The 127182-nt window shown below is 44.9% G+C and overlaps 3 protein-coding genes across 3 annotated transcripts in view; 2 read left to right on the top strand and 1 right to left on the bottom strand.

Annotated features, from left to right (window-relative positions):
* The first annotated feature begins 13448 nt into the window (after positions 1-13448).
* irak3 (interleukin-1 receptor-associated kinase 3) lies at positions 13449-62873 on the top strand. Its single transcript, XM_064939209.1, has 14 exons — positions 13449-13608; positions 21490-21672; positions 22261-22295; positions 22965-23012; positions 26579-26642; positions 28420-28571; positions 28772-28836; positions 29217-29331; positions 34137-34255; positions 45914-46109; positions 47929-47991; positions 48108-48275; positions 53935-54406; positions 61834-62873. Exons 1-14 carry the CDS (start codon positions 13506-13508, stop codon positions 61968-61970), a joined length of 1920 nt encoding a protein of 639 aa, XP_064795281.1. The 5' UTR covers positions 13449-13505; the 3' UTR covers positions 61971-62873.
* Positions 62874-66211: 3338 nt separating this feature from the next.
* Positions 66212-104047, top strand: LOC135515586 (DNA helicase B-like). The gene is given in 16 exon segments (XM_064939208.1): positions 66212-66484; positions 67264-67623; positions 68384-68601; positions 69324-69542; positions 69666-70194; positions 70197-70519; positions 72997-73174; positions 76452-76593; positions 76874-77019; positions 77098-77182; positions 89757-89816; positions 90796-90918; positions 90920-91079; positions 91180-91338; positions 91516-92280; positions 103262-104047. Coding segments are annotated over 16 exon segments (3798 nt in total). The 5' UTR covers positions 66212-66267; the 3' UTR covers positions 103376-104047.
* Positions 104048-111075: 7028 nt separating this feature from the next.
* Positions 111076-127182, bottom strand: part of LOC135516574 (glutamate receptor-interacting protein 1-like) — a 92221-nt gene continuing 76114 nt past the window's right edge. The window contains exons 10-15 of the mRNA XM_064940924.1: positions 123193-123231; positions 120050-120161; positions 119599-119634; positions 113990-114223; positions 112551-112697; positions 111076-111409 (exon numbers count right to left, since the gene is read on the bottom strand). Coding sequence (XP_064796996.1) covers positions 111092-111409; positions 112551-112697; positions 113990-114223; positions 119599-119634; positions 120050-120161; positions 123193-123231 — 886 coding nt within the window. The 3' untranslated portion in view covers positions 111076-111091. The remainder of the gene's footprint in view (positions 111410-112550; positions 112698-113989; positions 114224-119598; positions 119635-120049; positions 120162-123192; positions 123232-127182) is intronic.

Genomic DNA, 127182 nt, shown 5'->3' with positions numbered 1-127182 from the left:
CTGCAGCATTTTCTTTCAGCTCAATGGCAGGAATTGCAGGAGATTCGCTTTAAAACTAAACATTTTTCTCTCTCCGCTGCAAAGATAATGTTTTACTCTTTGGTCTGCGTCTTTCAACACTCAACCCTTATGGTGGGTCACAAAGCAAATACATTTGGGAACCCCTGACCTAGGGACCCCCTGACCTAGGGAACCCCTGACCTAGGGACCCCCTGACCTAGGGAGCCCCTGACCTAGGGACCCCCTGACCTAGGGACCCCCTGACCTAGGGAACCCCTGACCTAGGGACCCTGACCTAGGGAGCCCCTGACCTAGGGACCCCCTGACCTAGGGACCCCCTGACCTAGGGACCCCCTGACCTGGGGAACCCCTGACCTGGGGAACCCCTGACCTAGGGAACCCCTGACCTGGGGAACCCCTGACCTAGGGAACCCCTGACCTAGGGAACCCCTGACCTAGGGAACCCCTGACCTGGGGAACCTCTGACCTAGGGAACCTCTGACCTGGGAAACCCCTGACCTGGGGAACCTCTGACCTAGGGAACCTCTGACCTAGGGAACCCCTGACCTGGGGAACCCCTGACCTAGGGAACCTCTGACCTGGGAAACCCCTGACCTGGGGAACCTCTGACCTAGGGAAACTCTGACCTGGGGAACCCTGACCTGGGGAAGCCTGACCTAGGGACCTGACCTAGGGAACCCCTGACCTAGGGAACCTCTGACCTGGGGAACCCTGACCTAGGGAACCTCTGACCTGGGGAACCCCTGACCTAGGGAACCTCTGACCTGGGGAACCCCTTACCTGGGGAACCTCTCACCTGGGGAACCTCTGACCTGGGGAACCTCTGACCTGGGGAACCTCTGACCTGGGGAACCTCTGACCTAGGGAACCCTGACCTGGGGAACCTCTGACCTAGGGAACCCCTGACCTAGGGAACCCCTGACCTGGGGACCCACTGACCTGGGGAACCTCTGACCTGGGGAACCCCTGACCTAGGGAACCTCTGACCTGGGGAACCCCTGACCTGGGGAACCTCTGACCTGGGGAACCCCTGACCTGGGGAACCCCTGACCTGGGAAACCTCTGACCTGGGGAACCCTGACCTGGGGAACCTCTGACCTGGGGAACCCCTGACCTAGGGACCTGACCTAGGGAACCCTGACCTAGGGGAACCTCTGACCTGGGAAACCTCTGACCTGGGGAACCTCTGACCTGGGGAACCTCTGACCTGGGGAACCTCTGACCTAGGGAACCCCTGACCTAGGGAACCCCTGACCTGGGGAACCCCTGACCTGGGGAACCTCTGACCTGGGGAACCCCTGACCTGGGGAACCTCTGACCTGGGGAACCCCTGACCTGGGGAACCTCTGACCTGGGGAACCTCTGACCTGGGGAACCCCTGACCTGGGGAACCTCTGACCTAGGGAACCTCTGACCTAGGGAACCTCTGACTGACCTGGGGAACCCCTGACCTAGGGAACCTCTGACCTGGGAAACCCCTGACCTGGGGAACCCCTGACCTGGGGAACCTCTGACCTAGGGAACCTCTGACCTGGGGAACCTCTGACCTGGGGAACCTCTGACCAGGGAACCTCTGACCTGGGGAACCTCTGACCTGGGGAACCTCTGACCTGGGGAACCCCTGACCTAGGGAACCTCTGACCTGGGGAACCCCTGACCTAGGGAGCCCCTGACCTAGGGAACCTCTGACCTAGGGAACCTCTGACCTGGGGAACCCCTGACCTGGGGAACCCCTGACCTAGGGAACCTCTGACCTGGGGAACCTCTGACCTAGGGAACCTCTGACCTGGGGAACCCCTGACCTGGGGAACCTCTGACCTGGGGAACCTCTGACCTGGGGAACCCCTGACCTGGGGAACCCCTGACCTAGGGAACCTCTGACCTAGGGAACCTCTGACCTAGGGAACCTCTGACCTAGGGAACCTCTGACCTGGGGAACCCCTGACCTAGGGAACCTCTGACCTGGGAAACCCCTGACCTGGGGAACCTCTGACCTAGGGAACCTCTGACCTGGGGAACCTCTGACCTAGGGAACCTCTGACCTAGGGAACCTCTGACCTAGGGAAACTCTGACGTGGGGAACCCCTGACCTAGGGAACCTCTGACCTGGGAAACCCCTGACCTGGGGAACCCCTGACCTGGGGAACCTCTGACGTGGGGAACCTCTGACGTGGGGAACCTCTGACCTGGGGAACCTCTGACCTGGGGAACCTCTGACCTGGGGAACCTCTGACCAGATGGGGGACTCTATTTATTATTTTACCTTTATTTAATTAGGCAAGTCATTGAAGAACAAATTCTTATTTACAATGAGGGAACCTCTCCCCCAAACCTCTGACCTAACCCGGATGACGACCTGGGCCATGGGACTCCTGATCACGGACCGGGTATGATACAGCCCGGGATCGAACCAGGGTCTTAAGTGACAACTCTGAGCACTGAGATGTAGTGCCTTAGACTGACCTGCGCCACTCCCTGACCTAGGGAAGATATAGTACACTACTGTTGACCAGAACCACCTTATTCCCTACGTAGTACACTACTGTTGACCAGAACCACCTTATTCCCTACGTAGTACACTACTGTTGACCAGAACCACCTTATTCCCTATGTAGTGCACTACTGTTGACCAGAACCACCTTATTCCCTACGTAGTACACTACTGTTGACCAGAACCACCTTATTCCCTACGTAGTACACTACTGTTGACCAGAACCACCTTATTCCCTACATAGTACACTACTGTTGAAGAGAACCACCTTATTCCCTACATAGTACACTACTGTTGACCAGAACCACCTTATTCCCTACGTAGTACACTACTGTTGACCAGAACCACCTTATTCCCTACGTAGTACACTACTGTTGACCAGAACCACCTTATTCCCTATGTAGTGCACTACTGTTGAAGAGAACCACCTTATTCCCTACATAGTACACTACTGTTGAAGAGAACCACCTTATTCCCTACATAGTACACTACTGTTGAAGAGAACCACCTTATTCCCTACATAGTACACTACTGTTGAAGAGAACCACCTTATTCCCTACGTAGTACACTACTGTTGAAGAGAACCACCTTATTCCCTACGTAGTACACTACTGTTGACCAGAACCACCTTATTCCCTATGTAGTGCACTACTGTTGACCAGAACCACCTTATTCCCTACGTAGTACACTACTGTTGACCAGAACCACCTTATTCCCTATGTAGTGCACTACTGTTGACCAGAACCACCTTATTCCATACGTAGTACACTACTGTTGAAGAGAACCACCTTATTCCCTACGTAGTGCACTACTGTTGAAGAGAACCACCTTATTCCCTACGTAGTGCACTACTGTTGACCAGAACCACCTTATTCCCCACGTAGAACACTATTGTTGACCAGAACCACCTTATTCCCTATGTAGTGCACTACTGTTGACCAGAACCACCTTATTCCCTACGTAGTACACTACTGTTGACCAGAACCACCTTATTCCCTATGTAGTGCACTACTGTTGACCAGAACCACCTTATTCCCTACGTAGTACACTACTGTTGACCAGAACCACCTTATTCCCTACGTAGTACACTACTGTTGACCAGAACCACCTTATTCCCTACGTAGTACACTACTGTTGAAGAGAACCACCTTATTCCCTACGTAGTACACTACTGTTGACCAGAACCACCTTATTCCCTATGTAGTGCACTACTGTTGACCAGAACCACCTTATTCCCTATGTAGTGCACTACTGTTGAAGAGAACCACCTTATTCCCTACGTAGTACACTACTGTTGAAGAGAACCACCTTATTCCCTACGTAGTACACTACTGTTGACCAGAACCACCTTATTCCCTATGTAGTACACTACTGTTGACCAGAACCACCTTATTCCCTACGTAGTACACTACTGTTGACCAGAACCACCTTATTCCCTACGTAGTACACTACTGTTGACCAGAACCACCTTATTCCCTATGTAGTGCACTACTGTTGACCAGAACCACCTTATTCCCTACGTAGTACACTACTGTTGACCAGAACCACCTTATTCCCTACGTAGTGCACTATTGTTGACCAGAACCACCTTATTCCCTATGTAGTGCACTACTGTTGACCAGAACCACCTTATTCCCTATGTAGTGCACTACTGTTGAAGAGAACCACCTTATTCCCTACGTAGTACACTACTGTTGAAGAGAACCACCTTATTCCCTACGTAGTGCACTACTGTTGAAGAAAACCACCTTATTCCCTACGTAGTGCACTACTGTTGACCAGAACCACCTTATTCCCTACGTAGTGCACTACTGTTGACCAGAACCACCTTATTCCCTACGTAGTGCACTACTGTTGACCAGAACCACCTTATTCCCTACGTAGTACACTACTGTTGACCAGAACCACCTTATTCCCTACGTAGTACACTACTGTTGAAGAGAACCACCTTATTCCCTACGTAGTACACTACTGTTGAAGAGAACCACCTTATTCCCTACGTAGTGCACTACTGTTGACCAGAACCACCTTATTCCCTACGTAGTGCACTACTGTTGACCAGAACCACCTTATTCCATACGTAGTACACTACTGTTGACCAGAACCACCTTATTCCCTACGTAGTGCACTACTGTTGACCAGAACCACCTTATTCCATACAGAACCACCTTAATCCCTAGTACACTACTGTTGACCAGAACGACCTTATTCCCTATGTAGTGCACTACTGTTGACCAGAACCACCTTATTCCCTACGTAGTGCACTACTGTTGACCAGAACCACCTTATTCCCTACGTAGTACACTACTGTTGACCAGAACCACCTTATTCCCTACGTAGTACACTACTGTTGACCAGAACCACCTTATTCCCTACGTAGTACACTACTGTTGAAGAGAACCACCTTATTCCCTACGTAGTACACTACTGTTGACCAGAGGCTCATCCATCAACACGGCTGTAACGATAGCCAGATGTGTTGGGGATTGCAAGGTTCTGTAGTTGTGAAGCTCAGCAAAACCTGACATGATAAAATACCTTAGAACATGTGAGGCTGTCCTGCACAGGCCTGCATGGATTTACATGTGAGATGAAATGAGTTCAGTTAAGGTCTATCTATGCAGGTGATAAACCCTCTCAACAGTCAACTTCACGCTGCAATAATAGCCTATACTTTTTTATCCAATGCCCCAGTGTGAACTACACTATATTAACAAAAGTATGTGAACGCCCCTTCAAATTAGAGGATTTGTCTAATTCAGCCACACCTGCTGCTGACAGGTGTATAAAATCAAGCACACAGCCATGCAATCTCCCGTAGACAAACATTGGCAGTAGAATGGCCTCACTGAAGAGCTCATTTGACTTTCAACGTGGCACCGTCATAGCATGCCACCTTTCCAACAAGTCAGTTTGTCAAATTTCTGCCCTGCTAGAGCTGCCCACGGGACAACTGTAAGTGCTGTTATTGTGAAGTGGAAACGTCTAGGAGCAACAACGGCTCAGCCGTGAAGTGGTAGGCCACACAAGCTCACAGAACGGGAATCGCAGAGGGCTGAAGCACGTAGCGTGTAAAAATCATCTGCCAACTGTTTGGTGTTCGAGGAGTTTGGTGGAGGAATAATGATCTGGGGCTGTTTTTCATGGTTTCGGACCCTTAGTTCCGGTGTAGGGAAATCTTAACGCTACAGCATGCAATGGCATTCTAATCTAGATGATTCTGTGCTTCCAACTTTGTGGCAACAGTTTGGGGGAGGCTCTTTCCTGTTTCAGCATGACAATACCCCAGTGCACAAAACAAGGTCCATACAAAAAAAAAATGTTTTTTTTGAGATCAATGTGGAAGAACTTGACTGGCATGCACAGAGCCCTGACCTCAACCCCATAGAACACCTTTGGGATGAATTAAAACACAGACTGCGCGCCAGGCCTAATCAACCCAACATCAGTGCCTGACCTCACTAATGCTCTTGTTGCCGAATGAAAGCAAGTCCCCACAGCAATGTTCCAACATCTAGTGGAAAACCTTCCCAGAAGAGGGATTCTTCATGATTTTGGAATGAGATGTTGGGCGAGCAGGTGTCCACATACTGTTGGGTCATGTAGTGTATAAACGAAAGCAACTTCCAAATGTGAATTGAACTGAGGAGAGTTGGTTTTCAACTGAAGAGTCTCTCTCTGGACCTAAATGCTGCCGTTCCATATGGTCACCGTACCATGTCGTGAGACCACTGAGACCAGAGGCCATTTCAGAAATGACGAGTCATGATTCATTTCAACTTGTGTGGGGACAGTTGGTCACCTCCCTTGAATCAGGACAGGCAGGCTGTCTGCTAGTGCCACCCGGTGGCTGGATGACAGTACTACAGCTAGGAACTGCTTGAAATGCAAAACAAACACAATCATGCTATTTATTGTTATTAAACCAAACCAACAGAAACAAACAGGTGGTCCTCTCCCTGACTGTCTTCGCCAGCAGAGTTACAGACCAGAGTTACAGACCAGAGCTACAGACCAGAGTTACATACCAGAGCTACAGACCAGAGCTGCAGACCAGAGTTACAGACCAGAGTTACAGAGCAGAGCTACAGACCAGAGATACAGACCAGAACAACAGACCAGAGCTACAGACCAGAGATACAGACCAGAGTTACAGACCAGAGTTACAGGCCAGAGCTACAGACCAGAGTTAGAGACCAGAGTTAAAGACCAGAGTTACAGACCAGAGCTACAGACCAGAGCTACAGACCAGAGTTACAGACCAGAGCTACAGACCAGAGTTACAGACCAGAGCTACAGACCAGAGTTACAGACCAGAGTTACAGACCAGAGCTACAGACCAGAGTTACAGACCAGAGTTACAGACCAGAGTTACAGACCAGAGTTACAGACCAGAGCTACAGACCAGAGCTACAGACCAGAGTTACAGACCAGAGCTACAGACCAGAGTTACATACCAGAGCTACAGAGCAGAGCTACAGACCAGAGCTACAGACCAGAGTTACAGACCAGAGCTACAGACCAGAGTTACAGACCAGAGCTACAGACCAGAGCTACAGACCAGAGTTACAGACCAGAGCTACAGACCAGAGATACAGACCAGAGTTACAGACCAGAGCTACAGACCAGAGCTACAGACCAGAGTTACAGACCAGAGCTACAGACCAGAGTTACAGACCAGAGCTACAGACCAGAGCTACAGACCAGAGTTACAGACCAGAGCTACAGACCAGAGATACAGACCAGAGTTACAGACCAGAGTTACAGACCAGAGCTACAGACCAGAGTTACAGACCAGAGCTACAGACCAGAGCTACAGACCAGAGCTACAGATCAGAGTTACAGACCAGAGCTACAGACCAGAGTTACAGACCAGAGCTACAGACCAGAGCTACAGACCAGAGCTACAGACCAGAGTTACAGAGCAGAGTTACAGACCAGAGCTACAGACCAGAGTTACAGACCAGAGCTACAGACCAGAGTTACAGACCAGTTTTCTGACTGATTTTCTGATCCACACCCCTACCCTTTATTTAAAGGTATCTGTGACCAACATTACATTTACATTTAAGTCATTTAGCAGACGCTCTTATCCAGAGCGACTTACAAATTGGTGAATTCACCTTCTGACATCCAGTGGAACAGCCACTTTACAATAGTGCATCTAAATCATTTAAGGGGGGGTGAGAAGGATTACTTTATCCTATCCTAGGTATTCCTTGAAGAGGTGGGGTTTCAGGTGTCTCCGGAAGGTGGTGATTGACTCCGCTGTCCTGGCGTCATGATGCATATCCAACAGATGCATATCTGTATTCCCAGTCGTGAAAAGATTAGAGCCTAATTTATTAACTTACATTTACAGATTTCCTTAAAAATCTTTAAAAAATGTGCATGTTGCGTTTGTATTTTTTGTTCAGTGCACATAGTTTAGTTTTGTTCGGCTGCCGTTGAGACAGATATGTGGGTTCAGATACAACTTGTATGTTCAGCCATTTCAAATAGTTATTCACAGGGGAAATGAGTCCCAGCCAGGCAGCAGCAGTGTTGGTGGATGCTGATTTAGTCATGTAAAATTCTGTCTCTATACTGACATGTCAATCAACAGATATGCTACCGAACAGCAGTTACGACTGGTAACACACACACACACACACACACACACACACACACACACACACACACACACCCTCTCTCTCTCTCTCTCTCTCTCTCTCTCTCTCTCTCTCTCTCTCACACACATAAGAGGGGGAACAGGGGAGGAGGAAAATGAGGAGGAGGATGAGGAGGATAATGAGGAAGAGGGAGGGAGGAAGAGTAGGTGTAATATTCCATATATTCAAGATGATTAACAGAGAAATGTCCAGACAGATTAAGTTGATGGCTGTTCCTCTCGAGGCTTTGCATGACGCACACACACTTTCACAGGTTGAGTAACTATCCTCCACTGCAGTACTATGGACCCACCATGTGGTGTGGTATTAGGTGAGTGATGTCGTAAACAGTCGTCAATGCTACCGCACTGTCTAAACATCCCAGGGGAGTAATCCTGTAACCCTGGTAACAGATTGAATGCCTTGGGTCTGTTGTTCAAGGCTCCGAATGAGTTTTCTCCCGGTACGACGTCGCCATCCAGTGGACATGCTTGAGTGTTACTGGTGACAGTGTTGCGAGTAGTGGCCCCGGCCCTGGTCACCGTGAGTCACTATTCATCATGCTGAAGTGAGGAGAAAAGGTCAAAGGTCAAAATGACCTTTGGGAAAAATGTGTCACTTTTTATGCCCTGGCTGAATAATGATTGGTGGTTTCTGCAGCTGATTGTCGGCCTCCTTCTCACGAGATAAACTACGAAAACCAGAATCAAGTAAATTTGGGAGAAAAAAAAAATGTTACACACCTAATAAAATAGGTATGTAACCAACTGTGTTTCAGGTTAATGTCATAACTCCACTACAGTAGACTGCAGTGGAGGCTGGTCGGATGGGCTCATTGTAATGGATGGAATGGAATTAATGAAACGTTACCAAACACATCAAACATATAGAAACCCTGTTTGACTCTGTTCCATAAACTCCATTCCAGCCATTACACAGATCACCGTCTTCCTATATAGCTCATCCCATCAGCCTCCACTGGTAGGCTGTCACCGAACCGTCACCACACCCCTTTTCAAATGCCGTTTCAAGTTCTAGTCAGAACGAGGAACTCGAAAATGTCCCGACTTGCTAACTTGTTGTAGTTATACACATGCCACATTCAACGAATTAGCAAATCGGAAATATCCGAGTTCCCTAGATCAGACAAGCATCTGAACGCGCCAGATGTCTCGGGAGTCCGGGGCAGAAGTATGGAATTTCCCGAATTCTGCAACACCCGCCTCGGTCTGGTGGTTTACACTCAGTCACCTTTGGCATTACACACGTAAAACTAGCCAAAATAAAGATTATCCACAACAGTGGAATATGCCTTCAAAATAATAGTCTATAATTGAAAGTGACGCAAACGAATACAAATAGTGGAATCATGCCATATTTATACTAGTTAATGGAAGGAAAAAAAAGTTTGGAATATTGTTATATAAATTGTAAATCTGTTTGAATCGCACTGTGGGTGTATTAGACTAGAGAGTTGTACCGGGGCATCCTTCTGTTTCACTGCGCAGGCTTACCTATGGATTGTGCATCAACGAAACGGGATATCAATCTACTCAGTGACACCCACAGAACTGGGAGTTTAAACAAATATTAGCATTTTTAGCTCTTATTGCGGGACTTCCCTAGTCAGCTCATTGTACGTATTGATAGTTGGTGTTTTTACAAACATTTTACAATCCTCCCTCGAACAGCAACACTTGGCAGTGTTGTGGAAAAACTCAACAATTCTACCCAATTCCTAAAGCCTCTATGTAACGGCTTTCTTCTCCCTCCTTCTCTGACGAAGAGGTGGAATAAGGATCGGACCAAAATGCAACGTGGTTCGTTCGATACATCTTTAATGATGACGAACAATACAAAACAACAAACGTCGAAAACCGAAACAGCCCTGACTGGTGCAACAAACACAGAGACAGGAACAATCACCCACAAACACACAGTGAAACCTAGGCTACCTAAATACGGTTCCCAATCAGAGACAACGAGAATCACCTGACTCTGATTGAGAACCGCCTCAGGCAGCCACAGACCAATCTATACACCCCACACAATCCCAAGAACAAACACACTACAAATAAACCCATGTCACACCCTGGCCTGACCCAATAAATGAAGATAACATAATAAATACAGACCAGGGCGTGACACTCTAATCCCTCTGTGCTGAATGAACTATCGCCCTGTCGCCTTGACATCCTCAGTAATGAAACGCCTTGAGAAACTTGTGAAAAGTCAAATCCTCAGCGTCACCCAGCAGTTCCTCGACCCATTAACATTTTGCCTATCAGGCCAGCAGAGGAGTTGATGATGCCATTCTTACTCTCCTCAACATGGTCTATAGACATCTAGAGGGTGTAGTCTCCTCAACATGGTCTATAGACATCTAGAGGGTGTAGTCTCCTCAACATGGTCTATAGACATCTAGAGGGGTATTAACATGGTCTATAGACATCTAGAGGGTGTAGTCTCCTCAACATGGTCTATAGACATCTAGAGGGTGTAGTCTCCTCAACATGGTCTATAGACATCTAGAGGGTGTACTCTCCTCAACATGGTCTATAGACATCTAGAGGGTGTAGTCTCCTCAACATGGTCTATAGACATCTAGAGGGGGTATTAACATGGTCTATAGACATCTAGAGGGTGTAGTCTCCTCAACATGGTCTATAGACATCTAGAGGGGGTATTAACATGGTCTATAGACATCTAGAGGGGGTATTAACATGGTCTATAGACATCTAGAGGGGGTATTAACATGGTCTATAGACATCTAGAGGGTGTAGTCTCCTCAACATGGTCTATAGACATCTAGAGGGTGTAGTCTCCTCAACATGGTCTATAGACATCTAGAGGGGGTATTAACATGGTCTATAGACATCTAGAGGGTGTAGTCTTAACATGGTCTATAGACATCTAGAGGGGGTATTAACATGGTCTATAGACATCTAGAGGGTGTAGTCTCCTCAACATGGTCTATAGACATCTAGAGGGGGTATTAACATGGTCTATAGACATCTAGAGGGTGTAGTCTCCTCAACATGGTCTATAGACATCTAGAGGGGGTATTAACATGGTCTATAGACATCTAGAGGGTGTAGTCTCCTTAACATGGTCTATAGACATCTAGAGGGTGTAGTCTCGTCAACATGGTCTATAGACATCTAGAGGAAGTATTAACATGGTCTATAGACATCTAGACGGTGTAGTCTCCTCAACATGGTCTATAGACATCTAGAGGGGGTGTTAACATGGTCTATAGACATCTAGAGGGGGTATTAACATGGTCTATAGACATCTAGAGCCAAATCCCATGGCAGGGTTCTGTTTGTGGACTGTTCTTCTGCCTTCAACACAATCCAGCCCTACATTCTGGCACAGAGACTCATAAGGGACACCTCCTTAGACGGGGGGCTCGTTTTGTGGCTGTTGGATTTCCTGAGTTGGAGGTCACAGTGTGTCAAGGTGGGTCCCCACGTTGTCAGACAAACACACCACCAACACAGGCTCTCCTCAGGGATGTGTTTAGTCCCCACTCCACCGCCAACACAGGGATGTGTTTAGTCCTCCTCCACCACCAACACAGGGATGTGTTTAGTCCTCCTCCACCACCAACACAGTCTCTCCTCAGGGATGTGTTTAGTCCCCACTCCACCACCAACACAGGGATGTGTTTAGTCTCCACTCCACCACCAACACAGGGATGTGTTTAGTCCTCCTCCACCACCAACACAGGGATGTGTTTAGTCCTCCTCCACCACCAACACAGTCTCTCCTCAGGGATGTGTTTAGTCCCCACTCCACCACCAACACAGGGATGTGTTTAGTCCCCACTCCACCACCAACACAGGGATGTGTTTAGTCCTCCTCCACCACCAACACAGGGATGTGTTTAGTCCCCACTCCACCGCCAACACAGGGATGTGTTTAGTCCTCCTCCACCACCAACACAGGGATGTGTTTAGTCCTCCTCCACCACCAACACAGGCTCTCCTCAGGGATGTGTTTAGTCCTCCTCCACCACCAACACAGGGATGTGTTTAGTCCTCCTCCACCACCAACACACAGGGATGTGTTTAGTCCTCCTCCACCACCAACACAGGGATGTGTTTAGTCCTCCTCCACCACCAACACAGGCTCTCCTCAGGGATGTGTTTAGTCCTCCTCCACCACCAACACAGGGATGTGTTTAGTCCCCACTCCACCACCAACACAGGGATGTGTTTAGTCCTCCTCCACCACCAACACAGGCTCTCCTCAGGGATGTGTTTTGTCACTACTCCACCACCAACACAGGGATGTGTTTAGTCCTCCTCCACCACCAACACAGGGATGTGTTTAGTCCTCCTCCACCACCAACACAGTCTCTCCTCAGGGATGTGTTTAGTCCCCACTCCACCACCAACACAGGGATGTGTTTAGTCCTCCTCCACCACCAACACAGTCTCTCCACAGGGATGTGTTTAGTCCCCACTCCACCACCAACACAGGGATGTGTTTAGTCCCCACTCCACCACCAACACAGGGATGTGTTTAGTCCTCCTCCACCACCAACACAGGGATGTGTTTAGTCCCCCTCCACCACCAACACAGGGATGTGTTTAGTCTCCACTCCACCAACAACACAGGCTCTCCTCAGGGATGTGTTTTTGGTCCAAGTTCAATGTGTCAGTCGTCGGCTCAATGTGGCTCATTTCACGGTGGTTTCAGAGTCCCGCAATCTTCGAGAGCTATGACGCTACTCCTTATGGAAACTCTTCACAGTTGTGTTCTCTGAGTGTCACTGAGTAGACAACACTGGTTGTTGGTCGAAGGAGGATTGGAAAATGTCTGTGAAAAATACCAGCATTCAATACGTACAATAGGCTGACTGGGGAGGTGATTTCCCCACAGTCAAAGTCCCGCAATAAGAGCTACAACACTGATATTGGTGTAAACTCTTCCTAGTTGTGTTCTGTGGGTGTCCCGGAGTAGACTAATACCTCATTTAATTTATTCACAATACATAGCTAAGGCTGTACAGTGAAAAATATGAGTATGACCCCAATGCAATTCTGAGGTCTAATGCATCTAACAGTGCTATTTCAACTGATTTTCTAATTAATTCATTATTTATTATTTTTATTTATTTTTATATAACTACATTCCAACCTTGTTTTGCATTATCTAGTCAAAATATGCCATGATTCAACTATTTGTAACCATTTGAATCGCGTTCAATAAGGAACTTTTATTTTGAAAGTGAAACCGCAAATTCAACTGTCGTGGCTGATCTTTAATTGTGGCTCGCTTCACATAGGTTAGATTCTTGACGATAGTAAGGTTCCAGCTCAGACGCAGTTGAGATGGACTCGTCTATGTACCTGTATGATGTCCCCCCAGTTTTGATGGAGAAGTTTTGTAAGATAATCGACAGCGGTGATGACAGCCTCGGATGGCGCGGGCTCGGTGAGTAATGTGAACAAAGTGTTACTTTCTGTGCGCGGTTTAAACGGAATGATTACGGGTTTACCTAAACGGAAGTGTTGTGTACACTGTGGTACAAGTTGTGTAGATTACATGTTAACGATCTCTTCTGTGATAAATAAACATTTCAGTTCCCCCCCCCCCCACCGCACTACGTAACGCTGTTAGTGTATATAGCACGTAGTATAATGTCACTATAACATCGGCAGACTGGGTCAGAAATGTACAGTAGCGCTGGTATTTTAGCAACTCACATCACATCACTGCTCCATAACCCCTTTTCGAGGGCATGATACTACTATGATACTACTATGATACTACTATGATACTACTATGCTAATTTCATTAATACCATGATACTACAATGCTAATTTCATTAATACCATAGTACTACTGTGGTACTTTCACTTATACTATGCTACTTTCATTAATACTATGGTACTACTGTGGTACTTTCACTTATACCATGGTACTACTGTGGTACTTTCATTAATACTATGGTACTACTGTGGTACTTTCATTAATACCATGGTCATTAATACCATGGTACTACTGTGGTACTTTCATTAATACCATGGTACTACTGTGGTACTTTACTTATACCATGGTACTACTGTGGTACTTTCATTAATAACATGATATAGTCTGTATCATGTAAAAGTACTGTGGTTTTAGCCCCTAAGTATGATGGTACTACCATTGTACTGCCATTGTCCTTAACTATTACCATGGCACTGCATCATTAATACCATGGTATAGATGTGGATCATGTTTTTAACCTGCATTTAACCTCACTCTACATTGGCTTCCGCCAGCCTGCACAGTCATTGAGTCAGTGGTCAGGTTTGTAGTTTTCCTGCCAAACTGGGCTACTTTGAAAACAATGTCACGGGTAAAAAATGAGTGAGTGAGTGAGTGAGTGAGGGGGTGAGTGAGTGAGTGAGTGAGTGAGGGTGAGTGAGGGGGTGAGTGAGTGAGTGAGTGAGTGAGGGGGTGAGTGAGGGGGTGAGTGAGTGAGTGAGTGAGTGAGTGAGGGGGTGAGTGAGGGGGTGAGTGAGGGGGTGAGTGAGTGAGGGGGTGAGTGAGGGGGGTGAGTGAGTGAGTGAGGGGGTGAGTGAGGGGGTGGTGGTGTGGTGGTGGTGAGGAGTGAGAGGAGTGAGTGAGGGGGTGAGTGAGTGAGTGAGTGAGGGGGTGAGTGAATGAGTGAGTGAGTGAGGGGTGAGTGAGTGAGTGAGTGAGGGGGTGAGTGAGGGGGTGAGTGAGTGAGTGAGTGAGTGGGGGTGAGTGAGTGAGTGAGTGAGTGAGGGAGTGAGGGGGTGAGTGAGTGAGTGAGTGAGGGGGTGAGTGAGTGAGTGAGTGAGTGAGTGAGGGGGTGAGTGAGTGAGTGAGTGAGGGGGTGAGTGAGTGAGTGAGTGGTGAGTGAGTGAGTGAGTGAGTGAGGGTGAGTGAGTGAGTGAGTGAGTGAGGTGAGTGAGTGAGTGAGTGAGTGAGTGAGAAAACAAATCATGAGAAAACAAATAATTACTGTTTTTTTTTAATTCTATTTAATTCAATATAAAACCATCTGTGTCTGTCACAGAAAGATGGGACTAGTTTCTGTGGAGGCGGACAGATTTCCAACGGTGTGCTTCATTTGAGACAAGCAGTGACGGGCCCTCCCGGTGAGGCAAATTACATTACAGTGCGGGACTTTCCAGCCTCCGATGACGGTGGATGTGCAATGGAATCCGACACCGGACTCCCTCGTCACGACAGTTAAATGTGATCTATTATATTGACGAGTCGAGCCGTCATCTTTAACAATGGAAATACACGTCATCAAAGATGGAAGGCAGGCGTGTAACATGAGATAAGGTCGGACCCTTCTAGCCAATGAGGGGCCAGATACACGGCTCTTCCTCTCTGCTACTGATCAGAAACCCTCGTTGCCTTGCCGGGCTGAAGAGACTATTTTATACAATATACAGCCAACCTATGAGGCCTAACTGTCAACCGTAGGACACAGGATCTGTGTCAGTGTGCGTGAGTCTTCCTCTGTATTATGCCTGTCTCAACTGCACCACTGTGGTCTGCTGCTCTCGGACCAGCACAACCAGAACTCTTAACAAACACCTGGGTTCATTTCAGACATTTAGAGACGTCAGCACCACGATGCCTTCTTTTGGTCTCTTAACTGTTTCAGCGCCACCTTTCTGTTTTCATGATACATGATCTCCTGTTCTGAGAGAGAGCTGGTCTCACTCTGATATGTGATCTGTTCTGACAGAGAGCTGGTCTCACTCTGATATGTGATCTGTTCTGACAGAGAGCTGGTCTCACTCTGATATGTGATCTGTTCTGAGAGAGAGCTGGTCTCACTCTGATATGTGATCTGTTCTGAGAGACAGCTGGTCTCACTCTGATATGTGATCTGTTCTGACAGAGAGCTGGTCTCACTCTGATATGTGATCTGTTCTGACAGAGAGCTGGTCTCACTCTGATATGTGATCTGTTCTGACAGAGAGCTGGTCTCACTCTGATATGTGATCTGTTCTGACAGAGAGCTGGTCTCACTCTGATATGTGATCTGTTCTGACAGAGAGCTGGTCTCACTCTGATATGTGATCTGTTCTGACAGAGAGCTGGTCTCACTCTGATATGTGATCTGTTCTGACAGAGAGCTGGTCTCACTCTGATATGTGATCTGTTCTGACAGAGAGCTGGTCTCACTCTGATATGTGATCTGTTCTGACAGAGAGCTGGTCTCACTCTGATATGTGATCTGTTCTGACAGAGAGCTGGTCTCACTCTGATATGTGATCTGTTCTGACAGAGAGCTGGTCTCACTCTGATATGTGATCTGTTCTGACAGAGAGCTGGTCTCACTCTGATATGTGATCTGTTCTGACAGAGAGCTGGTCTCACTCTGATATGTGATCTGTTCTGACAGAGAGCTGGTCTCACTCTGATATGTGATCTGTTCTGACAGAGAGCTGGTCTCACTCTGATATGTGATCTGTTCTGACAGAGAGCTGGTCTCACTCTCTGATATGTGATCTGTTCTGACAGAGAGCTGGTCTCACTCTGATATGTGATCTGTTCTGACAGAGAGCTGGTCTCACTCTTTGATATGTGATCTGTTCTGACAGAGAGCTGGTCTCACTCTTTGATATGTGATCTGTTCTGACAGAGAGCTGGTCTCACTCTGATATGTGATCTGTTCTGACAGAGAGCTGGTCTCACTCTCTGATATGTGATCTGTTCTGACAGAGAGCTGGTCTCACTCTTTGATATGTGATCTGTTCTGACAGAGAGCTGGTCTCACTCTGATATGTGATCTGTTCTGACAGAGAGCTGGTCTCACTCTGATATGTGATCTGTTCTGACAGAGAGCTGGTCTCACTCTGATATGTGATCTGTTCTGACAGAGAGCTGGTCTCACTCTGATATGTGATCTGTTCTGACAGAGAGTTGGTCTCACTCTGATATGTGATCTGTTCTGACAGAGAGCTGGTCTCACTCTGATATGTGATCTGTTCTGACAGAGAGCTGGTCTCACTCTTTGATATGTGATCTGTTCTGACAGAGAGCTGGTCTCACTCTTTGATATGTGATCTGTTCTGACAGAGAGCTGGTCTCACTCTGATATGTGATCTGTTCTGACAGAGAGCTGGTCTCACTCTGATATGTGATCTGTTCTGACAGAGAGCTGGTCTCACTCTGATATGTGATCTGTTCTGACAGAGAGCTGGTCTCACTCTCTGATATGTGATCTGTTCTGACAGAGAGCTGGTCTCACTCTCTGATATGTGATCTGTTCTGACAGAGAGCTGGTCTCACTCTGATATGTGATCTGTTCTGACAGAGAGCTGGTCTCACTCTGATATGTGATCTGTTCTGACAGAGAGCTGGTCTCACTCTGATATGTGATCTGTTCTGACAGAGAGTTGGTCTCACTCTGATATGTGATCTGTTCTGACAGAGAGCTGGTCTCACTCTGATATGTGATCTGTTCTGACAGAGAGCTGGTCTCACTCTCTGATATGTGATCTGTTCTGACAGAGAGCTGGTCTCACTCTCTGATATGTGATCTGTTCTGACAGAGAGCTGGTCTCACTCTGATATGTGATCTGTTCTGACAGAGAGCTGGTCTCACTCTTTGATATGTGATCTGTTCTGACAGAGAGCTGGTCTCACTCTGATATGTGATCTGTTCTGACAGAGAGCTGGTCTCACTCTGATATGTGATCTGTTCTGACAGAGAGCTGGTCTCACTCTCTGATATGTGATCTGTTCTGACAGAGAGCTGGTCTCACTCTGATATGTGATCTGTTCTGACAGAGAGCTGGTCTCACTCTGATATGTGATCTGTTCTGACAGAGAGCTGGTCTCACTCTGATATGTGATCTGTTCTGACAGAGAGCTGGTCTCACTCTTTGATATGTGATCTGTTCTGACAGAGAGCTGGTCTCACTCTGATATGTGATCTGTTCTGACAGAGAGCTGGTCTCACTCTGATATGTGATCTGTTCTGACAGAGAGCTGGTCTCACTCTGATATGTGATCTGTTCTGACAGAGAGCTGGTCTCACTCTGATATGTGATCTGTTCTGACAGAGAGCTGGTCTCACTCTGATATGTGATCTGTTCTGACAGAGAGCTGGTCTCACTCTTTGATATGTGATCTGTTCTGACAGAGAGCTGGTCTCACTCTGATATGTGATCTGTTCTGACAGAGAGCTGGTCTCACTCTGATATGTGATCTGTTCTGACAGAGAGCTGGTCTCACTCTGATATGTGATCTGTTCTGACAGAGAGCTGGTCTCACTCTGATATGTGATCTGTTCTGACAGAGAGCTGGTCTCACTCTCTGATATGTGATCTGTTCTGACAGAGAGCTGGTCTCACTCTCTGATATGTGATCTGTTCTGACAGAGAGCTGGTCTCACTCTGATATGTGATCTGTTCTGACAGAGAGCTGGTCTCACTCTTTGATATGTGATCTGTTCTGACAGAGAGCTGGTCTCACTCTGATATGTGATCTGTTCTGACAGAGAGCTGGTCTCACTCTGATATGTGATCTGTTCTGACAGAGAGCTGGTCTCACTCTGATATGTGATCTGTTCTGACAGAGAGCTGGTCTCACTCTCTGATATGTGATCTGTTCTGACAGAGAGCTGGTCTCACTCTGATATGTGATCTGTTCTGACAGAGAGCTGGTCTCACTCTGATATGTGATCTGTTCTGACAGAGAGCTGGTCTCACTCTTTGATATGTGATTTCCTGTTCTGACAGAGAGCTGGTCTCACTCTTTGATATGTGATCTGTTCTGACAGAGTTCTGGTCTCACTCTGATATGTGATCTGTTCTGACAGAGAGCTGGTCTCACTCTTGATATGTGATCTGTTCTGACAGAGAGCTGGTCTCACTCTGATATGTGATCTGTTCTGACAGAGAGCTGGTCTCACTGATATGTGATCTGTTCTGACAGAGAGCTGGTCTCACTCTGATATGTGATCTGTTCTGACAGAGAGCTGGTCTCACTCTGATATGTGATCTGTTCTGACAGAGAGCTGGTCTCACTCTGATATGTGATCTGTTCTGACAGAGAGCTGGTCTCACTGATATGTGATCTGTTCTGACAGAGAGCTGGTCTCACTGATAAGTGATCTGTTCTGACAGAGAGCTGGTCTCACTGATATGTGATCTGTGACTGACAGAGAGCTGGTCTCACTGATATGTGACTGACAGAGAGCTGGTCTCACTCTGATATGTGATCTGTTCTGACAGAGAGCTGGTCTCACTCTGATAAGTGATCTGTTCTGACAGAGAGCTGGTCTCACTCTGATATGTGACTGACAGAGAGCTGGTCTCACTGATATGTGACTGACTGGTCTCACTGATTCTGACAGAGAGCTGGTCTCACTGATATGTGACTGACAGAGAGCTGGTCTCACTGATATGTGACTGTTCTGACAGAGAGCTGGTCTCACACTGATAGTGACTGACAGAGAGCTGGTCTCACTCTTTGATATGTGATCTGACGGAGAGCTGGTCTCACTGATATGTGATCTGTTCTGACAGAGAGTCTCACTGGTCTCACTGATAAGTGACTGACAGAGAGCTGGTCTCACTCTTTGATAAGTGATCTCTTCTGACAGAGTGACTGATATGTGATGTGTTGACAGAGAGCAGGTCTCACTCTGATATGTGATCTGTTCTGACAGAGAGCTGGTCTCACTCTTTGATATGTGATTTCCTGTTCTGACAGAGAGCTGGTCTCACTCTTTGATATGTGATCTTCTGTTCTGGTCTCACTGATAAGTGACTGACAGAGAGCAGGTCTCACTGATAAGTGACTGACAGAGTGACTGACAGATAGTGGGTCTCACTGATAAGTGACTGACAAAGTGACTGACAGAGAGCAGGTCTCACTGATAAGTGACTGACAGAGAGTGGGTCTCACTGATAAGTGACTGACAGAGAGCGGGTCTCACTGATAAGTGACTGACAGAATAACTGACAGAGAGCGGGTCTCACTCATAAGTGATTGACAGAGAGCGGGTCTCACTGATAAGTGACTGACAGAGAGTGGGTCTCACTGATAAGTGACTGACAGAGAGTGGGTCTCACTGATAAGTGACTGACAGAGAGCAGGTCTCACTGATAAGTGACTGACAGAGAGTGGGTCACTGATAAGTGACTGACAGAGAGTGGGTCTCACTGATAAGTGACTGACAGAGAGTGGGTCTCACTGATAAGTGACTGACAGAGTGACTGACAGAGAGCAGGTCTCACTCATAAGTGATTGACAGAGAGCGGGTCTCACTGATAAGTGACTGACAGAGAGCGGGTCTCACTGATAAGTGACTGACAGAGAGTGGGTCTCACTGATAAGTGACTGACAGAGAGTGGGTCTCACTGATAAGTGACTGACAGAGAGTGGGTCTCACTGATAAGTGACTGACAGAGAGTGGGTCTCACTGATAAGTGACTGACAGAGAGTGGGTCTCACTGATAAGTGATTGACAGAGAGTGGGTCTCACTGATAAGTGACTGACAGAGAGTGGGTCTCACTGATAAGTGATTGACAGAGAGTGGGTCTCACTGATAAGTGATTGACAGAGAGCGGGTCTCACTCATAAGTGATTGACAGAGAGCGGGTCTCACTGATAAGTGACTGACAGAGAGAAGGTCTCACTGATAAGTGACTGACAGAGTGACTGACAGAGAGCAGGTCTCACTCATAAGTGATTGACAGAGAGCGGGTCTCACTGATAAGTGACTGACAGAGTGACTGACAGAGAGCAGGTCTCACTCATAAGTGATTGACAGAGAGCGGGTCTCACTGATAAGTGACTGAGTGGGTCTCACTGATAAGTGACTGACAGAGAGTGGTCTCACTGATAAGTGATAAGTGACTGACAGAGAGTGTCTCACTCATAAGGATCTCACTGATAAGTGACTGACAGAGTGACTGACAGAGAGCGGGTCTCACTCTCTTTGATAATCTGCGTTTGACTTTGAATGTGAATTTGCTCCACCTCAGCTCAGCCAATCAGAAAACTGTCCTGACCCATCTTGTTAGGCAAGCCGACCATTGCTCACTGGTCAGCCAAATGCTCAGTATAGATTATTATAACAACAGAGAAATTGAGCAAAAGTCATATAAAATCACCAGCTGTGTCATTTTTTTATAAATATATATTTTGGTTAAAAGTTAAACATTTTTGGATCAATTTCGACCAGCCCACCCTGTTAAAAGATGGTCCGGCCCTTCTGGCATTTGCCAGAATTGCCAGACGGCCGATACGCCCACGCACTATAAGAACGTGTTCCCTGTTGTTAACACGCTTATTTCTCTCCTTTATCTATCCCCCTTCAGCTGCTCGTATCGTGCCAAGTTGGACGGAGGTGCGACGCACCGAGAGGCTGGAGGCAATAGGCAAGAGCCCCACGCGAGAACTCATCTGGTCGTGGGCGCAACAGAACAAAACGGTCGGGGACCTTGTGAAGGTGTTGGAGGATATGGGTCACTACAGAGCTCTACAGCTCTTTATTCCTCAAGGTAAGGGGACTATTACTAGAGCTATACAACGCCTGCAGTTTGTGTCAGTTTCCTATTGTATTCCACACGTTACCACTTCCAGAACTGTAGCTTGTTTATTTCACTGAAGGTTTCACTTCTGTAATGCCATTGTTGCGTAAACTTCCTCTATTCGTGTGCAAAGCGCTCAACACTGTCAACACAACATTTAGCAATCTGCCAGACTGAGCATTTTCAGTGTCCTGCTACACTAATGGTTGATAATGTAGGTCGATGTCGTTCGTGGTCAATAAAAGGGTAGCCTAGTGGTTAGAGCGTTGGACTAGTAACCGGAAGGTTGTGAGTTCAAACGACAAGTACAAATCCGTTCTCCCCTGAACAGTGGACCAGTTAAGCAGCAGGGACTGTTCCCCTCAGTTACCCACGGTAGGCAGGGATAATGCCTCCCCTCCTCAGTTACGAAAATAAGAATGTGTTCTGTCTTGCCTAGTTAAATAAATCTATTAATCAAAAATAATAATAATTAACTAAGTCGCTCAGATACCCACGGTCTAGGCTAAAGTCATAAATGTAAATGTAAATGTATTAACAAATATGTTGTCCTTTCAGTTACACCATTCCTTCCCAACAGTGGTCCATCAAATGTATCTATTAATGCCCCTCCTCAGTTACCCACGGTAGGCTACGAGTCATGTCCTGATCTATCTATTAATCAAACCCACTCCCCCTCAGTTACCCACGGTAGGCTACTAGTCATGTCCTGATGTATCTATTAATCAAACCCCTCCCCTCCTCATTTACCCACGGTAGGCTACTAGTCATGTCCTGATGTATCTATTAATCAAACCCCTCCTCAGTTACCCACGGTAGGCTACTAGTCATGTCCTGATCTATCTATTAATCAAACCCCTCCTCATTTACCCACGGTAGGCTACTAGTCATGTCCTGATCTATCTATTAATCAAACCCCTCCTCAGTTACCCACGGTAGGCTACTAGTCATGTCCTGATGTATCTATTAATCAAACCCCTCCCCTCCTCAGTTACCCACGGTAGGCTACTAGTCATGTCCTGATGTATCTATTAATCAAACCCCTCCTCAGTTACCCACGGTAGGCTACTAGTCATGTCCTGATCTATCTATTAATCAAACCCCTCCTCAGTTACCCACGGTAGGCTACTAGTCATGTCCTGATGTATCTATTAATCAAACCCCTCCCCTCCTCAGTTACCCACGGTAGGCTACTAGTCATGTCCTGATGTATCTATTAATCAAACCCCTCCCCTCCTCAGTTACCCACGGTAGGCTACTAGTCATGTCCTGATGTATCTATTAATCAAACCCCTCCTCAGTCACCCACGGTAGGCTACTAGTCATGTCCTGATGTATCTATTAATCAAACCCCTCCTCAGTTACCCACGGTAGGCTACTAGTCATGTCCTGATGTATCTATTAATCAAACCCCTCCCTCCTCAGTTACCCACGGTAGGCTACTAGTCATGTCCTGATCTATCTATTAATCAAACCCCTCCCCTCCTCAGTTACCCACGGTAGGCTACTAGTCATGTCCTGATGTATCTATTAATCAAACCCCTCCTCAGTTACCCACGGTAGGCTACTAGTCATGTCCTGATGTATCTATTAATCAAACCCCTCCTCAGTTACCCACGGTAGGCTACTAGTCATGTCCTGATGTATCTATTAATCAAACCCCTCCTCAGTTACCCACGGTAGGCTACTAGTCATGTCCTGATGTATCTATTAATCAAACCCCTCCTCAGTTACCCACGGTAGGCTACTAGTCATGTCCTGATGTATCTATTAATCAAACCCCTCCTCAGTTACCCACGGTAGGCTACTAGTCATGTCCTGATGTATCTATTAATCAAACCCCTCCTCAGTTACCCACGGTAGGCTACTAGTCATGTCCTGATGTATCTATTAATCAAACCCCTCCTCAGTTACCCACGGTAGGCTACGAGTCATGTCCTGATGTATCTATTAATCAAACCCCTCCTCAGTTACCCACGGTAGGCTACTAGTCATGTCCTGATGTATCTATTAATCAAACCCCTCCTCAGTTACCCGCGGTAGGCTACGAGTCATGTCCTGATGTATCTATTAATCAAACCCCTCCTCAGTTACCCGCGGTAGGCTACGAGTCATGTCCTGATGTATCTATTAATCAAACCCCTCCCCCCCTCAGTTACCCACGGTAGGCTACTAGTTATGTCCTGATGTATCTATTAATCAAACCCTCCCCCTCAGTTACCCACGGTAGGCTACTAGTCATGTCCTGATGTATCTATTAATCAAACCCCTCCTCAGTTACCCACGGTAGGCTACTAGTCATGTCCTGATGTATCTATTAATCAAACCCCTCCTCAGTTACCCACGGTAGGCTACTAGTCATGTCCTGATGTATCTATTAATCAAACCCCTCCCCTCCTCAGTTACCCACGGTAGGCTACGAGTCATGTCCTGATGTATCTATTAATCAAACCCCTCCTCATTTACCCACGGTAGGCTATGAGTCATGTCCTGATGTATCTATTAATCAAACCCCTCCTCATTTACCCACGGTAGGCTACTAGTCATGTCCTGATGTATCTATTAATCAAACCCCTCCCCTCCTCAGTTACCCACGGTAGGCTACGAGTCATGTCCTGATGTATCTATTAATCAAACCCCTCCCCTCCTCAGTTACCCACGGTAGGCTACTAGTTATGTCCTGATGTATCTATTAATCAAACCCCTCCCCTCCTCACCCGTGATAGGCTACTAGTCATGTCATGATATATCTATTAATCAAACCCTTCCCCTCCTCACCCATGGTAGGTTACAAGTTATGTCCTGATGTATCTATTAATCAAACCCCTCCCCTCCTCACCTGTGATAGGCTACTAGTCGTGTCATGATATATAAATGAATCAAACCCCTCCCCTCCTCACCTGTGATAGGCTACTAGTCATGTCATGATATATCTATTAATCAAACCCCTCCCCTCCTCACCCATGATAGGCTACTAGTCATGTCATGATATATAAATTAATCAAACCCCTCCCCTCCTCACCTGTGATAGGCTACTAGTCATGTCATGATATATCTATTAATCAAACCCCTCCCCTCCTCACCTGTGATAGGCTACTAGTCATGTCATGATATATCTATTAATCAAACCCCTCCCCTCCTCACCTGTGATAGGCTACTAGTCGTGTCATGATATATAAATTAATCAAACCCCTCCCCTCCTCACCTGTGATAGGCTACTAGTCATGTCATGATATATCTATTAATCAAACCCCTCCCCTCCTCACCTGTGATAGGCTACTAGTTATGATCAACTTATAATGTTATGATCCATAACAGTTATCACCCTGTAATAACTGTTGTCTATGTAGCCTAGTCCATGTGTCACCCTGTAATAACTGTTGTCTATGTAGACTAGTCCATGTGTCACCCTGTAATAACTGTTGTCTATGTAGGCTAGTCCATGTGTCGCCCTGTAATAACTGTTGTCTATGTAGACTAGTCCATGTGTCACCCTGTAATAACTGTTGTCTATGTAGACTAGTCCATGTGTCACCCTGTAATAACTGTTGTCTATGTAGGCTAGTCCATGTGTCACCCTGTAATAACTGTTGTCTATGTAGAGTAGTCCATGTGTCACCCTGTAATAACTGTTGTCTACGTAGGCTAGTCCATGTGTCACCCTGTAATAACTGTTGTCTATGTAGGCTAGTCCATGTGTCACCCTGTAATAACTGTTGTCTATGTAGACTAGTCCATGTGTCACCCTGTAATAACTGTTGTCTATGTAGGCTAGTCCATGTGTCACCCTGTAATAACTGTTGTCTATGTAGACTAGTCCATGTGTCACCCTGTAATAACTGTTGTCTATGTAGACTAGTCCATGTGTCACCCTGTAATTCATGTAGTTACACTGGTGTCTATGTAGACTAGTCCATGTGTCACCCTGTAATAACTGTTGTCTATGTAGACTAGTCCATGTGTCACCCTGTAATAACTGTTGTCTATGTAGGCTAGTCCATGTGTCACCCTGTAATAACTGTTGTCTATGTAGACTAGTCCATGTGTCACCCTGTAATAACTGTTGTCTATGTAGCCTAGTCCATGTGTCACCCTGTAATAACTGTTGTCTATGTAGACTAGTCCATGTGTCACCCTGTAATAACTGTTGTCTATGTAGACTAGTCCATGTGTCACCCTGTAATAACTGTTGTCTATGTAGACTAGTCCATGTGTCACCCTGTAATAACTGTTGTCTATGTAGACTAGTCCATGTGTCACCCTGTAATAACTGTTGTCTATGTAGGCTAGTCCATGTGTCACCCTGTAATAACTGTTGTCTATGTAGACTAGTCCATGTGTCACCCTGTAATAACTGTTGTCTAGGCTAGTCCATGTGTCACCCTGTAATAACTGTTGTCTACGTAGCCTAGTCCATGTGTCGCCCTGTAATAACTGTTGTCTATGTAGACTAGTCCATGTGTCACCCTGTAATAAGTCCATGTGTCACCCTGTAATAACTGTTGTCTATGTAGGCTAGTCCATGTGTCACCCTGTAATAACTGTTGTCTATGTAGACTAGTCCATGTGTCGCCCTGTAGTAACTGTTGTCTATGTAGACTAGTCCATGTGTCACCCTGTAGTAACTGTTGTCTACTTAGGCTAGTCCATGTGTCGCCCTGTAATAACTGTTGTCTATGTAGACTAGTCCATGTGTCACCCTGTAATAACTGTTGTCTATGTAGACTAGTCCATGTGTCACCCTGTAGTAACTGTTGTCTACTTAGGCTAGTCCATGTGTCACCCTGTAATTCATCCTTAGTTACACTGTACTAACAGTTGTCTGTTGTATGTTCCGTGTTGTGTGTGTTTTCGTCGCCACGTCCTGTTTTCTCAGCCACCCCCACCTGCCAATACCCGACCTGGTTGGAACCAGTCTAATGATCATGTGTCAAGTGAAGGTACATAACTGAAAGGCTGCTGAGCCAAACAATGTGAAAAAACTGCCCGTGTGCCCTTGAGCAAGGCACTTAAGCCTAGTCCGTTCCTGTAATAACAGTGTCTACTGCCTTGTAAAACAATACATTAACACTGCACCTATCCGATGTATGGGACCATGTTAATATTCTTTAATTCAACATTTTTTGTCTGTCTTGTGATTTTTCTGTCCACATTTGAATATTCCTAATGAGATGAATATATTAGATTGCTGAGTCATTTCATTGTTTCAGTAGGAATTGTATTAATGGTGCTATGTTGGTACTCTCACAGTTCTTATGTTGGGTCATCAAAACAGCACACCTCTGGTCCCTAGTTACAGCAGACTGATGTGGTGAGATGGTCCCTAGTTACAACAGACTGATGTGTTGAGATGGTCCCTAGTTACAACAGACTGATGTGTTGAGATGGTCCCTAGTTACAACAGACTGATGTGTTGAGATGGTCCCTAGATACAACAGACTGATGTGTTGAGATGGTCCCTAGTTACAACAGACTGATGTGTTGAGATGGTCCCTAGTTACAGCAGACTGATGTGTTGAGATGGTCCCTAGATACAACAGACTGATGTGTTGAGATGGTCCCTAGTTACAACAGACTGATGTGTTGAGATGGTCCCTAGTTACAACAGACGGATGTGTTGAGATGGTCCCTAGATACAACAGACTGATGTGTTGAGATGGTCCCTAGTTACAGCAGACTGATGTGTTGAGATGGTCCCTAGTTACAACAGACTGATGTGGTGAGATGGTCCCTAGTTACAACAGACTGATGTGTTGAGATGGTCCCTAGTTACAACAGACTGATGTGTTGAGATGGTCCCTAGTTACAACAGACTGATGTGTTGAGATGGTCCCTAGTTACAACAGACTGATGTGTTAAGATGGTCCCTAGTTACAACAGACTGATGTGTTGAGATGGTCCCTAGTTACAACAGACTGATGTGTTGAGATGGTCCCTAGTTACAACAGACTGATGTGTTGAGATGGTCCCTAGTTACAACAGACTGATGTGTTGAGATGGTCCCTAGTTACAACAGACTGATGTGTTGAGATGGTCCCTAGTTACAACAGACTGATGTGTTGAGATGGTCCCTAGTTACAACAGACTGATGTGTTGAGATGGTCCCTAGTTACAACAGACTGATGTGTTAAGATGGTCCCTAGATACAACAGACTGATGTGTTGAGATGGTCCCTAGTTACAACAGACTGATGTGTTGAGATGGTCCCTAGTTACAACAGACTGATGTGTTGAGATGGTCCCTAGTCACAACAGACCCATAACTAATATTGAGGGCATTATGTGGAACATCCTATGAGAGTAAAGCTTCTGAGAGGTATTCAATTCCCTATTTCACTTCCCTTTTTATTTTGTGGTTCCATTGACGACCGGTTTCATAGTGTGCAACCCAAATGGGCACCCTATTCCCTAACTAGTGGCCATGGGTCAAAAGTAGTCCACTACGTAGGGAATAGGGTGCTGTTTGGGACGTAGCCATACGACTCATTGTGTGTAAAAGTACTATTGAGAATGCTGAGGTTTTTCCTTGTTACTCTGCGTATCTTCTAAGTATTCTCACCTTGTAGAAACCACAGGTTTAGTGTTTTCACTCTGTTGCTCAGTAGAAACCACAGGCTTAGTGTTTTCACTTTGTTGCTCAGTAGAAACCACAGGCTTAGTGTTTTGAACGTGTTGCTAGGTAGAAACCACAGGCTTAGTGTTTTCACTCTGTTGCTAGGTAGAAACCACAGGCTTGTGATCACCTACTCAGACGTCATAGAGGGAACTAGACATTTTCACCAGGACATGAAGATCTCTGAGGGCAGCTTCTCTGCTGTTTACAGAGCGGTAAAGGGAAATGAAACCTTCGCTGTCAAGCTCTTCAAGCAGGTACTGACACTCCTACTCCATACAGTGCTCCATTTATAAAAGTCATCTTTTCAAAATGACCCTGGCTTGATGGAGATGAAATATAATAGAGGTCATTATTCAACGAGAGAGACATTTATTTGGTCATGTGCTTCAAAAGGACTGGGGACATACGCAACACAGTTCAAGTGTTTGTTGGTCTTCTTCGTTGGTCTGTACAGGTGCAGAAAGCCTCATGGAGGAAGTTGTGGGATCTATTCAGGAGAGAGATGGAAGTTCATCATCTGTATGTCTACCTACTCCATTAATCCTTCATTTTAGATGGTTTCTGTATGTCTAACTACTCCATTAATCCTCCATTTTAGATGGTTTCTGTATGTCTACCTACTCCATTAATCCTCCATTTTCGATGGTTTCTGTATGTCTAACTACTCCATTAATCCTCCATTTTAGATGGTTTCTGTATGTCTACCTACTCCATTGATCCTCCATTCTGCGTAAATATTTACCTCTGAAATCTATTAGGGCATCAATAGTCTTCCATGCACACATCTTCTGCTAATTGTAAAAAAAATAAAAATAATCTGTTGTCAATGACTTACCTGGTTAAATAAAGGTATATAACTGCCTGTTACTAATCATCAAATCTGCCTGTTTATCTTTCAGCTACCAGCATCCTAACATCTTAGAGCTGTTGGGTTGTTACTCTGATGGGGATCGTTACTGGCTGGTATACCCTTACCTTCCCAATGGATCACTGTTCCACAGACTGCATGACCAGGTGAGATATTCTATTCTATACCCCTTACCTTCCCAACGGATCACTGTTCCACAGACTGCATGACCAGGTGAGATATTCTATTCTATACCCCTTACCTTCCCAATGGATCACTGTTCCACAGACTGCATGACCAGGTGAGATATTCTATTCTATACCCCTTACCTTCCCAACGGATCACTGTTCCACAGACTGCATGACCAGGTGAGATATTCTATTCTATACCCCTTACCTTCCCAATGGATCACTGTTCCACAGACTGCATGACCAGGTGAGATATTCTATTCTATACCCCTTACCTTCCCAATGGATCACTGTTCCACAGACTGCATGACCAGGTGAGATATTCTATTCTATACCCCTTACCTTCCCAAAGGATCACTGTTCCACAGACTGCATGACCAGGTGAGATATTCTATTCTATACCCCTTACCTTCCCAACGGATCACTGTTCCACAGACTGCATGACCAGGTGAGATATTCTATTCTATACCCCTTACCTTCCCAATGGATCACTGTTCCACAGACTGCATGACCAGGTGAGATATTCTATTCTATACCCCTTACCTTCCCAACGGATCACTGTTCCACAGACTGCATGACCAGGTGAGATATTCTATTCTATACCCCTTACCTTCCCAAAGGATCACTGTTCCACAGACTGCATGACCAGGTGAGATATTCTATTCTATACCCCTTACCTTCCCAAAGGATCACTGTTCCACAGACTGCATGACCAGGTGAGATATTCTATTCTATACCCCTTACCTTCCCAACGGATCACTGTTCCACAGACTGCATGACCAGGTGAGATATTCTATTCTATACCCCTTACCTTCCCAATGGATCACTGTTCCACAGACTGCATGACCAGGTGAGATATTCTATTCTATACCCCTTACCTTCCCAATGGATCACTGTTCCACAGACTGCATGACCAGGTGAGATATTCTATTCTATACCCCTTACCTTCCCAATGGATCACTGTTCCACAGACTGCATGACCAGGTGAGATATTCTATTCTATACCCCTTACCTTCCCAATGGATCACTGTTCCACAGACTGCATGACCAGGTGAGATATTCTATTCTATACCCCTTACCTTCCCAATGGATCACTGTTCCACAGACTGCATGACCAGGTGAGATATTCTATTCTATACCCCTTACCTTCCCAATGGATCACTGTTCCACAGACTGCATGACCAGGTGAGATATTCTATTCTATACCCCTTACCTTCCCAATGGATCACTGTTCCACAGACTGCATGACCAGGTGAGATATTCTATTCTATACCCCTTACCTTCCCAATGGATCACTGTTCCACAGACTGCATGACCAGGTGAGATATTCTATTCTATACCCCTTACCTTCCCAATGGATCACTGTTCCACAGACTGCATGACCAGGTGAGATATTCTATTCTATACCCCTTACCTTCCCAAAGGATCACTGTTCCACAGACTGCATGACCAGGTGAGATATTCTATTCTATACCCCTTACCTTCCCAATGGATCACTGTTCCACAGACTGCATGACCAGGTGAGATATTCTATTCTATACCCCTTACCTTCCCAATGGATCACTGTTCCACAGACTGCATGACCAGGTGAGATATTCTATTCTATACCCCTTACCTTCCCAAAGGATCACTGTTACACAGACTGCATGACCAGGTGAGATATTCTATTCTATACCCCTTACCTTCCCAATGGATCACTGTTCCACAGACTGCATGACCAGGTGAGATATTATATTCTATACCCCTTACCTTCCCAATGGATCACTGTTCCACAGACTGCATGACCAGGTGAGATATTCTATTCTATACCCCTTACCTTCCCAATGGATCACTGTTCCACAGACTGCATGACCAGGTGAGATATTCTATTCTATACCCCTTACCTTCCCAATGGATCACTGTTCCACAGACTGCATGACCAGGTGAGATATTCTATTCTATACCCCTTACCTTCCCAACGGATCACTGTTCCACAGACTGCATGACCAGGTGAGATATTCTATTCTATACCCCTTACCTTCCCAATGGATCACTGTTCCACAGACTGCATGACCAGGTGAGATATTCTATTCTATACCCCTTACCTTCCCAACGGATCACTGTTCCACAGACTGCATGACCAGGTGAGATATTCTATTCTATACCCCTTACCTTCCCAACGGATCACTGTTCCACAGACTGCATGACCAGGTGAGATATTCTATTCTATACCCCTTACCTTCCCAATGGATCACTGTTCCACAGACTGCATGACCAGGTGAGATATTCTATTCTATACCCCTTACCTTCCCAATGGATCACTGTTCCACAGACTGCATGACCAGGTGAGATATTCTATTCTATACCCCTTACCTTCCCAAAGGATCACTGTTCCACAGACTGCATGACCAGGTGAGATATTCTATTCTATACCCCTTACCTTCCCAATGGATCACTGTTCCACAGACTGCATGACCAGGTATGATCTACCAGGTATGATCTACCTCTTACCTGTTGTAGGTTGTATTACTTATTCTAGTTGTAGGTTGTGTTACCTATTCTAGTTGTAGGTTGTGTTACCTATTGTAGTTGTAGGTTGTATTACCTGTTGTAGGTTGTGTTACCTATTGTAGTTGTAGGTTGCATAACCTATTGTAGATGTAGGTTGCATTACCTATTGTAGTTGTAGGTTGTGTTACCTATTCTAGTTGTAGGTTGTGTTACCTATTGTAGTTGTAGGTTGTATTACCTGTTGTAGGTTGTGTTACCTATTGTAGTTGTAGGTTGCATAACCTATTGTAGATGTAGGTTGCATTACCTATTGTAGTTGTAGGTTGTGTTACCTATTCTAGTTGTAGGTTGTGTTACCTATTGTAGTTGTAGGTTGTGTTACCTATTCTAGTTGTAGGTTGTGTTACCTATTCTAGTTGTAGGTTGTATTACCTATTCTAGTTGTAGGTTGCATTACCTGTTGTAGGTTGTGTTACCTATTCTAGTTGTAGGTTGTGTTACCTATTCTAGTTGTAGGTTGTGTTACCTATTGTAGTTGTAGGTTGTATTACCTGTTGTAGGTTGTGTTACCTATTGTAGTTGTAGGTTGCATAACCTATTGTAGTTGTAGGTTGCATTACCTATTGTAGTTGTAGGTTGTATTACCTATTCTAGTTGTAGGTTGTGTTACCTATTCTAGTTGTAGGTTGTGTTACCTATTCTAGTTGTAGGTTGTATTACCTATTCTAGTTGTAGGTTGCATTACCTGTTGTAGGTTGTGTTACCTATTCTAGTTGTAGGTTGTGTTACCTATTGTAGTTGTAGGTTGTGTTACCTATTGTAGTTGTAGGTTGTATTACCTGTTGTAGGTTGTGTTACCTATTGTAGTTGTAGGTTGCATAACCTATTGTAGTTGTAGGTTGCATTACCTATTGTAGTTGTAGGTTGTATTACCTATTCTAGTTGTAGGTTGTGTTACCTATTGTAGTTGTAGGTTGTATTACCTATTCTAGTTGTAGGTTGTGTTACCTATTCTAGTTGTAGGTTGCATTACCTGTTGTAGGTTGTGTTACCTATTCTAGTTGTAGGTTGTGTTACCTATTGTAGTTGTAGGTTGTGTTACCTATTGTAGTTGTAGGTTGTATTACCTGTTGTAGGTTGTGTTACCTATTGTAGTTGTAGGTTGCATAACCTATTGTAGTTGTAGGTTGCATTACCTATTGTAGTTGTAGGTTGTATTACCTATTCTAGTTGTAGGTTGTGTTACCTATTCTAGTTGTAGGTTGTGTTACCTATTCTAGTTGTAGGTTGTATTACCTATTCTAGTTGTAGGTTGCATTACCTGTTGTAGGTTGTGTTACCTATTCTAGTTGTAGGTTGTGTTACCTATTGTAGTTGTAGGTTGTGTTACCTATTGTAGTTGTAGGTTGTATTACCTGTTGTAGGTTGTGTTACCTATTGTAGTTGTAGGTTGCATAACCTATTGTAGTTGTAGGTTGCATTACCTATTGTAGTTGTAGGTTGTATTACCTATTCTAGTTGTAGGTTGTGTTACCTATTGTAGTTGTAGGTTGTATTACCTATTCTAGTTGTAGGTTGTGTTACCTATTCTAGTTGTAGGTTGCATTACCTGTTGTAGGTTGTGTTACCTATTCTAGTTGTAGGTTGTGTTACCTATTGTAGTTGTAGGTTGTGTTACCTATTGTAGTTGTAGGTTGTATTACCTGTTGTAGGTTGTGTTACCTATTGTAGTTGTAGGTTGCATAACCTATTGTAGTTGTAGGTTGCATTACCTATTGTAGTTGTAGGTTGTATTACCTATTCTAGTTGTAGGTTGTGTTACCTATTCTAGTTGTAGGTTGCATAACCTATTGTAGTTGTAGGTTGCATTACCTATTGTAGTTGTAGGTTGTATTACCTATTCTAGTTGTAGGTTGTGTTACCTATTCTAGTTGTAGGTTGTGTTACCTATTCTAGTTGTAGGTTGTGTTACCTATTCTAGTTGTAGGTTGTATTACCTGTTGTAGGTTGTGTTACCTATTCTAGTTGTAGGTTGTGTTACCTATTGTAGTTGTAGGTTGTATTACCTGTTGTAGGTTGTGTTACCTATTCTAGTTGTAGGTTGTGTTACTGCAAATTTCCGTCCTCTGATGGACAATACGCTTCCATTTAATTCTATTAAACTACTTCTATTTATATTCTATTTCAATGCCGGACATATCAGCGTATCTGTCTCTGCGCTGGACAGACTGTATGGTAGTAGGTGTATTGGTGTTTACATGCTAACATGTTTCCCTTCCTGCATCTCTCTGTAGACCGTAGTGCCTCCTCTCTCATGGCAGGAGCGTCTGGACATCATCAAGGGGACGGCGAAGGCTGTACATCACCTACACAGGGCCCAGCCCTGCACTGTGGTCTGTGGTAACATCACAAGGTACCGGCTCACACCCCTAGTCTATAACATCACAAGGTACCGTCTCACACCTCTAGTCTATAACATCACAAGGTACCGTCTCACACCCCTAGTCTATAACATCACGAGGTACCGGCTCACACCCCTAGTCTATAACATCACAAGGTACCGTCTCTAACCCCTAGTCTATAAAGGTACCGGCACACACCCCTACTCTATAACATCACAAGGTACCGTCTCACGCCGCTAGTCTATAACATCACAAGGTACCGGCTTAAAGCTCTAGTCTATAACATCACAAGGTACCGGCTCACACCTCTAGTCTATAACATCACAAGGTACCGGCTCACACCCCTAGTCTATAACATCACAAGGTACTGTCTCACACCTCTAGTCTATAACATCACAAGGTACTGGCTCACACCTCTAGTCTATAACATCACGAGGTACCGTCTCACACCCCTAGTCTATAACATCACGAGGTACCGTCTCACACCCCTAGTCTATAACATCACAAGGTACCGGCTCACACCCCTAGTCTATAACATCACGAGGTACCGTCTCACACCCCTAGTCTATAACATCACGAGGTACCGTCTCACACCCCTAGTCTATAACATCACAAGGTACCGGCTCACACCCCTAGTCTATAACATCACAAGGTACCGTCTCACACCTCTCATCTATAACATCACAAGGTACCGGCTTAAAGCTCTAGTCTATAACATCACAAGGTACCGGCTCACACCCCTAGTCTATAACATCACAAGGTACCGGCTCACACCCCTAGTCTATAACATCACGAGGTACCGTCTCACACCCCTAGTCTATAACATCACAAGGTACCGTCTCACGCCGCTAGTCTATAACTTCACAAGGTACTGGCTCACACCCCTAGTCTATAACATCACAAGGTACCGTCTCACACCTCTCGTCTATAACATCACAAGGTACCGTCTCACACCCCTAGTCTATAACATCACAAGGTACCGTCTCACACCCCTAGTCTATAACATCACAAGGTACCGTCTCACACCCCTAGTCTATAACATCACAAGGTACCGTCTCACACCCCTACTCTATAACATCACAAGGTACCGGCTCACACCTCTAGTCTATAACATCACAAGGTACCGGCTCACACCCCTAGTCTATAACATCACAAGGTACCGTCTCACACCCCTAGTCTATAACATCACAAGGTACCGGCTCACACCTCTAGTCTATAACATCACAAGGTCCCGGCTCACACCTCTAGTCTATAACATCACAAGGTACAGTCTCACACCCCTAGTCTATAACATCACAAGGTACCTGCTCAAACCCCTAGTCTATAACATCACAATGTACCGGCTCACACCTCTAGTCTATAACATCACAAGGTACCGGCTCACACCTCTAGTCTATAACATCACAAGGTACCGGCTCACACCCCTAGTCTATAACATCACAAGGTCCCGTCTCACACCACTAGTCTATAACATCACAAGGTACCGTCTCAAACCCCTAGTCTATAACATCACAAGGTACCGTCTCACACCCCTAGTCTATAACATCACAAGGTACCATCTCACACCCCTAGTCTATAACATCACAAGGTACCGTCTCTAACCTCTAGTCTATAACATCACAAGGTACCGTCTCACACCTCTAGTCTATAACATCACAAGGTACCGTCTCTAACCCCTAGTTTATAACATCACAAGGTACCGTCTCACACCCCTAGTCTATAACATCACAAGGTACCGGCTCACACCCCTAGTCTATAACATCACAAGGTACCGGCTCACACCCCTAGTCTATAACATCACAAGGTACCTGCTCAAACCCCTAGTCTATAACATCACAAGGTACTGTCTCACACCCCTAGTCTATAACATCACAAGGTACCGGCTCACACCCCTAGTCTATAACATCACAAGGTACCGTCTCTAACCCCTAGTCTATAACATCACAAGGTACCTGCTCAAACCCCTAGTCTATAACATCACAAGGTACTGTCTCACACCCCTAGTCTATAACATCACGAGGTACCGGCTCACACCCCTAGTCTATAACATCACAAGGTACCGTCTCTAACCCCTAGTCTATAACATCACAAGGTACCGTCTCACACCCCTAGTCTATAACATCACAAGGTACCGTCTCACACCCCTAGTCTATAACATCACGAGGTACCGTCTCACACCCCTAGTCTATAACATCACAAGGTACCGTCTCACACCCCTAGTCTATAACATCACAAGGTACCGGCTCACACCCCTAGTCTATAACATCACAAGGTACCGTCTCACACCCCTAGTCTATAACATCACAAGGTACCGTCTCAAACCCCTAGTCTATAACATCACGAGGTACCGTCTCACACCCCTAGTCTATAACATCACAATGTACCGGCTCACACCCCTAGTCTATAACATCACAAGGTACCGTCTCACACCCCTAGTCTATAACATCACAAGGTACCGTCTCACACCCCTAGTCTATAACATCACAAGGTACCGTCTCACACCCCTAGTCTATAACATCACAAGGTACCGGCTCACACCCCTAGTCTATAACATCACAATGTACCGGCTCACACCCCTAGTCTATAACATCACAAGGTACCGTCTCACACCCCTAGTCTATAACATCACAAGGTACCGTCTCACACCCCTAGTCTATAACATCACAAGGTACCGTCTCACACCCCTAGTCTATAACATCACAAGGTACCGGCTCACACCCCTAGTCTATAACATCACAAGGTACCGTCTCAAACCCCTAGTCTATAACATCACAATGTACCGGCTCACACCCCTAGTCTATAACATCACAAGGTACCGTCTCACACCCCTAGTCTATAACATCACAAGGTACCGTCTCACACCCCTAGTCTATAACATCACAAGGTACCGTCTCACACCCCTAGTCTATAACATCACTAGTTGTACCGGCTCAAACCCCTAGTCTATAACATCACAAGGTACCGTCTCACACCCTTAGTCTATAACATCACAAGGTACTGTCTCAAACCCCTAGTCTATAACATCACAAGGTACTGTCTCACACCCCTAGTCTATAACATCACAAGGTACCGTCTCACACCCTTAGTCTATAACATCACAAGGTACCGTCTCACACCCCTAGTCTATAACATCACTATGTACCGGCTCAAACCCCTAGTCTATAACATCACAAGGTACCGTCTCACACCCTTAGTCTATAACATCACAAGGTACCGTCTCACACCCCTAGTCTATAACATCACTATGTACCGTCTCACACCCCTAGTCTATAACATCACGAGGTACCGGCTCACACCCCTAGTCTATAACATCACAAGGTACCGTCTCTAACCCCTAGTCTATAAAGGTACCGGCTCACACCCCTACTCTATAACATCACAAGGTACCGTCTCACGCCGCTAGTCTATAACATCACAAGGTACCGGCTTAAAGCTCTAGTCTATAACATCACAAGGTTGCTCACACCTCTAGTCTATAACATCACAAGGTACCGGCTCACACCCCTAGTCTATAACATCACAAGGTACTGTCTCACACCTCTAGTCTATAACATCACAAGGTACTGGCTCACACCTCTAGTCTATAACATTGAGGTACCGTCTCACACCCCTAGTCTATAACATCAGGTTGTCTCACACCCCTAGTCTATAACATCACAAGGTACCGGCTCACACCCCTAGTCTATAACATCACGAGGTACCGTCTCACACCCCTAGTCTATAACATCACGAGGTACCGTCTCACACCCCTAGTCTATAACATCACAAGGTACCGGCTCACACCCCTAGTCTATAACATCACAAGGTACCGTCTCACACCTCTCATCTATAACATCACAAGGTACCGGCTTAAAGCTCTAGTCTATAACATCACAAGTATTACGGCTCACACCCCTAGTCTATAACATCACAAGGTACCGGCTCACACCCCTAGTCTATAACATCACGAGGTACCGTCTCACACCCCTAGTCTATAACATCACAAGGTACCGTCTCACGCTATTCGCTAGTCTATAACTTCACAAGGTACTGGCTCACACCCCTAGTCTATAACATCACAAGGTACCGTCTCACACCTCTCGTCTATAACATGTACCGTCTCACACCCCTAGTCTATAACATCACAAGGTACCGTCTCACACCCCTAGTCTATAACATCACAAGGTACCGTCTCACACCCCTAGTCTATAACATCACAAGGTACCGTCTCACACCCCTACTCTATAACATCACAAGGTACCGGCTCACACCTCTAGTCTATAACATCACAAGGTACCGGCTCACACCCCTAGTCTATAACATCACAAGGTACCGTCTCACACCCCTAGTCTATAACATCACAAGGTACCGGCTCACACCTCTAGTCTATAACATCACAAGGTCCCGGCTCACACCTCTAGTCTATAACATCACAAGGTACAGTCTCACACCCCTAGTCTATAACATCACAAGGTACCTGCTCAAACCCCTAGTCTATAACATCACAATGTACCGGCTCACACCTCTAGTCTATAACATCACAAGGTACCGGCTCACACCTCTAGTCTATAACATCACAAGGTACCGGCTCACACCCCTAGTCTATAACATCACAAGGTCCCGTCTCACACCACTAGTCTATAACATCACAAGGTACCGTCTCAAACCCCTAGTCTATAACATCACAAGGTACCGTCTCACACCCCTAGTCTATAACATCACAAGGTACCATCTCACACCCCTAGTCTATAACATCACAAGGTACCGTCTCTAACCTCTAGTCTATAACATCACAAGGTACCGTCTCACACCTCTAGTCTATAACATCACAAGGTACCGTCTCTAACCCCTAGTTTATAACATCACAAGGTACCGTCTCACACCCCTAGTCTATAACATCACAAGGTACCGGCTCACACCCCTAGTCTATAACATCACAAGGTACCGTCTCTAACCCCTAGTCTATAACATCACAAGGTACCTGCTCAAACCCCTAGTCTATAACATCACAAGGTACCGTCTCACGCCGCTAGTCTATAACATCACAAGGTACCGGCTTAAAGCTCTAGTCTATAACATCACAAGGTACCGGCTCACACCTCTAGTCTATAACATCACAAGGTACCGGCTCACACCCCTAGTCTATAACATCACAAGGTACTGTCTCACACCTCTAGTCTATAACATCACAAGGTACTGGCTCACACCTCTAGTCTATAACATCACGAGGTACCGTCTCACACCCCTAGTCTATAACATCACGAGGTACCGTCTCACACCCCTAGTCTATAACATCACAAGGTACCGGCTCACACCCCTAGTCTATAACATCACGAGGTACCGTCTCACACCCCTAGTCTATAACATCACGAGGTACCGTCTCACACCCCTAGTCTATAACATCACAAGGTACCGGCTCACACCCCTAGTCTATAACATCACAAGGTACCGTCTCACACCTCTCATCTATAACATCACAAGGTACCGGCTTAAAGCTCTAGTCTATAACATCACAAGGTACCGGCTCACACCCCTAGTCTATAACATCACAAGGTACCGGCTCACACCCCTAGTCTATAACATCACGAGGTACCGTCTCACACCCCTAGTCTATAACATCACAAGGTACCGTCTCACGCCGCTAGTCTATAACTTCACAAGGTACTGGCTCACACCCCTAGTCTATAACATCACAAGGTACCGTCTCACACCTCTAGTCTATAACATCACAAGGTACCGTCTCACACCCCTAGTCTATAACATCACAAGGTACCGTCTCACACCCCTAGTCTATAACATCACAAGGTACCGTCTCACACCCCTAGTCTATAACATCACAAGGTACCGTCTCACACCCCTACTCTATAACATCACAAGGTACCGGCTCACACCTCTAGTCTATAACATCACAAGGTACCGGCTCACACCCCTAGTCTATAACATCACAAGGTACCGTCTCACACCCCTAGTCTATAACATCACAAGGTACCGGCTCACACCTCTAGTCTATAACATCACAAGGTCCCGGCTCACACCTCTAGTCTATAACATCACAAGGTACAGTCTCACACCCCTAGTCTATAACATCACAAGGTACCTGCTCAAACCCCTAGTCTATAACATCACAATGTACCGGCTCACACCTCTAGTCTATAACATCACAAGGTACCGGCTCACACCTCTAGTCTATAACATCACAAGGTACCGGCTCACACCCCTAGTCTATAACATCACAAGGTCCCGTCTCACACCACTAGTCTATAACATCACAAGGTACCGTCTCAAACCCCTAGTCTATAACATCACAAGGTACCGTCTCACACCCCTAGTCTATAACATCACAAGGTACCATCTCACACCCCTAGTCTATAACATCACAAGGTACCGTCTCTAACCTCTAGTCTATAACATCACAAGGTACCGTCTCACACCTCTAGTCTATAACATCACAAGGTACAGTCTCACACCCCTAGTCTATAACATCACAAGGTACCTGCTCAAACCCCTAGTCTATAACATCACAATGTACCGGCTCACACCTCTAGTCTATAACATCACAAGGTACCGGCTCACACCTCTAGTCTATAACATCACAAGGTACCGGCTCACACCCCTAGTCTATAACATCACAAGGTCCCGTCTCACACCACTAGTCTATAACATCACAAGGTACCGTCTCAAACCCCTAGTCTATAACATCACAAGGTACCGTCTCACACCCCTAGTCTATAACATCACAAGGTACCATCTCACACCCCTAGTCTATAACATCACAAGGTACCGTCTCTAACCTCTAGTCTATAACATCACAAGGTACCGTCTCACACCACTAGTCTATAACATCACAAGGTACCGTCTCTAACCCCTAGTTTATAACATCACAAGGTACCGTCTCACACCCCTAGTCTATAACATCACAAGGTACCGGCTCACACCCCTAGTCTATAACATCACAAGGTACCGTCTCTAACCCCTAGTCTATAACATCACAAGGTACCTGCTCAAACCCCTAGTCTATAACATCACAAGGTACTGTCTCACACCCCTAGTCTATAACATCACAAGGTGCTCACACCCCTAGTCTATAACATCACAAGGTACCGTCTCTAACCCCTAGTCTATAACATCACAAGGTACCTGCTCAAACCCCTAGTCTATAACATCACAAGGTACTGTCTCACACCCCTAGTCTATAACATCACAAGGTACCGGCTCACACCCCTAGTCTATAACATCACAAGGTACCGTCTCTAACCCCTAGTCTATAACATCACAAGGTACCGGCTCACACCCCTAGTCTATAACATCACGAGGTACCGTCTCACACCCCTAGTCTATAACATCACGAGGTACCGTCTCACACCCCTAGTCTATAACATCACAAGGTACCGTCTCACACCCCTAGTCTATAACATCACAAGGTACCGGCTCACACCCCTAGTCTATAACATCACAAGGTACCGTCTCACACCCCTAGTCTATAACATCACAAGGTACCGTCTCAAACCCCTAGTCTATAACATCACGAGGTACCGTCTCACACCCCTAGTCTATAACATCACAATGTACCGGCTCACACCCCTAGTCTATAACATCACAAGGTACCGTCTCACACCCCTAGTCTATAACATCACAAGGTACCGTCTCACACCCCTAGTCTATAACATCACAAGGTACCGTCTCACACCCCTAGTCTATAACATCACAAGGTACCGGCTCACACCCCTAGTCTATAACATCACAATGTACCGGCTCACACCCCTAGTCTATAACATCACAAGGTACCGTCTCACACCCCTAGTCTATAACATCACAAGGTACCGTCTCACACCCCTAGTCTATAACATCACAAGGTACCGTCTCACACCCCTAGTCTATAACATCACAAGGTACCGGCTCACACCCCTAGTCTATAACATCACAAGGTACCGTCTCAAACCCCTAGTCTATAACATCACAATGTACCGGCTCACACCCCTAGTCTATAACATCACAAGGTACCGTCTCACACCCCTAGTCTATAACATCACAAGGTACCGTCTCACACCCCTAGTCTATAACATCACAAGGTACCGTCTCACACCCCTAGTCTATAACATCACTATGTACCGGCTCAAACCCCTAGTCTATAACATCACAAGGTACCGTCTCACACCCTTAGTCTATAACATCACAAGGTACTGTCTCACACCCCTAGTCTATAACATCACAAGGTACTGTCTCACACCCCTAGTCTATAACATCACAAGGTACCGTCTCACACCCTTAGTCTATAACATCACAAGGTACCGTCTCACACCCCTAGTCTATAACATCACTATGTACCGGCTCAAACCCCTAGTCTATAACATCACAAGGTACCGTCTCACACCCTTAGTCTATAACATCACAAGGTACTGTCTCACACCCCTAGTCTATAACATCACAAGGTACTGTCTCACACCCCTAGTCTATAACATCACAAGGTACCGTCTCACACCCTTAGTCTATAACATCACAAGGTACCGTCTCACACCCCTAGTCTAGTCACTCACCTCACCCCGAGCCTAGTGGTTAGTGGCAGGAGAGCCTTGTGGTTAGTGCATTGGACTAGTAACCGGAAGGTTGCAAGATCAAATCCCTGAGCTAACAAGGTAAAGAAATCTGTCGTTCTGCCCCTGAACAAGGCAGTTAACCCACTGTTCCTAGTCCTTCATTGAAAATAAGAATTTGTTCTTAACTGACTCCCTGTCACACCTTAGTTCCAAAGCGTATTCTCTCTGTGTAGTTCTAAAGATCCCTGTCACACCTGAGTTCTAAAGATCCCTGTCACACATGAGTTCTAAAGATCCCTGTCACACCTGAGTTCTAAAGATCCCTGTCACATCTGAGTTCTAAAGAACCCTGTCACACCTGAGTTCTAAAGATCCCTGTCACACCTGAGTTCTAAAGAACCCTGTCACACCTGAGTTCTAAAGATCCCTGTCACACCTGAGTTCTAAAGATCCCTGTCACACCTGAGTTCTAAAGATCCCTGTCACACCTGAGTTCTAAAGATCCCTGTCACACCTGAGTTCTAAAGATCCCTGTCACACCTGAGTTCTAAAGAACCCTGTCACACCTGAGTTCTAAAGATCCCTGTCACACCTGAGTTCGTTAAGAACCCTGTCACACCTGAGTTCTAAAGAACCCTGTCACACCTGAGTTCTAAAGAACCCTGTCACACCTGAGTTCTAAAGATCCCTGTCACACCTGAGTTCTAAAGAACCCTGTCACACCTGAGTTCCAAAGCGTATTCTCTCTGTGTAGTTCTAAAAAACCCTGTCACACCTGAGTTCTAAAAATCCCTGTCACATCTGAGTTCTAAAGATCCCTGTCACACCTGAGTTCCAAAGCGTATTCTCCCTGTGTAGTTCTAAAGGACCCTGTCACACCTTAGTTCCAAAGCGTATTCTCCCTGTGTAGTTCTAAAGAACCCTGTCACACCTTAGTTCCAAAGCGTATTCTCCCTGTGTAGTTCTAAAGATCCCTGTCACACCTGAGTTCCAAAGCGTATTCTCCCTGTGTAGTTCTAAAGAACCCTGTCACACCTGAGTTCCAAAGTGTATTCTCCCTGTGTAGTTCTAAAGAACCCTGTCACACCTGAGTTCCAAAGCGTATTGTGTAGTTCTAAAGAACCCTGTCACCTGAGTTCCAAAGTGTATTCTCCCTGTGTAGTTCTAAAGAACCCTGTCACACCTGAGTTCCAAAGCGTATTGTGTAGTTCTAAAGAACCCTGTCACCTGAGTTCCAAAGCGTATTCTCCCTGTGTAGTTCTAAAGAACCCTGTCACACCTGAGTTCCAAAGTGTATTCTCTCTGTGTAGTTCTAAAGAACCCTGTCACACCTGAGTTCCAAAGTGTATTCTCTCTGTGTAGTTCTAAAGATCCCTGTCACACCTGAGTTCCAAAGCGTATTCTCCCTGTGTAGTTCTAAAGATCCCTGTCACACCTGAGTTCCAAAGCGTATTCTCTCTGTGTAGTTCTAAAGAACCCTGTCACACCTGAGTTCCAAAGTGTATTCTCCCTGTGTAGTTCTAAAGAACCCTGTCACACCTGAGTTCCAAAGCGTATTCTCCCTGTGTAGTTCTAAAGAACCCTGTCACACCTGAGTTCCAAAGTGTATTCTCCCTGTGTAGTTCTAAAGATCCCTGTCACACCTGAGTTCCAAAGTGTATTCTCCCTGTGTAGTTCTAAAGAACCCTGTCACACCTGAGTTCCAAAGCGTATTCTCCCTGTGTAGTTCTAAAGAACCCTGTCACACCTGAGTTCCAAAGCGTATTCTCCCTGTGTAGTTCTAAAGAACCCTGTCACACCTGAGTTCCAAAGTGTATTCTCCCTGTGTAGTTCTAAAGATCCCTGTCACACCTGAGTTCCAAAGTGTATTCTCCCTGTGTAGTTCTAAAGATCCCTGTCACACCTGAGTTCCAAAGTGTATTCTCCCTGTGTAGTTCTAAAGAACCCTGTCACACCTGAGTTCCAAAGCGTATTCTCCCTGTGTAGTTCTAAAGATCCCTGTCACACCTGAGTTCCAAAGCGTATTCTCCCTATGTAGTTCTAAAGAACCCTGTCACACCTGAGTTCCAAAGCGTATTCTCCCTGTGTAGTTCTAAAGATCCCTGTCACACCTGAGTTCCAAAGCGTATTCTCCCTATGTAGTTCTAAAGAACCCTGTCACACCTGAGTTCCAAAGCGTATTCTCCCTATGTAGTTCTAAAGAACCCTGTCACACCTGAGTTCCAAAGCGTATTCTCCCTATGTAGTTCTAAAGAACCCTGTCACACCTGAGTTCCAAAGCGTATTCTCCCTATGTAGTTCTAAAGATCCCTGTCACACCTGAGTTCCAAAGTGTATTCTCTCTGTGTAGTTCTAAAGATCCCTGTCACACCTGAGTTCTAAAGATCCCTGTCACACCTGAGTTCTAAAGATCCCTGTCACACCTGGGTTCCAAAGCGTATTCTCCCTATGTAGTTCTAAAGATCCCTGTCACACCTGAGTTCCAAAGCGTATTCTCCCTATGTAGTTCTAAAGAACCCTGTCACACCTGAGTTCCAAAGTGTATTCTCTCTGTGTAGTTCTAAAGATCCCTGTCACACCTGAGTTCTAAAGATCCCTGTCACACCTGAGTTCCAAAGCGTATTCTCCCTATGTAGTTCTAAAGAACCCTGTCACACCTGAGTTCCAAAGCGTATTCTCCCTATGTAGTTCTAAAGATCCCTGTCACACCTGAGTTCCAAAGTGTATTCTCCCTGTGTAGTTCTAAAGATCCCTGTCACACCTGAGTTCCAAAGTGTATTCTCCCTATGTAGTTCTAAAGATCCCTGTCACACCTGAGTTCCAAAGCGTATTCTCCCTGTGTAGTTCTAAAGATCCCTGTCACACCTGAGTTCCAAAGCGTATTCTCCCTATGTAGTTCTAAAGAACCCTGTCACACCTGATTTCCAAAGCGTATTCTCCCTATGTAGTTCTAAAGAACCCTGTCACACCTGAGTTCCAAAGCGTATTCTCTCTGTGTAGTTCTAAAGAACCCTGTCACACCTGAGTTCCAAAGCGTATTCTCTCTGTGTAGTTCTAAAGAACCCTGTCACACCTGAGTTCCAAAGTGTATTCTCTCTGTGTAGTTCTAAAGAACCCTGTCACACCTGAGTTCCAAAGCGTATTCTCCCTATGTAGTTCTAACATACTGCTGGACGAGCGGCTGCAGCCCAAGCTGTCTGATTTTGGGACGGCCCGTCTCAGACCCCACTCCGTCAGTCAGAGCTGCACCGTTACCTTGGATACGACCTTCGGAACCCTGGGCTACCTGCCGGAGGAATACATACGAGACGGAAAGCTGTCCGTCAGTCTGGACGTGTTCAGCTTGGGAGTGGTGAGTTAGGGAGCACTTGACAAAACTATCCTCTGAAACATCTTTATGACACAACAATCCTCTGAAACATCTTTATGACACAACAATCCTCTGAAACATCTTTATGACACAACAATCCTCTGAAACATCTTTATGACACAACAATCCTCTGAAACATCTTTATGACACAACAATCCTCTGAAACATCTTTATGACACAACAATCCTCTGAAACATCTTTATGACACAACCATCCTCTGAAACATCTTTATGACACAACAATCCTCTGAAACATCTTTATGACACAACAATCCTCTGAAACATCTTTATGACACAACAATCCTCTGAAACATCTTTATGACACAACCATCCTCTGAAACATCTTTATGACACAACCATCCTCTGAAACATCTTTATGACACAACCATCCTCTGAAACATCTTTATGACACAACAATCCTCTGAAACATCTTTATGACACAACAATCCTCTGAAACATCTTTTTGACACAACAATCCTCTGAAACATCTTTATGACACAACAATCCTCTGAAACATCTTTATGACACAACAATCCTCTGAAACATCTTTATGACACAACAATCCTCTGAAACATCTTTATGACACAACAATCCTCTGAAACATCTTTATGACACAACAATCCTCTGAAACATCTTTTTGACACAACAATCCTCTGAAACATCTTTATGACACAACAATCCTCTGAAACATCTTTATGACACAACAATCCTCTGAAACATCTTTATGACCAACAATCCTCTGAAACATCTTTATGACCAACAATCCTCTGAAACATCTTTATGACACAACAATCCTCTGAAACATCTTTATGACACAACAATCCTCTGAAACATCTTTATGACACAACAATCCTCTGAAACATCTTTATGACACAACAATCCTCTGAAACATCTTTATGACACAACAATCCTCTGAAACATCTTTATGACACAACAATCCTCTGAAACATCTTTATGACACAACAATCCTCTGAAACATCTTTATGACACAACAATCCTCTGAAACATCTTTATGACACAACAATCCTCTGAAACATCTTTGACACAACAATCCTCTGAAACATCTTTATGACACAACCATCCTCTGAAACATCTTTATGACACAACAATCCTCTGAAACATCTTTATGACACAACAATCCTCTGAAACATCTTTATGACACAACCATCCTCTGAAACATCTTTATGACACAACAATCCTCTGAAACATCTTTATGACACAACAATCCTCTGAAACATCTTTTTGACACAACAATCCTCTGAAACATCTTTATGACACAACAATCCTCTGAAACATCTTTATGACACAACAATCCTCTGAAACATCTTTATGACACAACAATCCTCTGAAACATCTTTATGACACAACAATCCTCTGAAACATCTTTTTGACACAACAATCCTCTGAAACATCTTTATGACACAACAATCCTCTGAAACATCTTTATGACACAACAATCCTCTGAAACATCTTTATGACACAACAATCCTCTGAAACATCTTTATGACACAACAATCCTCTGAAACATCTTTATGACACAACAATCCTCTGAAACATCTTTATGACCAACAATCCTCTGAAACATCTTTATGACACAACAATCCTCTGAAACATCTTTATGACACAACAATCCTCTGAAACATCTTTATGACACAACAATCCTCTTTCAACAGACGTGGTCTTTGTCAGCTACTTGCGACTAATACTAGATAAACTGATCTGAATGCCAGAACGTAGCTGCTTGTGAATTGCTTGGATGTCTATGACCAGAACCTGTTAATAAGAAACTATTTGTTCTTTAGGTTATAATGGAAATGTTAACGGGACGGAAAGTTAGAGAGGAGACTCCTAAACACACCCTGCTGGTAAGACTGGAATGACAATTACACATTGTATTGAAATGCTTGCAAACACATGAAATAATGCTGTATTGCTGGATACACGCGCTCTGGTTCATCCTCCCTCCCTCCCTCCCGTCCAGAGAAACGTCCTACGTGGAGAGGTGGAGGACACTGGCAGTGTGGACTCCTGTCTCCAGTATCTGGACCCGAGAGCTGGTCTTTGTCCCCACTCTATGTCCTTCACCTTGTTGCGTCTCGCCCTGGACTGCACCTCTACACGACCACGCAACAGACCCACCATGGAGAATGTGAGTCGACTCAATACAATACAATGCAATCCAGTTCAATTTACTTCATTTCAATTCAATTCTACTTTACTGAGTTGGGTAAATGTGAGAATAGGGACATGGACCTGACTTTTAGAGTCAAGGTTCAGAGTAGAACTGTTTGTTTGATTTTCCACTGAATCAGACCTGGGCCAGACCAGACCTAGTTGTATTTTGTAGTTTGTTTGAAAATACCAACTTTTGAAATACTCGAGGTAGTTGAAGATAGTTTCGGTAGAGTTTTAGCTAATTGAAGATAGTTTAGGTAGAGTTTGAGCTAGTCGAAGATAGTTTAGGTAGAGTTTGAGCTAGTCGAAGATAGTTTATGTAGAATTTGATATTTAGAATTTGAGCTAGTCGAATATAGTTTAGGTAGAGTTTGAGGTAGTTGAACATAGCAAATATTGTTTTTTGATATTCAAATATAGGTCTCAGGAAAATAATACCTCGCAAATAACCAAATTATATTTGAAGGTATTTGAATATTTGCAAGTTATTTGAAAAACTCAAAAATATTTATTTGCTGGCCGCCAAATATTCGATGAAGAACCCAAAACTATAACAGTTAGTTGAATGAGTCTAAATATATGATCATAAGCACATAGCTTGGAGGGCTCTCAGATATAAACCTGAATATAGCCTATAGCCTAGAATGAAATACACGAGGGACATAGAATTACCTCAACATTAGAGGAGATTAACAAAATGACTGACAAATATGTTCGTAATGAGTGACATTAGGTTATATGGTAATGAGTGACATTAGGTTATATGGTAATGAGTAACATTAGGTTATATGGTAATGACTGACATTAGGTTATATGGTAATGAGTGACATTAGGTTATATGGTAATGAGTGACATTAGGTTATATGGTAATGAGTGACATTAGGTTATATGGTAATGACTGACATTAGGTTATATGGTAATGAGTGACATTAGGTTATATGGTAATGAGTAATATTAGGTTATATGGTAATGAGTGACATTAGGTTATATGGTAATGACTGACATTAGGTTATATGGTAATGACTGACATTAGGTTATATGATAATGAGTAACATTAGGTTATATGGTAATGACTGACATTAGGTTATATGGTAATGACTGACATTAGGTTATATGGTAATGAGTGACATTAGGTTATACAGTAATGAGTGACATCAGGTTATACAGTAATGAGTAATATTAGGTTATACAGTAATGAGTAATATTAGGTTATACAGTAATGAGTAATATTAGGTTATACAGTAATGAGTAATATTAGGTTATACAGTAATGAGTTGACATCCAGTTCTTGTATGTAGTAACTTCGTGATTATTACAATAGCAACATTGTTGTTACATGGGAGTTTGGAAATGTCTTTATAATTACACAATAATGGAGTTATTAAATGGAATAAGGAACAATCACTATTCTTGTGTAGAGTAGTTACAAAAATTCCCAGCTTATTGCAGCATACCACCCTGCATATCACCCTGCATACCACCCTGCATACCACCCTGCATATCACCCTGCATATCACCCTGCATACCACCCTGCACACCACCCTGCATATCACCCTGCATATCACCCTGCATATCACCCTGCATACCACCCTGCACACCACCCTGCATATCACCCAGCATACCACCCTGCATACCACCCTGCATACCATCCTGCATATCACCCAGCATATCACCCAGCATACCACCCTGCATACCACCCTGCATATCACCCAACATATCACCCAACATACCACCCAGCATACCACCCAGCATACCACCCTGCATACCACCCTGCATACCACCCTGCATATCACCCAGCATATCACCCTGCATATCACCCTGCATACCACCCTGCATACCACCCTGCATACCACCCTGCATATCACCCTGCAAACCACCCTGCATACCACCCTGCAAACCACCCTGCATACCACCCTGCATATCACCCTGCATACCACCCTGCATAACACCCGGCATACCACCCTGCATATCACCCTGCATACCACCCTGCATACCACTGCTGGCTTGCTTCTGGAGCTAAGCAGGGTTGGTCCTGGTCGGTCCCTGGATGGGAGACCAGATGCTGCTGGAAGTGGTGTTGGAGGGCCAGTAGGAGGCCAAAATATCCCAATGCCCTGTGTAGGGTGCTGTCTTTCGGATGGGACGTTAAACAGGTGTCCTGATTCTCTGTGGTCACTAAAGATCCCATGGCACTTATCGTAAGAGTAGGGGTGTTAACCCCGGTGTCCTGGCTAAATTCCCAATCTGGCCTTCATACCATCGTGGTCACCTAATCATCCCCAGTTTACAATTGACTCATTCATCCCCCATCCTCTCCCCTGTAACTATTCCCCAGGTTGTTGCTGTACATGAGAATGTGTTCTCAGTCAACCTACCTGGTAAAATGAATGAATAAATATCTATGCAATTACCAAATTATTATGTAACCAAATGCTAATACAAGGTAATTACAGTTGTTTTACTCTGGCACAAGAACAGTTTAATGTTAAACGTTACTTAGAATGCTGACAGTAGCAAAATATGGCTATTAAGCGTCGAAAGCTAACGGAATATCCCAAAACTGCCTTCTCGAATCAACCACAGCCAAGGTAGGTGGAAAGTCATGTTAGTTTATATTCTGAGTAAAGTATCCCTTTAAAGATGGTGTAGTGTGTGTGTGTTTCAAACAAGAACACTTCCTGTCAGACGGACAAAGAGGTTCGACGTTGTTTGCAAATGGATTTGAATTACTCTGCAGTATTTGTCAGGTATTATAAAATGAATTGCAGCTTTCAACCTTTTCAGTGGCCTGTTGAAAGAGTCAGTACAGATGTAGGATCTTAGTTTGAGCCAGTTTGCTACAGCAGGAAAATAATCCTCAGCAACAGGAAATGTGAATTATTATGTGGATTATTGTTAATGGACATTTTTGTATTGGTTGACACATTTTTTATTAGGGCAAATCAAATCTGAAATGTTAAAGTCAATATTACAAACTTTAGAAGCCTTTTCAAATCTCAAATACACTACAAGTTTGCATTTTCTGCTGTGCAGGAAAATTCTCAGCAACAAAAGTGAGATCAAAGTAAGATCCTACATCTGTAGTTGAGCATCACAACTTATACTTATCTGTAAAAAACGATATAATTGGTTAATTGGTTTGACTTGATAATGTACACCTGGGGCAATGACATTCAGGAGAATGGACATTTACAGAATGTTCACGTAGAAATGTATTGTGTAGATCAAATATGACTGTCATATTGGAGTAGGATAGGAGATTTGGCTCTATTCATTCTATTTCTATCCTCAACATACAGTTCTAGATACAGTCCTGTCATTAGTTGAAGACAGCCAATCCAACATGCAGTTCTAGATACAGCCCTGCCATTAGTCGAAGACAGCCAATCCAACATACAGTTCTAGATACAGTCCTGTCATTAGTTGAAGACAGCCAATCCAACATACAGTTCTAGATACAGTCCTGTCATTAGTTGAAGACAGCCAATCCAACATACAGTTCTAGATACAGCCCTGTCATTAGTCGAAGACAGCCAATCCAACATACAGTTCTAGATACAGTCCTGTCATTAGTTGAAGACAGCCAATCCAACATACAGTTCTAGAAACAGTCCTGTCATTAGTCGAAGACAGCCAATCCAACATACAGTTCTAGATACAGTCCTGTCATTAGTTGAAGGCAGCCAATCCAACATACAGTTCTAGATACAGTCCTGTCATTAGTTGAAGACAGCCAATCCAACATACAGTTCTAGATACAGCCCTGTCATTAGTCGAAGACAGCCAATCCAACATACAGTTCTAGATACAGTCCTGTCATTAGTTGAAGACAGCCAATCCAACATACAGTTCTAGATACAGTCCTGTCATTAGTCGAAGACAGCCAATCCCCAACATACAGTTCTAGATACAGTCCTGTCATTAGTTGAAGGCAGCCAATCCAACATGCAGTTCTAGATACAGTCCTGTCATTAGTTGAAGACAGCCAATCCAACATACAGTTGTAGATACAGTCCTGTCATTAGTTGAAGACAGCCAATCCAACATACAGTTCTAGATACAGTCCTGTCATTAGTTGAAGACAGCCAATCCAACATACAGTTCTAGATACAGTCCTGTCATTAGTTGAAGGCAGCCAATCCAACATGCAGTTCTAGATACAGTCCTGTCATTAGTCGAAGACAGCCAATCCAACATACAGTTCTAGATACAGTCCTGTCATTAGTTGAAGACAGCCAATCCAACATACAGTTGTAGATACAGTCCTGTCATTAGTCGAAGACAGCCAATCCAACATACAGTTCTAGATACAGTCCTGTCATTAGTTGAAGACAGCCAATCCAACATACAGTTGTAGATACAGTCCTGTCATTAGTCGAAGACAGCCAATCCAACATACAGTTCTAGATACAGTCCTGTCATTAGTTGAAGACAGCCAATCCAACATACAGTTGTAGATACAGTCCTGTCATTAGTTGAAGACAGCCAATCCAACATACAGTTCTAGATACAGTCCTGTCATTAGTTGAAGACAGCCAATCCAACATACAGTTGTAGATACAGTCCTGTCATTAGTCGAAGACAGCCAATCCAACATACAGTTCTAGATACAGTCCTGTCATTAGTTGAAGACAGCCAATCCAACATACAGTTGTAGATACAGTCCTGTCATTAGTCGAAGACAGCCAATCCAACATACAGTTGTAGATACAGTCCTGTCATTAGTTGAAGACAGCCAATCCAACATACAGTTCTAGATACAGTCCTGTCATTAGTTGAAGATAGCCAATCCAATAGTTTCTGAAATGTAGTCACTTCCTGAGATCTGTATTCAAATAGTTATTTTAAAGTAGTCATTTTTTGAGGATCTGTTTTCAAGTAGTTGTAGTCACCTCCAAAGTAAGTCTTTGTTTCCCTGAAAGCATCGTTAAAACTAGAGTTCTCTTAGGTCTGGACTGAATACCGTAGCTAGGTGAATACCGTAGCTAGGTGAATACCGTAGCCAGGTGAATACCGTAGCTAGGTGAATACCGTAGCTAGGTGAATGCCGTAGCTAGGTGAATACCGTAGCCAGGTGAATACCGTAGCTAGGTGAATACTGTAGCTAGGTGAATACTGTAGCTAGGTGAATGCCGTAGCTAGGTGAATACTGTAGCTAGGTGAATACTGTAGCTAGGTGAATACTGTAGCCAGGTGAATACCGTAGCTAGGTGAATACTGTAGCTAGGTGAATACCGTAGCTAGGTGAATACCGTAGCTAGGTGAGTACCGTAGCCAGGTGAATACCGTAGCTAGGTGAATACCGTAGCTAGGTGAATACTGTAGCTAGGTGAATGCCGTAGCTAGGTGAATGCCGTAGCTAGGTGAATAACGTAGCTAGGTGAATGCCGTAGCTAGGTGAATGCCCTAGCTAGGTGAATACCGTAGCTAGGTGAATACTGTAGCTCGGTGAGGGGCTGACTAGACAAATGAGAACTGAAGTCATTTACAGCCTCTCGACATCTGCGGACTTAGTAAATATTGACTTTATGAGTCAAACTCGATTACTGCTTTTATTTACAGGTAAATCATTGATAGCACATTGTCTTTTACAGTAATGAAATGGGTGTTCTCGCCCAACCTACCTGTTCCAGGTGTTACAGGTATTGAGCCAGCTGCTTCCCCTGCCGTGCCCACCTGAAGACCAGCCCCACACGCTGACCGACGAAGCCCCAGCTCCCCCTGCCTCTCCTGCCCAGATGGGACAGGGCCCCAGCTCCAACCCCAGCCCCAGTGTGCCTGTGGAGGATGATGAGCTGCACAGTTACCCCGTTGAGAACCCACAGCCAGCTCCAGCCCAGGGAGGACCCTGTGAGTGTAGCCAGTCAGAGGTCACCTATCTGGGCAGTGGAGAGCGGAGCAGCCACCTGTCACGGGAGGGGGCAGGGGAAAGAGCAGGGCTCGGGGCTGTTGAGGCTGACCAGAGCCTACAGACCAATGGAGAGCCAGTGGATCTGTACGGTAGCTGGCCAGTCCAATGTAGCTGTTCAGCTGAGGTGAATGGACTGGGCTGTGAGGACTGTAGAGCCAATGGGTTTACTCCCTGCCCTTCAGACCTCCCTCAAGGCAAGTATTATGTTTGGGACCAGGAGTTATACCTCACCACCTTACCTAACCAGGTTTAAGCCCAAGGCCCTACCTATAGACTGTAACTACCTATAGACTGTAACTACCTATAGACTGTAACTACCTATAGACTGTAACTACCTATAGACTATAACTACCTATAGACTGTAACTACCTATAGACTATAACTACCTATAGACTAACTACCTATAGACCGTAACTACCTATAGACTGTAACTACCTATAGACTATAACTACCTATAGACTATAACTACCTATAGACTATAACTACCTATAGACTGTAACTACCTATAGATGTAACTACCTATAGACTATAACTACCTATAGACTGTAACTACCTATAGACTATAACTACCTATAGACTGTAACTACCTATAGATGTAACTACCTATAGACTATAACTACCTATAGACTAACTACCTATAGACTAACTACCTATAGACTATAACTACCTATAGACTAACTACCTATAGACTAACTACCTATAGACTGTAACTACCTATAGACTGTAACTACCTATAGACTGTAACTACCTATAGACTATAACTACCTATAGACTAACTACCTATAGACTATAACTACCTATAGACTATAACTACCTATAGACTGTAACTACCTATAGACTATAACTACCTATAGACTATAACTACCTATAGACTATAACTACCTATAGACTGTAACTACCTATAGACTAACTACCTATAGACTATAACTACCTATAGACTGTAACAACCTATAGACTATAACTACCTATAGACTGTAACTACCTATAGACTGTAACTACCTATAGACTATAACTACCTATAGACTGTAACTACCTATAGACTGTAACTACCTATAGACTATAACTACCTATAGACTATAACTACCTATAGACTATAACTACCTATAGGCTATAACTACCTATAGACTATAACTACCTATAGACTATAACTACCTATAGACTGTAATTACCTATAGGCTATAACTACCTATAGACTATAACTACCTATAGACTGTAACTACCTATAGACTATAACTACCTATAGACTATAACTACCTATAGACTGTAACTACCTATAGACTATAACTACCTATAGACTGTAACTACCTATAGACTATAACTACCTATAGACTATAACTACCTATAGACTATAACTACCTATAGACTATAACTACCTATAGACTGTAACTACCTATAGACTATAACTACCTATAGACTATAACTACCTATAGACTATAACTACCTATAGACTAACTACCTATAGACTGTAACTACCTATAGACTGTAACTACCTATAGACTATAACTACCTATAGACTATAACTACCTATAGACTATAACTACCTATAGACTGTAACTACCTATAGACTGTAACTACCTATAGATGTAACTACCTATAGACTATAACTACCTATAGACTGTAACTACCTATTGACTAACTACCTATAGACTAACTACCTATAGACTGTAACTACCTATAGATGTAACTACCTATAGACTATAACTACCTATAGACTAACTACCTATAGACTGTAACTACCTATAGACTATAACTACCTATAGACTATAACTACCTATAGACTGTAACTACCTATAGACTATAACTACCTATAGACTATAACTACCTATAGACTGTAACTTCCTATAGACTATAACTACCTATAGACTGTAACTTCCTATAGACTATAACTACCTATAGACTGTAACTACCTATAGACTAACTACCTATAGACTATAACTACCTATAGACTGTAACTACCTATAGACTATAACTACCTATAGACTGTAACTACCTATAGACTATAACTACCTATAGACTATAACTACCTATAGACTATAACTACCTATAGACTGTAACTACCTATAGACTGTAACTACCTATAGACTATAACTACCTATAGACTATAACTACCTATAGACTATAACTACCTATAGGCTATAACTACCTATAGACTATAACTACCTATAGACTGTAACTACCTATAGGCTATAACTACCTATAGACTATAACTACCTATAGACTGTAACTACCTATAGACTATAACTACCTATAGACTATAACTACCTATAGACTATAACTACCTATAGACTAACTACCTATAGACTGTAACTACCTATAGACTGTAACTACCTATAGACTATAACTACCTATAGACTATAACTACCTATAGACTATAACTACCTATAGACTGTAACTACCTATAGACTGTAACTACCTATAGATGTAACTACCTATAGACTATAACTACCTATAGACTGTAACTACCTATTGACTAACTACCTATAGACTAACTACCTATAGACTGTAACTACCTATAGATGTAACTACCTATAGACTATAACTACCTATAGACTAACTACCTATAGACTGTAACTACCTATAGACTATAACTACCTATAGACTATAACTACCTATAGACTGTAACTACCTATAGACTATAACTACCTATAGACTATAACTACCTATAGACTGTAACTTCCTATAGACTATAACTACCTATAGACTGTAACTTCCTATAGACTATAACTACCTATAGACTGTAACTACCTATAGACTAACTACCTATAGACTATAACTACCTATAGACTGTAACTTCCTATAGACTATAACTACCTATAGACTAACTACCTATAGACTATAACTACCTATAGACTGTAACTTCCTATAGACTATAACTACCTATAGACTGTAACTCCCTATAGACTGTAACTACCTATAGACTGTAACTACCTATAGACTATAACTACCTATAGACTGTAACTACCTATAGACTGTAACTACCTATAGACTGTAACTACCTATAGTCTGTAACTACCTATAGACTATAACTACCTATAGACTATAACTACCTATAGACTATAACTACCTATAGACTGTAACTTCCTATAGACTATAACTACCTATAGACTGTAACTTCCTATAGACTATAACTACCTATAGACTGTAACTACCTATAGACTAACTACCTATAGACTATAACTACCTATAGACTGTAACTTCCTATAGACTATAACTACCTATAGACTGTAACTACCTATAGACTATAACTACCTATAGACTGTAACTACCTATAGACTATAACTACCTATAGACTGTAACTTCCTATAGACTATAACTACCTATAGACTAACTACCTATAGACTATAACTACCTATAGACTGTAACTTCCTATAGACTATAACTACCTATAGACTGTAACTCCCTATAGACTGTAACTACCTATAGACTGTAACTACCTATAGACTATAACTACCTATAGACTGTAACTACCTATAGACTGTAACTACCTATAGACTGTAACTACCTATAGACTGTAACTACCTATAGACTATAACTACCTATAGACTATAACTACCTATAGACTATAACTACCTATAGACTGTAACTCCCTATAGACTATAACTACCTATAGACTGTAACTACCTATAGACTATAACTACCTATAGACTATAACTACCTATAGACTGTAACTATCTATAGACTGTAACTACCTATAGACTGTAACTACCTATAGACTATAACTACCTATAGACTGTAACTACCTATAGACTGTAACTACCTATAGACTGTAACTACCTATAGACTATAACTACCTATAGACTATAACTACCTATAGACTAACTATCTATAGACTATAACTAATAGACTGTAACTACCTATAGACTGTAACTACCTATAGACTGTAACTACCTATAGACAGTAACTACCTATAGACTGTAACTACCTATAGACTATAACTACCTATAGACTATAACTACCTATAGACTATAACTACCTATAGACTGTAACTACCTATAGACTAACTATCTATAGACTATAACTACCTATAGACTGTAACTACCTATAGACTGTAACTACCTATAGACTGTAACTACCTATAGACAGTAACTACCTATAGACTGTAACTACCTATAGACTAACTACCTATAGACTATAACTACCTATAGACTGTAACTTCCTATAGACTATAACTACCTATAGACTGTAACTACCTATAGACTAACTACCTATAGACTATAACTACCTATAGACTGTAACTACCTATAGACTGTAACTTCCTATAGACTATAACTACCTATAGACTGTATCTACCTATAGACTAACTACCTATAGACTATAACTACCTATAGACTGTAACTTCCTATAGACTATAACTACCTATAGACTAACTACCTATAGACTATAACTACCTATAGACTGTAACTTCCTATAGACTATAACTACCTATAGACTGTAACTCCCTATAGACTGTAACTACCTATAGACTGTAACTACCTATAGACTATAACTACCTATAGACTGTAACTACCTATAGACTGTAACTACCTATAGACTGTAACTACCTATAGACTGTAACTACCTATAGACTATAACTACCTATAGACTATAACTACCTATAGACTATAACTACCTATAGACTGTAACTCCCTATAGACTATAACTACCTATAGACTGTAACTACCTATAGACTATAACTACCTATAGACTATAACTACCTATAGACTGTAACTATCTATAGACTGTAACTACCTATAGACTGTAACTACCTATAGACTATAACTACCTATGGACTATAACTACCTATAGACTATAACTACCTATAGACTATAACTACCTATAGACTATAACTACCTATAGACTGTAACTACCTATAGACTGTAACTACCTATAGACTGTAACTACCTATAGACTATAACTACCTATAGACTATAACTACCTATAGACTGTAACTACCTATAGACTGTAACTACCTATAGACTATAACTACCTATAGACTATAACTACCTATAGACTATAACTACCTATAGACTGTAACTACCTATAGACTAACTATCTATAGACTATAACTACCTATAGACTGTAACTACCTATAGACTGTAACTACCTATAGACTGTAACTACCTATAGACAGTAACTACCTATAGACTGTAACTACCTATAGACTATAACTACCTATAGACTATAACTACCTATAGACTATAACTACCTATAGACTGTAACTACCTATAGACTAACTACCTATAGACTGTAACTACCTATAGACAGTAACTACCTATAGACTGTAACTACCTATAGACTATAACTACCTATAGACAGTAACTACCTATAGACAGTAACTACCTATAGACTGTAACTACCTATAGACTGTAACTACCTATAGACTGTAACTACCTATAGACTATAACTACCTATAGACTAACTACCTATAGACTATAACTACCTATAGACTGTAACTATCTATAGACTGTAACTACCTATAGACTGTAACTACCTATAGACTATAACTACCTATGGACTATAACTACCTATAGACTATAACTACCTATAGACTATAACTACCTATAGACTATAACTACCTATAGACTGTAACTACCTATAGACTGTAACTACCTATAGACTGTAACTACCTATAGACTATAACTACCTATAGACTGTAACTACCTATAGACTGTAACTACCTATAGACTGTAACTACCTATAGACTATAACTACCTATAGACTATAACTACCTATAGACTAACTATCTATAGACTATAACTACCTATAGACTGTAACTACCTATAGACTGTAACTACCTATAGACTGTAACTACCTATAGACAGTAACTACCTATAGACTGTAACTACCTATAGACTATAACTACCTATAGACTATAACTACCTATAGACTATAACTACCTATAGACTGTAACTACCTATAGACTAACTATCTATAGACTATAACTACCTATAGACTGTAACTACCTATAGACTGTAACTACCTATAGACTGTAACTACCTATAGACAGTAACTACCTATAGACTGTAACTACCTATAGACTAACTACCTATAGACTATAACTACCTATAGACTGTAACTTCCTATAGACTATAACTACCTATAGACTGTAACTACCTATAGACTAACTACCTATAGACTATAACTACCTATAGACTGTAACTACCTATAGACTGTAACTTCCTATAGACTATAACTACCTATAGACTGTATCTACCTATAGACTAACTACCTATAGACTATAACTACCTATAGACTGTAACTTCCTATAGACTATAACTACCTATAGACTAACTACCTATAGACTATAACTACCTATAGACTGTAACTTCCTATAGACTATAACTACCTATAGACTGTAACTCCCTATAGACTGTAACTACCTATAGACTGTAACTACCTATAGACTATAACTATAGACTGTAACTACCTATAGACTGTAACTACCTATAGACTGTAACTACCTATAGACTGTAACTACCTATAGACTATAACTACCTATAGACTATAACTACCTATAGACTATAACTACCTATAGACTGTAACTCCCTATAGACTATAACTACCTATAGACTGTAACTACCTATAGACTATAACTACCTATAGACTATAACTACCTATAGACTGTAACTATCTATAGACTGTAACTACCTATAGACTGTAACTACCTATAGACTATAACTACCTATGGACTATAACTACCTATAGACTATAACTACCTATAGACTATAACTACCTATAGACTATAACTACCTATAGACTGTAACTACCTATAGACTGTAACTACCTATAGACTGTAACTACCTATAGACTATAACTACCTATAGACTATAACTACCTATAGACTGTAACTACCTATAGACTGTAACTACCTATAGACTATAACTACCTATAGACTATAACTACCTATAGACTATAACTACCTATAGACTGTAACTACCTATAGACTAACTATCTATAGACTATAACTACCTATAGACTGTAACTACCTATAGACTGTAACTACCTATAGACTGTAACTACCTATAGACAGTAACTACCTATAGACTGTAACTACCTATAGACTATAACTACCTATAGACTATAACTACCTATAGACTATAACTACCTATAGACTGTAACTACCTATAGACTAACTACCTATAGACTGTAACTACCTATAGACAGTAACTACCTATAGACTGTAACTACCTATAGACTATAACTACCTATAGACAGTAACTACCTATAGACAGTAACTACCTATAGACTGTAACTACCTATAGACTATAACTACCTATAGACTGTAACTACCTTTAGACTATAACTACCTATAGACTGTAACTACCTATAGACTGTAACTCCCTATAGACTGTAACTACCTATAGACTGTAACTACCTATAGACTGTAACTCCCTATAGACTATAACTATCTATAGACTATAACTACTTATAGACTGTAACTACCTGTAGACTGGAACGAGGACCTGGAGTTTATGCAGGTCTGGTCAAAGGATCAAGGACAAACATTGTTTTACTGTTTTAGCTTTAGATCCTGGTTGTATAAAAATTAAGATTTCAGAGATAATTTCTTCTTTACACAGCAGCCAATGTTGAGTCAGAGTCACATACTGGTTTAATTCGAATTGTTCTGTCTATGTTTCAGGTGACCTCAGCTTCTCTTCCCTCAGTATAGTGGACAACCCTGCCAAGCAGAGAATGATGAATAAGATTGATCAGTACAACAGAGGCCTCCTTAGAACAGAGGAACTCCTCTCTGTCTCCATGACCACCCAGGAGTGACAAAGCTACAGAGGAACTCCTCTCTGTCTCCATGACCACCCAGGAGTGACAAAGCTACAGAGGAACTCCTCTCTGTCTCCATGACCACCCAGGAGTGACAAAGCTACAGAGGAACTCCTCTTTGTCTCCATGACCACCCAGGAGTGACAAAGCTACAGAGGAACAACTCTCTGTTTCCATGACCACCCAGGAGTGACAAAGCTACAGAGGAACAACTCTCTGTTTCCATGACCACCCAGGAGTGACAAAGCTACAGAGGAACAACTCTCTGTCTCCATGACCACCCAGGAGTGACAAAGCTACAGAGGAACAACTCTCTGTTTCCATGACCACCCAGGAGTGACAAAGCTACAGAGGAACAACTCTCTGTTTCCATGACCACCCAGGAGTGACAAAGCTACAGAGGAACTCCTCTCTGTCTCCATGACCACCCAGGAGTGACAAAGCTACAGAGGAACAACTCTCTGTTTCCATGACCACCCAGGAGTGAGAAAGCTGATCTAGGATCTGCTTGCCCTCCCCAAATCCTAATCTTAAACATTAGAGGTTAAAAACACAAAACAGACCCCAGACCAGCATCTAGGACAATTTCACTACTCTAAATGACACACGCATTACAGTACATGGCTTGCTGGGAGAGAGGGTTAACTTATCCATATATCTGACTTAGTCATTGCTGGCCCTGGTTAAATGAGCTGGCCCTGGTTAAATGACCTGGCCCTGGTTAAATGAGCTGGCTCTGGTTAAATGACCTGGTCCTGGTTAAATGACCTGGTCCTGGTTAAATGACCTGGTCCTGGTTAAATGACCTGGCCCTGGTTAAATGACCTGGCTCTGGTTAAATGACCTGGCTCTGGTTAAATGACCTGGCTCTGGTTAAATGAGCTGGCCCTGGTTAAATGACCTGGTCCTGGTTAAATGACCTGGTCCTGGTTAAATGACCTGGCCCTGGTTAAATGACCTGGCTCTGGTTAAATGACCTGGCCCTGGTTAAATGACCTGGCTCTGGTTAAATGACCTGGTCCTGGTTAAATGACCTGGTCCTGGTTAAATGACCTGGTCCTGGTTAAATGACCTGACTCTGGTTAAATGACCTGGTCCTGGTTAAATGACCTGGCTCTGGTTAAATGACCTGGCTCTGGTTAAATGACCTGGCTCTGGTTAAATGACCTGGCTCTGGTTAAATGATCTGGCCCTGGTTATATGACCTGGCCCTGGTTAAATGACCTGGCTCTGGTTAAATGATCTGGTCCTGGTTAAATGATCTGGTCCTGGTTAAATGACCTGGCTCTGGTTAAATGACCTGGCCCTGGTTAAATGATCTGGCCCTGGTTAAATGATCTGGTCCTGGTTAAATGACCTGGCTCTGGTTAAATGACCTGGCTCTGGTTAAATGACCTGGTCCTGGTTAAATGACCTGGCTCTGGTTAAATGATCTGGTCCTGGTTAAATGACCTGGTCCTGGTTAAATGACCTGGATCTGGTTAAATGACCTGGCTCTGGTTAAATGATCTGGCCCTGGTTAAATGACCTGGCTCTGGTTAAATGATCTGGCCCTGGTTAAATGACCTGGCTCTGGTTAAATGACCTGGATCTGGTTAAATGACCTGGCTCTGGTTAAATGACCTGGCTCTGGTTAAATGACCTGGCCCTGGTTAAATGACCTGGCTCTGGTTAAATGACCTGGCTCTGGTTAAATGACCTGGCTCTGGTTAAATGACCTGGCTCTGGTTAAATGACCTGGCTCTGGTTAAATGACCTGGTTAAATGACCTGGCCCTGGTTAAATGATCTGGTCCTGGTTAAATGACCTGGCTCTGGTTAAATGACCTGGCTCTGGTTAAATGATCTGGTCCTGGTTAAATGACCTGGCTCTGGTTAAATGACCTGGCCCTGGTTAAATGACCTGGCTCTGGTTAAATGACCTGGTCCTGGTTAAATGATCTGGCCCTGGTTAAATGACCTGGCTCTGGTTAAATGACCTGGTCCTGGTTAAATGACCTGGCTCTGGTTAAATGACCTGGTCCTGGTTAAATGATCTGGCCCTGGTTAAATGATCTGGCCCTGGTTAAATGACCTGGCTCTGGTTAAATGACCTGGCTCTGGTTAAATGACCTGGCTCTGGTTAAATGACCTGGCTCTGGTTAAATGACCTGGCTCTGGTTAAATGATCTGGTCCTGGTTAAATGACCTGGCTCTGGTTAAATGACCTGGCTCTGGTTAAATGACCTGGCTCTGGTTAAATGACCTGGCTCTGGTTAAATGACCTGGCTCTGGTTAAATGATCTGGTCCTGGTTAAATGACCTGGCTCTGGTTAAATGACCTGGCTCTGGTTAAATGATCTGGTCCTGGTTAAATGACCTGGCTCTGGTTAAATGACCTGGCCCTGGTTAAATGACCTGGCTCTGGTTAAATGACCTGGCTCTGGTTAAATGACCTGGCTCTGGTTAAATGACCTGGCTCTGGTTAAATGACCTGGCTCTGGTTAAATGACCTGGTCCTGGTTAAATGACCTGGCTCTGGTTAAATGATCTGGCTCTGGTTAAATGACCTGGTCCTGGTTAAATGACCTGGCCCTGGTTAAATGAGCTGGCCCTGGTTAAATGATCTGGTCCTGGTTAAATGATCTGGTCCTGGTTAAATGACCTGGCTCTGGTTAAATGATCTGGCTCTGGTTAAATGACCTGGCCCTGGTTAAATGACCTGGCCCTGGTTAAATGATCTGGTCCTGGTTAAATGACCTGGCTCTGGTTAAATGATCTGGCTCTGGTTAAATGACCTGGCTCTGGTTAAATGACCTGGTCCTAGTTAAATGACCTGGTCCTGGTTAAATGACCTGGCTCTGGTTAAATGACCTGGCTCTGGTTAAATGACCTGGCTCTGGTTAAATGATCTGGTCCTGGTTAAATGACCTGGCTCTGGTTAAATGACCTGGCTCTGGTTAAATGACCTGGCCCTGGTTAAATGACCTGGCTCTGGTTAAATGATCTGGCTCTGGTTAAATGACCTGGCTCTGGTTAAATGACCTGGCTCTGGTTAAATGACCTGGTCCTGGTTAAATGACCTGGCTCTGGTTAAATGACCTGGCTCTGGTTAAATGACCTGGTCCTGGTTAAATGACCTGGTCCTGGTTAAATGACCTGGTCCTGGTTAAATGACCTGGCTCTGGTTAAATGACCTGGCCCTGGTTAAATGACCTGGCTCTGGTTAAATGACCTGGCTCTGGTTAAATGACCTGGCTCTGGTTAAATGACCTGGTCCTGGTTAAATGACCTGGCTCTGGTTAAATGACCTGGCTCTGGTTAAATGACCTGGCTCTGGTTAAATGATCTGGTCCTGGTTAAATGACCTGGCCCTGGTTAAATGACCTGGCCCTGGTTAAATGACCTGGCCCTGACCACCACACACAGGATACTGTAGATGGTTTCAAACCCCCCTTTCTCTAAATGACTACCACGGATCTGGGCTGGTTTCCCAAAAAGCATCGTAGCACTATGATCATCTTTCATCCATTTAGTTTCAATGGAATTAAAGTTAGTGCTACGATGCTTTTAGGAAATCAGCCCTGGTATGTGACAAGACGTGATGTTCATATGGTTGAATGATAGCAATCTATGTCCTTCGTTGTCAGTAAATTATGCTAAAAAATATATTCTTGTAGAAAGGTATTTATTATCTGCTGACAGATTCCATTTTATATTTCTTATTTATAAAATTAGGATATGATTTATACAGTACTTCTATAATAAAAACATTTTATAAAGATAATTTAAAATGATAGTTCATGCTAAAACGTTAGCGTGTATAAACAGTACCAGGGAAACTAAACCAAATCATGAAGTGCTCTCATACCTTGTCCATAGGCCGCGGACAGGGTAAGGAAACCAATGTGTCATTTTGTAATTTGGGTCAACTATCCCTTTACTTATGTTTTGTAAGATGACTTTACATTTTTTCATGCCTTTTATTAATAAAATAAGATTGACAATGTGGGAGGAATTCGTTTGAATTATTTGTAGGTAAACAAACTATACTCCGCTTTCACTGTAATTTAGAACTATAATGGCGTTCATGATTTAAAATACGATGTTGTGGTATCTGGTAAGACGAATGATCACCAGATGAGACTCATCAAGCGGCACCTTACCCCCCAGGCCGGTAGGTGGCGCGCACATGATAGTTTTTTTTTAGGTTGCCTCGGAAAAAAAGCAAAAGCACTTCCGCTTTTCTACTTCCTCGTTTTTATGTCAGCCGTTAAAATTAAATTGACGCGCGAAATTGGCAAAACAAAACAGAAATGTCACATTCGGGGTGTCCTCTTGGTGACAGAATCCTAGTAGGTTACATTTTACCCGAAAAGAAGGTTAAAAACTCCGAAAATGACGACTCTGATTGGGAAGATGATGATGAGGAGGAAGACGATGCACAGCCGGAGTTTCTGGATATGAAAGAGATGGACAGCGTTAGTTTAGGAGGACATGTGTTTAATTCCTCCGTACCGGGCCGAAACGAAGGTGAGTGTTCGTTGACAGAGCATCATAGCTTTGATAAATTCACATGTATAAATTAACCTAACTAGCTAATGGGGTAGTCACTTGCAACAAAATAGGCATAATTATCTAGCAAGCAAGTTGCCAATCATTCGGTGTAAAGGGACTGCGACAGTGTCACTTGTCGGTCGAGCTTGCATTGATTGTAATTTCTCCTGTAGAGAGAGGAGCCTACTGTAATTTTATATAGTTTGTTCAATCTGGTTTATCTTTTGTTAGTGACACTAATACACCCACAGAAAGGTGGGTATAATTTGTGGGAAAGTTCCAACAGGAGGAATCTGTAACCAAAAACTTGGTAAAGTACAAGGTTGCCAACAAAACAGCGTAAACAAAGTTGTATAGCGGCAGAATAAGATACCGGGTAGAGAGGGTGGGTTATTTCATTACGTTTTTTCCACTCAGCATGTTTATTCCGTAAAACGTCTGTCCTCACTCTGGTAGCCTACGAACAAACATTAAGAATAAGCTACGTGGTGAGTTGATGCCTATTCGGCATTTAGTTAACGAGGTGAATTGATCATGCTACTTCTGTATGCGTTGTTTGTTGACAACCTTGTACTGTACCAAGTTTTTGTTACAGATTCCTGTTGGAACGTTCCCACAAATTATACTCCCCTCCCACACAACACTATCATACAATCCACCACGATGAATGCATGCTGATGATCTAGCTAGCTAACGTTAGTCAGCTCAATAACGAACTATCTTGTGTTTCATTTTCTATCCCGTGTCCGTTCTAGTTGATTTCCTGGACAGCGTGTCTGGTAAGAGATGCAGAGTACTGGGCCGGTTCAGTCTGAAGGACCCGTGGTGGGAGGCTACCTGCACGGCCCGCGCAGCCAGGGGCAAGCTGGTGCTGCGGGGCTACCCTGCCTACCGCCTTCGCTCAGACCTCCAGGGAGACCCGGACCACTCTGTCCTGTCTCTGTTCCTCACAGCCTGCGGCGTGGACGCACAGTTTGTCGTCCCCTTCTTTGCTTGGCTGCCGATGGGAAGGAAGGTGGAGTTTGCTAACTTGCAGGAAGTTCTGGCTGAGTTTGAGGAAGGAGAGCAGCACAGGGCTTTGGCACAGCAGATTAAAGCCTTGGTCTCTGTTTCAGGTAGGTGGATGTGGGGAAGAGATACATCTTGACCCTGATCTATAGGTGTTTTGGTAATATGAAGTGCTGTGAGTAAAGATCATAGCTGTGTTCGAATAGTCCTACCATACTATACCATACCATACTAACCATTCTATACCATACCATTCTATACCATACTAACCATTCTATACCATACCATACCAGTCTATACCGTACTAACCATTCTATACCATACTAACCATTCTATACCATACCATACCAGTCTATACCATACTAACCATTCTATACCATACTATACCATACCATTCTATACCATACTAACCATACTATTTGTGATGCAAATTGGGTATGTAGTATGCTTAAATTCGCTCTGGCTATCTACTCCGATTTCAGAGCACTCTCTGATGAATTTACAAACGCTCAACACCCGTTGAATGTGTCGGTCAATATTGGCAACAAAAAAAACGTATTTCAATTGTTTCCAGCAGCACAGTTCGTTACAAACGCTCAACACCCGTTGAATCTGACAACGCCCTGAATTTACAAACGCCCAGAGCGCACTCGGGCACTCACAGATCGAAGTTACGAACACACCCGAAGTCTAGCTAGTAATATGTTACGCTAACAAGCTAGCAATAGGTTGCATAGCAACAGCATCATCTTCCAGTAGACGTGTGAAGCGCTAGTGCGCTCAACTGGTTGGTTTACAGTATACTAACATACAGTGTGTTAGTATGGGTATCTGGAACACAGCTCATGTCATCGGTATGTCTGTCAGTTGCAGGGATGCGCGTGACGGCTGCCTCTCTGTACCCCCATGTGATGAGATACCTGCCTACCCTACTGCCAGGGCGCTTCACAGAGCTCCTGAGTCGGGGAAAGAAAAGCCAAAAACAGGGTGCTACACAGCTAGAGGAGGAAGGGGAGGATCTCAGCTTGCTGGCCAGAATAGAGGAGATTATCAAGACTGACGTCTGGAAGCTGGGCTTTAACTATGTAAGCGTAACCTCATGGCTGGTTGTGGACTGTGGTTGGTTAACATACTTTGTCAACAGTTTCTGTAGTCTTCGATCGGACCAATCCAGCAGTGAACTATCACATAGCATCCCTCCAATCTGCCATGAACGCTTTGTCATAAACTAAAATAAGAAAATAATTATCTTGAGTAATCGCTTCTCACTTTTCCTCTCTCCCTTTCTCTCCCCTCTCCTCCCTCTCCCCTCTCTCCCCCTCCCTTTCTCTCCCCTCTCCCCCTCCCTTCTCCCTCTCTTTCTCTCCCCTCTCCTCCCTCTCCCCTCTCTCCCCTCTCCCCCTCCCTTCTCCCTCTCTCTCTCCCCTCTCCCCCTCTCCCCCTCCCTTCTCCCTCTCCCTTTCTCTCCCCTCTCCTTCCTCTCCCCTCTCCCCCTCCCTTTCTCTCCCCTCCTCCCTCTCTTTCTCTCCCCTACTCCCTTCTCCCTCTCTTTCTCTCCCCTACTCCCCCCTCCCTCTCTCCCCTCTCTTTCCCTTTCTCTCCCCTCTCCTCCCCCCTTCTTTCTCTCCCCTCTCCCCCCCCCTCCCCTACTCCCCCCCCTCTCCCTTTCTCTCCCCCTCCCTCCCTCTCTCCCCTCTCCCCCTCCCTTCTCCCTCCCTTTCTCTCCCCTCTCCTCCCTCTCTCCTACTCCCCCTCCCTCTCTCCCCTAATCCCTCCTCCCTCTCTCCCCTACTCCCCCTCTCTCTAGGTTATGTACAAGGAGTTGAAGGTGGTCCATTGCGAGGCTCAGCTGAGATCCTTCCATGAGTGTAAACTCTTCCAAGAGATCCCTCTGAAGCAGCGTAATGCCCTGCGAGTCTACGACTCTCTGAAGAACCACTGCTACAGGACGGGCAGTACCTACATGGAGCTCCCCACCCTGTGTGACGAGGTCAGGAGAGGGTGTAGCTCCGTGGTGGAGGTGGAGGTACGAGGAACACCGAACAAATACGTCTGTCCACATTGTGTTTTATGTATTGTTTGTTGGTTCGCTTGCTGAGTATTGTTTTTGAATTTCAAATGTAGTTAATTAGTTCGTTCTTTCATTCAGGTGTGGGACGCAGTCCACTTCCTCAAAGAGCTGGGCGTAGTGGTACGGGATCGCCAGAAGGTGGCGCTGCAGAACCTGCATTCTTATGAGACTGGGATAGCGGAGTGTCTACGCTGTCTGGTGCAGGAAGAGCCCTGGGTTATACCTCTGGATGTCATAGAGGTGCTGACTGCTTCAGCTCTGCAGAGGCTGAGGAAGAAGGGAGGGGATGGAGGGAGTAGGGAGGATCAAGGTGAAGTGGACTCCGACGCAGAGCGGAAGGTTGATGAGTTGAATGGAAGGTGTGATATGGATGGCAGCGCTGCAGAGACAGACTGTACTAGTACTGCTGTTAGAACAGCAAGCGGATCCTCTGTCCAAGACTACATCACCCTTACAGACCAGGGCCCTCCAGTAGATTTAGGCCCAGACCAGGGCTCTCCCCCTCCAGTAGATTTAGACCCAGACCAGGGCCCTCCAGTAGATTTAGACCCAGACCAGGTACGTGCAGCGGAGATGATCTGCTTCAATCCGGTGACTGTGATCAGTGGTAAGGGGGCTGTGGTAAGACCACGGTGGTGAGTCTGGTGTTCAAGGCCGCCTTGCAGCAGAGCCCAGAGAAGGTCAGGAAGGCATGCTGGGACTTTGAGAATGACTCCTTGGGGTCTGAGGCGTGGGAGGAAGCCGACGCGTGGGAGGAGGAAGCCCTGTCGCAGAGTCTCCTCTCTCAGTTAGAGGACGAGGGGAAGGACGAGAAGAAGTCGTCGTCGTGGGTTTTACAGGGAGAGGACGAGGTGTTACTAACAGCACCCACAGGGAGAGCTGCGTCTCTGCTCACCAAGAGGACCTGCTTCAAGGCCTACACCCTGCACCAGGTTGGTACAGGAGACAGTTCTGCCCTTAGAATGACTTCTAGAATGGTTCTGACCCAGTTCTGACTATCTGCTATTAGCCGGGTCCAGAACAGGTTTCTGAATGGCAAACATTAGCCTGGGTAAAGCTAGAAGTCACGTTCTCTGTCCATGTAGGCTTTGTCTCTGTAATAGAAAGCTATCGGTGAGACCAAAATAATCAGCTGAAATGTTTTAGCACTTTCATGATTTACAAAGGATTATTTGTGTCATTTTGTAGGTCAAGTTTTCCACTTGTTTTCTGTAAGCGGTCACATTCACCGTCGGCGGCCATACTCACCGTCGGCGGCCATACTCACCGTCGGCGGCCATACTCACCGTCGGCGGCCATACTCACCGTCGGCGGCCATACTCACCGTCGGCGGCCATACTCACCGTCGGCGGCCATACTCACCGTCGGCGGCCATACTCACCGTCGGCGGCCATACTCACCGTCGGCGGCCACACTCACCGTCAGCGGCCACACTCACCGTCAGCAGTCACACTCACAGTCGGCGGTGAAGGGTAGCCTAGTGGTTAGAGCGTTGGACGAGTAACCGAAAGGTTGCAAGTTCAAATCCCCGAGCTGACGAGGTACAAATCTGTCGTTCTGCCCCTGAACAGGCAGTTAACCCACTGTTCCTAGGCCGTCATTGAAAATAAGAATTTGTTCTTAACTGACTTGCCTAGTTAAATAAAGATAAAATATTAAATAAAGGTAAAAAAAAAAAAAAAAACACTCACCGTCAGCGGTCACACTCACCGTCAGCGGTCACACTCACCGTCAGCGGTCACACTCACCGTCAGCGGTCACACTCACCGTCAGCGGTCACACTCACCGTCAGCGGTCACACTCACCGTCAGCGGTCACACTCACCGTCAGCGGTCACATTCACCGTCAGCGGTCACACTCACCGTCGGCAGCCATATTGTTCTAAATGAACCAGTTGAACATCAGTATTCAGGTTCCATGTGTTGTACAGTCGTGGCCAAAAGTTTTGAGAATGACACAAATTATTAATTTTCACAGTCTCCTGCCTCAGTTTGTATGATGGCAATTTGCATATACTCCAGGATGTTAAGAAGAGTGATCAGATGAATTGCAATTAATTGCAAAGTCCCTCTTTGCCATGCAAATGAACTGAAACCCCCCCCCAAAAAAACATTTCCACTGCATTTCAGCTCTGCCACAAAAGTACCAGCTGACATGCTAGTGATTCTCTCGTGCAAGGAAACAGGTGCCATCATTGCTTTGCACAAAAAGGACGACACAGGCAAGGATATTGTTGCCAGTAAGATTGCGCCTAAATCAACCATTTATCGAATCATCAAGAACTTCAAGGAGAGCGGTTCAATTGTTGTAAAGAAGGCTTCAGGGCACCCAAGAAAGTCCAGCAAGCGCCAGGACCATCTCCTAAAGTTGATTCAGCTGCGGGATCGGGGCACCACCAGTACAGAGCTTGCTCAGGAATGGCAGCAGGCAGGTGTGAGTGCATCTGCATGCACAGTGAGGCAAAGACTTTTGGAGGATGGCCTGGTGCCAAGAAGGGCAGCAAAGAAGCCACTTCTCTCCAGGAAAAACATCAGGGACAGACTGATATTCTGCAAAAGGTACAGGGATTGGACTGCTGAGGACTGGGGTGAAGTCATTTTCTCTGATGAATCTCCTTTCCAATTGTTTGGGGCATCCGAAAAAAAGCTTGTCCGGAGAAGACAAGGTGAGCGCTACCATCAGTCCTGTGTCATGCCAACAGTAAAGCATCCTGAGACCATTCATGTGTGGGGTTGCTTCTCAGCCAAGGGAGTGGGCTCACTCACAATGTTGCCTAAGATCACAGCCATGAATAAAGAATGGTATCAACACCTCCTCCAAGAGCAACTTCTCCCAACCATCCAGGAACAGTTTGGTGATGAACAATGCCTTTTCCAGCATGACGGAGCACCTTGCCATAAGACAAAAGTGGAACAAAACATTGATATTTTGGGTCCATGGCCAGGAAACTCCCCAGACCTTAATCCCATTGAGAACTTGTTGTCAATCCTCAAGAGGCGGGTGGACAAACAAAAACCCACAAATTCTGACAAACTCCAAGCATTGATTATGCAAGAATGGGCTGCCATCAGTCAGGATGTGGCCCAGAAGTTAATTGACAGCATGCCAGGGTGGATTGCAGAGGTCTTGAAAAAGAAGGGTCAACACTGCAAATATTGACTCTTTGCATCAATTTGTAATTGTCGATAAAAGCCTTTGACACTTATGAAATGCTTGTAATTATACTTCAGTATCCATAGTAACATCTGACAAAAATATCTAAAGACACTGAAGCAGGAGACTTTGTGGAAATTAATATTTGTGTCATTCTCATCTTTTGGCCACGACTGTACATGGTGCCACTTCCAGAGGTCACAGATACCTAACCCCTCCCTCCTGTTCACTCTTCCCTGTCACCCCTCCCTTTCAGGTGGTGTGGAGTTTCATGCAGGCCAAGAAAGACCCCAGCGGGGCTCCTGAGGAGTGGAAGTTTGCGTGTGTGCGTGTGTTGGTGGTGGACGAGGGCAGTCTGGTGTGTGTTCAGCTCCTCCACTCCGTCCTCACCATGCTCACCAAACACGCACAGCTCAGGAAGTTTGTCATCTTGGGTACGTTTCGTTTTTAAGTTCAGGTTTAAGGTGTGTGTGTGAAGGTGGAACAGAGTTAGGTAAGGTGAAGACTTCCTGTCCTATGCAATGGACTTCCTGTCCTACGCAATGGACTTTCTGTCCCACGCAATGGACTTCCTGTCCCACGCAATGGACTTTCTGTCCCACGCAATGGACTTCCTGTCCTACGCAATGGACTTCCTGTCCTACGCAATGGACTTCCTGTCCTACGCAATGGACTTCCTGTCCTACGCAATGGACTTCCTGTCCTACACAAGGGAAACACGATGTGGTCCACTCGACTGCCCGGAATCACTGATCTACAAATCACCTTGTATCCCAATAAACTCCTCCATTCTCTGAATGACATTAGACTACACTGCTTAACAACCCTGCTAGGACTTGAGGGTTGGCTGTTTGTCTAGGGGATGCTGTCAGCTGACCACTATCCAGCTGGCCAACTCCTTGTCAAATCAAAATCAAATGTTTTTAATCACATACACGTGGTTAGCAGATGTTAATGCAAGTGTAGCGAAATGCTTGTGCTTCTAGTTCCGACAGTGCAGTAATATCTAACAAGTAATCTAACAATTCCCCAACAACTACCTTTTTATAGGGATGGAATGAGATTATGTACATATATGGAGGAGCGATGGCATGATGCAATAGATGGTATAAAATACAGTATATACAGTTGAAGTTTACATACACTTAGGTTGGAGTCATTAAAACTAGTTTTTCAACCACTCCACACATTTCTTGTTAACAAACTATAGTTTTGGCAAGTTGGTTAGGACATCTACTTTGTGCATGACACAAGTAATTTTTCCAACAATTGTTTACAGACAGATTATTTCACTTATAATTCAATGTATCCCAATTCCAGTGGGTCAGAAGTTTACATACACTAAGTTGACTGCGCCTTTTAAACAGCTTGGAAAATTCCAGAAAATTATGTCATGGCTTTAGAAGCTTCTGATAGGCTAATTGACATCATTTGAGTCAATTGGAGGAGTACCTGTGGATGTATTTCAAGGCCTACCTTTGCTTGACATCATGGGGAAATCAAAAGAAATCAGCCAACCAATCAACCTCAGAAAATAAATTGTAGACCTCCACAAGTCTGGTTCATCCCTGGGAGAAATTTCTAAATATCTGAAGGTACCACATTCATCTGTACAAACAATAGTACGCAAGTATAAACACCATGGGACCACGCAGCCGTCATACCGCTCAGGAAGGAGTCGTGTTCTGTCTCCTAGAGATGAACGTACTTTGGTCTGAAAAGTGCAAATCAATCCCAGAACAACAGCAAAGGACCCTGTGAAGATGCTGGAGGAAACGGGTATAAAAGTATCTATATCCACAGTAAAATGAGTCCTATATTGACATAACCTGAAAGGCCACTCAGCAAGGAAGAAGCCACTGCTCCAAAATCGCCATTAAAAAAAGCCAGACTACGGTTTGCACATGGGGACAAAGATTGTACTTTTTGTCCTCTGGTCTGATGAAACAAAAATAGAACTGTTTGGCCATAATGACCATTTATGTTTGGAGGAAAAAAGGGGGAGGCTTGCAAGCTGAAGAACCCCATCCCAACTGTGAAGCACGGGGGTGGCAGCATCATGTTGTGGGGGTGCTTTGCTGCAGGAGGGACTGATGCACTTCACAAAATCGATGGCATCATGAGATAGGAAAATTGTGGATTATATTGAAGCAACATCTCAAGACATCAGTCAGGAAGTTAAAGCTTGGTCTCAAAGGGGTCTTCCAAATGGAAAATGACCCCAAGCATACTTCCAAAGTTGTGGCAAAATGGCTTAAGTCAAGGCACAAAGCCCTGACCTCAATCCCATAGAACATTTGTGGGCAGAACTGAAAAAGCGTGTGTGAGCAAAGAGGTCTACAAACCTGACTCCGTTACACCAGCTCTGTCAGGAGGAATGGGCCAAAATTCACCCAATTCATTGTGGGAAGATTGTGGAAGGCTACCCCAAACATTAGACCCAAGTTAAACCATTTAAAGGCAATGCTACCAAATACTAATTGAGTGTATATAAACTTCTGACCCACTGAGAATGTAATGAAAGAAATAGAAGCTGAAATAAATAATTCTCTCTACTATTATTCTGACATTTCACGTTCTTAAGATAAAGTTTGATCCTAACTGACCTAAAACAGGGACATTTTACTGGGATTAAATGTCAGGAATTGTGAAAAACTGAGTTTAAATGTACTTGGCTAAGGTGTATGTAAACTTCCGACTTCAACTGTACATATGAGATATGAGTAATGTAAGATATGTAAACATTGTTTAAAGTGACTAGTGACTAGTCTCAATGTAGGCAGCAGCCTCCGAGTTGGTGATGGCTGTTTATCAGTCTGATGGCCTTGAGATAGAAGCTGTTTTTCAGTCTCTTGGTCCCAGCTTTGATGCACCTGTAGTGACCTCGCCTTCTGGATGATAGCGGGGTGAACAGGCAGTGGCTCGGGTGGTTGTTGTCCTTGATGATCTTTATGGCCTTCCTGTGACATCGGGTGGTGTAGGTGTCCTGGAGGGCAGGGGATGTGTTGTACCTGGCGGTTGAGGGCGGTGCAGTTACTGTACCTGCCGGTGATACAGCCCGACAGGATGCTCTCAATTGTGAATATTTTAAAGTTTTGTCAGGGTTCTAGGTGACAAGCCACATTTTTTTCAGCCTCCTGCGGTTGAAGAGGCGCTGCTGCGCCTTCTTCACCACACTGTCTCTGTGGGTGGACCAATTCAGTTTGTCTGTGATGTGTATGCCTAGGAACTTTCCACCTTCTCTACTACTGCCCCGTTGATGTGGATAGGGGGGTGCTGCCTCTGCTGTTTCCTGAAGTCCACGATCATCTGTTTTGTTGACGTTGAGCGAGAGGTTGTTTTCCTGATACCACACTCCGAGTGCCCTCACCTCCTCCCTATAGGCTGTCTCGTTGTTGGTGGTGATCAAGCCCACTACTGTTGTGTCGTCTTCAAACTTGATGATTGAGTTGGAGGCGTGCATGGCCACTCAGTCATGGGTGAACAGAGAGTACAGGAAAGGGCTGAGCACGCATCCCTGTGGGGCCCCAGTGTTGAGGGTCAGCGACGTGGAAATGTTGTTTCCTACCTTCACCACCTGGGGGCAGCCCGTCAGAGAGTATGCCCTGTTCCACAGTCTGCCTGTTTGTCTAGGTGATGTGCGTCAGCTGCCCAGTTTCCAGCCAGGAAACACCTTGTATGGCCTGTTCCACAGTCTGCCTGTTTGTCTAGGTGATGTGCGTCAGCTGCCCAGTATCCAACCAGGAAACACCTTGTATGACCTGTTCCACAGTCTGGGCCGAGCCCATTGGGCCATCGAGATGAGGACCAATCACAGAGCTGAGTCTCAACTCATCGTCAACAACGCCGGACAGTAAATATGGCATTGGTTTTTGTCTTTTAGTTTTCAAACAAACATAAAAATACCACAGTGACTATTTGATAAAATAAAATAAAAAGAACCATGAATTAATTCAGCATGTAAATACAACTTTGCAAATCAGATATATTAAACTAATTTTCTAGATTATTATTTTTTTTAAATGACTAATTTTGTAAGATTGTTTTTTGACCTGTTTTTGTCTTGTCCTGATGTCCGACCGTGAGAAAAGTAAAATCCTGCGTCTGTCCTTTAAAAAAAAATAAAAAATCAGAATCGCAGAGATGGGGATGAATCATCGTTTCAGACCGCTCCACTACGACGCCATCTTGGATCTGAATGGAAGTTACACCATGCCCTCTGAAGACAAGAGGTTCATCCTCATCCTGCTGCCCAACACCCACGAGGTCTCTGACTATAGTGAGTGCACCCTGGACTCCATCTGAAAACACGGAACACTGCCGATATAATGCAACACAATGTGATGTTGTCTTTCAGACCTGCAGGTGGCTATCGAACTATTATTGGAAGCTGCTCCGGGACTGGAGAATGACGCCACGTCACAGTTCATTGCCTTCAGAAGGCAAGACACACATTACACAGTAGAGGTTCTCTATACTATAGGGACAGTAGAGGGGTTCTCTATACTATAGGGACAGTAGAGGGGTTCTCTATACTATAGGACAGTAGAGGGGTTCTCTACACCGTTGATACTATAGGGACAGTAGAGGGGTTCTCTATACTATAGGGACAGTAGAGGGGTTCTCTATACTATAGGGACAGTAGAGGGGTTCTCTATACTATAGGGACAGTAGAGGGGTTCTCTATACTATAGGGACAGTAGAGGGGTTCTCTATACTATAGGGACAGTAGAGGGGTTCTCTATACTACAGGGACAGTAGAGGGGTTCTCTATACTATAGGGACAGTAGAGGGGTTCTCTATACTATAGGGACAGTAGAGGGGTTCTCTATACTATAGGACAGTAGAGGGTTCTCTATACTATAGGGACAGTAGAGGGGTTCTCTATACTATAGGGACAGTAGAGGGGTTCTCTATACTATAGGACAGTAGAGGGTTCTCTATACTATAGGGACAGTAGAGGGGTTCTCTATACTATAGGGACAGTAGAGGGGTTCTCTATACTATAGGGACAGTAGAGGGGTTCTCTATACTATAGGACAGTAGAGGGTTCTCTACACCGTTGATACTATAGGGACAGTAGAGGGTTCTCTACACCATTGATACTATAGGGACAGTAGAGGGGTTCTCTACACCATTGATACTATAGGGACAGTAGAGGGGTTCTCTATACCATTGATACTATAGGGACAGGTTCTCTATAGGGACAGTAGAGGGTTCTCTATACTATAGGACAGTAGAGGGGTTCTCTACACTATAGGGACAGTAGAGGGGTTCTCTATACTATAGGGACAGTAGAGGGGTTCTCTATACTATAGGGACAGTAGAGGGGTTCTCTATAGGGACAGTAGAGAGGTTCTCTATACTACAGGGACAGTAGAGGGGTTCTCTATACTATAGGACAGTAGAGGGGTTCTCTATACTATAGGGACAGTAGAGGGTTCTCTACACCGTTGATACTATAGGGACAGTAGAGGGTTCTCTATACCATTGATACTATAGGGACAGTAGAGGGGTTTCTCACCATTGATACTATAGGGACAGTAGAGGGGTTCTCTACACCATTGATACTATAGGGACAGTAGAGGGTTCTCTACACCATTGATACTATAGGGACAGTAGAGGGGTTCTCTATACCATTGATACTATAGGGACAGTAGAGGGGTTCTCTATACCATTGATACTATAGGGACAGTAGAGGGGTTCTCTACACCGTTGATACTATAGGGACAGTAGAGGGGTTCTCTATACCATTGATCCTACAGGGACAGTAGAGAGGTTCTCTATACTATAGGGACAGTAGAGGGGTTCTCTATACTATAGGACAGTAGAGGGGTTCTCTACACCGTTGATACTATAGGACAGTAGAGGGGTTCTCTATACCATTGATCCTACAGGGACAGTAGAGAGGTTCTCTATACTATAGGGACAGTAGAGGGGTTCTCTATACTACAGGGACAGTAGAGGGGTTCTCTATACCATTGATACTATAGGGACAGTAGAGAGGTTCTCTATACTATAGGGACAGTAGAGGGGTTCTCTATACTACAGGGACAGTAGAGGGGTTCTCTATACCATTGATACTATAGGGACAGTAGAGAGGATCTCTATACTATAGGGACAGTAGAGGGGTTCTCTATACTACATGGACAGTAGAGGGGTTCTCTATACTATAGGACAGTAGAGGGGTTCTCTATACCATTGATACTATAGGGACAGTAGAGGGGTTCTCTATACTACATGGACAGTAGAGGGGTTCTCTATACTATAGGGACAGTAGAGGGGTTCTCTATACTACATGGACAGTAGAGGGGTTCTCTATACTACATGGACAGTAGAGGGGTTCTCTATACTACAGGGACAGTAGAGGGGCTCTCTATACTACAGGGACAGTAGAGGGGCTCTCTATACTACAGGGACAGTAGAGGGGTTCTCTATACCATTGATACTATAGGGACAGTAGAGAGGTTCTCTATACTATAGGGACAGTAGAGGGGTTCTCTATACTACATGGACAGTAGAGGGGTTCTCTATACTATAGGGACAGTAGAGAGGTTCTCTATACTACAGGGACAGTAGAGGGGTTCTCTATACTACAGGGACAGTAGAGGTTCTCTATACTACAGGGACAGTAGAGGGGTTCTCTATACTACAGGGACAGTAGAGGGGTTCTCTATACTACAGGGACAGTAGAGGGGTTCTCTATACTATAGGGACAGTAGAGGGGATCTCTATACTACAGGGACAGTAGAGGGGTTCTCTATACCATTGATACTACAGGGACAGTAGAGGGGTTCTCTATACTACAGGGACAGTAGAGGTTCTCTATACTACAGGGACAGTAGAGGGGTTCTCTATACCATTGATACTATAGGGACAGTAGAGGGGTTCTCTATACTACAGGGACAGTAGAGGGGATCTCTATACTACAGGGACAGTAGAGGTTCTCTATACTACAGGGACAGTAGAGGGGTTCTCTATACTACAGGGACAGTAGAGGGGTTCTCTATACTACAGGGACAGTAGAGGGGTTCTCTATACTATAGGGACAGTAGAGGGGATCTCTATACTACAGGGACAGTAGAGGGGTTCTCTATACCATTGATACTACAGGGACAGTAGAGGGTTCTCTATACTACAGGGACAGGTTCTCTATACTACAGGGACAGTAGAGGGTTCTCTATACCATTGATACTATAGGGACAGTAGAGGGTTCTCTATACTACAGGGACAGTAGAGGGGTTCTCTATACCATTGATACTACAGGGACAGTAGAGGGGTTCTCTATACCATTGATACTACAGGGACAGTAGGGGATCTCTATACCATTGATCCTACAGGGACAGTAGAGGGGTTCTCTATACCATTGATACTATAGGGACAGTAGAGGGTTCTCTATACTATAGGGACAGTAGAGGGGTTCTCTATACTATAGGGACAGTAGAGGGGTTCTCTATACTATAGGGACAGTAGAGGGGTTCTCTATACTATAGGGACAGTAGAGGGGTTTCTACCATTGATACTACAGGGACAGTAGAGGGGTTCTCTATACTACAGGGACAGTAGAGGGGTTCTCTATACCATTGATACTATAGGGACAGTAGAGGGTTCTCTATACTATAGGGACAGTAGAGAGGTTCTCTATACTATAGGGACAGTAGAGGTTCTCTATACTACAGGGACAGTAGAGGGGTTCTCTATACCATTGATACTACAGGGACAGTAGAGGGGTTCTCTATACTACAGGGACAGTAGAGGGTTCTCTATACCATTGATACTATAGGGACAGTAGAGGTTCTCTATACTATAGGGACAGTAGAGAGGTTCTCTATACTATAGGGACAGTAGAGGTTCTCTATACTACAGGGACAGTAGAGGGTTCTCTATACCATTGATACTACAGGGACAGTAGAGAGGTTATCTATACTATAGGGACAGTAGAGAGGTTCTCTATACTATAGGGACAGTAGAGGTTCTCTATACTACAGGGACAGTAGAGGGGTTCTCTATACCATTGATACTACAGGGACAGTAGAGAGGTTCTCTATACTATAGGGACAGTAGAGAGGTTCTCTATACTATAGGGACAGTAGAGGTTCTCTATACTACAGGGACAGTAGAGGGGTTCTCTATACCATTGATACTACAGGGACAGTAGAGAGGTTCTCTATACTAGAGGGACAGTAGAGAGGTTCTCTATACTACAGGGACAGTAGAGGGGTTCTCTATACTACAGGGACATTAGAGGGGTTCTCTACACCATTGATACTACAGGGACAGTAGAGGGGTTCTCTATACCATTGATACTATAGGGACAGTAGAGGGGTTCTCTATACTACAGGGACAGTAGAGGGGTTCTCTATACTATAGGGACAGTAGAGGGGTTCTCTATACTATAGGGACAGTAGAGGGGTTCTCTATACTATAGGGACAGTAGAGGGGTTCTCTATACTATAGGGACAGTAGAGGGGTTCTCTATACTATAGGGACAGTAGAGGGGTTCTCTATACTATAGGGACAGTAGAGGGTTCTCTATACTATAGGGACAGTAGAGGGGTTCTCTATACTATAGGGACAGTAGAGGGGTTCTCTATACTATAGGGACAGTAGAGGGGTTCTCTATACTATAGGGACAGTAGAGGGGTTCTCTATACTATAGGGGCAGTAGAGGGGTTCTCTATACTATAGGGGCAGTAGAGGGGTTCTCTATACTATAGGGGCAGTAGAGGGGTTCTCTATACTACAGGGACAGTAGAGGGGTTCTCTATACTATAGGGACAGAGGGGTTCTCTATACTATAGGGACAGTAGAGTGGTTCTCTATACTACAGGGACAGTAGAGGGGTTCTCTATACTACAGGGACAGTAGAGGGCTTCTCTATACTACAGGGACAGTAGAGGTTCTCTATACTACAGGGACAGTAGAGGTTCTCTATACTACAGGGACAGTAGAGGGGTTCTCTATACCATTGATACTACAGGGACAGTAGAGAGGTTATCTATACTATAGGGACAGTAGAGGTTCTCTATACTACAGGGACAGTAGAGGGGTTCTCTATACCATTGATACTATAGGGACAGTAGAGGGGTTCTCTATACCATTGATACTACAGGGACAGTAGAGGGGTTCTCTATACTACAGGGACAGTAGAGGTTCTCTATACTACAGGGACAGTAGACGGGTTCTCTATACCATTGATACTATAGGGACAGTAGAGGGGTTCTCTATACTACAGGGACAGTAGAGGGGATCTCTATACTATAGGGACAGTAGAGGGGTTCTCTATACTACAGGGACAGTAGAGGGGTTCTCTATACTATAGGGACAGTAGAGGTTCTCTATACTACAGGGACAGTAGAGGGTTCTCTATACCATTGATACTACAGGGACAGTAGAGAGGTTCTCTATACTATAGGGACAGTAGAGAGGTTCTCTATACTATAGGGACAGTAGAGGGGTTCTCTATACCATTGATACTATAGGGACAGTAGAGGTTCTCTATACTATAGGGACAGTAGAGGTTCTCTATACTACAGGGACAGTAGAGGGGTTCTCTATACCATTGATACTACAGGGACAGTAGAGAGGTTCTCTATACTATAGGGACAGTAGAGAGGTTCTCTATACTATAGGGACAGTAGAGGTTCTCTATACTACAGGGACAGTAGAGGGGTTCTCTATACCATTGATACTACAGGGACAGTAGAGAGGTTCTCTATACTATAGGGACAGTAGAGAGGTTCTCTATACTACAGGGACAGTAGAGGGGTTCTCTATACTACAGGGACAGTAGAGGGGTTCTCTACACCATTGATACTACAGGGACAGTAGAGGGGTTCTCTATACCATTGATACTATAGGGACAGTAGAGGGGTTCTCTATACCATTGATACTATAGGGACAGTAGAGGGGTTCTCTATACCATTGATACTATAGGGACAGTAGAGGGGTTCTCTATACTACAGGGACAGTAGAGGGGTTCTCTATACTATAGGGACAGTAGAGTGGTTCTCTATACTATAGGGACAGTAGAGGGGTTCTCTATACTATAGGGACAGTAGAGGGGTTCTCTATACTATAGGGACAGTAGAGGGGTTCTCTATACTATAGGGACAGTAGAGGGGTTCTCTATACTATAGGGACAGTAGAGGGGTTCTCTATACCATTGGTTCTACAGGGACAGTAGAGGGGTTCTCTATACCATTGATACTACAGGGACAGTAGAGGGGTTCTCTATACCATTGATACTACAGGGACAGTAGAGGGGTTCTCTATACTACAGGGACAGTAGAGGGGTTCTCTATACCATTGATACTATAGGGACAGTAGAGGTTCTCTATACTATAGGGACAGTAGAGAGGTTCTCTATACTATAGGGACAGTAGAGGTTCTCTATACTACAGGGACAGTAGAGGGGTTCTCTATACCATTGATACTACAGGGACAGTAGAGAGGTTATCTATACTATAGGGACAGTGTTCTCTATACTACAGGGACAGTAGAGGGTTCTCTATACCATTGATACTACAGGGACAGTAGAGAGGTTCTCTATACTATAGGGACAGTAGAGAGGTTCTCTATACTATAGGGACAGTAGAGGTTCTCTATACTACAGGGACAGTAGAGGGGTTCTCTATACCATTGATACTACAGGGACAGTAGAGAGGTTCTCTATACTAGAGGGACAGTAGAGAGGTTCTCTATACTACAGGGACAGTAGAGGGTTCTCTATACTACAGGGACATTAGAGGGGTTCTCTACACCATTGATACTACAGGGACAGTAGAGATGGGTTCTCTATACCATTGATACTATAGGGACAGTAGAGGGGTTCTCTATACTACAGGGACAGTAGAGGGGTTCTCTATACTATAGGGACAGTAGAGGGTTCTCTATACTATAGGGACAGTAGAGGGGTTCTCTATACTATAGGGACAGTAGAGGGGTTCTCTATACTATAGGGACAGTAGAGGGGTTCTCTATACTATAGGGACAGTAGAGGGGTTCTCTATACTATAGGGACAGTAGAGGGGTTCTCTATACTATAGGGACAGTAGAGGGGTTCTCTATACTATAGGGACAGTAGAGGGTTCTCTATACTATAGGGACTAGAGGGGTTCTCTATACTATAGGGACAGTAGAGGGGTTCTCTATACTATAGGGACAGTAGAGGGGTTCTCTATACTATAGGGGCAGTAGGGGTTCTCTATACTATAGGGGCAGTAGAGGGGTTCTCTATACTACAGGGACAGTAGAGGGGTTCTCTATACTATAGGGACAGAGGGGTTCTCTATACTATAGGGACAGTAGAGTGGTTCTCTATACTACAGGGACAGTAGAGGGGTTCTCTATACTACAGGGACAGTAGAGGGCTTCTCTATACTACAGGGACAGTAGAGGTTCTCTATACTACAGGGACAGTAGAGGTTCTCTATACTACAGGGACAGTAGAGGGGTTCTCTATACCATTGATACTACAGGGACAGTAGAGAGGTTATCTATACTATAGGGACAGTAGAGGTTCTCTATACTACAGGGACAGTAGAGGGTTCTCTATACCATTGATACTATAGGGACAGTAGAGGGGTTCTCTATACCATTGATACTACAGGGACAGTAGAGGGGTTCTCTATACTACAGGGACAGTAGAGGTTCTCTATACTACAGGGACAGTAGACGGGTTCTCTATACCATTGATACTATAGGGACAGTAGAGGGGTTCTCTATACTACAGGGACAGTAGAGGGGATCTCTATACTATAGGGACAGTAGAGGGGTTCTCTATACTACAGGGACAGTAGAGGGGTTCTCTATACTATAGGGACAGTAGAGGTTCTCTATACTACAGGGACAGTAGAGGGGTTCTCTATACCATTGATACTACAGGGACAGTAGAGAGGTTCTCTATACTATAGGGACAGTAGAGAGGTTCTCTATACTATAGGGACAGTAGAGGGGTTCTCTATACCATTGATACTATAGGGACAGTAGAGGTTCTCTATACTATAGGGACAGTAGAGGTTCTCTATACTACAGGGACAGTAGAGGGGTTTCTATACCATTGATACTACAGGGACAGTAGAGAGGTTCTCTATACTATAGGGACAGTAGAGAGGTTCTCTATACTATAGGGACAGTAGAGGTTCTCTATACTACAGGGACAGTGAGGGGTTCTCTATACCATTGATACTACAGGGACAGTAGAGAGGTTCTCTATACTATAGGGACAGTAGAGAGGTTCTCTATACTACAGGGACAGTAGAGGGTTCTCTATACTACAGGGACAGTAGAGGGGTTCTCTACACCATTGATACTACAGGGACAGTAGAGGGGTTCTCTATACCATTGATACTATAGGGACAGTAGAGGGTTCTCTATACCATTGATACTATAGGGACAGTAGAGGGGTTCTCTATACCATTGATACTATAGGGACAGTAGAGGGGTTCTCTATACTACAGGGACAGTAGAGGGGTTCTCTATACTATAGGGACAGTAGAGTGGTTCTCTATACTATAGGGACAGTAGAGGGGTTCTCTATACTATAGGGACAGTAGAGGGGTTCTCTATACTATAGGGACAGTAGAGGGGTTCTCTATACTATAGGGACAGGAGGGGTTCTCTATACTATAGGGACAGTAGAGGGGTTCTCTATACCATTGGTTCTACAGGGACAGTAGAGGGGTTCTCTATCATTGATACTACAGGGACAGTAGAGGGGTTCTCTATACTACAGGGACAGTAGAGGGGTTCTCTATACCATTGATACTATAGGGACAGTAGAGAGGTTCTCTATACTATAGGGACAGAGAGAGGTTCTCTATACTATAGGGACAGTAGAGGTTCTCTATACTACAGGGACAGTAGAGGGGTTCTCTATACCATTGATACTACAGGGACAGTAGAGGGGTTCTCTATACTACAGGGACAGTAGAGGGGTTCTCTATACCATTGATACTATAGGGACAGTAGAGGTTCTCTATACTATAGGGACAGTAGAGAGGTTCTCTATACTATAGGGACAGTAGAGGTTCTCTATACTACAGGGACAGTAGAGGGGTTCTCTATACCATTGATACTACAGGGACAGTAGAGAGGTTATCTATACTATAGGGACAGTAGAGAGGTTCTCTATACTATAGGGACAGTAGAGGTTCTCTATACTACAGGGACAGTAGAGGGGTTCTCTATACCATTGATACTACAGGGACAGTAGAGAGGTTCTCTATACTATAGGGACAGTAGAGAGGTTCTCTATACTATAGGGACAGTAGAGAGGTTCTCTATACTATAGGGACAGTAGAGGTTCTCTATACTACAGGGACAGTAGAGGGGTTCTCTATACCATTGATACTACAGGGACAGTAGAGAGGTTCTCTATACTATAGGGGTAGGGGGTTCTCTATACTACAGGGACAGTAGAGGGGTTCTCTATACCATTGATACTACAGGGACAGTAGAGAGGTTCTCTATACTATAGGGACAGTAGAGAGGTTCTCTATACTACAGGGACAGTAGAGGGGTTCTCTATACTACAGGGACAGTAGAGGGTTCTCTATACTATAGGGACAGTAGAGGGGTTCTCTATACCATTGATACTATAGGGACAGTAGAGGGGTTCTCTATACTACAGGGACAGTAGAGGGGTTCTCTATACCATTGATACTATAGGGACAGTAGAGGGGTTCTCTATACCATTGATACTATAGGGACAGTAGAGGGGTTCTCTATACCATTGATACTACAGGGATAGTAGAGGGGTTCTCTATACCATTGATACTACAGGGACAGTAGAGGGGTTCTCTATACCATTGATACTACAGGGACAGTAGAGGGGATCTCTATACCATTGATACTACAGGGACAGTAGAGGGGTTCTCTATACCATTGATACTATAGGGACAGTAGAGAGGTTCTCTATACTATAGGGACAGTAGAGGTTCTCTATACTATAGGGACAGTAGAGAGGTTCTCTATACTATAGGGACAGTAGAGGTTCTCTATACTACAGGGACAGTAGAGGGGTTCTCTATACCATTGATACTACAGGGACAGTAGAGGGGTTCTCTATACCATTGATACTACAGGGACAGTAGAGGGGTTCTCTATACCATTGATACTATAGGGACAGTAGAGAGGTTCTCTATACTATAGGGACAGTAGAGGTTCTCTATACTACAGGGACAGTAGAGGGGTTCTCTATACCATTGATACTACAGGGACAGTAGAGGGGATCTCTATACCATTGATACTACAGGGACAGTAGAGGGGTTCTCTATACTATAGGGACAGTAGAGAGGTTCTCTATACTATAGGGACAGTAGAGGTTCTCTATACTACAGGGACAGTAGAGGGGTTCTCTATACCATTGATACTACAGGGACAGTAGAGAGGTTATCTATACTATAGGGACAGTAGAGAGGTTCTCTATACTATAGGGACAGTAGAGGTTCTCTATACTACAGGGACAGTAGAGGGGTTCTCTATACCATTGATACTATAGGGACAGTAGAGGGGTTCTCTATACCATTGATACTACAGGGACAGTAGAGGGGTTCTCTATACTACAGGGACAGTAGAGGTTCTCTATACTACAGGGACAGTAGAGGGGTTCTCTATACCATTGATACTACAGGGACAGTAGAGAGGTTATCTATACTATAGGGACAGTAGAGAGGTTCTCTATAGTATAGGGACAGTAGAGGTTCTCTATACTACAGGGACAGTAGAGGGGTTCTCTATACCATTGATACTATAGGGACAGTAGAGGGGTTCTCTATACCATTGATACTACAGGGACAGTAGAGGGGATCTCTATACCATTGATCCTACAGGGACAGTAGAGGGGTTCTCTATACCATTGATACTATAGGGACAGTGGTTCTCTATACTATAGGGACAGTAGAGGGGTTCTCTATACTATAGGGACAGTAGAGGGGTTCTCTATACTATAGGGACAGTAGAGGGGTTCTCTATACTATAGGGACAGTAGAGGGGTTCTCTATACTATAGGGACAGTAGAGGGGTTCTCTATACCATTGATACTACAGGGACAGTAGAGGGGTTCTCTATACCATTGATACTACAGGGACAGTAGAGAGGTTCTCTATACTATAGGGACAGTAGAGAGGTTCTCTATACTATAGGGACAGTAGAGGTTCTCTATACTACAGGGACAGTAGAGGGGTTCTCTATACCATTGATACTACAGGGACAGTAGAGGGGTTCTCTATACTACAGGGACAGTAGAGGGGTTCTCTATACCATTGATACTATAGGGACAGTAGAGAGGTTCTCTATACTATAGGGACAGTAGAGGTTCTCTATACTACAGGGACAGTAGAGGGGTTCTCTATACCATTGATACTACAGTGACAGTAGAGAGGTTCTCTATACTATAGGGACAGTAGAGAGGTTCTCTATACTATAGGGACAGTAGAGGTTCTCTATACTACAGGGACAGTAGAGGGGTTCTCTATACCATTGATACTACAGGGACAGTAGAGAGGTTCTCTATACTATAGGGACAGTAGAGAGGTTCTCTATACTACAGGGACAGTAGAGGGGTTCTCTATACTACAGGGACAGTAGAGGGGTTCTCTACACCATTGATACTATAGGGACAGTAGAGAGGTTCTCTATACCATTGATACTACAGGGACAGTAGAGGGGTTCTCTATACCATTGATACTATAGGGACAGTAGAGGGGTTCTCTATACCATTGATACTATAGGGACAGTAGAGGGGTTCTCTATACCATTGATACTATAGGGACAGTAGAGGGGTTCTCTATACTACAGGGACAGTAGAGGGGTTCTCTATACTATAGGGACAGTAGAGGGGTTCTCTATACTATAGGGACAGTAGAGGGGTTCTCTATACTATAGGGACAGTAGAGGGGTTCTCTATACTATAGGGACAGTAGAGGGGTTCTCTATACTATAGGGACAGTAGAGGGGTTCTCTATACTATAGGGACAGTAGAGGGGTTCTCTATACTATAGGGACAGTAGAGGGGTTCTCTATACTATAGGGACAGTAGAGGGGTTCTCTATACTATAGGGACAGTAGAGGGGTTCTCTATACTATAGGGACAGTAGAGGGGTTCTCTATACTATAGGGACAGTAGAGGGGTTCTCTATACTACAGGGACAGTAGAGGGGTTCTCTATACTACAGGGACAGTAGAGGGGTTCTCTATACTACAGGGACAGTAGAGGGGTTCTCTATACTACAGGGACAGTAGAGGGGTCCTCTATACTATAGGGACAGAGGGGTTCTCTATACTATAGGGACAGTAGAGGGGTTCTCTATACTACAGGGACAGTAGAGGGCTTCTCTATACTACAGGGACAGTAGAGGTTCTCTATACTACAGGGACAGTAGAGGGGTTCTCTATACTACAGGGACAGTAGAGGGGTTCTCTATACTACAGGGACAGTAGAGGGGTTCTCTATACTACAGGGACAGTAGAGGGGTTCTCTATACTACAGGGACAGTAGAGGGGTTCTCTATACTACAGGGACAGTAGAGGGGTTCTCTATACTACAGGGACAGTAGAGGGGTTCTCTATACTACAGGGACAGTAGAGGGGTTCTCTATACTACAGGGACAGTAGAGGGGTTCTCTATACTACAGGGACAGTAGAGGGGTTCTCTATACTACAGGGACAGTAGAGGGGTTCTCTATACTACAGGGACAGTAGAGGGGTTCTCTATACTACAGGGACAGTAGAGGGGTTCTCTATACTACAGGGACAGTAGAGGGGTTCTCTATACTACAGGGACAGTAGAGGGGTTCTCTATACTACAGGGACAGTAGAGGGGTTCTCTATACTACAGGGACAGTAGAGGGGTTCTCTATACTACAGGGACAGTAGAGGGGTTCTCTATACTATAGGGACAGTAGAGGGGTTCTCTATACTACAGGGACAGTAGAGGGGTTCTCTATACTACAGGGACAGTAGAGGGGTTCTCTATTAAGACCTGTATCTGAACTGTAGATGTTTGTTTTTCAGGAAGGAGTGTGCCTTGATCAATGAGCTTTGCTGCAAACATTACTGCAACCACCGCACCAAGTAAGTTACTGTACTGCTATAGGAAGTGATGCTGTTTCTACTGCTGTAGGAAGAGATGCTGGTTCTACTGCTATAGGAAGTGATGCCGTTACTACCGCTGTAGGAAGAGATGCCGTCTCTACTGCTATAGGAAGTGATGCTGTTTCTACTGCTGTAGGAAGTGATGCTGTTTCTACTGCTGTAGGGAGAGATGCTGTCTCTACTGCTGTAGGACGAGATGCTGTTTCTACTGCTGTAGGACGAGATGCCGTCTCTACTGCTGTAGGAAGAGATGCTGTTTCTACTGCTGTAGGAAGTGATGCTGTTTCTACTGCTGTAGGAAGTGATGCTGTTACTACTGCTGTAGGAAGAGATGCTGTTTCTATTGCTGTAGGAAGAGATGCTGTTTCTACTGCTGTAGGAAGAGATGCTGTCTCTACTGCTGTAGGAAGTGATGCTGTCTCTACTGCTATAGGAAGTGATGCTGTTACTACTGCTGTAGGAAGTGATGCTGTTTCTACTGCTGTAGGAAGAGATGCTGTTTCTACTGCTGTAGGAAGAGATGCTGTCTCTACTGCTGTAGGAAGTGATGCTGTCTCTACTGCTATAGGAAGTGATGCTGTTACTAATGCTGTAGGAAGTGATGCTGTCTCTACTGCTATAGGAAGAGATGCTGTTTCTGCTGCTATAGGAAGAGATGCTGTTTCTGCTGCTATAGGAAGAGATGCTGTTTCTGCTGCTATAGGAAGAGATGCTGTAGGGAGAGATGCCGTTTCTGCCACTGTGAAGGGGGGGGGTTAGAAGAGAAATTGGTTTTACTGCTGTGTCATGAATGGACCACCAGATAGAGCTGTTGTACCAGTTGTAAAAAGGAAGAATGTGCAATGTGAGGAGGCCTCGTCTCCTCGTCCTCGTTTGTTTCTGTTAGAAATCCCAGCTGGCCTCCTTATCTGTCGATAGATAAATAATTTGGGTTTGATGTGTCGATCTTTTACCTCAGAAACAACAAGAACCGACTAGCTTTCCAGCCGAGAGATAAAGTCTGCTGTACAAAGAACGGCTACGTCACAGACAGGAACAAGGAAGTGTCTCCTGAAGCAGAGGACCTGGAGAACAGCTGTATCTGACCGGGCCAGGACCAAGCAGAGACTTCCTGGTCTGGACGGAGGGGAGAGACGGAGAGGGAACGGGGCCACACAGAGAGACGGAAGTGGTGACAAAATGAAAAGCAAAGAGAAGAATAAAGAGCGTCTTTGTAACGGAGAGATATTCTTTATTAAACATGTAACTATTGGTCCTCTCATTTCTCACATTCTCATATTCTGTAAGCTGCTCAATTCTAATTGGCTGAGCCGTGCTCTTTGGTTGTCTCCTCCTATGACAGGACGTGACAGAGGAGGAGGCGGGCTCACAGCGGAACAGGAAGCAGAGGTACTTGACTCTGGATGATGGTGACGGACGGACGCTGTGTGTTTCCTTCAGGGAGCTGCAGAGAGAATGTAAACTGCAACACGCCTGGGCTAGGACCATACACACCTTCCAGGTGTGTGGGAGTGTGTGTGTGTGTGTGTGTGTGGGAGTGTGTGTGTTCTCTCTGTCTCCATTCATAAACCGACGAGCGAATGATTTAAACTAAGCAATTCAGTAGATTCTAACCCGTTAGACATTTTCTCTGATGGAATTCTTCAGTTGTACTGCACCTTCCTTCTCTGTGCGTCAGGGGTCGGAGACCGAGACCATTGTGTACGTGCTGGGAAACGGCAGCGTCCAGACGTGGAAGCACGTGTACACGGCTGTGACACGGGGACAGAAGCGTGTATATGTCATAGCCAAGCAGGGGGGCATGGCCTCGGCCATTAGGAGACGCATCATCCCACGTAACACCCGGCTGGGAACCCTGGTCAAAGAGCTGCTGGTCCAGCCTGGGGGGCACGACCAACCAGACCAGAACCAACCCCCTCCGGGTACACCTCGCAGGGCAGCCCCAGGCTTCGGGCCTACACAGACCACTCCTCTGGCCTCACAGACACCGAGCTGGTCTCTAAGGACCCCCTACAAAACCCCTATAGCAGCACCCAGACTCTTCTCTACGCCCAGCCGAGCAGTCCCACTTCACGCCAATCGTGTCCAGTCCCACTCTACGTCGGTCCTACCCAGGGAGCTGTGGAGAAATGAGCCTCCAACAGCTCCTCAGGCAGATGCCTCAGACACCTCTCTAATGGACGACATCACTTTCAGTCAGGCATATACCTGGTCGCCTATGAACAGCAGCTCTGAGGACCCCTCTCAGGAGCAGCCCGGGTCGTGTGAGGAGGAGGAGGAGGAAGGGATCAAGATGGAGGCTAGCAGCAGCGCTGTAGAGGATGGACACATGGGGAAGGCTTCACATTTAGCTGCTCGTTCTGGGGTTGAGAGCACCCCTCCCAAGAGGACGCTCGGTCCTGACAGTGAGAAACAGAATGGGACTCCTCATAAACAGATCAAGGTGAGAGAAAGAGGACTTGGCGTCTCGTCAGGCAGATTTTCAGTTGTTTTTTTTGTGGTGGAAGCAGTACATTTTCTCACATGACTCGGGCACATCTGAAGAACTATTTGTGGTGAGGAGGGGTTATTGTAGTAGAAGTGGTGGAGGAGGAGGAGGGGTTATTGTAGTAGAAGTGGTGGAGGAGGAGGAGGGGTTATTGTAGTAGAAGTGGTGGAGGAGGAGGAGGGGTTATTGTAGTAGAAGTGGTGGAGGAGGAGGAGGGGTTATTGTAGTAGAAGTGGTTGAGGAGGAGGAGGGGTTATTGTAGTAGAAGTGGTTGAGGAGGAGGAGGGGTTATTGTAGTAGAAGTGGTTGAGGAGGAGGAGGGGCTATTTTAGTAGAAGTGGTTGAGGAGGAGGAGGGGTTATTGTAGTAGAAGTGGTTGAGGAGGAGGAGGGGTTATTGTAGTAGAAGTGGTTGAGGAGGAGGAGGGGTTATTGTAGTAGAAGTGGTTGAGGAGGAGGAGGGTTATTGTAGTAGATGTGGTTGAGGAGGAGGAGGGGTTATTGTAGTAGAAGTGGTTGAGGAGGAGGAGGGGTTATTGTAGTAGAAGTGGTTGAGGAGGAGGAGGGGTTATTGTAGTAGAAGTGGTTGAGGAGGAGGAGGGGTTATTGTAGTAGAAGTGGTTGAGGTGAGGAGGAGGGGTTATTGTAGTAGAAGTGGTTGAGGAGGAGGAGGGGTTATTGTAGTAGAAGTGGTTGAGGAGGAGGAGGGGTTATTGTAGTAGAAGTGGTTGTGGAGGAGGAGGGGTTATTGTAGTAGAAGTGGTTGAGGAGGAGGAGGAGTTATTGTAGTAGAAGTGGTGGAGGAGGAGGAGGGGTTATTGTAGTAGAAGTGGTGGAGGAGGAGGAGGGGTTATTGTAGTAGAAGTGGTTGAGGAGGAGGAGGAGTTATTGTAGTAGTGGTTGAGGAGGAGGAGGGGTTATTGTAGTAGAAGTGGTGGAGGAGGAGGAGGGGTTATTGTAGTAGAAGTGGTGGAGGAGGAGGAGGGGTTATTGTAGTAGAAGTGGTGGAGGAGGAGGAGGGGTTATTGTAGTAGAAGTGGTTGAGGAGGAGGAGGGGTTATTGTAGTAGAAGTGGTTGAGGAGGAGGAGGGGTTATTGTAGTAGAAGTGGTTGAGGAGGAGGGGTTATTGTAGTAGAAGTGGTTGAGGAGGAGGAGGGGTTATTGTAGTAGAAGTGGTTGAGGTGAGGAGGGGTTATTGTAGTAGAAGTGGTTGAGGTGAGGAAGGGTTATTGTAGTAGAAGTGGTTGAGGTGAGGAAGGGTTATTGTAGTAGAAGTGGTTGAGGTGAGGAAGGGTTATTGTAGTAGAAGTGGTGGAGGAGGAGGAGGGGTTATTTTAGTAGAAGTGGTGGAGGAGGAGGGGTTATTGTAGTAGAAGTGGTTGAGGTGGAGGAGGGGTTATTGTAGTAGAAGTGGTTGAGGTGAGGAAGGGTTATTGTAGTAGAAGTGGTTGAGGAGGAGGAGGGGTTATTGTAGTAGAAGTGGTTGAGGAGGAGGAGGAGGGGTTATTGTAGTAGAAGTGGTTGAGGAGGAGGAGGGGTTATTTTAGTAGAAGTGGTTGAGGAGGAGGAGGGGTTATTGTAGTAGAAGTGGTTGAGGTGAGGAGGAGGGGTTATTGTAGTAGAAGTGGTTGTGGAGGAGGAGGGGTTATTGTAGTAGAAGTGGTTGAGGAGGAGGAGGGGTTATTGTAGTAGAAGTGGTTGAGGAGGAGGAGGGGTTATTGTAGTAGAAGTGGTTGAGGAGGAGGAGGGGTTATTGTAGTAGAAGTGGTTGAGGAGGAGGAGGGGTTATTGTAGTAGAAGTGGTTGAGGAGGAGGAGGGGTTATTGTAGTAGAAGTGGTTGAGGAGGAGGAGGGGTTATTGTAGTAGAAGTGGTTGAGGAGGAGGAGGGGTTATTGTAGTAGAAGTGGTTGAGGAGGAGGAGGAGGGGTTATTGTAGTAGAAGTGGTTGAGGAGGAGGAGGGGTTATTGTAGTAGAAGTGGTTGAGGAGGAGGAGGGGTTATTGTAGTAGAAGTGGTTGAGGAGGAGGAGGGGTTATTGTAGTAGAAGTGGTTGAGGAGGAGGAGGGGTTATTTTAGTAGAAGTGGTTGAGGAGGAGGAGGGGTTATTGTAGTAGAAGTGGTTGAGGAGGAGGAGGGGTTATTGTAGTAGAAGTGGTGGAGGAGGAGGAGGGGTTATTGTAGTAGAAGTGGTGGAGGAGGAGGAGGGGTTATTGTAGTAGAAGTGGTTGAGGTGAGGAGGAGGAGTTATTGTAGTAGAAGTGGTTGAGGAGGAGGAGGGGTTATTGTAGTAGAAGTGGTTGAGGAGGAGGAGGGGTTATTGTAGTAGAAGTGGTTGAGGAGGAGGAGGGGTTATTGTAGTAGAAGTGGTTGAGGTGAGGAGGAGGAGTTATTGTAGTAGAAGTGGTTGAGGTGAGGAGGAGGGGTTATTGTAGTAGAAGTGGTTGAGGAGGAGGAGGGGTTATTGTAGTAGAAGTGGTTGAGGAGGAGGAGGGGTTATTGTAGTAGAAGTGGTTGAGGAGGAGGGGTTATTGTAGTAGAAGTGGTTGAGGAGGAGGAGGGGTTATTGTAGTAGAAGTGGTTGAGGAGGAGGAGGGGTTATTGTAGTAGAAGTGGTTGAGGTGAGGAGGAGGGGTTATTGTAGTAGAAGTGGTTGAGGAGGAGGAGGGGTTATTGTAGTAGAAGTGGTTGAGGAGGAGGAGGGGTTATTGTAGTAGAAGTGGTTGAGGAGGAGGAGGGGTTATTGTAGTAGAAGTGGTTGAGGAGGAGGAGGGGTTATTGTAGTAGAAGTGGTGGAGGAGGAGGGGTTATTGTAGTAGAAGTGGTTGAGGAGGAGGAGGGGTTATTGTAGTAGAAGTGGTTGAGGAGTAGGAGGGGTTATTGGAGGAGGAGGAGGGGTTATTGTAGTAGAAATGGTTGAGGAGGAGGAGGGGTTATTGTAGTAGAAGTGGTGGAGGAGGAGGGGGTTATTGTAGTAGAAGTGGTTGAGGAGGAGGAGGGGTTATTGTAGTAGAAGTGGTTGAGGGAGGAGGGGTTATTGTAGTAGAAGTGGTTGAGGAGGAGGAGGGGTTATTGTAGTAGAAGTGGTTGAGGAGGAGGAGGGGTTATTGTAGTAGAAGTGGTTGAGGAGGAGGAGGGGTTATTGTAGTAGAAGTGGTTGAGGAGGAGGAGGGGTTATTGTAGTAGAAGTGGTTGAGGTGAGGAGGAGGGGTTATTGTAGTAGAAGTGGTTGAGGAGGAGGAGGGGTTATTGTAGTAGAAGTGGTTGAGGTGAGGAGGAGGGGTTATTGTAGTAGAAGTGGTTGAGGAGGAGGAGGGGCTATTTTAGTAGAAGTGGTTGAGGGGGTTATTGTAGTAGAAGTGGTTGAGAGGAGGGGTTATTGTAGTAGAAGTGGTTGAGGAGGAGGAGGGGTTATTGTAGTAGAAGTGGTTGAGGAGGAGGAGGGGTTATTGTAGTAGAAGTGGTTGAGGAGGAGGAGGGGTTATTGTAGTAGAAGTGGAGGAGGAGGAGGGGTTATTGTAGTAGAAGTGGTTGAGGAGCAGGAGGGGTTATTGTAGTAGAAGTGGTTGAGGAGGAGGAGGGGTTATTGTAGTAGAAGTGGTTGAGGAGGAGGAGGGGTTATTGTAGTAGAAGTGGTTGAGGAGGAGGAGGGGTTATCGTAGTAGAAGTGGTTGAGGAGGAGGAGGGGTTATTGTAGTAGAAGTGGTTGAGGAGGAGGAGGGGTTATTGTAGTAGAAGTGGGAGGAGGAGGAGGGGTTATTGTAGTAGAAGTGGAGGAGGAGGAGGAGGGGTTATTGTAGTAGAAGTGGTTGAGGTGAGGAGGAGGGGTTATTGTAGTAGAAGTGGTGGAGGAGGAGGGGTTATTGTAGTAGAAGTGGTTGAGGAGGAGGAGGGGTTATTGTAGTAGAAGTGGTTGAGGAGGAGGAGGGGTTATTGTAGTAGAAGTGGTTGAGGTGAGGAGGAGGGGTTATTGTAGTAGAAGTGGTTGAGGAGGAGGAGGGGTTATTGTAGTAGAAGTGGTTGAGGAGGAGGAGGGGTTATTGTAGTAGAAGTGGTTGAGGAGGAGGAGGGGTTATTGTAGTAGAAGTGGTTGAGGGAGGAGGAGGGGTTATTGTAGTAGAAGTGGTTGAGGAGGAGGAGGGGTTATTGTAGTAGAAGTGGTTGAGGGAGGAGGAGGGGTTATTGTAGTAGAAGTGGTTGAGGTGAGGAGGAGGGGTTATTGTAGTAGATTTAGTGGTGGAGGAGGAGGGGTTATTGTAGTAGAAGTGGTTGAGGAGGAGGAGGGGTTATTGTAGTAGAAGTGGTTGAGGTGAGGAGGGGTTATTTTAGTAGAAGTGGTTGAGGTGAGGAGGGGTTATTTTAGTAGAAGTGGTTGAGGTGAGGAGGGGTTATTTTAGTAGAAGTGGTTGAGGAGGAGGAGGGGTTATTGTAGTAGAAGTGGTTGAGGAGGAGGAGGGGTTATTGTAATAGAAGTGGTGAGGAGGAGGAGGGGTTATTGTAGTAGAAGTGGTTGAGGAGGAGGAGGGGTTATTGTAGTAGAAGTGGTTGAGGGGTTATTGTAGTAGAAGTGGTTGAGGGGTTATTGTAGTAGAAGTGGTGGAGGAGGAGGAGGGGTTATTGTAGTAGAAGTGGTTGAGGAGGAGGAGGGGTTATTGTAGTAGAAGTGGTTGAGGAGGAGGGGTTATTGTAGTAGAAGTGGTTGAGGAGGAGGAGGGGTTATTGTAGTAGAAGTGGTTGAGGAGGAGGAGGCTATTTTAGGAGGGGTTATTGTAGTAGAAGTGGTTGAGGAGGAGGAGGGGTTATTGTGGTAGAAGTGGTGGAGGAGGAGGAGGGGTTATTGTAGTAGAAGTGGAGGAGGAGGAGGGGGTTATTGTAGTAGAAGTGGTTGAGGGGTTATTGTAGTAGAAGTGGTTGAGGAGGAGGAGGGGTTATTGTAGTAGAAGTGGTTGAGGAGGAGGAGGGGTTATTGTAGTAGAAGTGGTTGAGGTGATGAGGGGTTATTTTAGTAGAAGTGGTTGAGGGAGGAGGGGTTATTTTAGTAGAAGTGGTTGAGGAGGAGGAGGGGTTATTGTAGTAGAAGTGGTTGAGGAGGAGGAGGGGTTATTGTAGTAGAAGTGGTTGAGGAGGAGGAGGGGTTATTTTAGTAGAAGTGGTTGAGGTGAGGAGGAGGGGTTATTGTAGTAGAAGTGGTTGAGGAGGAGGAGGGGTTATTGTAGTAGAAGTGGTTGAGGAGGAGGAGGGGTTATTGTAGTAGAAGCGGTTGAGGAGGAGGAGGGGCTATTTTAGTAGAAGTGGTTGAGGAGGAGGAGGGGTTATTGTAGTAGAAGTGGTGGAGGAGGAGGAGGGGTTATTGTAGTAGAAGTGGTTGAGGAGGAGGAGGGGTTATTGTAGTAGAAGTGGTTGAGGAGGAGGAGGGGTTATTGTAGTAGAAGTGGTTGAGGAGGAGGAGGGGTTATTGTAGTAGAAGTGGTGGAGGAGGAGGAGGGGTTATTGTAGTAGAAGTGGTTGAGGAGGAGGAGGGGTTATTGTAGTAGAAGTGGTTGAGGAGGAGGAGGGGTTATTGTAGTAGAAGTGGTTGAGGAGGAGGAGGGGTTATTGTAGTAGAAGTGGTTGAGGTGAGGAGGAGGGGTTATTGTAGTAGAAGTGGTTGAGGAGGAGGAGGGGTTATTGTAGTAGAAGTGGTTGAGGAGGAGGAGGGGTTATTGTAGTAGAAGTGGTTGAGGAGGAGGAGGGGTTATTTTAGTAGAAGTGGTTGAGGGGTTATTGTAGTAGAAGTGGTTGAGGAGGAGGGGTTATTGTAGTAGAAGTGGTTGAGGAGGAGGAGGGGTTATTGTAGTAGAAGTGGTTGAGGAGGAGGAGGGGTTATTGTAGTAGAAGTGGTTGAGGAGGAGGAGGGGTTATTGTAGTAGAAGTGGAGGAGGAGGAGGGGTTATTGTAGTAGAAGTGGTTGAGGAGGAGGAGGGGTTATTGTAGTAGAAGTGGTTGAGGAGGAGGAGGGGTTATTGTAGTAGAAGTGGTTGAGGAGGAGGAGGGGTTATCGTAGTAGAAGTGGTTGAGGAGGAGGAGGGGTTATTGTAGTAGAAGTGGTTGAGGAGGAGGAGGGGTTATTGTAGTAGAAGTGGAGGAGGAGGAGGGGTTATTGTAGTAGAAGTGGAGGAGGAGGAGGAGGGGTTATTGTAGTAGAAGTGGTTGAGGTGAGGAGGAGGGGTTATTGTAGTAGAAGTGGTGGAGGAGGAGGGGTTATTGTAGTAGAAGTGGTTGAGGAGGAGGAGGGGTTATTGTAGTAGAAGTGGTTGAGGAGGAGGAGGGGTTATTGTAGTAGAAGTGGTTGAGGGAGGAGGAGGGGTTATTGTAGTAGAAGTGGTTGAGGAGGAGGAGGGGTTATTGTAGTAGAAGTGGTTGAGGAGGAGGAGGGGTTATTGTAGTAGAAGTGGTTGAGGAGGAGGAGGGGTTATTGTAGTAGAAGTGGTTGAGGAGGAGGAGGGGTTATTGTAGTAGAAGTGGTTGAGGTGAGGAGGAGGGGTTATTGTAGTAGAAGTGGTTGAGGAGGAGGAGGGGTTATTGTAGTAGAAGTGGTTGAGGTGAGGAGGAGGGGTTATTGTAGTAGAAGTGGTTGAGGTGAGGAGGAGGGGTTATTGTAGTAGAAGTGGTTGAGGGAGGAGGAGGGGTTATTGTAGTAGAAGTGGTTGAGGAGGAGGAGGGGTTATTGTAGTAGAAGTGGTTGAGGTGAGGAGGGGTTATTTTAGTAGAAGTGGTTGAGGTGAGGAGGGGTTATTTTAGTAGAAGTGGTTGAGGTGAGGAGGGGTTATTTTAGTAGAAGTGGTTGAGGAGGAGGAGGGGTTATTGTAGTAGAAGTGGTTGAGGAGGAGGAGGGGTTATTGTAATAGAAGTGGTGGAGGAGGAGGAGGGGTTATTGTAGTAGAAGTGGTTGAGGAGGAGGAGGGGTTATTGTAGTAGAAGTGGTTGAGGGGTTATTGTAGTAGAAGTGGTTGAGGGGTTATTGTAGTAGAAGTGGTGGAGGAGGAGGAGGGGTTATTGTAGTAGAAGTGGTTGAGGAGGAGGAGGGGTTATTGTAGTAGAAGTGGTTGAGGAGGAGGAGGGGTTATTGTAGTAGAAGTGGTTGAGGAGGAGGAGGGGTTATTGTAGTAGAAGTGGTTGAGGAGGAGGAGGGGCTATTTTAGTAGAAGTGGTTGAGGGGTTATTGTAGTAGAAGTGGTTGAGGAGGAGGAGGGGTTATTGTGGTAGAAGTGGTGGAGGAGGAGGAGGGGTTATTGTAGTAGAAGTGGAGGAGGAGGAGGGGTTATTGTAGTAGAAGTGGTTGAGGGGTTATTGTAGTAGAAGTGGTGGAGGAGGAGGAGGGGTTATTGTAGTAGAAGTGGTTGAGGAGGAGGAGGGGTTATTGTAGTAGAAGTGGTTGAGGAGGAGGAGGGGTTATTGTAGTAGAAGTGGTTGAGGAGGAGGAGGGGCTATTTTAGTAGAAGTGGTTGAGGGGTTATTGTAGTAGAAGTGGTTGAGGAGGAGGAGGGGTTATTGTGGTAGAAGTGGTGGAGGAGGAGGAGGGGTTATTGTAGTAGAAGTGGTTGAGGAGGAGGAGGGGTTATTGTAGTAGAAGTGGTTGAGGGAGGAGGAGGGGTTATTGTAGTAGAAGTGGTTGAGGAGGAGGAGGGGTTATTGTAGTAGAAGTGGTGGAGGAGGAGGAGGGGTTATTGTAGTAGAAGTGGTTGAGGTGATGAGGGGTTATTTTAGTAGAAGTGGTTGAGGTGAGGAGGGGTTATTTTAGTAGAAGTGGTTGAGGAGGGGTTATTGTAGTAGAAGTGGTTGAGGTGAGGAGGGGTTATTGTAGTAGAAGTGGTTGAGGAGGAGGAGGGGTTATTTTAGTAGAAGTGGTTGAGGAGGAGGAGGGGTTATTGTAGTAGAAGTGGTTGAGGAGGAGGAGGGGTTATTGTAGTAGAAGTGGTTGAGGAGGAGGAGGGGTTATTGTAGTAGAAGTGGTTGAGGAGGAGGAGGGGCTATTTTAGTAGAAGTGGTTGAGGAGGAGGAGGGGCTATTTTAGTAGAAGTGGTTGAGGAGGAGGAGGGGTTATTGTAGTAGAAGTGGTTGAGGTGAGGAGGGGCTATTTTAGTAGAAGTGGTTGAGGAGGAGGAGGGGTTATTGTAGTAGAAGTGGTTGAGGAGGAGGAGGGGTTATTGTAGTACAAGTGGTTGAGGAGGAGGAGGGGTTATTGTAGTAGAAGTGGTTGAGGAGGAGGAGGGGTTATTGTAGTAGAAGTGGTTGAGGAGGAGGAGGGGTTATTGTAGTAGAAGTGGTTGAGGAGGAGGAGGGGTTATTGTAGTAGAAGTGGTTGAGGAGGAGGAGGGGTTATTGTAGTAGAAGTGGTTGAGGAGGAGGAGGGGTTATTGTAGTAGAAGTGGTTGAGGAGGAGGAGGGGGTTATTGTAGTAGAAGTGGTTGAGGAGGAGGAGGGGTTATTGTAGTAGAAGTGGTTGAGGAGGAGGAGGGGTTATTGTAGTAGAAGTGGTTGAGGAGGAGGAGGGGTTATTGTAGTAGAAGTGGTTGAGGAGGAGGAGGGGTTATTGTAGTAGAAGTGGTTGAGGAGGAGGAGGGGTTATTGTAGTAGAAGTGGTTGAGGAGGAGGAGGGGTTATTGTAGTAGAAGTGGTTGAGGAGGAGGAGGGGTTATTGTAGTAGAAGTGGTAGTAGAAGGAGGAGGAGGAGGGGTTATTGTAGTAGAAGTGGTGGAGGAGGAGGAGGGGGTTATTGTAGTAGAAGTGGTTGAGGAGGAGGAGGGGTTATTGTAGTAGAAGTGGTGGAGGAGGAGGAGGAGGAGGTAGTTATTGTAGTAGAAGTGGTTGAGGAGGAGGAGGGGTTATTGTAGTAGAAGTGGTTGAGGAGGAGGAGGAGGGGTTATTGTAGTAGAAGTGGTGGAGGAGGAGGAGGGGTTATTGTAGTAGAAGTGGTTGAGGAGGAGGAGGGGTTATTGTAGTAGAAGTGGTGGAGGAGGAGGAGGGGTTATTGTAGTAGAAGTGGTTGAGGAGGAGGAGGGGTTATTGTAGTAGAAGTGGTTGAGGAGGAGGAGGGGTTATTGTAGTAGAAGTGGTTGAGGAGGAGGAGGGGTTATTGTAGTAGAAGTGGTGGAGGAGGAGGAGGAGGAGGTAGTTATTGTAGTAGAAGTGGTTGAGGAGGAGGAGGGGTTATTGTAGTAGAAGTGGTTGAGGAGGAGGAGGAGGAGGGGTTATTGTAGTAGAAGTGGTTGAGGAGGAGGAGTGGTGGAGGAGGAGGAGGGGTTATTAGAAGTAGTTGAGGAGGAGGAGGGGTTATTGTAGTAGAAGTGGTTGAGGAGGAGGAGGGGTTATTGTAGTAGAAGTGGTGAGGAGGAGGGGGGGTTATTGTAGTAGAAGTGGTTGAGGAGGAGGAGGGGTTATTGTAGTAGAAGTGGTGGAGGAGGAGGAGGGGTTATTGTAGTAGAAGTGGTTGAGGAGGAGGGGTTATTGTAGTAGAAGTGGTTGTGGAGGAGGAGGGGTTATTGTAGTAGAAGTGGTTGAGGAGGAGGAGGGGTTATTGTAGTAGAAGTGGTTGAGGAGGAGGAGGGGTTATTGTAGTAGAAGTGGTTGAGGAGGAGGAGGGGTTATTGTAGTAGAAGTGGTGGAGGAGGAGGAGGGGTTATTGTAGTAGAAGTGGTTGAGGAGGAGGAGGGGTTATTGTAGTAGAAGTGGTTGAGGAGGAGGAGGGGTTATTGTAGTAGAAGTGGTTGAGGAGGAGGAGGGGTTATTGTAGTAGAAGTGGTTGAGGAGGAGGAGGGGTTATTGTAGTAGAAGTGGTTGAGGAGGAGGAGGAGGAGGGTTATTGTAGTAGAAGTGGTTGAGGAGGAGGGAGGAGGGTTATTGTAGTAGAAGTGGTTGAGGAGGAGGAGGTAGGGGTTATTGTAGTAGAAGTGGTTGAGGAGGAGGAGGGGTTATTGTAGTAGAAGTGGTAGTGAGGAGGAGGAGGGGTTATTGTAGTAGAAGTGGTGGAGGAGGAGGAGGGGTTATTGTAGTAGAAGTGGTTGAGGAGGAGGAGGAGGGGTTATTGTAGTAGAAGTGGTTGAGGAGGAGGAGGGGTTATTGTAGTAGAAGTGGTGGAGGAGGAGGAGGAGGAGTTATTGTAGTAGAAGTGGTTGAGGAGGAGGAGGGGTTATTGTAGTAGAAGTGGTTGAGGAGGAGGAGGAGGAGGGGTTATTGTAGTAGAAGTGGTGAGGAGGAGGAGGGGTTATTGTAGTAGAAGTGGTTGAGGAGGAGGAGGGGTTATTGTAGTAGAAGTGGTTGAGGGGTTATTGGAGTGGGAGGAGGAGGGGTTATTGTAGTAGAAGTGGTTGAGGAGGAGGAGGGGTTATTGTAGTAGAAGTGGTTGAGGAGGAGGAGGGGTTATTGTAGTAGAAGTGGTTGAGGAGGAGGAGGGGGTTATTGTGGAGGAGGAGGAGGGGTTATTGTAGTAGAAGTGGTTGAGGAGGAGGAGGGGTTATTGTTGTGGAGGAGGAGGGGTTATTGTAGTAGAAGTGGTGGAGGAGGAGGGGTTATTGTAGTAGAAGTGGTTGAGGAGGAGGAGGGGTTATTGTAGTAGAAGTGGTTGAGGAGGAGGAGGAGGAGGGGTTATTGTAGTAGAAGTGGTGGAGGAGGAGGAGGGGTTATTGTAGTAGAAGTGGTTGAGGAGGAGGAGGAGGAGGGGTTATTGTAGTAGAAGTGGTGGAGGAGGAGGGGTTATTGTAGTAGAAGTGGTTGAGGAGGAGGAGGGGTTATTGTAGTAGAAGTGGTTGAGGTGAGGAGGAGGGGTTATTGTAGTAGAAGTGGTTGAGGAGGAGGCGTTATTGTAGTAGAAGTGGTTGAGGTAGTTATTCTAAGAGAGTCCGTTGGGAAGAGGTGTCACGTTTCTCCGACTCCATCTTGTTGTTGTTGTCATCTGTGTAGGTGGAGCCATTCGAATCACCGCTGGGCTGTTCCAGACTGCAGCAGCTCGCCCTCTGCACGCCCACCTCCCACGGCAAACGGCTCTTCCAAGGTCCACCCTCCGATCAGGACTGAACGTCTTCTCTCCCTGACCCAGGATATCTTATGATTGATGGCCACTACTGCATTGATACCAGGATATCTTATGATTGATGGCCACTACTGCATTGATACCAGGATATCTTACGATTGATGGCCACTACTGCATTGATACCAGGATATCTTATGATTGATGGCCACTACTGCATTGATACCAGGATATCTTACGATTGATGGCCACTACTGCATTGATACCAGGATATCTTACGATTGATGGCCACTACTGCATTGATACCAGGATATCTTACGATTGATGGCCACTACTGCATTGATACCAGGATATCTTACGATTGATGGCCACTACTGCATTGATACCAGGATATCTTACGATTGATGGCCACTACTGCATTGATACCAGGATATCTTATGATTGATGGCCACTACTGCATTGATACCAGGATATTTGAATCAAATCATATTTTAAATGTCATATGCACGGAATACAAGTGTAGATCTTACCAATAATGCAATTTTAATTAAAAATAAGACTTAAGAATGATATTTACTAAATAAACTTTTTTTTTTTTTTTAGTAACACAATAAAATAACAATAATGAGGTTATATACAGGGGGTACCGGTACCGAGACAATGTGTGGGGGGTAGAGGTTAGTCGAGGTGATTGAGGTAGGTAAGGGTAACGTGACTATGCACGGAGTAGCAGTAGTGATGTACTGGGCTAGGTAGCTCGGGTGACACGTGACCCTCTATAGCATCTATAGCACCTGGTATAGAGGTCCTGGATTCAAGTAAAAGCTGGCCCCAGTGATGTACTGGGCTGTACACACTACCCTCTATAGCATCTATAGCACCTGGTATAGAGGTCCTGGATGGCAGGAAGCTCCGGCCCCAGTGATGTACTGGGCTGTACACACTACCCTCTATAGCATCTATAGCACCTGGTAGAGTGGTCCTGGATGGCAGCTCGGCCCCAGTGATGTACTTGGGTGGCTAGCATCTATAGCACCTGGTATAGAGGTCCTGGACCAGCCCCAGTGATGTAGCATCTATAGCATCCGCCTGGTATAGAGGTCCTGGATGGCAGGAAGCTCGGCCCCCAGTGATGTACTGGGCTGGTTGAGGAGGAGGACAGGGGTTACCCTCTATAGCATCTATAGCACCTGGTATAGAGGTCCTGGATGGCAGGAAGCTCGGCCCCAGTGATGTACTGGGCTGTACACACTACCCTCTATAGCATCTATAGCACCTGGTAGAGAGGTCCTGGATGGCAGGAAGCTCAAGGCCCCAGTGATGTACTGGGCTGTGACACACTACAGGATATCCTCTATAGCATCTATAGCACCTGGTATAGAGGTCCTGGATGGCAGGGATTGATGGCCACTCATTGCCCCAGTGATGTACTGGGCTGTACACACATTGATACCCAGGATATCTATAGCATCTATAGCACCTGTCATATAGAATACAAGGTCCTGGATGGTAACACAATAAAATAACAATAATGAGGAAGGGGTACCGGTACCCAATGTGTGGGGATGTACAGTGATGTACTGGGGGCTGTACACACAGTGATGTACCCTCTATAGCATCTATAGCACCTGGTATAGAGGTCCTGGATGGCAGGAAGCTCGGCCCCAGTGATGTACTGGGCTGTACACACTACCCTCTATAGCATCTATAGCACCTGGTATAGAGGTCCTGGATGGCAGGAAGCTCGGCCCCAGTGATGTACTGGGCTGTACACACTACCCTCTATAGCATCTATAGCACCTGGTCTAGAGGTCCTGGATGGCAGGAAGCTCGGCCCCAGTGATGTACTGGGCTGTACACACTACCCTCTATAGCATCTATAGCACCTGGTATAGAGGTCCTGGATGGCAGGAAGCTCGGCCCCAGTGATGTACTGGGCTGTACACACTACACTAGCACCTGGTATAGAGGTCTGGATGGCAGGAAGCGCCTATAGCATCCGGCGCCATCATTAGACAGGAAACTCTGCATTACTATCTGTTTATTTTAAATGTTTTAATTGCTATACGTCTGGGCTTGTATCATTTTATTGATCAAAGGTAAGTGCCTCAGATGAGATTGTGATCATTTCCTCAGTATGTTGCAATCACCTCAGCCATGTTGTTGTTTATTTCTCCACTCTGTAAATCACCTCAGCCATGTTGTTGTTGTGTTTTTCCACTCTCTAAATCACCTCAGCCATGTTGTTGTTTATTTCTCCACTCTGTAAATCACCTCAGCCATGTTGTTGTTGTTTATTTCTCCACTCTGTAAATCACCTCAGCCATGTTGTTGTTTATTTCTCCACTCTGTAAATCACCTCAGCCATGTTGTTGTTGTTTATTTTTCCACTCTGTAAATCACCTCAGCCATGTTGTTGTTTTTCCACTCTGTAAATCACCTCAGCCATGTTGTTGTTGTTTATTTTTCCACTCTGTAAATCACCTCAGCCATGTTGTTGTTGTTTATTTTTCCACTCTGTAAATCACCTCAGCCATGTTGTTGTTTTTCCACTCTGTAAATCACCTCAGCCATGTTGTTGTTGTTGTGTTTTTCCACTCTGTAAATCACCTCAGCCATGTTGTTGTTTTTCCACTCTCTAAATCACCTCAGCCATGTTGTTGTTGTGTTTTTCCACTCTGTAAATCACCTCAGCCATGTTGTTGTTTATTTCTCCACTCTGTAAATCACCTCAGCCATGTTGTTGTTTATTTCTCCACTCTGTAAATCACCTCAGCCATGTTGTTGTTTATTTCTCCACTCTGTAAATCACCTCAGCCATGTTGTTGTTTATTTCTCCACTCTGTAAATCACCTCAGCCATGTTGTTGTTTATTTCTCCACTCTAAATCACCTCAGCCATGTTGTTGTTTATTTTTCCACTCTGTAAATCACCTCAGCCATGTTGTTGTTTATTTCCACTCTGTAAATCACCTCAGCCATGTTTGTTTCCACTCTGTAAATCACCTCAGCCATGTTGTTGTTTATTTCTCCACTCTGTAAATCACCTCAGCCATGTTGTTGTTTGTTTTTCCACTCTGTAAATCACCTCAGCCATGTTGTTGTTTATTTCTCCACTCTGTAAATCACCTCAGCCATGTTGTTGTTTATTTCTCCACTCTAAATCACCTCAGCCATGTTGTTGTTGTGTTTTTCCACTCTGTAAATCACCTCAGCCATGTTGTTGTTTATTTCTCCACTCTGTAAATCACCTCAGCCATGTTGTTGTTTATTTCTCCACTCTGTAAATCACCTCAGCCATGTTGTTGTTTATTTCTCCACTCTGTAAATCACCTCAGCCATGTTGTTGTTTATTTTTCCACTCTGTAAATCACCTCAGCCATGTTGTTGTTTGTTTCCACTCTCTAAATCACCTCAGCCATGTTGTTGTTTGTTTTTCCACTCTGTAAATCACCTCAGCCATGTTGTTGTTTTTTCCACTCTGTAAATCACCTCAGCCAAGTTGTTGTTTATTTTTCCACTCTAAATCACCTCAGCCATGTTGTTGTTGTTTTTCCACTCTGTAAATCACCTCAGCCATGTTGTTGTGTTTTTCCACTCTAAATCACCTCAGCCATGTTGTTGTTGTGTTTTTCCACTCTAAATCACCTCAGCCATGTTGTTGTTGTGTTTTTCCACTCTAAATCACCTCAGCCATGTTGTTGTTGTGTTTTTCCACTCTAAATCACCTCAGCCATGTTGTTTATTTTTCCACTCTGTAAATCTTTTTTTATTGTTTCTCTTTTCTCGGCCATACAAAGGTTTACAGCTGGAGGAATTCCCAAAGTTCTACATAGACGATAAATATCATGCTACCAAAGTATTAAATTTGTACAAAAATACTTTTACAGGTCATAATACCGGTCCATTAGAAATAAAAAATAAAAATTTTCAGGGACTTAAACAGTGAGTTTGATCCTTTTAAATGTATCATACATTGAAGGTGGTTGACCCCCACTATGGTAATTGGTGGTGTATACTCCATTATTAAGAACAGAAAAATGACCACTCCACCTGAGCCTCTTTTTCTATTTAACTCAAGGCTTCGTCTGCATAAGTCCCAAAGCTTGTTCTCTGTAGCGTTGAGGTCAATTGTAAAAGAAACCTAAGGTGCAAATGTCTGCAATGAATTGTATCTGTGGTTAAATAAACCACTTTTTTTTTTTGACACAGCGAATGGCTTGATTCAACTGAACTCTTATTAAAAGACAACAAATAGTAGCAGTGACTGAAGGAGTCAATTATTACTGTTTGGATACTACGGTTGAACTGTGTGTAGTCATTTCAGTTGCTGAGAAGTCAGTGCATTTCAGTAGCTGAGATGTCAGCGCATTTCAGTAGCTGAGATGGCAGCGCATTTCAGTAGCTGAGATGGCAGTGCATTTCAGTAGCTGAGATGGCAGTGCATTTCAGTAGCTGAGATGGCAGCGCATTTCAGTAGCTGAGATGGCAGCGCATTTCAGTAGCTGAGATGGCAGTGCATTTGATGTCAGCGCATTTCAGTAGTTGAGTATCCAGTGTTGTCAATGTATAAATACAGCACTTGAAAATGAACATGTGAGACGACATGGCTTTTCCAACAGTCTCTATGGCGCACGTGAGAGAGATCGTTGTCTAAATAAGAGATTGAGTGGTTGGTTGTATAGTGGGACGGATAATGCTGTCGTACGTGAGCCATTTTCCACACAACAACGAAGAAAAAAAAAATAGTGAGACCATAGAAATAGAAATCCTAGAATGGGATTTTTTTTTTTTTTTTCTTCCCCCATTTCAAGTCGATCCTCCTATTTCAAGTCTGATCGAGTTCTATAAGCAAGAGACTGTGTTCTGCGAGCACTGAAGACAGCGGTGATGTCACTCGTCCAGAAGAAGCCACTAGTTTACATGAAGAACACGGCTGGGAGCGCCTGTTTTTGAACAGACCTCTTTTCTGGTGTCATTGTTTTGTTTAGTTTTTTTTATGAAGTGAAAATCTACTGGAATTACATCTTGTTGCCTTACCATTATAGGGTAAGACATTACACTGGGCCCTTCAACATACACCTCATCATCATCGTCAAACAAGTGTCATTTTCTATAATACCAATTCATTGTTATTATTTGAAGCCTTTGGTGGGGGGGGGGGGGGGCAAACCTCAAAAACAATGAACCGTACAAAAAACACACTTTAAAAAAAGCCAGTATCACACAGATTAGCATATTAGTTGTTTACTCAAATAGGGTACAGGGATGGTGGGATACAAAATAGAAAAGCTGTTTTTGAATTACTTGGGTTGTTTTAGATTTTACCTCATGCTCCCCCCCCCCCTCCCCTTAAATCAATGTGTCATTTTGATTGGATGGTAGAAATTAAATCTGTAACGTTACTATTCCGGGTGGGATATTTTAAGGTTGATTTGATATCTGGTTGGTTTGGCGCTCTTTTCAGAACGTCGTTTTAAAAGGATAAACGACTGCTATAATAAGGAAGTAGTTTTTCTAAACCCAGTTTTATAGGTGCCTCTTCCTAACTAGTAGTTAGTTTCAGTAGCGATGAAACTACCTGCTGTCCAATGTTCTGAAGTAGGACTTTCTCTCTGGGGCCTCCCGTAGTGGCTCAGCGGTCTAAGGTACTGCATCGCAGGGCTCGAGGCGTCACTACAGCCCCGGGTTCCATCCCAGACTGTGTTACAGCCGGGCCGTGACCAGGAGCCCCATGACCATTGGCCGAGCGTTGTCCTGGTTAGGGGAGTGGTTTGGCCCGGCCGGGATTTCCTTGTCCCATTGCGCTCTAGCGACTCCTTGTGGCGGGTTGAGCGCCTGCAAGCTGACTTCGGTCGCCATTTGTATGGTGTTTCCTCCCACACATTGGTGCGGATGGCTTCGGGGTTAAGCGAGCAGTGTGTCAAGAAGCAGTGCGGCTTGCCAGGGTCGTGTTTCGGAGGACGCATGGCTCTCGACCTTCACCTCTCCCTGTACGGGAGTCGCAGCGATGGGGCAAGAAACTACTAATTGGATATCACAATTCTTTTTAAACTCTCTCTATCTCTGGTTCCTGTAACAGCACAGTGTTAGCATACCTATTTCACTCATACTGTATGCAGGCAAGTCAGACTCAGGACCACAGTCAGTTCTTCCTCCTTTACTAGTGCAGCTGTAAGGGAGCACATTGCATATATCACCTCCTCGTACAGTAAAAACATCTCTTCTGCATCTATTTATGAAAATAGATCTATGTCCAAATGAATGATAAGGTGCTTCAGGGAAATGGGCGATCCAGTATTCTAGGATTCAGAGAAGTCGCCATTTTGTTTCTGGGAATTGCAGATTGTATTTTGTTGTTTGTTTGTTTCTAATTGCGCGTAGCCTAGATAAAGCTGCTTCTTCATTCTCCTCCCCAAAGCAAAGCTTTTTTAAATCCTTTTCTAAAGGGTTTCATATATTATGCTTCTAGGTCAACCAGTGTGCTTGGTGACATGCACGTCTTGTCTCATCTGCCAAACGCATTGTGATGAAGCCTAAGGGGATGACTGACTGTCCTGGTTCCATTTCAACTTCCTCCTCCTCAGTCTTGTCTACGAGAGGCAGGACTACAGTACAGAGGCTTCAGAAAATAAATGGGGCGAACGTTTACAATAGTGTGCTATTTTCCAGATGTTTATTTATTTATTTTTTCTTCCCCAAGTCAAATAGTCTACTTAAAAATCATCGGGAAGAAGTGAGACGCGGTACTGATGTTTTCTCTGTAAAAACCATTCGAAATCACAAGGGGGAGGGACAGAGAGCTAGGTAGACCCAGCTATGACAGATGAAGGAGGACAAGGAGGACAGAGCGAAGCTAAGTGTGAACGAGAGAGACCAAGAGAGAGAGAGAGGGAAGGAAGGACTCCCTAGAATAACTAGATCGAGGGTTTGTATCACTCTGGCCTTGTTTCCGTCACAACGCTACACAGCAGTGGTGCAGCAACACAAACACACACGTACAGAGTGGCCAGGCCAGAATCACATGTAAACGGTTCAGCAAATGTTATTGTGTTTTCTTTTGTCTTTTTTTGTTTTAAACAACAGAACTGTGTGTTACTGTTTTATTGTCCAGCTGCAGTAATAAGAAGGAGAGGATCGGTCGGATGGCACTATTGTTTCAGTTCATCGCTGTTATTATTTTTGTCTCGGGTATTTTCCAAGAGGTCAGTGTGGTCGACGTTGCCCTCCATCTTTGTAGTTCACCTCCATCTTTGTAGTCCTTGGGTAGTGGTGCGTACCGTACTCGATAGTCCCCGGTGTGAGGGAGGTAGAGGAGGAAACCTCTTGTGATTGTGGCTCATGCTCTGGCTCAGAGGAAGGAGTTTAGTTTTGTCAGTGTGCTTTGACTTAGAGGCCCAGGACCCCACCGTCCACCTAGGAACACTGTCTGCCTATCTGTGTCCTTAATAGCACCCTATTCCCTAGGTAGTGCACTACTTTTAGCCAGAGCTGTGAGGGGTTAGCCTGCAAAAGAGGTTCTGGACAGAAGTAGTGCCCTACACGTGCAATAAGGCTCCATTTTAGATTGGCTTCCTGTCTCATCAGAGTGGTTTTCTACAGTAGCACCAGGGGGAGGGCAACTCACAGGGGAAGGAGAGAGAGAGAGAGAGAGCCTTGGGCCTTCAGACTACCACTCTGATATAAGGTCTTAGTGAGACAGACAGAGGTCTTAGTGGGACAGATCAGAAAGAGAGAGCCTTGGGCCTTCAGACCTCCAGTCTGCTATAAGGTCTTAGTGGGGTCTCTCTCATCTAGCCCAGCCCCGGCCAGCGCCGCCCCGATCCCAGTCACCCCGATTCCAGCAGCCATCCTGGACAAGGAATGGTGGTTCTGGTTGGGTGGAGGGCCAGAGAGGCTGTCCCCCGGCTCGGTCCAGTTGATAACGGGCTCCTCGGCGGGTAGCTGGTTCAGTTCTGACTGGGACCCGGTTCTGGAGGAAGCAGGGTTCCTGCTGATCACCAGGTCCAGTTTGTTTCCTGACTCGGCGATCAGAGGGACCACCAGACAGCAGTCGAAGTCTCTGGTCCTCACGTGGTTGATCTGAGAAACGAAAAGACGAGAGAGAGAGAGAGAGAGAGAGAGTTATATAGATTTGGTTTAAAAAGCTTTTGATTGGTCCTTTGAATGAATGTTTCAACTCGGATGTTAAAGAGGCAACAAAAGGAAGTGATTTGAGTTAGGAGTTTCCAGCTAGCAGACTGGAGGTCCGTCGTGGCACATCTCTGTTTGACCATCATCTGGTGAGCAGAGGTTTGCCACAATGCTGGTTTATATCTGGTTTAAAAGCCAAACAAACAAACAAATATGTAATATTTGTATTTCCTGAGACTGAAAGTGTAACTTCAGGCTTTGCCTCTGAGCGGTTTCCTTTCATTTCAGTTAGAAGCCGACAAGATCAATACATCTACTCTGTTTAAACCTTCAGGTGAACCGTTTGTAAAACCCAGTCCTGTTCTTCAAACAGGAAGTCAGAACACTTACGTTCTCTCTCTGCTCCTGTGTTCGGCTGATTTAATATTTGCTGATGTACCCGTCAATTACAACCACAGTAAACATACAAGCTGAATAATGTATCATCTTGGCTATCGGAATAAACTGTAGTTCATTTCCTTGAGCACCTTTGTGTTTGTGCTTTTAAAAACAACATTGTCAGCGACTGGGGAAAAAAATAAAAGTTGAATAACGTCCCGGGTTGAAGTTCACCTGTCAAAAGACTAAATTGTAGTTGAGTTCCTTGTTTGTGCTTTTAAAAAACAACAACAGTGACCTGAGGGAAGCTGATAAGGAAGACAGTCTCTCTCTCTGAGCAGCGAATAATGAGAAAACCTTTCTTTTCATATGTTAATGACACGTTCACTAGATTGACAGCTTCCCTGGAGAGGGATTCATCTCTCCATCAACACGACTCTCTCTGCCAAGTCAGCCTCACTTAGACCAGCAGGAAATTAGGCCAATGTTATGTATCAATTTGGGCCCCCAAAAAATGACAAAAAATCCTTTGACGTTCTATGAACTGTGTAGATCTGCTCTACTTCCTGTCTTTAGCTACATGGAGGAAATAGAAACTTTTGGAAGGGTCAAATGATCTAACTGTTGAAAGTGCTTGTGGGCGACGGAGAGAAGCAAAATGGTGCAGTTTGAGGCCATGTGGCGGAGTGAGTGTGTGTGTGTGTGTGTGTACCTGTAGCAGCCTGTCGTAGGACTTCAGCCCCCCGACCTCTGCAGGTCCACCTGGGCGGATGTTGTTGACATAGACACCTTTCTCCAGGAGGCCATCCGACACACTGAAGCCAAAGTCTTCAAGGTCCGACTCCTTCAACAGACTCACCTGCACAATCAATCAACAATGTCCTCAACCAATCAATCAATAATGTTCTCAACCAATCAATCAATATTGTCCTCAACCAATCAATAATGTCCTCAACCAATCAATCAATAATGTTCTCAACCAATCAATCAATATTGTCCTCAACCAATCAATAATGTCCTCAACCAATCAATCAATAATGTCCTCAACCAATCAATCACTAATGTCCTCAACTATCAATTAATCATTTAACCTGGTGTAAATAATGCAGTTTATTGATAGACTGGATGACAGGCTGTGTCCGCTGACAGTCATAACGTGATTGATAGACTGGATGACAGGCTGTGTCCGCTGACAGTCATAACGTGATTGATAGACTGGATGACAGGCTGTGTCCGCTGACAGTCATAACGTGATTGATAGACTGGATGACTGGCTGTGTGCTGACAGTCATAACGTGATTGATAGACTGGATGACAGGCTGTGTCCGCTGACAGTCTTAACGTGATTGATAGACTGGATGACTGGCTGTGTCCGCTGACAGTCTTAACGTGATTGATAGACTGGATGACAGGCTGTGTCCGCTGACAGTCATAACGTGATTGATAGACTGGATGACAGGCTGTGTCCGCTGACAGTCATAACGTGATTGATAGACTGGATGACAGGCTGTGTCCGCTGACAGTCATAACGTGATTGATAGACTGGATGACAGGCTGTGTCCGCTGACAGTCATAACGTGATTGATAGACTGGATGACAGGCTGTGTCCGCTGACAGTCATAACGTGATTGATAGACTGGATGACAGGCTGTGTCTGCTGACAGTCATAACGTGATTGATAGACTGGATGACAGGCTGTGTCCGCTGACAGTCATAACGTGATTGATAGACTGGATGACAGGCTGTGTCCGCTGACAGTCATAACGTGATTGATAGACTGGATGACAGGCTGTGTCCGCTGACAGTCATAACGTGATTGATAGACTGGATGACTGGCTGTGTCCGCTGACAGTCATAACGTGATTGATAGACTGGATGACAGGCTGTGTCTGCTGACAGTCTTAACATGCCAGTACCAGAGCTTCATCATAACTGAAGTTGTCAAAAAGCTCAAGTTGAAGACACGCAGACACTTAAGATGCGTCAGCACGTTCTTACCTTCACAGGGTTTTTAACCCCTCTGACGTTCCATGAAATGAATTAAACAGTTGTAAAGAAAAGTAGCAGTACTCTGGCCCTGGAGGGCCTTGGTGGGCCCCGGGGGGCTTTGGAGGGCTCCGGAGGGCCTTGGTGGTGGTTTATCATCGTTACCTTGTGCAGCTCCACGGGGGTGGGCGACATGACGTCATTCATCTCCTGCTTCATCTTCCTCATGGCGAAGGCCTTGCGCCCCCCGTCGCTGGGCAGGGTGTTGGAGCGCGAGGACTGGTTGCACTGCGGCCGGGCTGCGCTGCGCTCCTGGAAGCTGGCCTGCCGACCCAGGTGGCTCCTCAGAGGAGCAGGGTCATGGTTCAGACTCAGACTACTGCCTGACATAATGGTGGCCTGGAGGGGGGGGGACACCGGGGGAGGAGATGAGGGAGGGAACCCAGAGAAAAAGAGAGGGGGGAGGGAGAGAGGAAGGGGAGATGGGGAGGGAGAGAGGAAGGGGAGAGGGGGAGGGAGAGAGGAAGGGGAGAGGGGGGAGAAGAGAGGGGGGAGATGGAGAGGAGGGAGGGAGGGAGAAGAGAGACGGAGGAGATGAAGGAGGGGGAGGAGAGGGGAAATGAGAGGATAGAGGAGGGGGAGAGGCCAGAGAGGGAGAAAAGGGGGTTATGGTGATGAACTTCCAAAGTGAGATATGAAGTACAAGGTACGCTCGTGGACATGAGAATTGCTCCAGGTGTAGAATGTGTTCAAGCAGTATGTCAAAGAGAAATGGTTTGATTGTAGAATAATAACATAGACAGTTCCTGTCAGAGGAGATGGTTGGATCATCATCATTATGACCCAATAAACAAACAAACAAAGACAGAAAAACTTCAAAACCCAAGACGCCTTGCGGCAACCGTCCCATCATGCTTTGCTCACACCGCCATGCCCATTGCCACATCATCATCACTCTTCCCACTGATTGGACAGGAATGAGTGATGTCACTCCAACCACCAGACGTGGAAGTCTCATGTTTGTGACAAACAAGTGAAACTGAACACTGTTTCACCCAAGCTGAAGCATAGAGGTGCTGCAGAAACCCAACCAGTTTGGCCAACAACACACTGTCACAGTCTCCATGCACCAAGACACAAGGTACAGCGCTTTGACTCGAAATGGAAGATGTGTGATTCATTCCAACATACAATTTGCCAGTTTTCATGTTGACAAATGCAACATGCTCTTCAATACTGACATTAATTAACAGACATGTTCATTTAAAGCCAATGAGGAGCCGCAGGGTATGTTCAATCCAAGTTGAGGTGGCATTTAATTCAGTCAAGCCTCCTTGATTTAATGTCTCCGAACCCGAAAGGATAATTATTTCTCTTCATTCCAAACTAACCTCTGTGATTCACACGGTGTCACTTACTTCCTGCATTGGCACTTAATTTCAGGGTTCATTTACAATGTATTGCTGAGCGTCAACACACCTCCAGGCAGCACTACGGATGCATCCCAAATGGCCCACTATTCCCTTCATAGTACAGGGCCCATGTAGTGTATAATATAGGGAATAGGGCCCAATGTAGTGTATAATATAGGGAATAGGGCCCATGTAGTGTATAATATAGGGAATAGGGCCCATGTAGTGTATAATATAGGGATTAGGGCCCATGTAGTGTATAATATAGGGAATAGGGCCCATGTAGTGTATAATATAGGGAATAGGGCCCATGTAGTGTATAATATAGGGAATAGGGCCCATGTAGTGTATAATATAGGGAATAGGGCCCATGTAGTGTATACTATAGGGAATAGGGCCCATGTAGTGTATAATATAGGGAATAGGGCCCATGTAGTGTATACTATAGGGAATAGGGCCCATGTAGTGTATAATATAAGGAATAGGGTGCTATATAGTGTATAATATAGGGAATAGGGCCCATGTAGTGTATAATATAGGGAATAGGGCCCATGTAGTGTATACTATAGGGAATAGGGCCCATGTAGTGTATAATATAGGGAATAGGGCCCATGTAGTGTATAATATAGGGACTAGGGCCCATGTAGTGTATAATATAGGGAATAGGGTCCATGTAGTGTATAATATAGGGAATAGGGTGCTATGTAGTGTATAATATAGGGAATAGGGCCCATGTAGTGTATAATATAGGGAATAGGGTCCATGTAGTGTATAATATAGGGAATAGGGTGCTATGTGAGAGTCCTGTGTGGCTCAGTCGGTAGAGCATGGCGCTTGCAACGCCAAGCGTCGTGGGTTCGATTCCCACTGGGGCCACCCATATGTAAAAGTAGTGGCCCCAGCCGACTTGTAAGTCGCTTTGGACAAAAGCGTCTGCTAAATGGGATATATTATTAAATGGGATATATTATGTAGTGTATAATATAGGGAATAGGGTGCTATGTAGTGTATACTATAGGGAATAGGGCCCATGTAGTGTATAATATAGGGAATAGGGTCCATGTAGTGTATAATATAGGGAATAGGGTGCTATGTAGTGTATAATATAGGGAATAGGGCCCATGTAGTGTATAATATAGGGAATAGGCTGCTATGTAGTGTATAATATAGGGACTAGGGCCCATGTAGTGTATAATATAGGGAATAGGGTGCTATGATGTAGTGTATAATATAGGGAAAAGGGTGCTATGTAGTGTATAATATAGGGATTAGGGTGCTATGTAGTGTATAATATAGGGATTAGGCTGCTATGTAGTGTATAATATAGGGAATAGGCTGCTATGTAGTGTATAATATAGGGAATAGGGTGCTATGTAGTGTATAATATAGGGAATAGGCTGCTATGTAGTGTATAATATAGGGAATAGGGTGCTATGTAGTGTATAATATAGGGAATAGGGTGCTATGTAGTGTATAATATAGGGAATAGGGTGCTATGTAGTGTATAATATAGGGAATAGGGTGCTATGTAGTGTATAATATAGGGATTAGGGTGCTATGTAGTGTATAATATAGGGAATAGGGCCCATGTAGTGTATAATATAGGGAATAGGGCCCAATGTAGTGTATAATATAGGGAATAGGCTGCCATGTAGTGTATAATATAGGGAATAGGGTGCTATGTAGTGTATAATATAGGAAATAGGGTGCTATGTAGTGTATAATATAGGGAATAGGACCCATGTAGTGTATAATATAGGGAATAGGGCCCATGTAGTGTATAATATAGGGAATAGGGCCCATGTAGTGTATAATATAGGGAATAGGGCCCATTTAGTGTATAATAGGGAATAGGGCCCAATGTAGTGTATAATATAGGGAATAGGCTGCTATGTAGTGTATAATATAGGGAATAGGGTGCTATATAGTGTATAATATAGGGAATAGGGTGCTATGTAGTGTATAATATAGGGAATAGGGTGCTATGTAGTGTATAATATAGGGATTAGGGCCCATGTAGTGTATAATATAGGGAATAGGGCCCATGTAGTGTATAATATAGGGATTAGGGCCCATGTAGTGTATAATATAGGGAATAGGGTGCTATGTAGTGTATAATATAGGGACTAGGGCCCATGTAGTGTATAATATAGGGAATAGGGCCCATGTAGTGTATAATATAGGGATTAGGGTGCCATTAGGGACATATCCAATGAGTTTAAATATGCCAAACAACGTCTAAATGAGTAATGACCTCACCTTCGTCAATGACAACATATGGTGCCGTATTGAGGTTTCGCTGGCTCGTCTGACTCACAATCAACGATGCAATATTTCAACCTTGATAAATTTGTTTTACAAAGGAAAAAAATGCGTACGATTGCCTCTACGTAAAAATTAACAATGTTTCCTAGTTTCGTGCCTTAAATACACAGGGATATATTTGTAGTTAGATTGCCCTTCGTGTCTAGGCTTGACTTGAGGACAGAACAGGGAGTGTTCAGCCTGTGGTTGGCCGTGGTTCTATAGCCAGGGTAGATGGGTTTAAATCTATAACCAGGATAGATGGGTTTAAATCTATAACCAGGGTAGATGGGTTTAAATCTATAACCAGGGTAGATGGGTTTAAATCTATAGCCAGGGTAGATGGGTTTGAATGTATAGCCAGGGTAGATGGGTTTAAATCTATAACCAGGATAGATGGGTTTAAATCTATAACCAGGGTAGATGGGTTTAAATCTATAACCAGGGTAGATGGGTTTAAATCTATAACCAGGGTAGATGGGTTTAAATCTATAACCAGGGTAGATGGGTTTAAATCTATAACCAGGGTAGATGGGTTTAAATCTATAGCCAGGGTAGATGGGTTTGAATGTATAGCCAGGGTAGATGGGTTTAAATCTATAACCAGGGTAGATCGGTTTAAATCTATAACCAGGGTAGATGGGTTTAAATCTATAACCAGGGTAGATGGGTTTAAATCTATAACCAGGGTAGATCGGTTTAAATCTATAACCAGGGTAGATGGGTTTAAATCTATAACCAGGGTAGATTGGTTTAAATCTATAACCAGGGTAGATGGGTTTAAATCTATAACCAGGGTAGATGGGTTTAAATCTATAACCAGGGTAGATGGACCTCTATGGATGTCCGACCATAGAGTTAGGGTTTAAATCTATAACCAGGGTAGATGGTTTTGAATCTATAGCCAGGGTAGATGGGTTTTTATCTATAACCAGGGTAGATGGGTTTTTATCTATAACCAGGGTAGATGGGTTTGAATCTATAGCCAGGGTAGATGGGTTTTTATCTATAACCAGGGTAGATGGACCTCTATGGATGTCCGACCATAGAGTTAGGGTTTAAATCTATAACCAGGGTAGATGGTTTTGAATCTATAACCAGGGTAGTTGGTCCTCTATGGATGTCTGACCATAGAGGTAGGGTTTAAATCTATAACCAGGATAGATGGGTTTGAATCTATAGCCAGGGTAGATGGGTTTGAATCTATAGCCAGGGTAGATGGGTTTGAATCTATAGCCAGGGTAGATGGGTTTGAATCTGTAGCCAGGGTAGATGGGTTTGAATCTATAACCAGGATAGATGGGTTTGAATCTATAGCCAGGGTAGATGGGTTTGAATCTATAGCCAGGGTAGATGGATTTGAATCTATAACCAGGGAAGATGGGTTTGAATCTATAGCCAGGGTAGATGGGTTTGAATCTATAACCAGGATAGATGGGTTTGAATCTATAGCCAGGGTAGATGGGTTTGAATCTATAGCCAGGGTAGATGGGTTTGAATCTATAGCCAGGATAGATGGGTTTGAATCTATAACCAGGATAGATGGGTTTGAATTTATAGCCAGGGTAGATGGGTTTGAATCTATAGCCAGGGTAGATGGGTTTGAATCTGTAGCCAGGGTAGATGGGTTTGAATCTATAGCCAGGGTAGATGGGTTTGAATCTATAACCAGGGAAGATGGGTTTGAATCTATAACCAGGGTAGATGGTCCTCTATGGATGTCCGACCATAGAGTTAGGGTTTGAATGGACCCCCAGGATCTGAGACAAGCTGCACTGGTGATCATCAGAGGCTACAGAGCACCCCCCGCAGCCCACTAGCATGAGAGTAGGAGAGAGAGAGAGAGAACGAGAGTGATAGTGTGTGTGTGAGAGAGAGAGAGAAAGAGAGAGAGACAGAGAGAGAGAGACAGAGAGAGAGACAGAGAGTGTGAGAGAGAGAGAGAGAGAGAGAGAGAGAGAGAGAGAGAGAGAGAGAGAGAGAGGTCAGCAGTACAGGGACAGCACCAGAGTGTCAGCTACAAGCAGAGAGGAAGCCCCAAAAAGGAAAAGGGTGTACCAAGTTTCTCTTATTCAGAAGCCTGTCTGGCTCGTCCTGGAAAGAGAAGGAGCGGTTACACACATCCACAGGAAGTGACATCATGCGATTGAAAAAAAACAACAACTCCAAAACAGGAAGTGGAAGGGATGGGGACAGAAGAGGTGAAAGGTGAGAGTTGAGAGCTTTTCTTCACTAATATGTTACTGCATAAGTAAAGCCACTGGTCTAGAAGATACGTAGGTTTGTCAGCGTTGTGTTTGTATTGTACTGTGATGAATGAAACTGTTCATGACCTCAGACATTTTAAATCTACTGTGATGAATGAAACTGTGGATGCCAGACTGGCAGCAGGTCTCCCGATCTTCCAGGGCCTGAGACCAGAAGTTTACTTCCTGGTCCGGCTCGGTTAGTATTGCACTGTGATGAATGAAACTGTACATGTATTCGGCCATTTTGGCTCCTTGTTTACCTCCAGTTCCCTCAGGATGCCAGACTGGCCACAGGTCTCCAGATCTTCCAGGGCCTGAGACCAGAAGTTCTCTTCCTGGTCCGGCTCGGTCCCGTCATGACCCACAGTGAACCTAGAGGGGGGAGAGGTCAGAGGTTAATACCCCCAGTCAGCCAATCAGTGAACAGTCAGGGCAGGCGACCACACTGATGAGGGCTGGTGACCACAACGTGTGGGAAGGGTGTCAATGGGCTGTGCAGGCAGAGAGAGTGGAACAGTAAGTAGGTAGCTAGGCAGGTAGGATAGGGAAGTAGGTAGGATAGGGAAGTAGGTAATATGGGGAAGTAGGTAGGTTAGGATTGGGAAGTAGGTGGGTAGGTAGGAAGGATAGGGAAGTAGGTAGGTAGGATAGGGAAGTAGGTAGGTAGGATAGGGAAGTAGGTAGGATAGGGAAGTAGGTAGGTGGGATAGGGCAGTAGGTAGGTGGGATACGGAAGTAGGTAGGTAGGTAGGCAGGTGGGTAGGTAGGTAGGAAGGATAGGGAAGAAGGTAGAATAGGATTGGGAAGTAGGTAGGTGGGATAGGGAAGTAGGTAGGTAGGATAGGGAAGTAGGTAGGTGGGATAGGGAAGTAGGTAGGTGGGATAGGGAAGTAGGTAGGTAGGTAGGCAGGTGGGTAGGTAGGAAGGATAGGGAAGAAGGTAGGATAGGATAGGGAAGTAGGTAGGTAGGATAGGGAAGTAGGTGGGATAGGGAAGTAGGTAGGTAGGTAGGCAGGTGGGTAGGTAGGAAGGATAGGGAAGAAGGTAGGATAGGATAGGGAAGTAGGTAGGTAGGATAGGGAAGTAGGTGGGATAGGGAAGTAGGTAGGTAGGTAGGCAGGTGGGTAGGTAGGAAGGATAGGGAAGAAGGTAGGATAGGATAGGGAAGTAGGTAGGTAGGATAGGGAAGTAGGTAGGTGGGATAGGGAAGTAGGTAGGTAGGTAGGTGGGTAGGTAGGAAGGATAGGGAAGTAGGTAGGATAAGATTGGGAAGTAGGTAGGTGGGATAGGGAAGTAGGTAGGTGGGACAGGGAAGTAGGTAGGTAGGTAGGTAAGAAGGATAGGGAAGTAGGTAGGTGGGTGGGTAGGTAGGTAGGTAGGTAGGTAGGTAGGTAGGTAGGTAGGAAGGAAGGATAGGGAAGTAGGTAGGATAGGATCGGGAAGTAGGTAGGATAGGATCGGGAAGTAGGTAGGTGGGATCGGGAAGTAGGTAGGTAGGATAGGTAGGTAGGTAGGTAGGTGGTAGGTAGGTAGGTAGGTAGGTAGGTAGCTAGCTAGGTAGGTAGGTAGCTAGGTAAGGAGCTAGGTAGGTAGGTAATTATGTAGGTAAGTAGCTAGGTAGGTAGGTAATTAGGTAGGTAGGTAAGTAGCTAGGTAGGTAGGTAGGTAGGTAAGTAGGTAGGTAGGTAGGTAAGTAGCTAGGTAGGTAGGTTGGTAGGTAGGTAGGTTGGTAGGTAGGTAGGTAGGTAGGTAGGAGAGGGCTGAGATATAGACACCGCCCAGACAGATGGATGTGGACACAAGGAGATGGATGTGGACACAAGGAGGTGGATGTGGACACAAGGAGGTGGATGTGGACACAAGGAGATGGATGTGGACACAAGGAGATGGATGTGGACACAAGGAGATGGATGTGGACACAGGGAGGTGGATGTGGACACAGGGAGGTGGATGTGGACACAGGGAGGTGGATGTGGACACAGGGAGATGGATGTGGACACAGGGAGATGGATGTGGACACAGGGAGATGGATGTGGACACAAGGAGATGGATGTGGACACAAGGAGATGGATGTGGACACAGGGAGATGGATGTGGACACAAGGAGATGGATGTGGACACAGGGAGATGGATGTGGACACAAGGAGGTGGATGTTGACACAAGGAGATGGATGTGGACACAGGGAGATGGATGTGGACACAAGGAGATGGATGTGGACACAGGGAGATGGATGTGGACACAAGGAGGTGGATGTGGACACAAGGAGATGGATGTGGACACAAGGAGATGGATGTGGACACAGGGAGGTGGATGTGGACACAGGGAGGTGGATGTGGACACAGGGAGATGGATGTGGACACAGGGAGATGGATGTGGACACGGAGATGGATGTGGACACAAGGAGATGGATGTGGACACAGGGAGATGGATGTGGACACAAGGAGATGGATGTGGACACAAGGAGGTGGATGTGGACACAAGGAGGTGGATGTGGACACAAGGAGGTGGATGTGGACACAAGGAGGTGGATGTGGACACAAGGAGATGGATGTGGACACAAGGAGGTGGATGTGGACACAAGGAGATGGATGTGGACACAGGGAGATGGATGTGGACACAAGGAGGTGGATGTGGACACAAGGAGATGGATGTGGACACAGGGAGATGGATGTGGACACAGGGAGATGGATGTGGACACAGGGAGGTGGATGTGGACACAAGGAGATGGATGTGGACACAAGGAGATGGATGTGCCATGCTGGATCGAGGGAGATCCAGCTGAGAGGTGTGTTTCCGAGACAGTTTGTTGAGGCTAAGTGGAGCGACCAGAAGGGGGTTAGGGTTGGTTTGGGTTGAGAACGTTAGTGTTGTGAGGGAACAGCCATGCCTTGTGCCATTCAAGTGAAGGTGGGGTCAGGTGTTGGGGTACAGGTGAGTGTGTGTAGTGTTGAGGTTAGGAGAGAGACATGGTGGCTTGCCTGGTTTAAGTGGGAGACTGGGAGGTCTCAGTGAGAGGATTGGGTTTGGGTTGGGAACAGTAGCGGTGCGAGGATACATCCTTGCCCTGTGCCACCCAGATTAGGGTTAGGTGGGGTTAGGGTTGGGTTGGTTTGAGAACTAAAGGGGTATAAGGAGGCAGCCCTGCCCTGTGCCACCCAGGTTAGGGTTTGGTGGGGTTAGGGTTGGGTTGGTTTGAGAACTAAAGGGGTATAAGGAGGCAGCCCTGCCCTGTGCCACCCAGGTTAGGGTTTGGTGGGGTTAGGGTTGGGTTGGTTTGAGAACTAAAGGGGTATAAGGAGGCAGCCCTGCCCTGTGCCACCCAGGTTAGGGTTTGGTGGGGTTAGGGTTGGGTTGGTTTGAGAACTAAAGGGGTATAAGGAGGCAGCCCTGCCCTGTGCCTCACCTGCTGTCAGTGATTAGACCAGTGGGCAGTGTAGAAGCTCTGTCGAACGTCAAGGAAGAGAGGTACTTCAACAATATATCAAGAACACCAAGACACCAATTTGGTTCCCTTTGACACCCTTTTCTGATGACGGTTAACCGATGAGCAATTCTGGTGAATCTTTGTACCTCGTTGATGATCATCAAATCAAATCAAATTTTATTTGTCACATACACATGGTTAGCAGATGTTAATGCGAGTGGAGCGAAATGCTTGTGCTTCCAGTTCATCTTTGAGAAATAGAGGAGAACCCCCCCATGTATCTATTAACACACTAGTTATGAACCAGGAACACGTATCTATTAACACACTAGTTATGAACCAGGAACACGTATCTATTAACACACTAGTTATGAACCAGGAACACGTATCTATTAACACACTAGTTATGAACCAGGAACACGTATCTATTAACACACTAGTTATGAACCAGGAACACGTATCTATTAACACACTAGTTATGAACCAGGAACACGTATCTATTAGCACACTAGTTATGAACCAGGAACACGTATCTATTAACACACTAGTTATGAACCAGGAACACGTATCTATTAACACACTAGTTATGAACCAGGAACACGTATCTATTAACACACTAGTTATGAACCAGGAACACGTATCTATTAGCACACTAGTTATGAACCAGGAACACGTATCTATTAACACACTAGTTATGAACCAGGAACACGTATCTATTAACACACTAGTTATGAACCAGGAACACGTATCTATTAGCACACTAGTTATGAACCAGGAACACGTATCTATTAACACACTAGTTATGAACCAGGAACACGTATCTATTAACACACTAGTTATGAACCAGGAACACGTATCTATTAGCACACTAGTTATGAACCAGGAACAGGTATCTATTAGCACACTAGTTATGAACCAGGAACACGTATCTATTAACACACTAGTTATGAACCAGGAACACGTATCTATTAACACACTAGTTATGAACCAGGAACACGCATCTATTAACACACTAGTTATGAACCAGGAACACGTATCTATTAGCACACTAGTTATGAACCAGGAACACGTATCTATTAGCACACTAGTTATGAACCAGGAACACGCATCTATTAACACACTAGTTATGAACCAGGAACACGTATCTATTAACACACTAGTTATGAACCAGGAACATGCATCCTTTAGGTCATGTGAGGAGTTTTTCTGTTCCACTCCTTGCGGAATATGTTTTTTTGTGTAAATGTGATTCTTCAAGAAAAACCAATACCCCCCCCCCCCCCCCGGGGATCAATACACTATTCTACCACTGGACCTATTTGACCAGAGCTCAAAGGGAATTCTGTAAGGACGCCTTGCTTACATTTACACTTGAATCTTTTTCAAGATTTCAATACTGCCTAAAGTGATCATTTCCCCCCCCACTCTGCTAAGCCACATCCTCAGCTGTGGTTATTCTAAAGTGATGGTTCCCCCCACTCTGCTAAGCCACATCCTCAGCTGTGGTTATTCTAAAGTGATGGTTCCCCCCACTCTGCTAAGCCACATCCTCAGCTGTGGTTATTCTAAAGTGATGTTCCCCCCCCCCCCCCCCCCACTCTGCTAAGCCACATCCTCAGCTGTGATTATTCTAAAGTGATGGTTCCCCCCCCACTCTGCTAAGCCACATCCTCAGCTGTAATTATTCTAAAGTGATGGTTCCCCCCACTCTGCCAAGCCACATCCTCAGCTGTGGTTATTCTAAAGTGATGGTTCCCCCCCCCCCCCCCCCCACTCTGCTAAGCCACATCCTCAGCTGTGATTATTCTAAAGTGAACCCCCCCCACTCTGCTAAGCCACATCCTCAGCTGTGATTATTCTAAAGTGATGGTTCCCCCCCACTCTGCCAAGCCACATCCTCAGCTGTGGTTATTCTAAAGTGATGGTTCCCCCCCCACTCTGCTAAGCCACATCCTCAGCTGTGGTTATTCTAAAGTGATGGTTCCCCCCCCACTCTGCCAAGCCACATCCTCAGCTGTGATTATTCTAAAGTGATCATTCCCCCCCCCCACTCTGCTAAGCCACATCCTCAGCTGTGATTATTCTAAAGTGATGGTTCCCCCCACTCTGCTAAGCCACATCCTCAGCTGTGGTTATTCTAAAGTGATGGTTCCCCCACTCTGCTAAGCCACATCCTCAGCTGTGATTATTCTAAAGTGATGGTTCCCCCCACTCTGCTAAGCCACATCCTCAGCTGTGATTATTCTAAAGTGATGGTTCCCCCCACTCTGCTAAGCCACATCCTCAGCTGTGATTATTCTTCATTGGACACGGAGGGATCATGTTAGCCCTGATATGTTCCATGTAGAACTAGATGAACTGAGGGTACGTCTGAGGTCAGAGGGGAAACCAGAAACAGAGAACAGCTTTGATATCGGTCCACAGGAACAAGAACAAATCTGTGTTCTGTACTTCCTGTCCCAAATCTGTGTTCTGTCCTTCCTGTCCCAAATCTGTGTTCTGTACTTCCTGTCCCAAATCTGTGTTCTGTACTTCCTGTCCCAAATCTGTGTTCTATACTTCCTGTCCCAAATCTGTGTTCTGTCCCTTTTGTACTTCATTCAAAAGCTTAAAAGGGATTTATGATAGAAGATATGCTAATGAATTAATTTATAAAGAGCTTCTTTATCAAACACAAACAGCCGTTAGCCAAAAGTCAAGTTCAAATATCAGCTCTATGTGTGTGATCCAGCTCTACCTGTGGAAACATCTACGATTTATGCTAGAGCTGCGTCCACATGGGAGCCAATAAGGGAGCCACACACACACACACACACACACACACACACACACACACTGGGGCAGCAACACCTCTAGACCTGCCAATGCCACAAACAGCCGTTAGCCAAGGTCAAGTTCAAATAGCAGCTCTATGTGTGTGATCCAGCTCTACCTGTGGCTCTCTATCATCAGGAGCATGTACAGCAATATTTCACTAATAAAACTTTAAAGTTGTAGTGTTTCTGGGCTGTCGTTGTATACGGCGTGGGTGTTGTAGTGTTTCTGGGCTGTCGTTGTATACGGCGTGGGTGTTGTAGTGTTTCTGGGCTGTCGTTGTATACGGTGTGGGTGTAGTAGTGTTTCTGGGCTGTCGTTGTACACGGTGTGGGTGTTGTAGTGTTTCTGGGCTGTCGTTGTATACGGTGTGGGTGTTGTAGTGTTTCTGGGCTGTCGTTGTATACGGTGTGGGTGTTGTGGTGTTTCTGGGCTGTCGTTGTCACGGTGTGGGTGTTGTAGTGTTTCTGGGCTGTCGTTGTATACGGTGTGGGTGTTGTAGTGTTTCTGGGCTGTCGTTGTATACGGTGTGGGTGTTGTAGTGTTTCTGGGCTGTCGTTGTATACGGTGTGGGTGTTGTAGTGTTTCTGGGCTGTCGTTGTATACGGTGTGGGTGTTGTAGTGTTTCTGGGCTGTCGTTGTATACGGTGTGGGTGTTGTGGTGTTTCTGGGCTGTCGTTGTCTACGGTGTGGGTGTTGTAGTGTTTCTGGGCTGTCGTTGTACACGGTGTGGGTGTTGTAGTGTTTCTGGGCTGTCGTTGTATACGGTGTGGGTGTTGTAGTGTTTCTGGGCTGTCGTTGTACACGGTGTGGGTGTTGTAGTGTTTCTGGGCTGTCGTTGTATACGGTGTGGGTGTTGTGGTGTTTCTGGGCTGTCGTTGTATACGGTGTGGGTGTTGTGGTGTTTCTGGGCTGTCGTTGTATACGGTGTGGGTGTGGGTGTGTTTCTGGGCTGTCGTTGTATACGGTGTGGGTGTTGTAGTGTTTCTGGGCTGTCGTTGTACAGGGTGTGGGTGTGTTTCTGGGCTGTCGTTGTGTACGGTGTGGGTGTTGTAGTGTTTCTGGGCTGTCGTTGTACACGGTGTGGGTGTTGTAGTGTTTCTGGGCTGTCGTTGTGTACGGTGTGGGTGTTGTAGTGTTTCTGGGCTGTCGTTG

The sequence above is a fragment of the Oncorhynchus masou genome, chromosome 27, assembly GCF_036934945.1.
Source record: "Oncorhynchus masou masou isolate Uvic2021 chromosome 27, UVic_Omas_1.1, whole genome shotgun sequence".
NCBI lineage: Eukaryota > Metazoa > Chordata > Actinopteri > Salmoniformes > Salmonidae > Oncorhynchus > Oncorhynchus masou.
Note: the sequence above shows the minus strand (reverse complement) of the source record. Positions and strands in the feature narration are given on the sequence as shown.

Excerpts from the sequence above, each read along its gene's own strand:
- irak3 (XM_064939209.1), top strand. The coding sequence starts at position 13,506 with ATGGACTCGTCTATGTACCTGTATGATGTCCCCCCAGTTTTGATGGAG. Across the intron at positions 23,013-26,578 it reads CCCCTCCTCAGTCACCCACG|CCACCCCCACCTGCCAATAC; the intron begins GTAGGCTACTAG and ends CTGTTTTCTCAG. Across the intron at positions 29,332-34,136 it reads TCCACAGACTGCATGACCAG|ACCGTAGTGCCTCCTCTCTC; the intron begins GTGAGATATTCT and ends ATCTCTCTGTAG.